The sequence below is a fragment of the Sander lucioperca genome, chromosome 15 (assembly GCF_008315115.2).
Source record: "Sander lucioperca isolate FBNREF2018 chromosome 15, SLUC_FBN_1.2, whole genome shotgun sequence".
Lineage (NCBI taxonomy): Eukaryota > Metazoa > Chordata > Actinopteri > Perciformes > Percidae > Sander > Sander lucioperca.
The window spans coordinates 7639394-7750709 of record NC_050187.1 but is presented as its reverse complement, the minus strand read 5'-3'; the positions used below and the strand labels follow the sequence as shown (position 1 = coordinate 7750709).

Sequence of the window (111316 nt, the reverse complement as noted above, 5' to 3'; positions counted from 1 at the left end):
CTATGTGCCTATGTGTGGGATAGAAACAGAATTGTATAAAATGTATGTTTTGTCTGTTGCTTTTCCAAGCCTGTTCCTTAATTTGTTTTGAAGTGGCGTTGTATGTGTGTTATAAGAGGTCGTTTTGCTCATTTAACGTATCGACAAACCCTATGGACTTGTGCTGGGGGATCCAGTTGTTATTTTCTACCCAGTCTAACTGATTGTGGATATTTAATTCTGTGAAGAGGCCAACTGTCTGCTCCCTCTCTTCCTCCTTCCTAAAGCATCACCTAATCATGTAATATCCACATTTTGATGTTCTAAAGAACTTTGCCACTGTAAAGCCTTTGGAATAAGCTTTTGTGGGATTTTGTCTTTGTGGTCAAAGAATGGTAAAATGTGGTCATAAAAGTACTTGTTTCCTGGGACATAGGACAATTCCAGGATTCATGTGTCTTACCAAGAGACTTTTTGTTTCCTGGTATTCCTTCCCTTCTTCCTTCTTTAGACACATATGTTGAGAAGACTGAAATGCGTTTTATTTTTCATACTTCACTTATCTGTGTTTTACAGCAAAGTCTTGCCAAGTTGTAAAGCTGCTATGGGACAGCGATGGGAGAGAATAAACTTTACATTGTACATTTAAACCAAGTGGAGCTGATGTATTTGTAATTTGTACATGAATAAATAACTTTTTCTATGAATTCATATTACAGTGTACATTAAACCCATTGGTAATAAACCACAAATTGTGATATATGTGTATTGGCTGGTCACTTTTTACTGTTTAAACATGATGCATTGGAAGTACTTTTTCCACCAGAGAACCGTGGAGTCTGGCACTGGGCCTTCATTATCACCGAGTCAGAATGTTATGGGCTGTACTTTTAAGATGTGAAAAGCTCTAGCACACTGCACAACAAGTTCTGACACACACACACACACACACACACACACACACACACACACCCCACCATTACAACTGATTGTCATTAGCTGACTGTGCTAATCACATGTCGATTTATAAGAAACAGTGGCAATGCTAGTCTTTCCAAACTACAGACTGTTATTGTTGATATAGCTAAAGTTAGCTAAATTAGTATAATAGTAATTCAACCTATAACATTTGGTAACGTTACCCGATACATCCAGTCTTGTGCCTATATGCTCTGACAAGCAAAAGCCCTGTTTTATATTTTAGGGAACTGTTATGACCCTGGTCTTAGGCCACGGCAAAGAGGAAAAACACCATGATAAAGTTTAACATAAATGTAATTTATTAAATCAAATCAAACCGAATAAGACCAAATTAAAGGATTATTAAGGTGTGGAGTGGGATTGTCAGTATAGTCAGTAGTGTAAGTGTGCATGTGTGATGATGTGTGTGTGTGTGCATGACAGAAAGGTGCATGCAAAGCATAAAGATAAACTAAACCACATAAACAAACCAAAAGAGAAACAACATAACCAGGGAGAGCAAGAACAGCAGCAACCAGCCACAGGCAGAGAGAAAGAGCTGCACTGCAGCCAGGCTTAAACAGCCGGGGCACACTCAGGTGTTCCAGGTTACTCTGACGAGCTCCTGCAGAGTCAGAGAGACAGGTGGGCAGCCACAGACAGCAGGGGTCGTCACAATTACTATTCCCAAAAAAGCTGTAGAGTGGCAACATGCTGCAGACGCAGTTAATGCCACAGCCTCAGAAGGTCAGACTGTGGCTGACATTAAAAAGAAATGGTCCGTTATTAAAGTTAATGCAAAAAAGCGCCTAGCACCAGACCAAGAAAGTGTGTCTGCCACAGGTGGGGGAAAGGGGACACCAAAGCTGACCCCCATTGATGAGAGACTGGCGGCAATAATTGGGGAATCCCATCTAAATGTAGTGGAGTGGTGACGGAGGCTGAGGGGGACACTAATGCACAAGATGCGCCTGATGACACGGGTATGTGTGCTTCTTTACAAGCGACACATCACATCCTGTTCCTGCTCTCATGTTGCTTTCTCTTTTGGTTTGTTTATGTGGTTTAGTTTATCTTTATGCTTTGCTTGCTTCCATCCAGCACACAAACATCATCACTCATGCCGATTACACCACACAAGTACATTTTTGTTCAACTTCATCATGGTGTGTTTCCTCTTTGTTGTGGCCTAAGAGCCAGGTCATAACAGTAATGCCCATGTGCCAGTTTAGCTGGTGATCATGTTAACTGGTGATATTTGCATGAAATCAGTGAATATTCAACAAGGCCCTGCCCTGCATTCTGCTCTGCCTCCGCTCCTCGAGTGCCAGAGGTTTACATTTTCATGAAGTGTTTGCAAGTGAGACAAAATAATGGATATCGCTGAAAACATCACCAGTTTATGTGTAATACATGTCCGTTTAAGCATTATCCACACAAATACAAACGGAAAAAAATAAAATGAAACAACGCACTACAGATCTAGCTGGGATTCGAACCTTGGATGTCATGGACAAAAAAGTTGACAGACTAGCTTCTATGTTGTCTATAGCACTACACTACACACCACTGATATGATTTGGTGATTTCTATCTATATATTGGACTTTTAGTCTAAGTTAACACAGGTTAACATATGAGAGAAATATACACCCATGTTAACTGGTGATATCACAATTTAACATGGGCAAATGCAAGCCTCGAAACAGTAAAGTAGGTTCATCTTTGCCTCACATACCAAAACGTAACTGATGTACAACAAACTGGCATGACCCCACTTAACACTTTATTCCGTTTTGGGGGTAAAAATGAAACCCGTCAGTCATGCGCAAACGTGATCATTTCTCATTGTTATTGTGGGCCATCTCATATGAAGAATGTGTAGGCCTATCTCAGCACAAACAGTCTCTTTCAAACTGTGCCACAAGTCAACTGATTATAGTTGTGTTTAATTTCATTAGACCCGTATTAGGGTATGTCTGTGTCGACCCATAATCGCGATTTTTGTCTTACGGTAGCCTATACACTATTGTTATGACCATATGGCCATTGAATGTTTTGCAGCAAAGTGCTAATCCTCGTTTTCTCTCAGGCGACTTAGTGTTATCTTAGTCTCGGTTAAGTTAGGGACCGTTCGGTATTTATGGAATGGACCACCGGAGGAAAATAGGGGAGGGTCATGTCTTTTTATATTTTGCTGAGGGGAGGGTCATCCAACATTTTTTAGTCTGGGCGGGGGGGTCATCCAACTTTTTTATTCATGAAAAGAGCAAAATTTCAAAGTGGCTTGTTTGGTGCATATTTATCCATGTAGCTCTCAGTCTCGGCCCCCTAGCAGATGGTTCTGACCGCATACGCGGAGTTTGCTGGGGGGGTCAGGAGGAGCACTGCCCCCCTGGTGGCTCAAACAGGTAATTGCATTGTTTAAAAAATTAGTGGAATAATTACATCTGGCATGACCAGATATTAAATAAATATCTTAAATAACACAAAACAACTAAATGGTGGTAGGTAATACATCTGATTTCATATACTGCTTTGGTAAAAAAAAATATTACCTGGCTGAAGATGGGAGCAGCAGGACGCAAAAAAACGAAAATTACTGTTGCACTAGTCTGGACATCTTGCCGTGCCAACCTTGCAATAAAGGTTTTCTAAATGCCATCTATATACATGTGATGTCAGCTTACTAATTGATTGCGGTTTTGTGTAGATTTGGACTTTTATACATTTATTCCACTTTGTTTAAACAGCGAAGTGGAGAGGCCTTGTATGTGACGCTTATATCGGCCTTGCTGGATACACCGTGTCATTTGCCTTTTTGTGGATCTACTGATCACTGTGGATTACTTTTTTTTCGTGTCATTGGATTACGGCAAAATGCGGCTCTTTTTTCTCAATGTGTCTTAACGTTTTATGGTGTGACTGCGCTTGGTTTCTGCATTTGGAGAGGCATCTCAACAGACTGTAGGTCCAACACTGATTGTTCACTGTTACATTTTAGTTTAATTTAAGCGTCTGTCTATTGCGTTCCAAAACAGCCGTGCCGCGATTGGATTTGATAAGGGCGAATTGTTAAATTGTTACAATGTAACTTAAAAACTTTAAAAATAAACATATGTGTTTTGGAATATAATGTTCAGCTTCGGCAGCTTTACCTATGTGCTAAAATATACAATGACGATAGTGACAAGTCCATAGCAACCAGTGTTGAATTGGTTATATCCCAGCGTCCTTTGCTGAACGGTCTCAATGTTTTATTGTTTTATTTATGACATTACATATGAATACTAGTTTACTAGAGGAGTAACTTAGTATTTGAAGTAATGCAGTAATGCATGAAGTGTGCATTTAGTTTCCATGCTTATTGTGTTTTCACAACAATGTTAGTGAGTAAATCTACTGAAATGGCCACCACACGATGACAGAGGAGTGTGGTGTGTAAGATGAGAATGCAGAGGTTAATTCTGTACATCATGGCTGTAAAAATCAAATGGTATCTGTACTTCTTTGCTAAGTGCAAACTTGCACGCAAGGGGAGGGTCATTCATCTTTCTCAAATCATTTTGGAGGGTCATAGGAAAATTATTACTGACGAGGGGAGGGTCACATCTTTTTAGGTTAGAGGCCACAAAACTCCTCCGGTGGCCCCTTAATTAAATAACGAACAGTCTCTTATGAAGTGAGTTGCAGCAAAAGTCTAGTGATTTGAAGTGAAGAATATATGAAGCTTATTTTCTCCGAGTTTGACTTTTATTTATCCCACACATAATTTGTTGGCCTACTTTGACGACACAAAATGGTCATTATGGTATATGATTACAAAGCTTCGATGTACTGAAAGAGTTTGATAACATTCAGATATGTTGCTGTTTCATATTCCTAATATGGGTCTAATGAAATTAAACACAACTATAATCAGTTGACTTGTGGCACAGGTTGAAAGAGACTGTTTGTGCTGAGATAGGCCTACACATTTTTCGTATGAGATGGCCCACAATAAGTTAACATGGGCGTATATTTCTCTCATATGTTAACCTGTGTTAACTTAGACTAAAAGTCCAATATATAGATAGAAATCACAAAATCATATCAGTGCTGTGTAGTGTAGTGCTATAGATGACGTAGAAGCTAGTCTGTCAACTTTTTGTCCATGACATCCAAGGTTCGAATCCCAGCTAGATCTCTAGTGCGTTGTTTCGTTTTATTTTTTTCTCCGTTCATACAGTATGCGTTGTATTTGTGTGGATAATGCTTAAACGGACATGTATTACACATAAACTGGTGATGTTTTCAGCGAAATCCATTATTTTGTCTCACTTGCAAACACTTCGTGAAAATGTAAACCTCTGGCACTCGAGGGGCGGAGGCAGAGCAGAATGCAGGGCAGGGCCTTGTTGAATATTCACTGATTTCATGCAAATATCACCAGTTAACATGATCACCAGCTAAACTGGCACACTCACACTGTGTCCTACAAACAACATTTGTTTCCTCTTTTCCACCTCTCTAACAAGAACTTCAACTTCACATTGAATTAAATGTTTTAGTTTTCCTCTCTGCGTTTGCCATGATGTTAGTATGAATGAATATTAATTAGGAGAGTTTCACTGACTATTTATAGGCAACTATGGGCGTGACATGAAGTTGACAAAGCTTCGCCACATTTAGAGTTGATTGTGATTTATGAGATTTAAGATTGTGATTTGTGAAGAGAAACCGGTGTATGACCTGGGTGCACACAAATTCAGCCAGTTTGGTTCTAAATTCAGTATCAAAAGCTGTGTTCTGGAGAAGGGAATTATTAAGTTACCATCTCCTCGATCTTTCTCCTAACATATCACAACAGAATGTGGTTATCAGCACATTGTGGTCAGACAGAATTGCTGGTTCTATTGCTATCATGTGAAACATTGTCTTAAACTCATTGCAGCACAACATAATCAATGTGGGAGTGGGTGAGGTGGTGTGTGGAAAAGAAGGTGTAAGCCTTGCTAGTAGGGTTGTGCATCCTCCATATATCTGTAAGATGGTGGGATTCCACAACTGCTTTAAACATGTCCGATATGCGTTTTTGGGCTTTCATGTGATTGACCCCTGATCTATCCTGATTTAAATTAAGTACTGCATTCATGTCTCCCCCTATGATTAGTGAATATTCGTTGAGAGAGAGCAATTCATTGATTAGTCATGGGAAAACACTTTCATCATATGTAGCCGGTGCATATCCTGAGACAAAGGCTATTTTCCTACTCCTTATCGTGGTACATATATAAGATATTCTGCCTGATAATTCTTTACTGCTTTTGTCTACGGTGAGTGCGCATTTCCACGACAGCAACACAATGGAGCCCTTGGTTTTGGTGTCATCACTAGATGAGGCAGCAACCTTAAAGAATTTATTTTGATTTACATCTCTTTTACGTAAATGTGACTCCTGTATAAGCGCCACGTCTATGTTTTTCCTTCTTAAATAGTCCAGGAATTTAGCTCTTTTGATCGGCCCATTTAGCCCCCTGATGTTGACTGAAAGGATTGAAAGCTCTGCCATCTTCAAAATTTACACGCGTACGTGTCTCAAGTACCCTACCGGATTTTGCCAACAAATCTGTAGCAAATGGTTAACTGTTAGCTCTGAGCAAGGTGTGACAAAAACATAAAAAGTAAAATAAATCCCCTAACCCTCTGAGACCGCAGACCCCCTTTCCTATCTGTAAGATGCGTGACCACATCAAATGCAGTTTGCGCAAAACTCCAGCTCAAAACTACACCTCCTGTCTTAAGTCACAGGTTAACTGAAACAGGTCTAGTGAATTCTTATGTTAAACATGAACAATATTATAAACACCTTAGAACTAGGTCTCAACCAGCTGTTAAGTTTTGAAGTAGGCTATGTGAGAAACAATTTCTGGAATAAGCTGTGTGTAAAACACACCAATCTAGTTGGAGCAATAAGCAGACTATGAGCTGAACAGACCGCATCCCTCATGTTCTTTCAGTCCAGGTAAATGTTAACAAACATAGACTGTAAACTAACCAGCCAGTATTTATCATGTACTTTCAGTCTGGTTAAGTGGCTCCGAAACTTACACACCGTGTCCTCAGGATTTATATATTTTTTTTTCAGCACGATTAAATGTCCACAAAAGCATAGATTGTACACTGAGTTGCCAGCATTCATCATTTCTTACAGTCTATATAAATGTCCCGTTCAAATGGTTCGTTCCAAAACCTACACACAGGGTCCTCCAGTCAAACTCGGTACAGTAGCCTAAATACCGTTAGTCCACCGGTGCTGAGTCCTCCAGTCGCGGCCCTGGCATTGAACGCAAAGTCCCACCACTACCCTCCGGTTCCTCTGTCGGTAACGGTCCACGGTGCGGGGCGACCCGTGCATGTAGCGCGTCTTCCTCCACTTCTAGTTCCAGCCAGAAAACACCCGGCTCCGTGACTGCAGCGAAGGCGAACTCTCTCCCTCCGTGAATTGTTCCCAGGGCGGGCAGGCGGCTAAATGAGTCAGAGTTGCGTTCAGCATATAGTTCGTGTTGGAGTCCCTTCAGGCACCCGAAGCCGCCAGACCGCGAATGCGATGCAGTCAGATTGCTCCGGCTCACATACCATAATTTCCTGCATTTCAGGTTCTGCCTCGATGTGATGCTTCGAGGCATTAAAGTCTGCCAAAACTCCTTTCACTGCGTTGTAGATCACTGATTCAAGCACACTTAGCTGCCTCTCCAAAACCCGAGCGATTAAGTCCTCTATGTTAGAGAACGCGTTCACATCAGTTGCTCCATTAGCTAACGTTCCATTAGCCGCCACCATGCTAACAAATTTCTCTGAACGAGTAAATTGTTTAGGCGACAGCGAGACCCGCTTTTTCGTGCCTGAAGGTGTTTTACTGAGCCACTGTGATAACAGACAAAATGGTTTGGCGTTGAAGAAAAAGTAATAGACCTGGTTATTTAATGAAATACGGAGGTGAGTGTGGGAGCCTCAGTCTCTTGCAACCATAGCGGTGGCTGGTCACGTGATCCCTCCTTGATCTAGTGTTTTTGAAGTTTGCTTATAGAGGGTTTATATTGGTTTCTATTGGGACCAGCTTGTGAAACAGTATATGTGGGAAAAGATCATGGGATGCATAAAACGTTTGGCTGCCTCTGTGGTTAGATATGGCCTTATGTGTCTAAAGTTAGCCAGATTATATCTGATGGTATTAGCCACCTTTTTAACATGCTTTTTAAAAGTTAAATTAGAGTCTAAAATTATACCAAGGTATTTAACATCAGACACAACCATGAGTTTTTCTCCGTCAATAAAAACATCAGCCTGCTGTGCACTTGTGGATTTCTTAGAGAAGAACATACAGACTGTGTTGTTAATATTAAGATGTAGATATGACCTTTTTAGCCAGTCAGAAACATGGAACAGTGCTTCAGTTAGTTTAGTTGCAGCCTGCTGTTTGTTTTTGGTATGCAAATAAAGAACTGTATCATCTGCATACATTTATATATTAACAGATGGACAAACTGAAGATAAGTCGTTAATGTACATGCTAAACAAGATAGGGCCCAATACTGACCCCTGGGGTACACCAATATTACAGTCGAGGTATGAAGAGTAAGAATTATCAATATGTACGCTCTGTTTCTGTTAGTTAAGTAGGACTCCACCCATTTCATGGCCTCAGCTGAGAAATTAAAATAAGATTATTTTGATAAAAGTATCTGGTGATTCAGTGTCAAAAGCCCTCTTAAGGTGCAAAAACACTGCACCTACTATACCACCCTCATCTAATTTTGACTTGATGTTTTCAAGGAGGAAACAGCTGTTTCTGTAGTGGTTTGTGTGAAATCAACATTGCATAGGGTGTAAAGGGGTGTGGCCCAAGTTTAGATGTTTTTTCTGCTGTTCTGCTACCTATCTTTCTGTCACCTTGGATATCACTGATAGAATACTAATGGATCTATAATTTAACACCATTGTTTTATCACCAGACTTGTAGATCGGAGATACCACTGCTGTCTTCCATGAGCTTGGAAAAGTACTTTGCCTAACTGTCTGGTTGATCAGATGAGCAATGGGGTAGGCTCGTGCATCCCTATGTGATTTAAAAAATGTGGTATCCAAACCATATGAATCCTTTGCTTTTGAGTTCCTTAGCGAGGTTATAATTTTGATAACCTCTGATTCAGATATTTCCTTTATTTTAAAAATAGGTTTAGCTTTATCAATGGGGATATATGGTACAGTTTCAGTTGGGATACCTTGAGCCAACTCCCTGACTGATTTTATGAAGAAATCATTAAATGTACTTGCTATCATATCATTATCTTGGGTCAGGATTCCATTCACTTTGAGTTCCGATAAAGTTGTCCTTTGTTCTTTATTCCTACCAGTAAATTTTTTAAGATTTCTCCAGATAAGTTTCCCATTTCCCTTGAGCGTCATTAATGATTCTGATAAAAAAAATCTGCCTTAGCCTTTCTTAAATTCCTTAATACCTTATTTCGGAGAGTTGTAAAGGTAAGCCGGTCACTACTATGCCCTGATTTTAAAGCCCTCTTTAAAGCAGAATCTCTCTCTTTCATTTGTTGCCAGAGAGTGCCATTTAGCCATGGTAAGGTGGTCTTTTGTCCCTAAATGTTTCACCTTCCTTGTGAAGGTTGCTCTTATTTCAATAATGGTAGAAAAAAAGTGCTGCAGCTAATCTCAGTATCTCTGCTGGTTAGAAGATCAAACCAGTCAATTTGGTTTATAGCATTTTCCAAGTTGATTATTTCATTTTTAGGAATTTTCTCATAGAATTGATTTCTTTTGGTATAATTTGCAAATTGTTTTCTGGTTAGTTTCCTTACCAGCAGTGTGATATTATGGTTGGACAGACCAGTCGGCATGTTATGCGATGTAGTTACTCTCTCAGGTCTGTTTGTAAATATCAGATCAATTTGTGTCTGGGAGGAGTTGATTAATCTTGTTGGACCTTGTATCAGTTGGGAGAGATTGAATTTATCTCTTTTTTTTCAGTTTTTTTTGTCCCAGTTTATATTAAAGTCACCCATTAGTATTAACTCCTTTTTACCATCACATTGCTTAAGAATACTATGGAGATGCTCATAAAATATGTTATTGGATGATGGTGGTTGTAATACCGACACAGTTTCAGACCCCGCATATACATGAAAAGCAACTAAAGGATTTATTAGAGATTTTACATCGTCATTTGAAGAGGAAAAGAGAGGCAAGGATAGTGGAGTTGGAAGAATGCTGTAAATCGTTAGAGCAATCTCTTAAGACTTGTTTTTCTAAATATACACAAACTCTTCTAGCCACAAGCCGAACAGAGCTGAATGATCTGCTAAGAAGGAGAGCTGAGTTCATAATGCACAGAGTGAGGCAAAATTACTATTTTAATGGCTGTAAACCAAGCAAATTGCTTGTTCTGAAATTAAAACAAAGCAAATCCAGAGCTACTATCAACAGCATCTGCACAGACCGAGGTATCTTAACAAATCCTAAGGATATCAGCGCCACTTTTCAATCCTTTCACTCAAAGTTGTATAAGTCCTCCTGCAACCCAGATCCGACACAGTGCCAGAAGTTCCTAAAAGAACTAAACCTGCCTCTTCTTGACCCAGAAGAGGCAGAAGAACTGGGTCAACCGATAACCTTAGAGGAACTTAAATCAGCATTAAAAACAGTTAAAAAAGGGAAAACACCAGGGTTGGATGGAATTCCTTTAGAACTTCTTCTACAGTATTTTGACATATTAGGACCCACCATTTTACAAGCTTTAACCTCAGCCATAGAGTCCCTTTTAAATAAATAAATCAAATAAAAATAAATAAAATGGGTCTTTACTTTGGCAGAAGCTAAAAGCCACTCACAATGAAACATTGAAGCCACATCAGCACCTTTCTAAAGGTTTGGTAAAGGTCACACATAACACATAATACAATGACATTTTGAGGAAAACACATATCATTTGATGGCATTACTCTAGCTACCTCTGAGGACAACAAGGTCCTAAGGAAACATTGTCTTGTGTCTGATATTCTCTTGGTACTTCACAATTAGATTTCAATTTTAATTCCCCACTTCCTCTTAAGGCTTTTGCAGATGAACTGTTGAGGATGCTGTTGCTGTAGTCGATTCTGGATGTGATGAAAGCGTGAATCAGAGTTTTGGCAGAAGAGAAGGTGAGTGATGGGCAGAGACATGCTATGTTTTTCAGGTGAAAGAAGGCAGTTCTGGGGCCTCATTTATAAAACTGTGCATAGGATTCACGTCAAAATGTGGCATACGGACAAAACACAGGAAGTGCTTGCACACAAATTCTGGCATAACTATGGTAATTTATTTTATTGATTTCCATAATTTGAGCCAGTGGAAGCATGTAGATGTTAAACAGGAGAGGCCCCAGAACTGAGCCTTGGGGAACTCCGCACGTCATATTTGTATGCTCAGATGTATAATTCCCTATAGACACAAAGTAGTCCCTATTCTTTAAATAAGACTCAAACCACTTTAGTACTGAGCCAGAAATGCCAACCCAGTTTTCCAATCGGTCTAGTAATATGTCATGGTCGACCGTATCAAATGCAGCACTGAGTTCAAGCAATACTAAGACTGAAATTTTGCCACTATCTGTGTTTAAGTGGATGTCATTAAAGACTATAACAAGAGCTGTCTCAGTGCTGTGGTGTGGTTGAAAACCCGACTGGAAGGCATCAAAACTGTTGTTTAGTGACAAGAAAAGGTTGAGTTGTTGAGAAACTGTTTTTTCAATGATTTTACTTAAAAATGGAAGGTTTGATATCAGCCTATAGTTGCTCATTAGTGACATGTCAAGATTGTTCTTTTTTAAGAGTGGCTTAATGACTGCAGTTTTCAGGGCCTGTGGGAAGATACCTGAGAGAAGAGACGTGTTTACAATCTGTAGAAGATCTGTAGCCAAACAGTTTGCAACATTTTTGAAAAGGCCCGTTGGTAGAATATCAAGGCAGCAGGAGGAGGTTTTCAGATGTTGTATAATGTCCTCCAGGTTTTTACGGTTAATCATATGAAATTGGGTCATATTGGAATTTGTTTTGCCTGGACACTGTGACAACACATACCCTGTACTCGATATGGAAGCACTGACTTTTTGTCTAATTTTCTGAATTTTGTCTTTGAAGAAGGCGGCAAAATCATTGCAGGCCTTGGTGGATCAAAGTTCAGATGCTCCTGGTACTGGAGGGTTTGTTAACCTATCGACAGTAGCAAACAAAGCACGTGAATTATTATTGTTTTTGGCAATAATGTCCAAGAAGAAGGACCGCCTTGCATTCCTCAGTTCCAAATTATAAATGCGAAGTCTCTCTTTATAGATGTTGTAGTGGACCTGGAGATTAGTTTTTCGCCACCTGCATTCTGCTTTTCGACACTCTCTTTTTTCTGTTCTTACCAGTATGGCATTTCTCCATGGAGATCTTTTCTTATCAGAGACAGTTTTACCTTAATGGGATAATGGCATCAATTACATTTGTAATTTTACAATTGAAATTGTCTACAAGCTCAGTGACTGAGACCCCTGAGAGGGTGGGTGTGGACGAGAAAAGCTGAATGAATGTTTCACTGGTGTTGTCAGTGATATACTGTTTTCTTATTAACTTTGTTTGGACACTTTTGTGCACAGAGATAGTGCCATTAAAGAAAACACAGGAATGATCAGAGAGAGCAGCATCAGTCACCACAACCTTGGAAATGTTCAAACCCTTGGAGATAATCAAGTCCAGAGTGTGCCCCTTGTTGTGTGTGGGCTCCGTCACATGCTGAGTCAGTCCATAGTTCTCAAAAATGCAACACAGTTCTTTTGTCCCTCTATCCTGGGGGTTGTCAACATGAATGTTGAAATCACCAGCAATAACTACACAGTCAAGTTAATACAGATTATAGACAGCAGTTCAGTAAAGTCGTCAAAAAAGGATGCACAGTATTTAGGTGGCCTGTAGATAATTAGAAATATAGGTCGAGAGGCGGACCTTAGCTGAAGAGCCACATATTCAAAAGAAGCAAAGTTTCCATAAGATATTTGAGTACATTGGAACGAGTCATTAAACAAAATGGCGACTCCACCTCCTTTCTTATTCGCTCTATTCTCACTCATAAAATTGAAGTTAGGGGGAGCTGTAACAGTGATGCTGTTCTATAAGAACAGCATCACTGTTATTATGGTCTAACCAGGTTTCAGTTAAAAACATGAAGTAAAGATTGTGCTTAATAATAAAATCACTGATTAAAAATGATTTACCCGCCAAAGACCTGACGTTTAGTAAGGCTAATGTTAGTGTGTTAAAATAATTATCTGTCTCGTTTTTTGGGACAGGCTGTGGCTGACGAGGAATGGATGCTAAATTTGCTAAGTTGGCAGTTAAGTGCTTCTTTTTGTTACTTGGCGGATTCACCATTCTTTTTCTGTTACCTATCACAACATAGATTGAAGAAGAATTGAATACATAGGGCCCAGGCTTGTCCTGGAAAGAGTCATGAGTGCCACTAGGCATGCAGCCTGGGCCCAGCACGTATCAGTTAAAGCTTGTTTCATTCTGTACACAAGCATACTTATCAGTCTGGGGAGAAGGAGTTAGCTGCCGTCCTTGAGGGGGCAGAGGTGCCTGGCGTTTTACTTTCAGTGGTTCAGTCCAAACAGGGTCAGTTTGATGCTGGGGGCGAGTGATGGGAGAAGGTAGTGGGGCAAACTTGATTCCAGCATCTACCAGCTGCTCCATCCAGTCAGTGAACCCCAACATGTGGCAGGGGGAAACAGGGGAAAGGGTGAATGGGGAGAGTGATGGATCCTCAAAGGCGTCGGGGTTGGTAAGGGGGTTTGAGGAGTGTTGGACGGGTGAAAAGGGGCGTTGAGATTTCTCGTCTCCGCTCTGTGGTCTTCCATGGTCAAATCTTTGCTCCGGTGGGGGCTGTGGTGGATCACTGCTGCACACAGCAGTCCTGACCTCAACCCCATTGAACACTTGTGGGATCAGCTTGGGCGTGCTGTTCGTGCCAGAGTGACCAACACAACCACGTTGGCTGACTTGCGACAAATGCTGGTTGAAGAATGGGATGCCATCCCACAGCAGTGTGTGACCAGGCTGGTGACCAGCATGAGGAGGAGGTGCCAGGCTGTTGTGGCTGTGTATGGTTCTTCCACACGCTACTGAGGCTCCTGTTTGTAGAATGAATAAATTGTTCAATTGCCAATATGTCTTGTTTATTCAAACGTCAATCATCCAATCCATCAAACACCAAACAAGTCAATAGCAGAATAAGCTGTTTGGCATTGGCAGAGAAGATTTGGCAAATTTTTCATGGGTGCAACCCACATACTTAGCGCTGCTGCTCATCCCACAAATGCATATTCCTTACAAATGGGGCACCATTTGAAAGGGAACTAAACAGGCTTTCGGTATAAGATACGATATAAGATGTATTGCCAAAAAGCATTGTTACCACAGAGAAATAATCTACCAAACATAAATTTCCTTACTTTTTGTGCTAAGTTTATTAAGGATTTAGGAAGGGTCCCTATCCAACAAGATTTAAAGAAACTAATTTTCATATAATTAATAGAATGTACCAAACAGCTGCAATCTTTAAAAAAGGTTCACATTTGAAGTGGACCCTTGTACATTTTGTGGTGAGAATGAATAAACCTTAAATCACATGTTTCTTTGTCCTTTATTTTTTATTTTGGATTTTGATATAAGAATTTGGTTATTACTAAAGATTAATGACATTCCAACTTTGATATCTCTCACATGCTCTATTCTATGGATCATTTAAATACATATGTTTCTGACATTGTAAATATTATTTTACTATTGGGTGAATATTATCTTTACTGTAGATAGATAGATAGATAGAATTTATAGAATAGAAATTTGTTTTGCAGTCTGTACAGGGCCTCACAAATATACATGTATACATGCATACACATACAGTAAACATTGACACCTTCACCCCAATCCCCCTGCAATGCACAGTTACCTCCAGTCTGTTCCACTGGTGCCCCTTGTGGGCAGCTTATACAACATATAAGTAACACACACACATAACAATCACCGCTGGGGAGCTCCATTAGGGATGATATGGCAGAAAGTACAAAACTCTTACTGTAGCGGACCCATCTCCAGGCCAAGGACCTGTATCTGCGTCTTAATGTGTGAAGAAGGGGTAGAGGGGATGACTGGGGTCATGTGCAATTGTCCGTGCTTTGGGTTTGGTGGCTTTATTGTTGAGGTCTGATAGGTTTGGGGTGGGAAGGCCAATTGTTTTTGATGCAATCTGGGTGAGGCGAGTGAGTTTGTTTCTGGTGGTAATTAACATGTTGAAAAAGCAGGGGGAACAGTAGAGGAGAATGGGTTGGAGCTCTTATACAGTATGGAGAGTGCTTTCAGTTTGCGGATGGAAGAGAGTCTCTGTTGGCAGCGTTTATGGATGTCAGTGGTGTGTTGGTTAAAACTCAGTTTATTGTCTAGGGTGAGTCCAAGGTCTTTGAAACACTCTACCATTTCAACAGGTTCATTATGAATGCAAATTGGGTTGTGAGAGATTTAAATCGGAAGGGGCTCTGGACTCACCCCTGAGGTGCACTGATGTTGGTGATGATGGATGTGGATTTTGCTGAGCCTACCCTGGCTGATTACAGCCTGTCACTGAGGAAGCTGTGAATCCACTGGATGAGGGACGGATGTACGTTGAGGTGGTGGAGTTTCCTGATCATCTGATGCCGTTAGACTTTATTGAATGCAGAACTGAAATCTATGAAGAGGAGTCTGGCGTAGTTACCGTGTGTTCAGGTGTTGCAGGAGGAACTGAAGGAGGAATGCCACAGCATCCTCAGTTCCCCTTCCGGTTTCGTAGGCAAACTGATGCGGGTCCAGATGTGGTTCGACAGCTGAGAGGAGAATTTTGAGCATGAGTTTCTCCAGACATTTCACCGCAATGAGTGAAACTGGTAGGTAGTGGTTTGGTTCTGATGGGCAGGGTTTCTTGGGTATTGGTATGATGGTGGCTGTTTTCCATAAGGTGGGCACTGAGGCAGTTCTACATGATTCTGAGAAAAGTGAGTGTAGCACAGGAGAGACCAAATGCAATTGGAGAAATAGTAAACCCCTCTTTAACTGGTATATAAATGACTTTAAAGGACAATTCCGGCGCAAAACGAACCTAGGGGTTAATAACAGATGTATACCCACTCGATCGCTCTCTGGGACATGTTTTCATGCTAATCGAATGTGTTTGTAGCTTGAAACAAGCTAGCACGGACTGCTGATTAGCTTACAACGCTAGTATTCGGGGCACAGGGAAAGTAAAAATAAATCACTATACCACTAAAAAAGCTCAAAATATCACCACACTTCAGTGGTAGCATAATGAGGGTCCCTAAATGTTAACCGAAGCATCCATCTCTCCATCCCATGGGCCCACCACCTGTGGGAGGAACCGCTGGGGTCGGTTGCGCTGCCACATGGGTGGCAGTGAAGGTCAGGGGCCTCGACGGACCAGACCCGGGCAGCAGACGCTGGCTCTGGGGACGTGGAATGTCACCTCTCCGTGGGGGAAGGAGCCGGAACTGGTGCGGGAGGTGGAGCGCTACCGGTTAGATCTGGTGGGGCTTACCTCTACGCACAGTCTCGGTTCTGTAACCATACTCCTGGATAGGGATTGGACTCTTTTCTTCTCCGGAGTTGCCCAGTGTGTGAGGCGCCGGGCGGGTGTGTGGATACTCACAAGCCCCCGGCTGAGCGCCGCTACGTTGGAGTTTACCCCGGTGGACGAGAGGGTCGTGATTGGGAGGAACAGCCTCCCTGATCTAAACCAGAGTGGTTGTTTGTTGTTGGACTTCTGTGCTAGTCATTGATTGTCTATAACGAACACCATATTCGAACATAGGGATGCTCATAAGTGTACTTGGTACCAGAGCACCCTAGGCCAAAGGTCAATGATCGATTTTATAATTGTTTCATCTGATCTGAGGCCGTATGTTTTGGACACTCGGGTGAAGAGAGGGGCAGAGCTGTCAACCGATCACCATCTGGTGGTGAGTTGGGTCAGGGGGTGGGGGAAGACTCTGGACAGACCTGGTAAGCCCAAACGGGTAGTGCGGGTAAATTGGGAACGTCTGGAGGAGGCCCCTGTCCGACAGACTTTCAACTTACACCTCCGGCGGAGCTTTTCGTGCATCCCTGTGGAGGCTGGGGGCATTGAACCCGAGTGGACAATGTTCAAAGTTTCCATTGCTGAAGCTGCGGCGAGGAGCTGTGGTCTTAGGGTCTTAGGTGCCTCAAGGGGTGGTAACCCACGAACACCGTGGTGGACACCGGTGGTCAGGGAAGCCGTCCGACTGAAGGAGTCTTTCCGGGATATGTTATCCCAGAGGACTCCGGAGGCAGTGGCAAGGTACCGAAGGGCCCGAAGGGCCCGAAGGGCTGCAGCCTCTGCCGTGAAAGAGACAAAGCAGCGGGTGTGGGAGAGGTTCGGAGAAGACATGGAGAAGGACTTTCGGTTGGCACCAAGGTGCTTCTGGAAAACCGTTCGCCACCTCAGGAGGGGGAAGCGGGGAACCATCCAAGCTGTGTACATTAAGGATGGGACGCTGCTGACCTCAACTCAGGAGGTAATAGGGCGGTGGAAAGAGCACTTTGAGGAACTCCTAAATCCGACTAATACGCCCACTATGGTAGAGGCAGAGCTGGAGGATGATGGGGGATTGTCGTCAATTTCCCTGGTGGAAGTTGCTGAGGTAGTTAAACAACTCCACAGAGGCAAAGCCCCAGGGATTGATGCGATCCGTCCAGAAATGCTTAAAGCTCTGGGTGTGGAGGGGTTGTCTTGGTTGACACGCCTCTTCAACATTGCGTGGAAGTCTGGGACGGTGCCTAAGGAGTGGCAGACCGGGGTGGTGGTTCCCCTTTTCAAAAACGGGGACCAGAGGGTGTGTGCCAATTATAGGGGTATCACACTTCTCAGCCTCCCTGGTAAAGTCTTCTCCAAGGTGCTGGAAAGGAGGGTTCGGTCGATAGTCGAACCTCAGGTTGAAGAGGAACAATGCGGATTCCATCCTGGTCGTGGAACAACAGACCAGATCTTTACTCTCACAAGGATCCTGGAGGGAGCCTGGGAGTATGCCCAACTGGTCTACATGTGCTTTGTGGATCTGGAGAAGGCGGGTCCCCCGGGAGATACTGTGGGAGGTGCTGCGGGAGTATGGGGTGAGGGGGTCCCTTCTCAGGGCCATCCAATCTCCGTACAACCAAAGCGAGAGCTGTGTCCGGGTTCTCAGCAGTAAGTCGGACTCGTTTCAGGTGAGAGTTGGCCTCCGCCAGGGCTGCGCTTTGTCACTAATCCTGTTTGTAGTATTTATGGACAGGATATCGAGGCGTAGTCGGGGTGGAGAGGGGTTGCAGTTCGGTGGGCTGGGGATCTCATCGCTGCTTTTTGCAGATGATGTGGTCCTGATGGCATCATCAGCCTGTGACCTTCAGCACTCACTGGATCGGCTCGCAGCCGAGTGTGAAGCGGCTGGGATGAGGATCAGCACCTCTAAATCGGAGGCCATGGTTCTCAGCAGGAAACCGATGGAGTGCCTTCTCCAGGTAGGGAATGAGTCCTTACCCCAAGTGAAGGAGTTCAAGTACCTTGGAGTCTTGTTCGCGAGTGAGGGAACAATGGAGCGGGAGATTGGTCGGAGAATCGGCGCAGCGGGTGCGGTATTACATTCAATTTATCGCACCGTTGTGACGAAAAGAGAGCTGAGCCAGAAGGCAAAACTCTCGATCTACCGGTCAGTTTTCGTTCCTACCCTCACCTATGGTCATGAAGGTTGGGTCATGACCGAAAGAACGAGATCCAGGGTACAAGCGGCCGAAATGGGTTTCCTCAGGAGGGTGGCTGGTGTCTCCCTTAGAGATAGGGTGAGAAGCTCAGTCATCCGTGAGGAGCTCGGAGTAGAGCCGCTGCTCCTTCGCGTCGAAAGGAGCCAGTTGAGGTGGTTCGGGCATCTGGTAAGGATGCCCCCTGGGCGCCTCCCTAGGGAGGTGTTCCAGGCACGTCCAGCTGGGAGGAGGCCTCGGGGAAGACCCAGGACTAGGTGGAGGGATTATATCTCCAACCTGGCCTGGGAAGGCCTCGGGATCCCCCAGTCGGAGCTGGTTAATGTGGCTCGGGAAAGGGAAGTTTGGGGTCCCCTGCTGGAGCTGCTACCCCCGCAACCCGAGACCGGATAAGCGGACGAAGATGGATGGATGGATGGATGGACGGCCATAGTCTCAACCAATGGCTTGCATTCTCAGCCATTTCCCATCCAGCAGGGTTTGCGACAGGGATGCCTGCTTTCCCCCATGCTGTTTGCAATCTCTCTTGGACCGTTAGCCCAAGCCATAAGGCAAAATACAATCTGTAATGTCCAGATTAAATCCAATATCAGCTCAATATCATTATTTGCAGATGATATTTTGTTGTACATCTCTGATCTTGAGGACTCTATTCCAAAAATTCTTCAGTTCAATTCAATATTATTTATTGTATCAAATCATAGAGAGTTATCTCGAGACACTTTACAGATAGAGTAGGTCTAGACCACACTCTATAATTTATAAAGTCCCAACAATTCTAGTAATTCCCCCAAGAGCAAGCATTCAGTGCGACAGTGGCGAGGAAAAACTCCTTTTAGGAAGAAACCTCGGCCAGACCCAGGCTCTTGGTAGGCGTTGTCTGACGGTGCCGGTTGGGGATGTAATGAACAATGGCAATAATAGTCACAATAAAGATAATGGAACAGTGACTAGAAAATGGTAGTCGTAGTAGTTCATGTCATAGCAGGGCACTGCAGGGCATAACAGTATGTAGCGTGGCATAGCAAGGCATGGCTGGATGTAGCAGGTAAGCAGGACACAGCAGGGCACCGTAGAGCGTAGCAGGGTGTAGTAAAGCAGGACCACGGCGACAGCTGCAACCAAGATCTTGGTGCCATCCTAATCCAACGAAATATGCTGGGAAAAAGAAACATAAGGACTGCGGGGAGTAAACTCCCCAGAGCTAGGTTGGTAACAAGCATTTCTGGATCTCCTTACTCCCTAACTATATGCTTTATCAAAGAGGAGGGTGTTCAGTTTATTCTTAAATGTGGTGACAGTGTCTTCCCCCTGAACCCAGATTGGGAGCTGGTTCCACAGGAGAGGAGCCTGGTAGCTGAAGGCTCTGGCTCCCATCCTACTTTTAGAGACTCTAGGAACCACAAGTAGCTCTAAATTTTGCGAGCGTAGTGCTCTAGTGGGACAATAAGGTACTAAGAGCTCTTCTAGATATGATGGTGCTAGACCATTTAGAGCTTTGTAGGTCAAGAGAAGGATTTTAAATTCAATCCTGGATTTTACAGGAAGCCAATGCAGAGAAGCTAATACAGGAGAAATATGATCTCTTTTCTTAGTTCTTGTCAGAACACGTGCTGCAGCATTCTGGATCAGCTGGAGAGTCTTAAGGGACTTATTTGGGAAACCTGATAGTAAGGAATTACAGTAGTCCAGCCTGCAAGTAACGAATGCATGGACTAGTTTTTCTGTATCGTTTTGAGACAGGATGTTCCTAATTTTGGCAATGTTACGAAGATGAAAAAAGGCTGTTCTTGAGGATTGTTTTAGATGGATGTTAAACAATATATCCTGATCAAAAATAACTCCTAGATTTCTGACAGTAGTACTGGAGGCCAGAGCAATACCATCCAGGGTAGCTATATCTTTAGATAATGAAGTTCGTAGGTATTTGGGGCCCAGCACAATAACTTATAATAATAATAATAATAGGACTTAAACCAGCTTAGTGTGGTTCCTTTAATGCCAACTAAATGTTCCAATCTCTGTAACAGGATGGTATGGTCAATAGTGTCAAATGCAGTACTAAGATCTAATAAGACAAGTATGGAGACAACACCTTTGTCGGCAGCAGTTAGGTCATTAGTAATTTTCACCAGTGCCGTCTCTGTGCTATGATACTTTTTAAATCCTGACTGAAAGTCCTCACACAAACTACTGCTATGTAGAAAGTCACATAACTGATTAGTGACTACCTTCTCAAGGATTTTGGAAAGAAAGGGAAGGTTAGATATAGGTCTATAGTTGGCTAAGACTTCAGGATCGAGGGTGGGGTTTTTTTAGAAGAGGTTTTATCACAGCTACTTTAAATGACTGCAGTCCATAACCTGTTAATAGAGACATATTGATCATGTCTAGTAATGAAGTGTTAACCACGGGTAACGCTTCTTTAAGTAGCCTCGTTGGGATGGGGTCTAAGAGACAGGTAGATGGCTTAGCTAAAGAGACTTTTACCATTAATTGTTGAAGGTCTATAGGAAAAAAGCAGTCTAAGTATATGTCACGTCTTGTCACTCTTTCTAGTAGTCCTGTGTTTAAAGGTGAACCGTTGGAAGTTAAGGGCAAAAGGTGATGAATTTTATCTCTAATCGTTTTAATTTTATCATTAAAGAAGCTCATGAAGTCGTCGCTACTCAGAGCTATGGGAACAGATGGCTCAATAGAGCTGTGGCTGTCAGCCTGGCTACAGTGCTGAAAAGAAACCTTGGGTTGTTCTTATTTTCTTCTATTTGTGTTGAGTAATAGTCTGATCTGGCATTTCTGAGGGCCTTCATATAGGTTTTCAGACTGTCTTGCCAATCTAAATGAGATTCTTCCAGTTTGGAGGAACGCCATTTACTTTCAAGTTTTCGCGAGATTTGTTTTAATTTGCGAGTTTGGGAGTTATACCAAGGTGCTAATTTCCTTTGCTTCATCTTCTTTTTGAGGTGAGCAACAGAGTCTAAAGTCGTCCGTAGGCAGGCCGTAGCACCGTCTACAAATTTATCAATTTGGGGGGGACTAAAGTTAACACAAAGGTCCTCTGTATTATTAAGGCATGACATTGAGTCAAATGCTGTTGGAATATTTCCCTTAAATTTAGCTATCACACTGTCAGAGAGGCATCTAGTGTAGAAGCTTTTATCTAATTTTGTATAGTCGGGTAGTAAGAATTCGAAAGTTATTAAGAAATGGTCTGATAATACAGGATTCTGCGGATATATTATTAAATCCTCAATATCAATGCCATATGCCAGCACAAGGTCGAGGGTGTGGTTAAAACAGAGAGGTGGCCATTGCACACTCTGATGAAACAATTGACGTAAGAAAGTCTTAGATCTTCAACGAATGGGCTCAATACTATGGTTTATAAAATAACTGGAACTTATTGAAACAGGAATGTGACTTTAGCCATTAGTGTTACATACCAACCAAAGAGAAAAATAATAGGGCATTCACCATCCATGCATTGTACTGGACGTTGCCAGGACAACTGTGAAGCGACTGAAGCTAAATAGTGTTCAAAGGGAATTCTGGCCCCATTGGTCTGCGTGTGTGTTAACCTGACATAGTCTCCTTGTGACGATTTCTTACAGATGTGACAATGATCACCTTACTTCACCAAGACATTTCTCGAAGAAAGCTGGATACATTAATTCGGCAGTATATGGGACATAATAAAACAACCTAGGCTAAAATATACTGCACTGTACCACAAAAGGGCGGCCGGTTCCTACCCAACTTTAAAATATCTCACAGAGCCTTCGTACGGGCCCGTAGGTGTGGGATGGACCCCGCTATACCGTCCCGATGGAGAGCAATAGAGCAAAACTCACTGGAAGTCAAGACGCCAGACCTTGCTTGCAGTGTGTGTCAAAAAGTGCTGCTAGCCTAGGCTATTATCACAACACCACACACAATGAAACAGGTGGAGGCTAGCAACTACGCTACACCAAAAAGTGGATGTGAAACCCCAATATGACACCAATGCACACTTAATTCTGTAACAAACCTTTTGATTGTAAGCGTGGAGTCGACAGAGTTATTTATACTTTAGACCAGCTATTCAATAAGAAAGGTATGTTGAGTTTTGAAGACCTGAGAGCTAGTTTTGAGGTCCCCATGACATCCTTCTACTTTTATCTTCGCTTAAGATCAGCCCTAAAATGTTATGGAGTGCCATGGGAAAACAGTCTTGATGTGCACCCAGTCATTAAATGGTTCTTTGATTTCCCTGTGAGAGGATGGGAACGAGAGCTGAGCCCTGAGGGGAACGCAATTAATTGGGAGACAGTTTGGGACAACATTTTCCACTGTTCCAAAAACCCAAATCACCAGTATATCCACTTCAACATATGCCATAAGACATATTGGACTCCTCAGAAGAGATACATCTCTAAAACCATTCCTACTCCCTATTGCATGTTCTGTCAACCTGAACAAACTGGAACTTTCCTGCACATGATCTGGGAGTGTGAACAGGTGCATGAGTTCTGGAATAAAACAACATCAATAATACCTGATGTGATAGGATGTCAAATTCTTACTGACCCGACTATTTTGTTACTGAACGATGACTCTAAATTACACCTGCTTGGGAGACAGAAGAGAATTTGGCTAACCGGCTCAACTGCAACCAAGAAAATGATAGCTCAACGCTGGCTCCCCCTCACACTCGCTTTATATAAAACAGTGGTTGACATATTTTCTAGACATAGTTATGCTTGAACTCTCTACAGCAGGGATAAACAAAGCCAGATCATCAACTATCAGCCTATGGAAAAGTGCAGCAGCACAAATATCAGACTTAATAACCTAAGCCCCACAAGAATTAGAGGAGAGTGACTAGGCAAGGTGTGATTTCTGTTTGTTTGTTTGTTTTGTTTTCCTCAAGACCGCAGAGGGTGGGAGGTGGGAGAGGGTTTTTGTTCTTGTTCAATTTGTGTTGATCTGTTCTGTGCACCATCTGCTATTACCTGTAACATGGTGTGGAATTTGTTTTGTATGTTTGAAGATGCCAATAAAAAGAATGATCACAAAAAAAAGAAAAAAAGGGTGGTTGTATTGGGATTCAATAGTATTGCTATTTTCATTTCCTTCTATTACAAAAACAAACTGATATGATGTAGTCGCCGTTGGCAATATCGTATAAACAAAAATATATAAATAAATCACGATACATACGTGAATCAATCTGTTTCCCCACCTCTACATTCTAGTGTGGGGTGCTGACAAAGAACAACATGACAAAATGCTTAAACAGATTCTTGGAAGAATAAGGAGCTGCAATTTCAAACTTAACAAAGACAAGTGCAATATTGCTATGACGGAGATGGGATATATTGGCCATGTTGTGAGTGTAGATGGCCTGAAGCCGGATCCAGAGAAGGTCCGAGCTCTGATGAGCTTCTTAGGCACTGTGCAGTACCTCTCACAGTTCTGAGCTCAGTTCACCACTAAGGCAACTTTTGGAAGGGGAAGTTGCGTGGCATTGGGAAACAGCATCAATGCAGCTTTGAACATCTGAAGAAACTGGTAAGCACAGCCCCAGTGCTCCAGTTTTATGATGTAAACAAAGACGTCACATTGTCAGTGGGCGCAAGCTCTGAAGGATTGGGAGCGGTCATAATGCAGGAAGGACAACCCGTAGCATAGGGCTCGAGGTCTCTTACTGACAAACAGAAAAGATACGCACAAATAGAGAAATAATTCTTAGTTATTGTGTATAATTGTGAAAAGTTCAAACAGTATCTGTATGGCAAACGTACAGGTGGAGTCCGACCATAAACCACTTGAGTCAGTGTTCAAAAAACTACACAAAGCTCCACCCAGATTGCAGAGGATGCTGATGAGACTGCAAGCTTTGGACCTTATTGTCACCTACAAACCAGGCAAAGATTTGCACATTGTGGACACACTCAGCAGAGCTTTCCTGCAAGAACAAACTGAACAAAAACTGGAAGAGGAGTTGGAAGTTAATATTCTATCAGCACACCTTCCAATCTCAGAAGAAAAACTGATTCACTTAAAAACTGCAACAGCAGATGATACTGAACTGCAATTAGTGAAAAAAAAAAACAGTGAAAGCAGTTCAGTTGCTCAGAACTACTCTTGTGCCATGATCATGGGCAAAAGTGGGTGTGGATCTTTTCCATTTTGATCTAAGTGAATATCTATGTGTTAATTACCACTCAAAATGCCCCGCAATTGCCAAACTGCCACAAAACTACAAGCAAACGTGCCATCATAGCTCCTAAATTCATGTTTGTAAGACACAGGTCAGTTGACGTCTGAAAACAAAACTGCCTACTAGAATCATAAGAAACTAGAACTAAAATATTAAGAATAACATAGATAAGTTACAGGTAGTATTTTAATTTTTGATCTATCTATTTTGTTTCCTTTTCTTTTTTGGATAGCCGTCATGGAAACATTAATTGGTCATGTGACAAGGGCTGGGCAAGTTGGCAGAACAGGCAGCCAAGTGACAGTACTCTGATCCAATGGAAATCACCATTGTCAGATTGACAGCACTCTAACCCAATGGATTGGGGGGGGGCAACAGGGGGACAATCATATTTCAGGGGTGGCCGGTGCCAACCCGTGCCCCCCTTCTAGCCCCGCCCCAACTTCATAATGACATCCAAATAATGTTTGATGGTTTTTAAAGGGTTTCTTGAACTTTAACAAATACTTAATATAAAATATAAAATGTTATGATGTAAGCAACAACAAACTGTTAAAATAACAAACTATAGCATAACTAATAATAATTAAACATTTCACTTAAGTTCAATTAACTTTATATTTAACATTTATTAGCGATGGTTATTATAAAGTGTTACCCCACAAGAGCCATTTAGAAGCTCTTCTGGAGCTCTGGCTCATATCACGTTATTCCTCAGCAGATGGAAGTTTCCCAGCTGCCATGGAATGTGGATGGTAAAATGTCCAATTTTATGAGCACTTTTTTTTTTTTTTTAAACAATTTCTTCATTGATTTTTTGCACTCACAGGTTGCCTGTAGTATAGCAAAATCAATTAATTTATATTCTTGGGGGTTCAGATTCAGATTTGTTGGATATAGGTGCAGCAAAATCATTTTAGGGTCAAGTGGAATGTTCACAGCCAAGATGAATAAGGTTTTATTGATCAGCTCCCTCCAGAATGTTTTCATTTTGTCACACTCCCAGACACAGTGCATACATGTCCCTTTAGCCTCATTGCATTTAAAAAAAAAAAGGTCAGGTATATTACGATTGTATTTATTCAGTTCACAGGAGTTGTGTATATCTGCATCAGCCAAATATATTAGAGTAGCTCTAAATTGGAGTTTGCGGTTTGTTTCTGAGATGCATCTCAGGTTTTTTTTCCCAATCGTTTTCTGAAATGTACTCTTTTAAGTCCAGGTCTGAAGTCTGGTTGTCCATGTTTCTTTAGAGGCAGATGCAAGCCAGTTATATATTGTTGAAATCAAAACCCTTTCATTACAATCGTTTGTTATAATTTCTTCTAAGGATGACAGTGCAGGAATCACTACTGATTGGTTTGTATAGAAGAAATAAAGTTCCTCACTCTGAGACATCTAAAAAAAAGGTTTCCTTGGGATGTCATACGTTAGAAAGATTTCTTCAAAGGTCTTTAGAATCTCTTCTTTAAAGAGGTCATCTACTTTACTTATTCCTTTCTTTGTCCATATCTGGAATCCTGCATCCAGCTTGGCTGGTTTAAATGAAACATTACCCCACACTGGGCTGAATGGTGACAGAGAGTCCAATTTGTTCATATGTTCTTTTACCTCATAACATACATTAATTATATTAAACACTATAGGGTAAGCAGTATGTGTTCTTAAGTACTTTACCTTAGCTGAATACAGGTACAAATGCAATGGTACCTTAAAGGAGCCTGACTCTATGTCCACCCAAGACGCATGATCTCCAGAAGAAAAATAGAACATTATAGTTCTCAATTCCTCAGTATCAGAAGCCTTAGCAGCATAACGTTTTGTATCTTTATATTTTACTCTGCTTTTCTTTTCTATCCATTAGCCTCAATCAATGCTATATAGGCCTACATGCTGTATTAACATATTGAACCTGTATATATTCCTATAGCAGACAGGAGGAACAGACAGTTGAGTCAGTTGCAGATGAACCTGTTGATTTTCCATCTAGATTAATCACACACACACACACACACACACACACACACACACACACACCCTCTGTCTCTAACTAGATCAAGGCTACTCAGTGACACCAATCTTTGTTTCCAGTAAACTCAGAATCTATTTATAGACCGTGTGTGAGTGAAAAAGGGAGAGAGAGTGTTTGTGGAAGTTAATGGAGAGACAGAGTTGACCTGCAGCCCCTTACGGGAAGTTTTGTGTATCATTAGCTATCCTGATGAGCCCTGTTAATATGGGTTTGTGGTTGGTATGGCAGAGGTCATCTGGTGGTAATGTTTTAATGGATCACAGCAAGGTAAGGCATCTTTTACAGAAATTTATATTGGCTCTAAACTGAAAAACTCACACATATTCAGAATAACAAAGGCTGTATTTAGGAGATAATCTGAAAGTTCTAATTTAATAGACATATTTTCATATATTTTGCAACAATCTTTGCTACAATGCAGGTGATTCTGTGGACTTTTTAAAATTGTGTTAAAATTCTTAATGTGTTTCTACACTGTATGTACTTTATGTAATTGGATTTTTTTGTAGATGAAGTTTTTTGTGAAGTGTTTTTTTTTTTTTTTTTAAAAGGTATAAGTTAAAAACTTCTGCTCTGTTAGTTAAAACTTTGTGGTGTCACACCAGTCTTTGTTTTCTCAAAATGAAAGTTCTGGCTTCTTCTAGTCTTTGAGGGAATGTTTTGTCGCTGTAGTTGTGACCTTTTGATTTAAGGAATGTTGACTTGTTACTTCTGATCCTAAAATACAAATGAGCAGAACTGAATAATATATAATTATGATTCAATGTTCCAGCAACAGTGTGTGTATGTGGAAGTGAAGGTCAAGCCTGTTAACACCATGCCACTGGAGTGCGTTGTATAATCCTACAGTACGACTCCAGACTGCACTGCTGAACTTTAATTTTTCATATAGTTGCACCCAAAATATTTCTGTGTGGCTTTTGGCATCACAATAATACATTTTAAGCATTATTAGAGTATTATGTCTCACCTGTTATTACCGTATGTGTGCTTGTACAAAATGCAACCTGGTTAGTCACTATATAATGATCCCTTCCAGAACCACATCTTAACTATAACTGAGAATGTGTGCTAATTGTGTGTCGTGATGAACACAGCGTTCAGTGGCGTCCTCTTGTCTTTCCATCTGGACACGTTGCAGTGGGACAGCATGTCCAACAGCTATGAAGAGACAGTGGTGATCTCTTCTTAAGCCACTACAACAGTTTTACTGGAACAGCCATAGGAAAATATGGATATAAAACAGAAAATTATCATGAAAAATAAAACAGAAAATAATAAGACACAGATTCCATAGATAGGGCCGTATAGATGCTTATTGACTTATATTATTATCTGAATTATTACTATTTCATGTCTTATTCCTGCTTATATTAAAACTGTTGGATTCCACCAAGCAAAGCTGATCAGGGCAATGATTTCCCAAACTGATTCCGATTCACAAAGTCCATATTTGATTACATTTCCAATTAGATTCTACATCAGTCAGGTTAGTAAAATCACAGTTCCAATACCAGTTTATCTGGATATAAAAGAGATTCTCAGAGACGATAGAAACAAACAAGAAGCAACCCTCAGATATTTTTACAATGCACCAGGTTAATGTTTACAATAAGAACTGACCCCAAAAAGTTAGTTTAAAGGACATTTTACTTCTACATCGATGGTGAAAAGATATTACAAGATAGATAACTGGATTTTATGAATCAATATCAGATCTTTCAAACAAAGATCAATTTTAATTGGAGAAAGGAACATTTGAACTCAGCCCTACAGCTAATCGCATCTACTCTAGACAATGCTTGTGATTCCACCAGTTATCCACTTGATTTGGCAAACTGCTGAAGCCTCATATTAAGAAGTGACCTCCGGTTGGTTTGGAGGAGTCCACCTGGTCTCGGTTGGTCTGGTCTCGGTTGGTCTGTCGGTAGCTCCAGGCTACTAACTAAGCTTCAGTCTGCCTGGCTGGCATTAATGCCACTATCGCTGGTTGAAAAATCAGCAATATCATGTTGTAGAACAAAGTTATTGTTGCTGTCACAACAATGAACTAAATTAAACATATTACCAAACTAATTTATGTTTCTATGAATGCAGAATCCACTTAATCAAATAGAAATAACCACCAAATAGAATTCAGCAAGTTAAGATACTTACACATTTGACTGAAAACGAGTTTAAGGATAGAAGGGTTTTTAGGTGAACTAGAGCCAAAAATCAGCAGAATTTAGGCAATGTCTGTAGGTTGCCAAAAAAGTTGCCAGCCCTGGTTTTTGGCCAGACATTTCCACTAAATATGTCATAATGTTGTTGCATACACACGACCCAGTTCATTAATCAGCGAATTAATAAACTTTAAACAATTTTCCTCCATTTGACTAAATGGCACTAAACTCCTGTGACCCCCCACAGTAGATGCCATACAGCCCCTCATTGGAAATGTGAGACAATAAAAGTTGGAGTTCCATTCTTTTTGTCCAGCCAGTCAGCAGGATGTGCAGGCAGTGCTTTTGTTTAGGCAGACATTTTTAGAAGCCCAGAGAGACAAAACAATGTGTACGACGTCATTACAGGGAAATATGGGATGGGTTGACCCACACACACACACACACACACACACACACCGAAATGCTAAAGAAATGTAATCACCTAAACCGTATAGTTCACTGGACATTTAACCTACTAAGTTATCATGAATGTTGGGGGGATTTAGGGCAGGAAGACTCGCAGAAACAAAGATCAACGTGTGCACAAGCATATTTTGATACATTTCCTGCTCTGCTCTTTTCCACTTTACCTTGTGTGGTCCCTATATTTAGCTCAGTCCAGGGAAACCAACCAACACAGGCAGGAAAGCTAAGTTGGGAAAGAATTGAAGGAAGTCTAGTGGCCATTTAGACAAACAACTCTGACAGTGCGATCAGTGTTGGCTCAACGCGCTGCAGTACTCTGTATGGCTGAGACAGACAGAACGCTTTGGAATGAGAGAGGCCCTTCTGAAGAATAAGTTAGAGATAGTAGAGAGCTATGCTGGGATCACTAGCAGTCTGTTGGATCCAGCTCGATTTGGGTTTGGAGGTGGATTTGAAGAGACAAAAGGTAGATCTACACACGAACATGTTTAAAAGATGGATGCATGTGCTCTGCTGGTAGATCTTGGCTGTCTCCGATGAAGTAAGGTGCATATGTGGTTGCCTAAATGTTTGAATAGAATCAGCTGTAATGTGAGTTTGAATGTAGTCTGATGTGTGCTGGTTTGGATGACCATTGATCAGTGAGCTGTGTATTTGCTTCTCTTGTTAATACCACATATCACTACTGATTCTACTAGTTGTCCTTGGTACAGTATTTCAAACTGCTAAATGGCAGTATGTATGTATTGTATATTGTATGATGAACACAATCATGGCTCCCAGATGACGAGAGAAATGGAGTGAAGTCATTTAATCGCCCCATAGGCATTATTTGCTACTTCTGCTCAGTTAATTGAATCACTTCATTAATAATCATCTCCTTAACCCTTCATTGTCTGGTATTTATGAATGAACACAAACTGTCATGCCTTTCCAGCATTAGTTTTGGACGATTGCATCAGGGTTGCTTATAGTTATCTATTATATGTACACAGATATATTTACATACTTATTTAAGCGTGTGAGGCATGTGAGCAGCTTTCTGTCTCTACGTGTTAGAAGACAGAAATCTTTGCTTTCATCTTTTAAACATTTTGTTGCAGATGTAAGAATATTTCATTCTACACAGCTGCCGTTCAGCATCCAGCAGTAAAACACACCTGTTTTGTTTAATCTTCATAAAAACTAAGGACCAAATACATGTTTAGTTTCTGTGTAGATTAGCTATGTAGATCTATAGTATTATGGGCTGTAGGTTGGGAACAGAATCATGTGTGGGAGAGATCAGCTGAAGCAAAATAGGACAGGAGGTGTAGCAACAGAAACACTTTCCTCTCCTTGTCTCCTCTCTTCTTTCTCCTCATCTGTCCTATTCCATCCCTATGCTCCAGCCATGTCAATCAAGGTAAACAAACACTTCATAATTTGCCTATATGAATTATGGTAATATAGTTATTTTTTTAAAAGAAGAGGATTAGGGCCACATGTGGAAAAAATAGATTTGAGTTTGGATATAAAAGTCTGAGATTGAAGTAAATATATATATTTTTTTAATTAGGATTAAGACACACTTTATTGATCCCACAAGGTGAAAATATAATATATAATATAATCTCAGAATTCTGACTTTAAAGCTATAGTGCGTAGTCTGTTGCCCCCATGAGGAATTCTAAGTAATGACAATGATCGTGCAAGTAGCCAAGGAGACACGGAGGATTAAAAAAACATGATGGACTCTTTAGAAGAGGTCATTATCTTCACTCGAGCTTCTGCGTAGGAAAGTCTCCAGACAACAATCTTCTGAACAGTCATACTGAGAAATCCAGAGAGAGTTGTGTGGAGCTGAGTCTAATTAGCTTTGTAGCAACTCATCTGGCAATGGCTTGAATGTAACAGATGTTCCTTAATACAAAAAAGTTATACACTAAAGCTTTAATGTCCAAACTCAAATCCATTTCTCACATGTGGCCCTAATCCTCTTCTGTAATTATTCAATGATAGTAAGGGACCGTTCGGTATTTATGGAATGGACCACCAGAGGAAAATAGGGGAGGTCCATGTGTTTTCATTCTTTGTTGATGGGAGGGTCATCCAATTTTTTTTAGTCTAGGGGGGAGGGTCACCCAACTTTTGTTTTCATGAGAAGAGCAAAATTTCAAAGTGCAAAATTTCAAAGTGGCTTGTTTGGTGCGTATTTATCCATGTAGCTCTCTTCAGTCACCCTGTTTAGTCAGCCAGACCTGTAGCTTTAGAGACCGTGGGATTTCTCAAACTGAATAAATCCCGCACGCACTTATAAACAATCATGTTGTAACTAAGACATCTGCTGACAAAGTAATGTTATTCATGTTAGCATGATTGCCGTACTGTTTAGTTCAAAAACATCCAAAACACCGTACGAAAACGTAGCTGACCAGAATGCAAGCTTTTATTTTGAAAAGCCGAAACCCGCGCTGCGGACAGCACCAGCCGGCAGCCGGGAAGGCACGAGACGGGAGGTATAGCCTTTCGGTCCCGGTGATTATTTGTGAAAATGTGCAAATGACAGCCTTTTCAAGGCATTTGAGAAGGAAGGAGTGGTAGCATGCAAGCTCCCAAATTGACGCTCATCTGAGAAATGGAGTTTTGGATAATGTTCAGCTCTGGCAGCTTTACCTATATACGAAAATATACAATGACTGAGGAAGCCTAGTGACGAGTCCATAGCAACCAGTGTTGAATTACTTGTTGTGTTGAATGGTCTCAATGTTTTATTGTTTTATTTCATGTGAATACTAGTTTACTAGAGGAGTAACTTAGTATTTGAAGTAATGCAGTAATGCAGGAAGTGTGCATGTAGTTTCCATGCTTATTGTGTTTCCACAACAACTTTAGTGAGTAAATCTACTGAAATGGCCCCCACACCATAACAGAGGAGTGTGATGCGTCAGATGAGAATGCAGAGGTTTCGTCATGTATTTCATGGCTGTAAAAAAAACAATGGGAATCTGTACATCTTTGTCAAGCACAAACCAGTACAATAAATTGTTGGGGAGGGTCATCCCTTTTCTTCCAATCATCTAGTCTATTTTGACTAAAGGTCTGAGAACTCCTCCGGTGGCCCCTTAAATAAATAACGAACAGTCCCTAATACCTGTTTTTTTTTAACAAGCTAGCTTAGCACACCCACAGCAGCCTAACTGCACCTGTGCAATCGTGTTCAATTAGGCTACATGACTGGATCTGTCCAGATGTTATGCACATACTGTAGGCATATAGTCTTACTTAGCTAACTAAATCTCAACTAAACCAATCATGTTGTCACTTCATCACTCTGCTGCAGCCAATAATCAGATTGAAGCCTTTCTATTTTAGACACTTTTTGACTTTTAGTAACACTTTTCATGTCTACAATGCATTATAAATGTGTGGTGTGTGGGGTGTGTGTGTGTGTGTGTGTGTGTGTCTCACACGGCTGCCTGTTGCTGCAGGCTGCTGTGTTTGTCAGCAGGAGGTGAGAGTATAGTGAGTGGAACTGTGATAGCCAGCAGCAGATGTGTGTGAGTGGAGGACTGATGCTTGCTGTTACGCTGCTGTTCAGGGGGTAAGGGTAATCTAACTGCTCGTTAAATAGAGATTGTGTTGTTTGTGTGATACATATATCTGCTAGTTTGTGTGACATTTAGGGCTGGTTGTTGCCTTTCAAGACCAATGGACAAAATAGCAGTTTACACTTTCAGCAAGTAGTTTTTCACTATGGCTTTATTTGTGTGTGTGTGTGTGTGTGTGTGTGTGTGTGTGTGTGTGTGTGTGTGTGTGTGTGTGTGTGTGTGTGTTTAAGATGTACATGTCAAAGATGGCTGTATAGTCTCTGTCCAACTTTGTTAAATTGGTATTTTGTGAACATTGAACAGATCCTGTGGCAGTGTGTGAGCAGTTGTATGTTTTTGCATGTGTATTGAATGTGCACAAATGTGTTTGTGCACCTACTGGCAGTCTGTCACTGGACTATGCATACAACACACAATGACGCATCTGCAAAGCAGAGGCAGAGACACAGTGAGCCATTGTGGAGGCAGAAAAGCACAAGTCATGCTAAAGGGCACAGCTGACTGTAACATGCACAGCAGAGCTGTGAAACAAAAGCAAGAGAAACATAAGAATGTCATAATCCTAATCAGTCTGTGTATATCCCGTAGCAACTGACATATAACACATTAATGTTTTACACTGTGGGAAGCAGCGTGATGTCCACACAAAATCCAAGAGAGTGCTCTGAAAGTTTCAGAATGGCCTGTTTGTTGTTGGAGAGGCATCGGTACGTCATTCTGTCTGTAGCAAGCAACAAGTGTCCTGGCTTTGACTGGGCAGATTATCCTACTGCATTTGCTTGAACATTAAAGAGGTGACAGAATGATTATATAGAGTATTTCACACTGTTCCTTAAGGTCTCCTAATAGGGTGTGTAACATTGGTTGGGCTGAAAATTGCCCGAGTGCTGTTCTATGGGGCCTAAACTACCCTGCGAATATGCCCCTATTTGTAACAAGAGCTTTTCTTCCAAATATGGTATGCTCATGAATATTTAGATTAGCTGCGCGCTGATTGGTTGAGCGAACCACATACACATACATTGGAGACGAGACAGCAGGTCTCATATTTCAGACACTGCAATGTTATACATTGTTTGTCTGCTATTTCGTTATTAAATTCACTTCTGAGACTTTTTTATGCGAGAAATCAACTATATAAAGCTCAAATATGGGCCGTTTTACGAAAATTGTTGGCTAATTGCAAATTTGGTAAGACGTATTTGACTTCAGGAGCTCCAGACAGTCTGACGAGAAAGTGGGAGCCTGCTGGGCTTCATACTCAGGGCAAAGTCACCGTTTCTGGGTTACTGGACTACCGGGGCTCGGGGCTGCCTCACTAGGCTGAGTGAGGGCTGGGAATCTGGCCAGCAGACGGTTGAAGTCATCAGAGGCCGAGAGAATGCCAGACAGCCGTATAGAGTCACTGTAGCTCAGGGTACACATATAAGAACAAAATGTGACGGCGTCAACCAAACGGCGGTTCTTCACATCCACCAACAGTCCATGTGCACACAAAAAATCGGCCCCGAGGAGGGGCACGGCAACCTTAGCCGTCACAAAATCCCAGCCAAAACGCTGTCCTCCAAAACATAATCCAACGTACCTCGTTCCATACGTGCGAATGGGGCTACCATTGGCAGCTTCCATAGGGGGGCCGTGGCTGCCAGTCACCATGTCCAAACGGGATGCAGGCAGAACGCTCCTCTGTGGCCCCATGTCGCACAGAAAACGCCGTCCGGAGATGCTGTCGCGGATGAAAAACAGCCTGCCCACGCGGCCGACGCTCATGGCCATCACTGAGCGCCGGCCCCGGCGTTTCCCGACGATACATGGTTGCAGCGATGAGTGTGGAGTCGTCCACTTCCACAGGATCGATGTGCGCCGGAAAAAGCGCGGCCACAGAATATCCCTGACTCACCAGGAAAAAATTATCAGCCCCCTCAGCCAGTCTCCGACAATCAGTGATCGTGGTGTTGGCTAGTGCAGCCCTTACCTGGGAAGGCAGCTGACACAGGAAAAGCTGAATGAAGAGAAAATCCGGTCGGTGCTCCCCCATGAGATCCAGCATACGGTCCATGAGCTCGGACGGCTTGCTGTCACCCAGTCCTTGAAGGGAGAAAAGCCTGCCGGCCCTCTCAGCATCTGACAGCTCAAACATTTTCAACAGGTGAGTCTTGAGCGCCGTATACTTCTCAGCCGCCGGAGGAGTTTTTAGAAGGCTCACCACTCTGGATGGCGTTGAATTTCCAAGAGCCGACACAACGTAGTAGTATTTCGTTGTATCTGCGGTGATATCCCGTAATGCGAATTGCGCCTCAGCCTGGGCGAACCACGCCGACGGCGATGCTTCCCAGAATTCCGGGAGCTTGAGAGAAACAGCATTAACGGACATGGTCGTGTCGCGTCACTGGATACGTCCAGCAGACTAACGTCAGGGTCACCAGTGTGGAATTGTAGTAATCTTGACAGAGACAACTTCTCATGTTGAGCACACGAATGCGTGTCTCATTTATTTATATAGGGAAAACAATTCATTCACAAAACGGTGCCGCCCAGCAACCCAACCCCCAGGTCCCACGTGACGTCATCACATGCTTAAAGGGACCGCAATCCCTAAACCAACGTAATACACACAACATATTACATTAAACAATAAAGGTGAATTATGTCTGTCACATTCACTACAGGCCCATTTTTTCGCTCTTACACTGATATAAATCTCACCCTCCAGTTATTAGCTTATCCTACATATATTCCCCGACTTTAGTCAATTAGATACTACAGTCACAAGCCCAAGTGCTGAGTAGATAATGGCAAATATTTAAAAGTGACCTTCAAACTGCAAGTTCATTTCAAACTCTGGCCAGATATTTTAATAAGAGCTATTCCAACTTCCATGATTACACTGAAAAAAATGGGAAATAGCAGGTCTTTGAATTTACACAAATGAATTTAGAATATACTATGCAATTCATTTATATTCCTTTCAAGAACATAGTTCAATCATGTAGACTTCAGTTGTTTTTGAAGAATGTTAACTGTATGGATTCCTTTTGCGTTGATTGAAATTGGTTGAATTGAACATTTTAAATGATTGAATTAAGTTTGGTCACTACCGGAAATGGTATATTTGAATCAAATGGCGCCAGGAAGTGTAGGTGGCACTGCCAACACAGTCAAACTGTTTCAACCATGGATGTATTAAGAGAACGTCATCGTCAATCGCCAAAACAAGAAGAATGTAAAGAAGAATGTTGAGTGTGTGTTGACCGCGTGCAGGATTCATTCTACAGCAGCCATGTGTCGTCTCCTACACGAAAAAGTAAGTTAACATCAATCAAAATGATTTTGTTCATGTTCATAAAATTTTTGTACTGTATGTAACAGTTACAAAAGTCCGTTCACTTGTTTGTGCATACAGTTATATAAATATATTGGTTTTCTTATAACTAAGTTAGCTAATACCATCACTAACTAGTAACTACTTAGTTTAGCATTAATAATTGTGTTTCTCCACTGAACGCCCCTGACGGTCCCGCTCATAACAACGGTCAAGCCTGGTTCACACGGGACGATTTTAAAATTGTCGGCCAATTTTCCAATCCTGAGAGACCCCACACACGGCGATAAAAAATCACGGTCCAACAGTTTTGGTCGTACAGTGTGTGGTGCGCAGCACACGGCAAAATTAACACATCACACACGAACCGATTTGACTCCCGAGCATTCCCAGGTCAGACGGGAAATCTCGCAAAATCCCTCGAGATCAAACGTGACTTCAGAGTAAACAATCATGGCGGACGAAGAGGATGCAGTGGCGATAATTTGTAGTTTGTTTTTAACCGAAAAAAAAACGTTATCAAAAGAAAAGGCGACGGTCAAAGAAGTGGAGACAACGCGAGCATGGACTATACTTGCTATACTTATCTCCGACATCCACCGGACTTTCTGGTGCACCATGCCGCCAGCTGTTTTGATTTTGTTTCCCGGTGCTTTCCTCGCCGCCTCCTCACCTCGCTTTCTGATTGGCTACACGCCACAGTCCACATGCTGCATGCTCGTTTGTCCCCGGGGGACACCACACATGAGGAGAAATCGGGCCAAAACAATCCAACATGTTGGATATCCCCGATTTGAGATCGGAGCGGTCCCGACGTCCTTCCGAGCAGACGAGAGCAGTCTTAACACACCACACACGGCAGAAATATCTGATCAGATTATTTTACCATAATCAGAGCATCCTTAAGATTGTCGGAAGGGGTGAATCGGGGCTAAAGTCGGCCTAATTATCCTGCCGTGGGAACCAGGCTTAATTCAAAAATGTAGCTAACGTAAGGTTAATGGCAGCTGATGAAGCGGAGCCAGTCGGCCTCTTTTTCCCCGAGCTTAACCCTCCACCTTGGGGAGAATGAGTGTTAGTAAAGTGGTTGGGTTTTGTTCGCGACATTTCCATTACATTGAAGCTGTTGTAACGTTACTTTATGTAACAATTAATTGAGACATGACTTTAGACTGGCTAGTTGTGGTGGGTATGTGATTATTTTCTTTATTTATAAGTCATTATTTAAAATTCGTCAGATTATTTAAACAAGAAAACATCACAAGTTTAATTACTTAAATTAATCATAGTTACAGTACTACTGTAACTATGATTAATTTAAGTAATTAACATTAACATTCAACTATTGTTCTGTCAACATTTTTTTGTCTCTTTGATTTAATATTAATTTATTTGTTTCTCAATTGGTCTTATTTACTGGCCTTTTTTTTTAACAGGGCATGGATGAAGACAACGAGGCCATTGAAGACACCACTGTTGGGATTTATGTTCTTAAAGAACATGCTTCAAGTGATGAACCAGAGGACATTGGAATTGTCCTTGAATGCATCAAGATGTTGCAAGATCTTGATAATGTAGCATTAGCTGTTGCTATGCTGTTTGGACTAATGTATGCCCTGAACTTCAGCTACCGTGCTGACCTTTGTTATACCTTTGAGGTAATCCAAAAGATTTTCATAGAACTTGATGGAGGGAAACTTTCCAACAAAGCACTCGCTCTAAAAAACAGGCTCTTCCAGTGAAAGGGTCAGAGAGACTGCGCCGTCAACCAAACGGCATAGTTGTCCCTAAAGGCATCGTTGTCCCTAAAGGCATCGTTGGTATGGCTGTTCCGTTTGGACTAGTTTTGTTTGTTTGAATTAACTGGATAGGATTTGCATGGAACTGCATGGAAATAACCTTTTGCAAACAAAGCAAAAGTTTGCTCTCTAGAAAACAGACTCCTTCAGTAAAGACTGAGCTGTCAGTGATAAACCAACAGGCATCTTTGGTACTGCTATACCAGATGGACTGCTTTTTCCCTTGTGAAGCCATTATGAAAACAATTTTAAAAAGAGTTTTCAAAAACATTTTTCTCTTTGTGTTTATTCCTCAGGAAATATTTTTTTACACAGGGTCAATCTTTTTCGTCATTTGTAACTTGTAAACCACTTTGAAAACAGAGTGCACAATTTAAAGGGTAACTTCGGGTTTTTCAACCTGGACCCTATTTTCCTATGTTCTTATTACTGATGGGAACAACAATCTTCGACATTGGTCCAGTATAAAGCGAGATCGCTGCAGTGGGCAGCTGCCAAACAAGCTTCAATGTAAATTATAGGACAATTGTGCACCTTCAATTTATGCCCAAGTGCTGTTTTTGCCGCTGACATTTTCAGATTAATATTCTAATTGTCGTACAACATTACAGAGATAGACCTTTTAGTTAAAGAGTAAGATCCTTTTAGTTTAACATGAAACAGCCCCGAAATCACCATCACCAAACTCACCAGACTAAAAGTACTGTTTAGGATCTTACTCTTTAACTAAAAGGTCTATCTCTGTAGGGATCCTTTCCATAATGTTGTCAGACACACAGAATAATAATCTGAGTCTGTCAGCGGCAAAAACCGAACTTTTAGTGGACACTAACTGACTAACCCTATATAACATTGCAGCCCGGGTGCAGCGATCTTGCTCAATGCAAAAACATAGGAAAATAAGGTCCAGGTTGAAAAAAAAATGAAGTTACCCTTTAAGCTTAGGAGTAAACTTAATAACAAAGCACTAGCTCTTATTTTGCCTTATTCACTTTGTGCCATGTTTGATTTAGACTATTTCAGGGAAATGGTGTTATTCTTTTATTTGCTCTCAGGAGAGCACTGTTTGTGATAAGAGTTCACAGTATTTTGTATTTGCACTTTTAAATCTAATGTGAAAAGAGTACTATAATTGTCTTTGCCATGTCCACTGAAGATATGTTTGAAGTATTATAAATGTCATTGCTGTTCGAAGTCCACTATGAAGATATGTTTTGAAGTACAGTATGTACAGTATATGCTCCTATTGTTAAAAGCATTAATGGCAAAACAGTGGCAACATTAGCCTTCACTCATTAATAAAACACATATTTCTCTGCCCAGAAACCTCAAGCCTCCTTACTTGAGTTTTATCATTCGTTTTTGTCCATAGATTCTTCCACGGTAAACAAACAAAATCTGAAATCACTCATCAGTGATTTCACGGACAAACTGTGTTTCTCCAAAGGCAGTGGGAACCAGTTTCAGTCGACTTGGGAAGAAAAGAAAAGCAGCGTCCGCGTTGTCCAATTTTCTCCTAGAGAACATCGTTGTTCTCTCTTCTGCAGATATGAAAACATGGGGCACGTGTTTCACAGGATCTTCCAGATCACCAAAATAATCCACTTTTCCGGGAAATGAACTATTTAAAGCACAATGCAAACGTCCGCCTGTGTGTCGACCTGTTAGCAACTCAAAGTTGTAGTGGAAGACAAAGAAGTGGGGGCTGACGTGAAGTTTTATATTTCGGCCACCAGACCTGGATCCCCGCTGTGTTCAGGGTCTGCTGAGCCAATCGTAATTCCCGAAACGTAATTCACGAAATAGAAGGTGTGAACTACATGGCTGTAGTTTTTAGACCTCCCCAGTTTGAAACCCCCTCCCTTCGTGGAGTTCTCATAGACGTGTGAAGTCTCCAGGCTGTAGCTTTTCCCTGAAGGCCTCCTCTTTGTCTCAGGCACATGTTGGTCCTTTGTCTCTGAGCACATGTTGGCCACATGTGTTTCTTTGTTTAATATCAGTTTAATTCTTACTTTCCTCGGTCCCAACATAAGTGACAGAAGTATACCATACTCACAACAATTATCGCTTGGGTGGTGATAATGATAGTATGTGAATAATAATGTAAAGAGGGTGTAACCAGTAGATTCATTGTGCAGACAAATCTCTAACAAGCACACAGCAAGGCCAGTCATTAAGATTAGGTTTTAACAGGGAAAATGTGAAAGCAGTTACTTTGTGTGTCAAAAATAGAAGACACTATCGATATTATCCTGCCACTTGCTAGGTTAGCTAGTTTTCTTATTTGCAGCTGGTTTTTATACAGTATGTTCAGAAAGTATCCTCTGGCTATACTTTGCTGCCAGGACACCAGACATACGGAACAGATCAGCTGTCTTAAGTTCAGACCAGAGATTCCGGTTGAGATGAGTTGAAACTTGCAGCTACTTGCAAGTCTCCATTCTGCAATCTTCCAAAACCTGCCAGTTGAGACCAATGAGACAAGACAAGACATCGTATCATCTCCATAGCAATGACTCTCTCTACTTCTGTTCTAACTTCCGACTTTCAGGGTTTTTTGCAGAAGGATATATCATTTGTTGATCTAAATTTAATGAGGATAGTGGTAGTGTGATGCTTACTACAGCTGCATTTCTAGTAGAGATGAATCAAAGAGAACGCGTTTATTTCTCTGATTCTCTGCTTTGTTCTAACGCTGCTCCCTCTCTTCAGTCACTCTGTAGCTCGCTCCACCACATACTGTGCCAGCGGTGCTCGTTGAGCCTCCTTCTAAAATATATTATAAATAACTATATAAATGTATTTCTATAGTTTGTAGCTGACCTGACCAGCTGACTTCTCCATTGGCTGTTGAAACAGGTGGCGTCTCTTGCGTTTAAACTTTATCAACTTTATGACGTCATCGAAAGTCAATGTTTCATCCATTCTTTTAATTGAGACACCCCTAGCGGCAGAAAATGACATATACATTTACGTTTAAGATACATTTTGAAGGGACGAAAAATGTGTGATTAATTGGCGATTAACTGCAATTAACTTTAGAAAATCATGCGATTAATCATGATTGAATATTTAGAATCAATTAGCATCCCGAATAATAATATATAAATACATTAATTTCATGAACACAGCTTTAAATAGGTCATTTAGCTAACAAGGTGAAAGTTATTCACGTAGTCAGAAATGTTCAAATCCTACACATGGTGCCTTTAATATCTGGAGCTACAAGACTTTAAGGTGCTGTTGTTGACATTCGTTAACATTAATATAGCAGCAAAGCAACTACCTGCTCTGTAAAGATATGGTGGAGTAATGGATGAAGTCACACTGTCTCTGTGTCTGCTGGGATCCAAGCTTCTCTGTGCGAGGTAACCCCCTCTGATTTCTTTCAGCCTTTCCCTTGAACCAAAGCCTTAAAATCATGATAGAATCAGAATCAGAAATACTTTAATAATCCCAGGGGGAAATTATTTAAAGGTGAAACCTTTTAACCACTCCCAAATATATTTCCATGTATATGGGGTACCTTTGGTTTTCCTACAATTGTATATAATTATTGCAGCCATACTTAGTTATCAGTTAGGTTGTGGACAACTGCTGGTTATCCAATCAGTGATCACAACAATGACATGATGCTATATGGAGCAGCATAATCCATGAATGGTTATTTACATCTATTACTGCAGCAAGCTCCTCTACACTGGTAGCTGCATTCACATAAATCAATAAATATGTTATAATCATTCATAAGTAAAGGCTACTTCAGAGTGCTTTTAGTCTAATTTATGAATAAAAATGTTTGAGTAATGTTAGTACTGAAATCACCAGATGCATTTGGAATCACCACATCTAAGCATAGTCCCTTTTAAAGATCTTATCCTTTTCAATTCAAAGAACAATGTCTTTATTCATTCCACTGTGTACACACACACACACACACACACACACACACACACACACACACACACACACACACACACACACACACACACACTGATTGCTGATGTTGATGTAAGCGTCACAGAATAAATTAGTTGTTGGCCAGTGACGTCTTTTTGGCCTCTCCAAGGTGATAGCAGCTGATTACATACTGAGCCATAAACAAGGTCCAAACCCCCAGAGTCTCTAGCTTCCACAATGCACTCCTAATCCTCATTCAGCTGCCTGAATAATGAGGTTGGCTTCTGATCCTACGATACAGATATTCCAGCACATCACCTAAACACTACAGGATTAAATCAATTGTGAGATCACACTCAAATGTCTGACTTTTAGACTTCTTATGGAGAATGGACTAGATGTAATTCTGTTCTGGCAAAGATTTCTTTAAGACCAATATTGTATTTTCAGAATGTTGCATTTAGAGACATAAACCACCAGTTGATAGACCACTTAGTTAGTACTCTGGTACTCAGGATTAATTCACGAATTGACTTAAATTATGAACCTTTTAGTTGAGCTCTTGCGTGGCAAAGCATTGTCAAAAACAATAAAAGGGGTTTGAAGATGTTAGATCTCTAGTCTCTAATCCTCCCCAGCTCCGTGGTTATCTGACTCAGTACGTGCTGAAAGATCAACTATATGGGCAGCGGAAAGGAAATGGCAGAAATCTAAACACCCAGATGATCTGCTTACCTATCAGTCTCTTCTTTCCTCCTTCGCTGCCTCTATTTCTGCAACCAAAAGCTCTTTTTATCAAACCAAAATTGAATCCTCTTTCTCGAACCCCAAAAAACTTTTTTCCATCTTCTCTAACCTCCTAGATTCCCCCAGTCCACCTCCTCCCTCCTCCCTCCTACCAACCCACTTTGTCAACTACTTTGTAAAAAAGATAGATGACATACGCTCTTCATTCTCAACCACACCTCCTGAAATCACCTTACCATCCATCACTTCCAGTACTCTTTCCTCTTTCACCCCTTTATCTCCAAACCAAATTCTTACTTTGATTACCTCTGCCTGCCCAACCACCTGCCCCCTGGATCCTATCCCTTCTCACCTCCTCCAGTCCATTGCTCCGGACCTCCTTCCTTTCCTCACCCATCTCATTAACATCTCCTTGTCAACTGGCTGTTTCCCCGATGCTCTCAAAGAGGCAAGAGTGACCCCACTGCTCAAAAAACCAACACTCGACTCCTCTGATGTAAATAACTATAGACCCGTCTCCCTTCTTCCATTTCTATCTAAAACTCTTGAGCGTGCCATTTATAATCAACTCTCTACCTATCTCCACCAGAACAACCTTCTTGATCCCCACCAGTCTGGCTTCAAGGCTGGCCACTCAACAGAAACTGCCCTCCTTGCTGTCACTGAGCAGCTTCACATCACTAGAACAACCTCTCTCTCTTCCATTATCATCCTTCTGGATCTTTCTGCTGCCTTTGACACAGTGAACCACCAGATCCTCATTTCGACACTCCGAAATCTGGGTGTCTCAGGCTCTGCGCTCTCATTGCTCACATCTTACCTGGCAGACCGAACCTACCGGGTAACCTGGAGAGGGTCTAGCTCAGAACCTTGCCCACTTAAAACTGGGGTTCCTCAGGGATCAGTCCTGGGTCCCCTCCTCTTCTCTCTGTACACCAACTCTCTCGGGTCTGTCATTCAGTCGCACGGCTTTTCTTATCACAGCTACGCAGATGACACCCAACTAATTCTCTCCTTTCCTGAGTCTGAAACTCAGGTAGCAGCACATATCTCAGCCTGTCTGACTGACATCTCTTCTTGGATGTCCACACACCATCTGAAACTCAACCTCGACAAGACTGAGCTCCTTTTCCTTCCAGGGAAGGGCTTTCCTACCCAAGACCTGACTATAACAATTGACAACTCTATAGTAGTCCCCACCAAGACTGCTAGAAACCTGGGTGTAACACTTGATGACCAACTCTCCTTCACTGCTAACATTGCTGCAACCACCCGATCGTGTAGATACATGCTGCATAACATCAGAAGGATACGTCCCCTTCTAACGCAGAAGGCGGCTCAGGTTCTGGTTCAGGCTCTAGTCATCTCACGTCTAGACTACTGCAACTCCCTCCTGATTGGCCTGCCTGCATGTGCCATCCGACCCCTGCAGCTCATTCAGAATGCAGCGGCTCGACTTGTCTTCAACCTCCCCAAGTTCTCTCACACTACACCTCTCCTCCGCTCTCTTCACTGGTTACCAATTGCGGCCCGCATCCGCTTCAAGACACTAGTACTTACGTACAGGGCCACGAACGGATCAGCACCCGCTTACATCCAGGACATGGTCAAACCATATACCCCAACCCGCCCACTTCGTTCTGCAACAGCCAAACTGCTGGCTGCTCCCTCACAGCGAGGGAGAACTAATCACTCAACGAAATCCCGACTGTTCACTGTCCTGGCTCCCAAATGGTGGAACGAGCTCCCCATCGATATCAGGATGGCCGAAAGCCTACACATCTTCCGCCGAAGGCTAAAAACACATCTCTTCCGACTACACCTCGGATAAAAAAACCTGCACTTTCATTTGTCTCTTTGTAGCTTTGCCTATTTAAAGCTACTGTATTTGCACTTACTACTTGTGGTCTGGAGTTTGAACCTTCACAGTTGAAAGCGTCAGCTAAATGACATGTAATGTAATGTCTAGTCCTCTGAAATATATACTTAGAGATGCATGCAGGGGAACATGTGTGCCTGTGTGTGGGGAGACTTTTTAATTTAATTGGTTACACAATAAAAACAAAACATTTAAAAGGATTGTATGTACAGAACATGAAACTTGTGCATCAGTTGCAGATTGTCAATGTAGCTTGGTACCATGCAGCCATCTGTACCTGACCCTTTCACCAGAGGCATGGGATGGGCAATCGGGGGGGGGGGGGGGGCAGCAAAGGGCATGCATTTACACGGTTTAGAGACGTGGAGAGGCCCACAGAAATAGCTTGTATTAATAATTTTAAAATCATTATCACACCAAATGAAATAGGGCTCATACAAATAATAGTTGAATAAACAGGCTGGAAGTATTAGATTTCAATAATAATAATAAAACAATACAGCAGTGTGGTATTCAACATGTGTTCATTCAATTGCATTAGGAAACACCTCGTATAATCTACCCTAAGACCTTAAACCCTTGAGAGGAATCATATTTACGCACGAAGGCGAGAGGGCATAGAGGATGAATATTCTTCTCTGAGCAATGACAACTACTTGGGCGTCACAGCACACTTCCACTACTTCCATCTGAACACCTTTCCTGCACGGCCCACAGTCTGCAATAAACGGTCATGGTGTGTCTTCACAACAGTGGATTCAAGTGTTTTTGCCAAATGTCCCAAGATTGTCGGGCACTTTAAACTTAGTCAATCCAACGCTAAGGAATTAAGAGAACAGCAACTTGCACTTGAAAAGAAACAATCACTTGATCAGGACGTTGCAACAAGATGGAATTCTACTCTACCACTACCCTCGCTCCGTCACTCATTATGGATGGCACATGCTAAAGGAGACTCTCAGTAAATAACTCACAAATGGTCACTAAGACACACATTATTCCCCTCTGTGGGTTAACCCTAAACCTAACCCTTGGGTTGGATGAGAATGAGACAGCGGACAAGGCCGCTAAAATGACACTGAAAAGAGACAATAATTTAACAGCATGGGTTGGGATATTTGAATGCCTGTCTGTCATTAAGGAAAACGTAAAAGCAGTGTGACAGAGGGAGTGGTAAAATTAAAGAAGGGGTCGTCGTTACTTTAATACAAAATTGGGCAAAGACAGAAGACACACTGTAATTATGACAAGGCTAACACTAGGAAACTGTGGACTTGGGATTTGTCAGAGATGGGCAAGCATGAGGATGAACTCTGTAGAACCTGCAAACAGCAACAAACTGTTCAACATGTGCAAAAAAAAAACTAAGAAAACAGCTATACACATGGGTTATCATGCATTGGAATACAGAACGGGACATTGAAAGATCAATTAAATTCGCCTGAGCACCAATCGGAGATAGTGGAAGCAGTCATGGACTTAATATGTCAACGGGATTACCCCTCTGAGAATGGTGATACCTTATAATGATACCGAGACTGATCTTTGAGAGGCAGCAATTCCCTAATAGCCCTATTCGCACGGGATTATTATTATCTGGTGACCTCTAGTCATTTGAAATAATTAAGGAGGTCGTCTGTGATCTTAATCCTGTGCAAATCAGTCATATCTGTAATTTTTAAAGCAAAATCTTCCCCGCAAATTACCAACCATATTACCGAACACCGAGGTCCTGTGATAATATGAGTCCCATGCCATATTGACATGTCTGTGATTTGGCTGGGTTGTATATAATTTTTTCCATTTCGTTTTCTGTGCGCCTTTAATCCCCTATACGGAACCCCAACCCAAATGCGATACGGTGACCTCGCCTTGGCTTCCTTTCGCAGCCTCAGGTACCCAACTCAGGTACAGATCAGTAAATTCGAGAAAAATCACAAGCTTCGCTTATCCCGGGCAAATGCACCACAGGAAACCCAGATGTGGGGCTGTCATTTCTAAATCACACGAGGTCCCCAGATCATTCTAACCCAGTGCGAAAAGGGCTTTGTTGGGGCCTGAGCACTCTTTAAATTTAGGATTATTCTTATTTTTCCAAAAGAATCGCCTTTTTGGCGGCCTTAACATACTAAAAAAACTCACCAAAATTGGCGGTCACATCAGGCCTGGTGAAAAATTACGTATTTTAGGGGTTTTGTGAATATGTGCACAAAAATGGCTCGCTAGCACCCCCTAACAGTTTTTAAAGTTAAAGCCCCGTCCTTTACCTTTCACGTAGAGCAGGGCTATTCAACTACAAATTCAGTTGGGCCAGATTTTCAAATCAAGAAGGTTAGCTGGGCCTTTCAGCGCCGAAGCAGCTCGTAATGACAAATTTTAAAACCAACACAAATAAATTTATTAAAAATCATTGATCAGGTTTATTCATTGTTTCTCTTTTAACTTTGGTCAGTTTGCACAGCAAAATGTGCATAAAAAACAACAAAAGAGCTAACTGAACAGAATCTGAGGTAGCCCCTACTTTTTCCACTTACAAATGAAGAAAAAAACTCTTGCCTAGGCCTACCTAAGCTACATATCTGATTACAAAGCATAAAACAAAATAGTGCACAGTAGGCTATTAGCAATAACATTAAGTTTCCTTTTGAAACAAAATAAATATCTTGCTCACATTTGACCCAGGAACATCTCAAAGTGCATAAAATAAAAAGTGCACAGTATTCACAACTATAACTAACACATGAATACAAGGTGTACTACTGCACACTGAGGGAACATATTTTAAATCACATGTGCGATTAGGTATGCCTTTGTTACACATCCCACATTATATTGATGTAGGCTACAGTTACCCTGCTGACTTAGTGGGAGAAGTGTCATTTTTTGTTTTAAACGAAAGCAGTGACTTTAGGCTTTTAAGTTGTCAATGCAATCCAAAGGCATTGGTGCAGAGTACGGTCAGTCAGGGAGCAACAAGAGTTGCTTTTTATGGAGTTCATGTGTGAAAAACGACTCACATGTGTATGTTGATCCAAACATACTGAGCATGACGATCTCTACTTTCTTAATGTTAGGGAACTGATGTACGTTGACATCAGTCCAAAACATTGCAGGCCCGTTAGTGCAAAGCTCCTGTACCATGGTTACAGATGACTGCACGTCAACAAGTTTGAGTGTGAATTTCCCCTCGTCAATGGAAAGGACCACTTTCTTTGCTCTGGCGGATAAGTCCCCTTCTATGGCAACAGTAAACGGGTCTCTGGCAAAAACTGCCACCTCTGTGGACAGAACAAGTCCATCCAATCGACCAGCAAAGTTCTTTTCCAACCTCACAATGAAATCTGTCATCACATCCGTGATTTGTGCGGGGGATGAGATGCATTTGCGGATTGTCAGAAAATGCAGCATTCGGCCTGTGCTCAAATCAGTTGCGAAAAGGTCCAATTTAACTTGGAATGCGCGCATCTGTTCCAAAAGGTCAATGACAGTTTTGTCTCTGCCTTGTAGTCCCAAATTGAGATCATTCAGGTGTTTGAATATGTCGCTCAGAAAGCAGGCATCGGCCATGAAGTTGTTGTCCAGTATGCGACTCAAGTGTGTTTCTGCCTGTTTTTACTTGCTGCTGCTGCTGTGGAGGAGGAAAGTTATGATCTCCTCTCTGAGACCACATAAATGCTCCAGTGCTTTGCATTTGGACAGCCACCTCACGTCATTATGCAAAAGCAGGTCGTGGTGCTCAGCAGACATTTCTGACAGCAGCATGCGGAATAAGCGGTGTTGGAGGCTTGCAGCAAGAATTTCAACCCTACGAATGTTGGAAGTATCTGACAGGGGTACGTTTTTTATAGCAGATGCCACGCTCGTTTTAATGTTATCGTCATTTAGCATAAAGTCCTTCACGGTTTCAGAGTCTGTGAATGGCCTTTTATTTTTTGCCAATATCCCGGAAACATGAAGGGATGCTGCGGTAGCTCTCTCTTGGGCTGTGAATGACCGCACCATGGTAGTACTGCTCCGGTTGTAAGATGCAATCAAACTCTGCACTTTTGCAGCCCTCTCTTGAGATCCCTCGGGAAAATTGGGGCGGAAAGTCTGGTGTTTCTCAACGTGGTGCCTCTGCACATTGTAGTCTTTAAGTACTGCAACACACTCATTACAAATTAAACACAGTAGAAAAACAAGTTTGGTGTTTGGATGTGGTGGTAAAATAAAGTATTTGTCAGTCCAGGCAGGATTAAACTGACGGTTTTCATTGTCAATTTTACGTTTCAGTGTTGAGAAAGACATATTGATAGTAATCTAGGCTACAACCAGCACGATCTGCATTGTTTGCGTGTTGCAAGGCTACGTGGTCTGTACTACTGTATGAATTTACGTAGGAATGTACGTTTTTGGCAGGACCACAGGCTGGGCCACTCGGAGGTTACTTCCGGGCTGCATGTGGCCTGTGGGCCGCCAAATGAATAGCCCTGACGTAGAGTAATGGCAATTAGTACACATATCATGTTAAGACATACAAACCCACTCCCAGGAAGTCCGCCATATTGATTTGGTTGTAGGAAATTAGTGTGATTTTCGTCATTTACACGTGTCGTACTTTAACGAACTCCTAGAGATTTCATCTAATCAACTTCAAATTTGGTCTGTGCCATCTTAAGACCTTGAAGATGAAAAGTTATTAAAAGCAAAACTTTTCGTAATAGGGCCTGGCCATGGCGGGGCGGCCATTTTGTGTGTTTCGCCATTGAAACAATAAGTGGGTGTGACTCAAGTGTACATTGACCAATTTGTGTGAAATTTTTCAGAATTCATAATACTCCAACCCAGGACATGTACAGGCCGAGATTGACTCAAAGTCATAGCGCCCCCTAGTGGCAACAGGAAGTAGGCCTAAAAGTCAAGGTGTGATACTTTAACGAATTCCTCCTAGAGATGTCATCCGATCGGCTTCAGATTTGGTCTGTACCATCTCAACACCTCAATGATGAAAAGTTATTATTAATTATTGAATCAAGACTTTTGGTCGAACGGTGTGGGCGTGGCATGGCGGCCTTTTTGAGTGTTTAGCGATGAACGAGGAAGTTGTTTTAACTTGAATGTACATTGTCCATTCTGCCCGAAATTTGTCATGATTGACAAGGGTCCAGGCCTGAGGACATCTACAGGCCAAAATTGACTTTTCGTCATAGCTCCCCCTGCTGGCAACAGGAAATCAGCCTTATATGACAAACATCATGAAACTTATAATTTGTGGTCTACATGTGATACTGAGCCGCCCCCTATACTTTAACCATGGCCATGTACTCAGGCCACACCCCTTTCATAACTTTTAAACCGTTTAAGGTAGAGTCTTGTGTTAGGTATCATTGAACTCGAGTTCCCTTTTCATTGGTTATGTTTGGCCCACCCACTATGCTTTAGAAACAGCCCAGTTTCATAACTTATGCTAGGTATGACGTGGACTATTGTGTGAGATATCATTGAACTCAGCAGAGATTTCCTTTTTCATTGGTGACAGTTTGCAGTGTCTGACACTTGTGTAAATGCACAGCCACAAGGAGCGGCGTCCGCCAGTAACCCCAACATGCGCAGAGGAGCGAGGGCCCATCCAACGCTGCTTGCAGCTTTTAATTAGGGCCCAAGCGCCGACAGCAGCGAAGGCCCTATTGAAACTGAAGGAATTATTATTAGGGCCCGGCGAAGGCCCTATTGGATTTCATAAGATTATTTTTCCGAGTCCTTCATCGCATTTTTGAGGGGGTTAGAATGCACGAAAACTCACAAAAATTTGCACACATGTCACAACTGGTGAAAATTGCAAGGATTCAAAATAATTACTCATATGCACCACTAGGTGGCGCTATTGCAGAACAACACGCGTTTGGCCCTATAACTCCCAAGCTGTACATCGCACATTCAAAAAACATATATCTTCGCGTTCCCTGGATCCAACTGAATCTCATGATATAGGCCACGCCCATTTCCGCCTGGACTTTTATGCGTGAAAAATCGCGATTTATTGAAAACCTACTTTGCCGAACTCCTCCTAGAACGTGTGACCAATCTGCACGAAACTTGGCAGGTAGCATCTCCAGACGGACCTGACAAAAAGTTATCCAAAGAATTTTTATAGGAGAAAAATTGCACATATTAGGCACAAATTTGTGTAGCTAAGTATGAAAACACCAACTTTGCCATATCTCGACCAAAATAATTGCTATCAACGCAAAACGTAAGATTCTTGTTTGCCATGACCCTCTGGAGGTGCCCCACACATTTTACAAAAATTGGCCACTAGGGGGCGCTACAAGTACATAAAGTTTATACCTCATGAACGGCTCATCCGATTTTTACAAAATTTGATGGGTACCATCTAGGGCCACTCATGAGGCCACCCCTACAGTAAGGTACTGACTGGTCAAAGTGGGCGTGGCCTATGGGACGCTAATTGGTTTTAGCCCTTGGGCACATTTTTGACGGCCTCAATATATACAAAAACTCACAAAAATTGGTGCCCACATAAACACCTCGGAGTGCTGCGAGACTGTACAGCGATTTGGCCCATACCTGTAAGCGGGCTCCATAGTGCCCCCTAATGCATGGAAGGCCTTAACTTGGACATAGTTGCTCCGATCTTTACCAGATTTAATAGCTATATTACTCTAATCATTGCGGACGTATTTCCCATTTACCTTCATTAGCTCCGCCCAACCGGAAGGCGGGCATTTTTAATTATGCATTTTTCATGTGATTTACATTCTTTCGAACTCGTCCTAGGCCGTGATTTCAATCTTCTTGAATCTTTGCAGGTAGTATCTGTTGACCCTCATGATGAAAAGTTATCCAGAGAATTTTGATAGTTGAAAAAATGCGCAAGTTACAGCAACTTCCTGTCTAAACAGTCTAAACAGGAAGTTGCGTTATCTTGGCAACAATTATGCCGATTGCCCCGAAACTTGACAAGGTTGTTCGTCATGGCTGGTTTAGCATCTGTGCCAAACTTGGCATCAATCGGCCATTAGATGGTGCTGTTTTAATTTTTTTTAATTAATCAGCAAAATATTGCTATATGGGAAACCTACTCTGTCTAACTACTTCTGGGGCGTGAGTCCGATCAGCACAAAAACTGGCATATAGACTCGGAGGACCCTTGTGACAAAAAGTTATCAAAAGAATTTTAATAGCTAAAACAATGCGCAAGTTACAGAGGACCACCTTCCTGTAGATGGGTGTCGAAACAGGAATGGTTGTATCTTGCACACGGCTATTCCGATGGACACAAAACTTAAGACAGTTGTTCCTCATGTGCCATTGAGGTTCTGTGCCAAATATGGCGTCAATCAGCCTTTAGATGGCGATTATGATTGATTATGTTTTAATTCTTTTTCGGTGGACCCTCATGACAAAAATTTATCAAAAGAATTTTGATAGCTAACAATGCGCAAGTTACAGAGGACCAACTTCCTGTATGGGGCTGTCGAAACAGGAAGTTGTGTATCTTACCAAGATTTATTCCGATTGACACCAAACATGACACAGTTGTTCAGCATAGGGGCTTGAGCATCCATGTCAAATTTAGAGTGAATCGGCCATTAGGTGACACTGTTAGAATTTTGGTTATTAATTATTCACATCGCGATATATGGGAAACCTACTTTGTCTAACTCCTCCTGGACCGTGAGTCCAATCTGCACGAAAACTTGGATATAGACTCGGTGGACACTCGCGACTAAAAGTTATCAAAAGAATTTTGAAAGCTAAAACAATGCGCAAGTTATAGAGGAACAACTTCCTGTAGGTGGCTGTTAAAACGTGAACGGTTGTATCTTGGCAAAAGTTATTCCGATTTACTTGAAACTTAGAATGTGTGGTCTACATGTGATGTTGCGTCTGCCAGTACCCCCGACTGCAAGAAGGCGAGGGCCAGTTCATCGCTGCTTGCAGCTTTAATTAGGGGTCCAAGCCCGAGTCTGTAAGAACGGGCAATAGCAAAGCTATACCGTTCGTACAGCAGGGCTGTAGAACCCTATTGTTTTTCAAAAGATTTTTATTTTTTAGGGGTCCAAGCCCGAGTCTGCAAGAACCGGCGGTAGCAAGAGCTACGCCGTTCGCACAGCAGGGCTGTGGAACCCTATTGTTTTTCTACTGATTTTTTAGGGGTCCAAGCCCGAGTCTGTAAGAACGGGCAATAGCAAAGCTACGCCGTTCATACAGCAGGGCTGTAGAACCCTATTGTTTTTCTACTGATGATCATACATTATTTTTATTTTTCTTCTCCGCCTAAAACTCCAACTACAGCCTAAACCGTACATGGTGGGGGGTTGCCATTTTCAGGACTACTCTGAAACTCCGCAAGGACCTCATGCGCAACAATTGACCCGCTTCCACCACTTGGTGGCGCTATAGCAGAAAAAACGCGTTTGGCCCTATAACTCCCACACCGTACACCGGACATTCAAAAACCATACATCCACACGTTCCCTGGATCCAACTGAATCACGTGATATAGGCCACGCCCATTTCCGCCTAAACTTTTATGCGTGAAAAATCGCGATTTATCAAAAACCTACTTTTTCGAACTCCTCCTAGACCGTGCAACCGATTGGCACGAAATTTGGCAGGTAGCATCTCCAGATGGGTCTGACAAAAAGTTAATAGAAATTATTTAGATAGGATAAAAATTGTGCATATTACATACAAACAAATTTGTGTAGCTAACTATGACAACACCAACTTTGCCATATCTCGGCCAAAATAAATGCCATCAACGGCAAACTTTAGTTTATATCTCATGAAGTGCTTATCCGATTTTTACAAAATTTGATAAGTACCATCTAGGCACACTCCTGAGGCCAACCGTAGAGTGGGGTACTGAGGGGTCAAAGTGGGCGTGGCCTATGGGACCCACGTCTAAATTTACTACTTACACTAACGTGAACAATTTTAAATGTACAGGGTAGATAGACAATGGGTCATGGACCACACCTACCAAAAATTACACATGTGGACCACTAGGTGGCGCTATAATGTTTTTTTGCTTTTAAGTCCCACATTACACATCGCACATTAGAAATCCTTACATCCTCATCTTCCTTGAATCAAGCTGAATCACATGATATAGGCCACGCCCATTTTTGCTTAAAATCTTTTTCGCAATATCGCGCAATGCGCAAAACCAACTTTTTCGAACTCGTTCTAGGCCGTGCGAGGGATCAGCTCGAAACCTGGTAGGTAGCATCTCCAGATGGACCTGACCAAAAGTTACTCAAGGAATTTTGCTTCATTAAAGTATGCGCATTTGACGACCAAACTAATTTTCCTAGCTAGCTACTATACACATATCATATCATATCTCGGCCAAATTAAATGTTATCAGCAAATAACTTGAGATCTTTGTTCAACATCACACTACGATGCTCTGTACCACCTTTGGCAAAGATCGGCCTTCAGGGGGCGCTATAAGCAACCTTTATTTGTGTTGGCCAATAACTCAATGCATTTGAATGGGGAATTTGCAATTGCAATATCTCTGCCACAGTAAATGCAATCAACACGTAACTTGTGGTGCTCGTTCGGCATGCCGCTCTGAGGCTCTCTCCCAAATTTGGCGAAGATTGGCCATTAGGGGGCACAATAATCAACGTAGACGAGTTTTGGCCCTTTTACTCAATGTTAATGGGATATTTGCAATGGAAATGTACCACAGACCTTGCAGCTCACACTTCTCAATATTTACTGATGTTTGCCTCTTACCGTAACCACGGTTTTGGTTTTTACTTTTGCGTGCTCCTTTGGTTTTTTACATTAAACAAACTTCTTAACCCACCTGACAAAATTTCTACAACCTTCAGAGTGGACAAATGCAACTCTTGTCTCTCACTTTTTCAATCCAAAAATCTACACCATTCATAGGCGGCGATACCGTGCAATTAAACATTGCAGTTGGTGCTAAGTGGAGCATCTGTCATAGTTTGATTGGTTATGTCGGTGGCATTGATGCTTAATTTCCCACGAAGCACCCACGGAGGAAAACATAAATCGGCGCCTATGACGCCATTTGCAACAACTTGACCACCTCCCCTGCTCCTTCAACCACCAAACCTGCCTCCACCCTCTCGGTCACTCTCTCATTTCTCTCTGCTGTACCCTGCGGTCAGGGGGGCTAAGAAGTTTGTTTATTGTAGAGAATACTTAAAGGTTGTCTGTATAAGCATGGAGGTGAACTGTTGACCGCTACGTTTCCAACGACGACGTACAGCAGGCGTCGCGGCTCGCGCCTCTCGATATTTCGCGACGTTTGCCTCCCCGCCGCACGGCTTTGGGTTCCGCTTTCGCGCGCTCCCCTGGGCATCGGGGGCAACTGCCGTGGGTGGCTTGGGCCCCGTCATAACTGCTTGCAGTTCTAGTTATTATTATTTTCTGCAAGTAAATTGCCTTTTTGAGGGGCTTAACATATTCAAAAACTCACCAAATTTGGCGGTCGCATCAAGTCTGCTGAAAATTTACGTATTATAAGGGTTTCGGGAATAGGCGCCCAATAATGGCTCTCTAGCGCCCCCTACAAAGTTAAAAGAAATTGAGCCCCTGCAGTGTGTTTATCGTAGACTCACGAAACTTGGTACACATATGTATCATGTCAAGACGTACAAAAAACGTCAGTTGAACCATACCCTAAACCCAACAGGAAGTCCGCCATTTTGAATTCAAAGTTCCGAAATTAGTGCGATTTTGGCCATTTCCACATGTCATACTTTAACGAACTCCTCCTAGAGATTTCATCCAATCAACTTCAAATTTGGTCTGTGCCATCTTAAGACATTAAAGATGAAAAGTTGTTAAAAGAAAAACTTTTCGTCATAGGGCGTGGCGGGGCGGCCATTTTGTGCATTTCACTGCCAAAACAGGAAGCGGATGTAACTCGAGTGTACATTGCCCAACTGGCTCAAAACTTTTCAGGATTCATAAGAGTCCAACCCTGAGGACAAATAAAGGCCGATATTTACTTAAAGTCATAGCGCCCCCTAGCGGCAACAGGAAGTACGCCTAAAAGTCAAGGTGCTATACTTTAATGAACTCCTCCTACAGATTTTATCCGGCGGACTTCAAATTTGGTCTGTACCATCCCAACACCTTAAAGATGAAAAGTTATTAAAAGAAAAACTTTTCGTCAAACGGTGTGGGCGTAGCATGGTGGTAATTTTGAGTGTTTAGCTATGAACAAAGAAATTGTTGTAACTTGAGTGTACGTTGTCGTATCTGCCCGGAATTTCTCACGATTAACAAGGGTCCAGGTCTGAGGACATCTACAGGTCAATATTTACTTTTGGTCATAGCGCCCCCCGCTGGCAACAGGAAATCTACCTTATATGGCAAACATCATCCGATTAACATGAAGCTTAGAATGTGTGGTCTAGATGTGATACTGAGCCGCACCCTATAATATAACCACGCCCACTTACTCAGGCCACGCCCCCTTTCATAACATTTGAACGGTTTAAGGTAGTGTCTTGTGTGAGGTGTCATTGAACTCAGCAGAGAGTTCCTTAATCATTGGTGATGGTTTGGCCCGTCCCCTATGCGTAAGCCACGCCTCCTTTCACAGCTAATAAACTCAGAGATTTCATCCGATCAACTTCAAATTCGGTCTGTGCCATCTTAAGACATTAAAGATGAAAAGTTGTTAAAAGAAGAACTTTTCGTCATAGGGCGTGGCCGTGGCAGGGCGGCCATTTTGTGTGTTTCGCCATCAAAACAGGAAATGGGTGTAACTTGAGTGTTCATTGTCCAATTGGATCGAAACTTTTCAGGATTCATAAGAGTCCAACCCTGAGGACAAATAAAGGCCGATATTTACTTAAAGTCATAGTGCCCCCTAGTGGCAACAGGAAGTAGGCCTAAAAGTCAAGGTGCTGTACTTTAACGAACTCCTCCTAGAGATTTCATCCGGCGGACTTCAAATTTGGTCTGTACCATCTCAACACCTGAAAGATGAAACGTTATTAAAAGAAAAACTTTTCGTCAAACGGTGTGGGCGTGGCGTGGCGGCCATTTTGAGTGTTTAGCGATGAACGAGAAAGTGGCTGTAACTACAGTGTACATTGTCATATCTGCTTGAAATTTCACACAATCAACAACAGTCCAGGCCTGAGGACATATACAGGCCAATATTGACTTTTGGTCATAGCGTCCCCCGCTGACAACAGGAAATCTGCCTTATATGACAAACATCATCCGATTTAAATGAATCTTACAATGTGTGGTCTACATGTGATACTGAGCCGGCCCCTATAATATAACCACGCCCACAATTACTCAGGCCACGCCCCTTTCATAACATTTGAACCGTTTAAGGTTGACCATTGTGTGAGGTATCATTGAACTCAGCAGAGACTTCCTTATTCATTGGTGATGGTTTGGCCCGCCCCCTCTACTTAAGCCACGCCCCCTTTCATAAATGCTGACCCGTTTAAGGTAGAGTCTTATGTGAGGTATCAATGAACCCCCTATAATTTATCCACGCCCCTTTTAACAGTTAATCAACTGTATGACGTAGAGTAAGGTATCGTTGGGTTAGGGTTAGGGTTACATTACATTACAACGGCAATAACAGCAAAACACTTTCTATACAACAAAACTTGGTCTATGAAGGCTGTACACAACAGTAGACGAAAACCTGTCTATTATAGCCTTTTCAGGCTAATTTGCAGCATTAACTCTACAGTGCACAGCACTGTTAATAATGGCAACTAAACATAAACCCAAACAGCAGAGAACGTGTTAACATTCTGTATGACATAGCGTACATCAGACAGAAATTGCACATGTAACAAATCCCTTGTGCGTTTATTACAGCATTGTTGCTTCAGGACTATGGTCAGATCACGAGCAACAAATGCTCTACCAGCAGTTAAATCAGCAGTTAAAGAAAATCAAAGAATAAAAACTTACAGCCAAGCATTGTTTTAATTAAGAACGATATAATGGAAAGTAGCCTGCACAGCGTCATCTTACACAGTTTATCGACTGCAAGGCAGTGACAGGATCAAAGAAAACAAAAACTCCAGCACTGACAGATTATTTTAAACGACTGCATTTCAGCTGGAAGCCATCATCAGCGTTCAAGATTTCTTACTAAAGAGGAAGATTACTACTTTAATAATAACACAAGAAGCATGAAACACGTTTTACCAAATGTTACCTGTGAGGGCCGCCACTCAAACAAATTCCTCTCTCGCTGATGGGCTGTCAGCTCGGCTGGGTAAATTTCTGCACATGCTGCAGAAAACTGTTCCTTTTATACACTGTATTCCAACCAAGAAAACTGTCCAAGCACTTTAAAGAGAAGAACTTGTTGTCCTGGTAACTTTTAACAGTACATTGTCTGTAAAGCCAGCTAGCTAGCTAGCTGCTGGAGACAGCCCCGAGAGTCAGCCTGTTGTAACCATAGGAACCAACTACGTTCCGGAGGCTTCCTAATTATTTTAACAGTTTTGTTTTAATCAGAAAAGAAGACACATCAAACACTCAAATAGTTCTGCTACTATTTCTTTTTTTACATACATTTTTCATAACAAAATCAAAAATGGCTGGACGTGCCAGTGAGTAAAGTGTGTGTCGACCTGGCCCATTACTTATTACGCGCCTGATTCGAAGTAAAATAGTATTTGGTTTCAAGAAGCCTTGGAAAGGTCACGATTTGAGTTTTCTTAAAATTGACCTCTAAGGCCCAGTTATGGCAGTATTGTTCCAGGATGGACAGGCTATGTTGCTGCCCGCATCTACTTCAAGAAACTAGTACTTGCATACAGGGCCACGAACGGATCAGCCCCAGCATACATCCAGGACATGGTCAAACCCTATACCCCAACCTGCCCACTCCGCTCTGCATCAGCCAACCTGCTTGCTGCCCCCTCACAGTGAGGGAGAACTAATCACTCAATGAAATCCTGACTGTTTGCTGTCCTGGCGCCCAAATGGTGGAATGAGCTCCCTATTGACATCAGGATGGCCGAAAGACTATGCATCTTCTGCCAAAGGCTAAAAGCACGTCTCTTCCGACTACACCTCGGATAAACATGAAAAAGAAAAAGAAGAAAAAATAAATACACACACATATATATATATAGTCAATTCAATTTCATTTATAGTATCAAATCATAACGAGTTATCTCGAGACACTTTACAGATAGAGTAGGTCTAGACCATATTATTTTATATATATTTACAAAGACCCAACAATTCCAGTAATTCCCCCAAGAGCAAGCATTCAGTGCGACATGTGTGTATATATATATATATATATATATATATATATATATATATATATATATATATATATTTCTTGAACCTGCACTTTCATGTGGCTCTTTGTAGTTTTGCTTATTTAAACCTAATGTACTTGCACTTACTACTTGTTGTCTGGAGTTTGCACCTTCAGGGTTGAAAGCACTTAAGTGGAAGTCGCTTTGGATAAAAGTGTCAGCTAAATGACATGTAATGTAATGTAAAGGCCTGGAGCTGCCGATCCGTGCAACTGGTCTGCAAGTTCATTTATGTACAGGTTGAATAATGCAGGAATTAAACAGCAACCTTGCTTCACACCACGTCCTTGAGTAAACTATTCTGTTCTTTCATTATTAATTTTCACAGCACATTGGTCATGCTTGTACACTTTGAGGGATTTTGAAGAAAAGTCCTTCATGCTAAATTGAGTCAAAGGCTTATTTAAAGTTGATGAAACAAGCCGATTTTGCAGGTTTTCCCACTTACAAAGCATGTAGAGGTCTGTAATTTTTTATCATAGGTACACTTCAACTGTGAGTGACGGAAAAAACAAAAATCCAGAAAATCACATTGTATGATTTTTAAGTAATTCATTTGCATTTTATTGCATGACATAAGTATTTGATACATCAGAAAAGCAGAACTTAATATTTGGTACAGAAACCTTTATTTGCAATTACAGAGATCATACGTTTCCTGTAGTTCTTGACCAGGTTTGCACACACTGCAGCAGGGATTTTGGCCCACTCCTTCATACAGACCTTCTCCAGATCCTTCAGGTTTCGGGACTTTCAGCTCCCTCCAAAGATGTTCTATTGGGTTCAGGTCTGGAGACTGGCTAGGCCACTCCAGGACCTTGAGATTCTTCTTACGGAGCCACTCCTTAGTTGCCCTGACTGTGTGTTTCGGGTCGTTTTCATGCTTGAAGACCCAGCCACGACCCATCTTCAATGCTCTTACTGAGGGAAGGAGTTTGTTGGCCAAGATCTCGCGATACATGGCCCCATCCATCCTCCCCTCAATACGGTGCAGTCGTCCTGTTCCCTTTGCAGAAAAGCATCCCCAAAGAATGATGTTTCCACCTCCATGCTTCACGGATGGGATGGTGTTCTTGGGGTTGTACTCATCCTTCTTCTTCCTCCAAACATGGTGAGTGGAGTTTAGACCAAAAAGCTCTATTTTTGTCTCATCAGACCACATGACCTTCTGCCATTCCCCCTCTGGATCATCCAGATGGTCATTGGCAAACTTCAGACGGGCCTGGACATGCACTGGCTTGAGCAGGGGGACCTTGCGTGCGCTGCCGGATTTTAATCCATGACGGCGTAGTGTGTTACTAATGGTTTTCTTTGAGACTATAGTCCCAGCTCTCTTCAGGTCATTGACCAGGTCCTGCCGTGTAGTTCCGGGCTGATCCCTCACCTTCCTCATGATCATTGATGCCCCACGAGGTGAGATCTTGCATGGCCCCCCAGACCGAGGGAGATTGACCGTCATCTTGATCTTCTTCCATTTTCTAATAATTGCGCCAACAGTTGTTGCCTTCTCACCAAGCTGCTTGTGTATTGTCCTGTAGCCCATCCCAGCCTTGTGCAGGTCTACAATTTTATCCCTGATGTCCTTACACAGCTCTCTGGTCTTGGCCATTGTGGAGAGGTTGGAGTCTGTTTCATTGAGTGTGTGGACAGGTGTCTTTTATACTGGTAACGAGTTCAAACAGGTGCAGTTAATACAGGTAATGAGTGGAGAACAGGAGGGCTTCTTAAAGAAAAACTAACAGGTCTGTGAGAGCCAGAATTCTTACTGGTTGGCAGGTGATCATATACTTATGTCATGCAATAAAATGCAAATTAATTATTTAAAAATCATACAATGTGATTTTCTGTATTTTGTTTTAGATTCCGTCTCTCACAGTTGAAGAGTACCTATGATAAAAATTACAGACTTCTACATGCTTTGTAAGTAGGAAAACCTGCAAAATCGGCAGTGTATAAAATACTTGTTCTCCCCACTGTATTTTCCCTCCTTTTTTGGTGGACATCATTGTTAATTAAAGCAAGTAACTAACAGACAGAACTAGTTGAGAATAGATGTTGACGCTGGCTATAATATGAATGTCCATTGGTAACCAGAATTAGTTGATGAATAACACTGAGAAATTATGTCCTCTCAGGCCATAATCTAGACGTCCACTAACAGACAGAACTAGTTGGGAATAGACGTTGACGCTGGCTATAATCTGGATGTCCATTGACAACCAGGATTAGTTGATAAATAACACTGAGAAAAATAGCAAAGAAAAAAGATCCCAGTTGTGGTGGAGAGACAGCATGGCTAAGAGACAGCATGTCTGTGTACGCATCTTTCCATGGCTATATAAATGTAACGGGAATCTGAAAAGTGTCATTACTAGGGTTAGGGTTAAAAAACACAAAACTGTTCAACCGCTGAGATAACACTCTCAATACCTCACACATCATTCTGCACTATAGCGCAACAACATGTTTATATTACACCTTTTAAGTAGGTTACATTTTTATTTGTACATATGTTGTACATCATTTCCTGCGTATATTTTTTTATGTAGAGCAGAGATCTTCAACCGGGGTACTCAGAATTACTGCAGGGGGGCCACCAAATTGTCATTATTTTTTTTAAAGTTCCCAAGAAAATTAAAATACCTTAATATGAATCCAACATATAATTTGCAACATTATTAGCAAATATAAATCTGTTTCACAATTTGTGAATCAACTCCTCTGTAGACAGGCTAACTGGCTAAGCTCCACAGATACAGTTGATCCTAAGGATTCACTGTGCGTTTTACATTAAAACATGATTTATAAAATCATGCCAAAAATTATTATTTTAATAGCTTAGTATTCTATGCACTAAATAGGTATGAAAAAGGCTTTAGGCTGACCTACACGTTATAGGCCCAGTTTAATATTCAACTTAATTTTATAGAATATAAGTAGTACTGGGTCCCTGATCTGTCTCTTTTACTTAAGGGGTCCTTGGCTTAAAAAAATCTTGAAGACCCCAAATGTAGAGTGTTCTTGTATTTTATTTATTATTTATTGTATATCTGTATGGGTGTTGTGTACTTGCTGCTGTAGCACATACATTTCTATATATCTAGTCTTTCTTAACATGTTTAAACATATTCACTGCTGTTTAAAAACATAAGTTAAACTATGCTTAAAACATGCCATGAACATAACATGTAATGTTGCTCTTCAATGTAAAATGTTCGATAAAATATACAAGCTGCTTCATAATGACCATAGACTGTTAATATTATACAGTCTATGATCATGACACACTACATACATGCACACATAGTGCATTTGTTTGGTTGCTTGTCACTCCAAAATAGCTGCAGGTGATTGGGCGTGGAGGAGGAAAAGGGTGGGGGTTAACGAAATTGAAAAAAGGCGGACTGCGGAGGGTCAGAGGAGCGGTTGACAGAGAAGCAGATACAGGGTAAGTTTTGTATTTATAATTTATTTAGCTAGATAATAAATACATGGGTACTGGTTTGACCGAAATTTAGTCGAGCTAATCAGTAGCTAACCATTGTATGTGCTAGGTAAGCTGAAGTACGTTTACTTTAGTTGGACTTCGTTACCAGCTCATGCTAGAGCCAATGTTAGCTTGTCAGTGTTAGCTGATTGTGCGTTCTATTATTTATCCGAGTCGGAGTTCCGACTAGGAAGACAGACGTTGCCAAGCAACACGCACCAGCACGCCCCCTTTCCTCGGATTCCAAGATGGCTGTGCCCTGTATGACTTGTAGTATGAATTGTTGTCATTATTTTTGGACCGCTTTGGCTGTTTAAATGAAGATTTTAATCACTCGTATTACTGCAATACCTTACTGCGTCTGTTTCACTGCCTGTTGGTATGGGAATCGGTCTTGTTGTGAGTGCAATATTTAATGAAGCCTTGTTTGCTAACGTGGCTAGTATTGCTAACTCGGCCAGTGCTACCATAGCAACAGCTTTCCGGGTGGCGTCCATGTTTTTTCTCCGACTCAGACGCGCAAAACATACCAGAATGCTTGAAGTGTGGAAGTGACGTCATATCCGAGGTCCGAGTCGGTTCGTTGAGAATAATCGAACGCACCATAACGTTTGCATTGAGTTAAACGTTATTGTTATAGCTAGTTAAACTGGGTTTGTAGTTTGAAGTTAGCTAGTCCGTTTGAATGAAGCACTGACAGACTGCCTGGCAGGTGGTGCGTTTGTGGCTTCGTTTTTAAAAGGACTTTTAAAGAAGTTTGTTAATATATTTTATCAAATGTTTTGAATTGAGCATTCATTAACTTAAAAAGTTGTCAATAGTGTCCTACTGTGTACCACCAGGCCTATAACCATGACGTAAGTTGTCACATTTACTGTGAGCAAAGATTTTTATCCAACAGTAAAATTAGTTCTAAACTGTCTCTGGTGTGGGTAATTGTAGCTAACGTTACCAGTACCAGGGTGTGCTCAGGCACTGAAATGTTACACCATAATATTACTGATATAACTTCATGTGTTTTATATGTCAAAGGGATTTAACAAACCATTAAGAATAGACAGTAGTTGGGTTAAATCAGACCTTGATACTTATTACCGTTGAGAAACAGAAAAAATAATGTATATAACTTTTTTACACCATGTGTTTCCATCCGTGATGTGTGTATGTAATAATAATCAGGATTAAACAAATGCTGATTAAAACATTTTTCTTTGTTATTGCAGCTGCTGTCTTAAAGTGGGAAAGCAAGGGCACAGAACATATTTCCCGTGCCAAGGCAGACCACTTTACATGCCCCTGTACTGCAAGACAGTACCTCTTCTCCCTCCACAGTAGGCCTGCATGATATTGGAAAAAACTGACATTGCGATATATATTTTTTCTGCGATAACAAAAAAAGACAAATTTTTACAAGATGACATACAGTAAAAAGCTCTCTTTGGAAATAATAAATAATTCTTGACTACTGATTTCGTAGGGGAGTGCATCTACATAGAAAATAAAATAACAAAGGAAAGTTTCTTATGTGAACCAGTCTTTGTTGAACTTTAATGCTTTATAAACAACCAAAGCAAGTACGTGCTGTGACTACTCTTTTGAAGAGATTTTGGAGAGGGAAATTAGGTAGAAATACACTAGTTGACTGATGTGACAGCATTGTATTCATATAATACTATCAATCCAGGCTAAAGTCAATGATATTAATAATAATGCATGCATGTTGCTTCCTCTAAATTTCAGGTTATGGTTGACTAGCGGGGCCTGCTTTGGTTGTTTGATAAATTGTTCAACATTGATTGTGATTGGTGGTTTGCTGTGCATGCAGAGCCTGCATGTCACACACTAGCAACAAACTGTGTATCCAAGAACACTTAAATCAGAGTAAATGATGTTATCAGACACAGACTGCTGTTGTAGTTAAGTGTTACGTTTCCAGCGTCGCCGCTCCGAACCGTAACGTTAGTTGGGATAGACGCCTTGTTTCTTTAGGCTCATACATCACATACACACGTTGCCCACGTGGCTACCTGTTTTAAAGGGGAAGGGTTGCCGGTGAGAACAGTGAAAGTTTACTTTTCTATCAAGCAGCAAAAACGTTTTAGCGTCAACATCGCAACGTCCTGCGATGTGACTATCGCGCACGCACACATCGCGATGTAGACGATGAAACAAAATATCATGCAGCCCTACTCCACAGGCTGAGGAGGTTCAACATCGACTCCAGGATACTCTGCAACTTCTACAGGTGCATTATTGAGAATATCCTGACCGGCTGCATCACTGCCTGGTATGGCAGTTGCTGCACATCACCAGGATGGAGCTGTCATCTATGGGGGACCTCAAAATCCAGTGGTGTAGGAAGAAAACCAACAGGATAATCAGAGACCCAAATCACCCCAGTCAAAAACTGTTCTGCCTGCTGCCGTCCGGGAGGACAGTTGCCTACCGCAGAATCTGGACCTGCACCGCCAGTCTCAGCTTGTTATTATTCCCACAGACCAAGACAAAGCAAGAATGTTGAACTTTTGAGCTCATCACAGGACACTTTACCATATTGATGTCACTTTACATTTTAATTACTTTTTACTTACTGTTTTACAAACTGTTTACACCTCTCTCTAACCATCCACTTCATTAGGTACACATGGATAATGGTAATGCAATCAAATGCAACAGCTCTGCCATTAATTATACTTTTACAAAGCTTCACATTTATAACTCTACTTTATGTTTCACCCCCAAATCAAAAATACAAATGTTTTCTGTCTCTTACTTTAAGCATCCATTGTTTTGGTGTGAGTAGCCGAGTTTTGGAGATATCGGCAATAGAGTTACCTGACTTTTTTTAATATAATGCCACTATATGGCACTCGGCTTGCGGTGTTTAAAGCACAAAAAAAACATTGTTTTGTTGAAAAACGTAACAGTAATGTTTTTTTCATATAGTTTTTTCCAGAAATCATGACTCAATTACTCAGGATTACATGCAGACCTCTTTGCAAGCAGTTTCATGTTGGAACTACAAAAATGAGTATGCTGTACATGAAACTGCTCACAACAAATCTGTACTTAATCAAAAAAGGCATCTCTATGGCCGATATCTCCAAAACTCGGCTACTCACACCAAAACAATATATGATAAATAGCACTACAGGAAAAATATTTATTTTGATTTTGGGGTAAACTGTCCCTTCAACCTTGACTATAAGAATGTTAGAATAATTAAATGTTTAATTTATTAGCTGTTAATATTTTGCTGAGAACCTCATTAAAGATTAATGTTATCTCTTAATTTCAAACAATGTCATTTTTAATAGATAAGATTTCAGGTATTTCCAATTGTAAATACGGCTACTAAAATGTCTTGGACAGGTGCATCTGAGGGATATCATTTTCTATGTACAGTTTTAAAGAAGTATTTCTGCACACTGCCTACTAAAATCAGTTTTATTAAATACCATGTGGTGTTCCAACATTGGAACAGTAACCTACATGCAGGTTTGATGACCAAAACATGGTATTCAACAAAGCTAATAGTAAGTAAAGACAGGGGATTGTCTCATTTACAATTACTGGCTTTTTCTCAATGCTCTTATCTTGTTTTTAAACTCACTGTTTTTTAAAAGATGAATCCTTGCAAATGTGGACAGTTGGGATTTTAATGTCTGTGCGCCTTCAACACGTCTTTAATTGACATTTATATTACGTCCAAAAAAGCCATTCAAAACAACTTTCATTCGGGCTGCCTTTGGGACGTCTTTTGGGTGACGTCTATACAACGTCCAGAAAAAAATGCACATTGGTCCAACAATTACGTTTTTAAAACATTTTTAATTGACGTCTGTACACCGTCCAGAAAAGATGTATAAAAAAACTTTCATTCTGGCTCCTGTGAGGACGTCTTCTAGCTGTCTAACAATTAAATCTTTAACACATCTTTAATTGACGTCTATACAACGTCTAGAAAAGACGTATAAAAAAAACGTTCATACACCACTTTAACTTGAATGTAGCCTAATGGTAGAGCGCTTCTTGGCTTCAGCTTGAAAAGTTGTGCTTTCAACACAGTCTAAACACCGTTGCTTGCAGTCGCTATGGCGACAACACGTCATGGGCTTTGCTTATCTGATCTGGCGGTCTAGTCTCTCCTACCCGTGTTGAGCGGGTGCAGTCTCACTGTAGGTTCATGGTAATTTTGGTAGTCCTGAATTCTCAAAGTGAGACACGCGATTAGGCACACGGAGGCAGAGACCGACGGACGGACAGAGAGAGACACACACACATGCACACGCACGCACACACACACACACACACACACACACACACACACACACACACACACACACACTGGCTGAAGCCCTGGCAAAATTGGCTGTCCTTACCTGTTTGTAAAAGAGACAAATAAAGATTCCATACAGATTAGCATCGCTTTGAGGCTAAACTGGATTACATTATGGAAACATGCCTATCGGCAATAGACTGCTTTAAGCTTTTTAATTAATTATAAACAATGTATGAGCAAATTTGACTTCACATGATCACCAAACTAGCCCAATGCATTTATTTTCATATTATTATATATAACGTCTATACTAAGGACTGTCTCTCTCTTGCTCCAGAAAAACCCTGATTGGTCCATAGCAGTGAGCAGGAAGTGTTGACCCCGTCCTTCCTCCAGCTGGGCACTATGGGATCGTCCACACTGGGGAAGGCAGCATCTCTGGATGCTCTCTTAAATGAATGCATTCATGCATTTGGTAAGTGACATGTGAATGAATTGCAAGCAAGGCTGGATGACTTATCTGACCTGGGACACAGACTGTCAGGGGCTCACTGTGGGTCCTTTGATTAAATTATTACTATGAACTAAAATGGTAGGGGTTATTGGTGACCTTTGCATGTGTACCTAATCTCAAGACCCTGTTATAGAGAGGGCCTGGGTCAAAATCTACTTTTAATTCCTATGACAATATATGTAATGTTATGCTTACATGTTGCATATTTTTAAGGAATTTGCATTTAATCACAGGGGTGTGATAGGGGCTTACAGCTCTGTTTTTGCTTTGGGTCTATTTATTTGATTTGTTGAAAATACAAAATAATTATCCTTTAGGATTACAACATGACTAGGCTTCCAATATAAACATTAATGTAGTGCCTGTTTGGTAAAGTTAAAATGTAATGACATTGTGTGACTCCCTTCTCTTCCTAGATGACAGTGGGGAGCTGCAGGCCAACTTGCTCCCTCGCAGCCTGCTGCTCATGCATCGCTGGTACATCACATCCTCAGAACTGGCGGGAAAACTACTGATGATATATCCCATCTGGCAGAAAGCCTGTAGGAACTACTGTTAATGCACATTAACCCAGTTACAGTTGGTTGAAACACTGCAGGCTATCGTAGTTCACCTTGCTGAAGATATGTACTACTGTAAAGTGATGCCTTAGATACATTATTTCTCACGGCACATGAAATCAACTTACATCTTAAAACCAAGATTGACTGATTTTTCATTTCATTTCAATGAACTCACTTTTTCCCTTACTGTGGAAGTACATGGTAATGTTAAATGAGCCATATTCAGGTATTTCCCTGGGTTTTTAGAGCGCTTAGGTGCATACTACGTCATATGCTCATTCGCATTTTAGTGACATCATCTCGCAATTTTTTGCATAAAGCTTATAGTTGGCATTTGCAGCGAGGGAGGGATTACTAAATCAAGACTTGGAATACATACAAGGCTTGGTTAGGTTTAGACAAAAACGGCCTAGTTAGGTTTAAGGAAACATCATGGTTTTGGTTACAATTTGTACATGTTAAGGCTAAGGAAAGATCAAGGTAAAAATTACCACTAAGTTCTGTTGTCATTGTCCAGTCCAATGATGATTTTCTCATTTCCTCCACTTCCTTATTTGCTGCCATCGTAGTTGGCTATTGCGGGCTTTGCCAGTCTTTGGGGAAATTCATGAAATGACAGTCTCAAATGTGTGCATGATAGGGACAGAGAATATCACAGCAAGAAGAAATAGTAACAATCTACCCATGGAGGGACGAAGGAGAACTGAAGAGAAAAGTGCTTCTTTATTGAACTTTTGCCAAAGCTTGATGTATCGAAAGTGCTGTATGAACTTGCGTATTCTCCCCAAGTAGCATGTGTGTTCTCTAGGTGCTACAAATCCCTCCCATTATCCCCCTTAAGACATGCACTGCAAACCTGAAATTATCTAGACATTACCTTGTAGAGCTGCATGTGAGAACATAGAACTCTGAATCAGTTGGATCAGACATCACACGGTCTTTACCCTGCCAGCTCCTCTGTACAAAATCTGTGCAATCTCCAATTTAGCCCAGAGTGTTAGAATTCACAGCAAGCAAGTGGCCGTGTTGATGACGTTTCTATCAGCTTGTGCAAAACCGGAAAAAACAAACATCTGAAGGTGAAGAAGAAAGGAGATTTACATGAAGATGGCAATGAAAATGTCTTACTGAGACGAGACAACAATATTTGGGAAGTTCTGTCTTTAATAGCTGATGCCAAAATTGTCAGACAAATTCAAAGAACAGGAGAGACCTGGATGTTTATGCCCAAATTATGAAGTGTCTATGGTTGTAGTAGTGTACGATATAATCTGCATCATGTCCTGCCTGCTGTACACTCTATACAGGCGACACCCCTCTCCTAAACTAAACAGTATTAGTATACTGTTTAGAGTGTTTCCAGTTAGTTAAAACGCATCTGAGATGGATAATCTCCTGCTTTGTGCTACATTGTTCAGGGTTCATATGTAAACATTGCTATAGAGAGGGGTAAGACGCAATGAATCATACAACACCATTCTTGGTGATGTACTTCGTACACACAAAAAGTGACAGAAGTAGGTTTGTGATGAATGAAAAAGGAGCTTTAGAGAGAAGTTCAAACCTACTCTCACCTCCACATACCTGGCCAATCATTGTGTGTGTGTGTGATTGATGGGTTGTCTTGGACACACTGTGAGAAACCTTGGCTGACATAACTTTCTCTCTTGCATGTTGTCACACAACTCTGATATCTGAGGTGAGAACTGACATTAATGTCCAATTAGATTAGCCATAGCTCAGGAAATGCTTTATACAGTATCAGCTGCACTGTCAGCTAAAGAGATCATGAATGAGGCAAGAGGCAAGCTTCAGGTTTGTTTGTAGGTTACAGATAGCAGCAAATGAATCCTTAGAGTGTGATTAATTATCTCTTTAATGTGTTGATTTATCATACATTGCAGTATATTAGTTTGTCAAATCTTGGAGAAAATCCTTAATTGAATTCCACGTACCGTGACTGCAAAGGTGACGGCTGCCAGAGAACCAGGTTTAAGATTTGTTATTTAATGAGGTAAGGTGCTACATACACAGTCATCCATTGCAACACATTAACATTTTTCACTCTGGATTTTTCTGCTTCTGGGAAATCCAAAACCAAGACAGCAGAAAGGCTAAGGCTACCTAATTCTAATTTCACCTCATGTTATACATTTACTGTAGTTATTCACCCAAAACTTGCAGTGTGGCATACAATTCAAGTTTATATTTTCAAGGTTACGCACTTGAAAATCAGAGGCCACAGTTAGGTTTCATCCTCACAATACACATTGCCTGTGTGGTTAAATTAATTACAGTATATAAAAATTTGACAATCAACATTTAGCTTTTGTTTTTATCTTGATTCTAACCAGTGACTGATGAAGCACAACACTGCTCTAGAACCATGTCACAAGGGGTGGGAACAGTCCACAATTCAACATTTTAAATGTGACATAATGTCTAGGGGCATCACAAGTGACTCACATGTCAACAGGTCACAAGTGTCATTGTTAACCAACAATGGAAAGTTTTTTGGAGCTAAAATGGGATGGTTTCCATTGTGGCACAGGTTCATCATGGTACCATCCTTTTACTTTCAAAATATTTGCTGCTGAAATCTCTGTGTGTGTGTTCAGGTACTGGATTGTGACATTCCCTGCAGAGTTCAACCTGGACCTGGATCTGATCCGGATGACAGAGGAGTTCAGAGATGTGGCTGCTCAGCTCGGCTGTAACGAGCATTTCAAGCTCCTCGACATCTCCACCATGTAGGACACCATGAACATATAGATACATATGTTGAAACTTTCGACCTGATCAGTATTACCAAGTACAACAATCTAGTCTTTACTGTAAAGTAAAACTAATCCAATTCCAATCTTAACTCTAAACCGAAGTCCTGGTCCTAAATATCTAAATGACAAACCCTTGTGATTGAGTGGTAAAACATATTTAGGAATACATAAGCTAAGTTGTCCTTGTTTTACAGCGGCTACATAACGAAGGACCAACAGGACTGAAAACCTTCATAGACATAGCTCAAACTACCTAAGACCATAAAGGACCATACTAGTGATTCTTCAGCTTGTAGTCTGTTAGCTTAGAATTTCTATCACTGTGACACATCTTTTCTAGATTGAGTGTGCTTACTGTTTTTAAATTGTTCTTCTTGGGGCGCCCGGATAGATCTGTTGGTAGAGCGGGCTCCTATATATAGAGGTTTACACCTCAACGCAGCGGGCCTGGGTTTGACTCCGACCTGCAGCCCTTTGCTGCATGTCATTCCCCCTCTCTCTCCCCTTTCATGTCTTCAGCTGTCCTGTCGAATAAAGGCCTAAAAACGCCCAAAAAATAATCTTAAATTTTTTTTTTTAAATAAACTGTTGTTCTTGTAGTCCATCATATGACTGGATGCGTAAGTTGACCCAGCGCAAGAAGCAGGCAAAGAAAGGCAAGGCATCACTGCTGTTTGACCACCTGGAGCCCATGGAGCTGGCTGAGCATCTCACCTTCCTGGAGTTCAAGTCTATACGGAGGATATCGGTATGTCTACAAACAGTTCTATTTCTGTCCAATAATTGGGTTTTTGTTTTAGTGGAATGTCAGACACACCATGTATTGGCTAATATAGGGTACCAATGGTAGTAATGCTAATCCAACAAGGATAAACTGATAGAGTACAAGTAAGATAAAACCTAATAAAGATTGAAGGTTGTTGTGGGCACATATTTGGTTTTAAACCATCAGTGCAAAACATATATTAAAATGTATATAATTTTTTTTTCCATTGCTGTTTTTGCACAGCTCCATTGCAGTGGGTTCTGGCTGGTAGTCAGTCACAGTGATAGGCAGTGGAGGCCCTGTGGCTATGGCCTGCTGAAATGCCAAAGAAGGCAGACCATGCTGTCTTCTTGAGACTCCTCCTGGTCCATTGAAGGATCATAGGGTTCAGGAGATCCAGGAACAGGGTAGGCAGGCAGGCAGCAGGCTAGCCGGGTAGGCGGGATGAAGGCTAACAATCCCGACCAGCTAGGATCACAAGGCTAGCTTACGGGAGGCAGGCAGGCAGGCTGGAGGCTGGCAAGCCCAACACCAGCGGACAGAGAGGCTGGATTGATAGTAAAGTTCTCTGTCAATCCAGGTAAATAAACTTCACTCATCAAGGCTTGGAAGACACTAGCTGGGGGGCCAGTGACAGAGCTGCATCCTGTTGCATAGGTCATCTCTTAAATTTGAATTTGTTTATTTTGCACAATAAAATCAAGACAACAGTAACACAAGAAAATAAAGTAATACAAAATAAAGATTGTGCAGGTAAGATTAAGAAAACCCTTAGGGGCTTATAAATTACAAGGAAGCTCACCTAAGGAAGAGAAGAAACAAATATATAATATACCTCATGTATAACCTTGTGTTTTCCATCCATAGAATATAGAAGTGCTAGGTCCGTTTCTGGTCAGATTGTTCTGTCAGGCAGGTGAGTGTGAGGCAACAAAGGGAAAGTTCCTAAATGCAAACACGCAGACATTACCAGTTAAGGGATTTATTGATAAGATGAGGGCACATATGCTTACAGGCACCAGATGTTAGGGTAAAGGGTTCAGGTACAGGAACAGGTTCAGATTCAGGTTCAGGTTCAAGTACAGGAACAGGAACAGGTTCAGGTACAGGAACAGGTTCAGGTTCAGGAACAGCAACAGGAACAGGTTCAGGTACATGAACAGGTTCAGGTTCAGGTACAGGAACACGAACAGGTTCAGGAACAGGTTCAGGTTCAAATGGCTGGAAAGCAAGAAGCAAAGCAACATTGACAATCTGGCAGGCAATGAGCGGAAATTGGCCAGTTACTTACTGCAGGGGCTGATAAGGGAAAGTGAAAACAGGTGAGAATGTCTGAAAGCATCTGGTTGATGGATGTAATACGGCAGTGCAGGGGCCTGGGGAATGGAGAAGTGACTGGAGACAGCGACAGAGGGGCAGAGTGAGTTAAATGAAAACTACTGAGACAGACATTGTGACACATGCTGATGCTACTGTGTTACTGTCATTACAGAGTCAGTTCTCTAACTTGGTTAAACCAGGTTAAATATGATTTCTTTCCATGAAGTTTTACAATCACCATTTGAAGCCCAATGAAATACACCCTCTGAAATGGGTGAATTGTGTGCACCACTGATAAAACAGAAAAGTTCCTGGAAAGCGAAACACCTGCTGTAGAGCTTTGATGTTAAACTACCTGGCCTCTGGATGAACTGCCTTGTTTCCACTGGCCAGGTGGTTCATTGGTAACAAGGGGTTCAAAGTTTATATTTAGGGCATTATTGAAATTGTGATAAAACCATGAACTAATGAAATGAACACATGGATGTTTGTCATTGAAATATAATCTAATGACGTGAGAAGCTGCCCATTCAGTTCACTTAAATACTCACATTTTCCTAGCCATGGACAGAAATTTACTTCTAAAGATTAAAGATTTTTAAATATAAAAAGAAATGCATTGGCAGATTGCAATAACATTGACATCAATTCTTCCCACAAGATGAATCATTTTTATTTAGAAATTACATGAAATTCACTCTATCACCTTAGCAGACAAGCTATTTTAAATCTAGCAGGCAAATGACAGAGCCATGGAATCCTTTTAATCTTAATAATGACATGCTTTTTATGATACCATCACCCTCATCAACGGTACTTCTAAGCCAAAATGGAAAGCAGAAGTGTCAGTCTTTCAATTGTTCAGAGCAATGACCATTACATGCTTTAGGACCTTATAGGCCCCTATAGATTAGATTTTAAAATTGACAGCTGGATATTGTATCTGAAATACCCTTTTGTCTCCAGTTTACTGATTACCAGAGCTACGTTATCCACGGCTGCCTGGTGGACAACCCAACTCTGGAGCGATCCATCGCTCTGTTCAATGGAGTGTCACAGTGGGTCCAGCTCATGGTGCTCAGCAAGCTAACACCTCAGACCCGCGCAGAGGTTATTACCAAATACATCCATGTGTCTCAGGTAAGACAGGAAGTAGTCCCCTACAGAGCATCTCCTTCTTTAGTGTTTTCAAGGGTGATTTTTGTTCAAAAAACATGGACATTACGTTGCTAGCATTCTCTTCCTCTAACACTGTTTAGAAATATATATATGCAAGGCTGACAACAGAACTGAGGAAAGAAGCTGTTTGTACAAGACCAGTGCATAAGTTTCACATGGTCCACATTTTCACATCCTATCCTGAACTCACCAGACAAAAACAGAACATTTCTGCCTAAAATGCATGTTTCACATCACTCTGTTTATCTAGAGTCTAGACAAATGCAACAATAAAGTCTTGTAGACTCTGGACAACTCCCACGTCGGCACAGTATCTAGCATCATTGCATTTCCTTTTTAGAAAAGTGTTGACTCACTACAGAAGTGCAATGAATTCACCAATGAAAATAAATTGCAGGCCTTATCTCATAATGACTTCTGTGTTTTAGAATTACAAGAAAATATCTCATAATTAAGTGAAAAGGATATAATATGAGGTAACTGAAGGGGTTTATCAATCATCGTTTTTTGATAAGGCAGATAAACATAATTAGTATGTCAATATTGTGGGTCAAAATCCTTGGGATTATTCAAGCCCTCTGATCTGCTCTGTTGGTTCAGGAGCAGCTAAAGCAAAGTTAAGCATGTAATAAAGTATGATGTAGTATATAGTAAGTATGATAAGTGGCAAATCATAGCTGAAATTCAATGTTATGAAAGAGAGAAATAAGTAATAAGTATTTTTTTAGGGAAATCGTTACAGGTTGGACTCGAACCCTGGACCTCTGCGTCAAGGCATAAACCTCAATGTATGTGCGTCTGCTCTACCAACTGAGCCAACCTGGCCACTAATTATGATTTTTTTAGATCCATTTTTTATTTGCACCATTTATCATTCAGACATACAGAACAAACTCCACAATGTATGACAGGCAGTGTCAAATGGTCCATACAACAGAAAAACACAAATTGCACAAAAACAAAAACCCTCGCCCACCCCCCACCCTCTGCAGTCTCAAGGAAAACAAAACAAACAAACAGAAATCACACCTTGCCTAATCACTCTCCTCTAGTTCTTGTGGCGCTGAGGTCATTTTGTCTGATATTTGTGCTGCTGTGTTTTTCCATATGTTGATAGTTGATGATTTGGCTTTGTTATTCCTTGCTGTAGAGAGCTCAAGCATATCTATGTCTAGAATATACGCTAACCACTGTTTTATACAAAGCGAGTGTGTGGGGGGGGGGGGGGCAGCATTGAGCTATCATTTTCTTGGTTGCAGTTGAGCCGGATAGCCAAATGTTCCTCTGTCTCTTGAGCAGGTATAATTTAGAGTTATCATTAAGTAACAGAACAATCGGGTCAGTAGGAATTGGACATCCTATCACATCAAATATTACTGATGTTGTTTTATGCCAGAACTCATGCACCTGTTCACATTCCCAGACCATATGCAGGAAAGTTCTTGTTTGTTCAGGTTGACAGAATGTACAATAGGGAGTGGGAATGGCTTTCGAAACGTATCTCTTCTGAGGAGTCCAATATGTCCTATGACATATGTTGAAGTGGATATACTGGTGATTTTGGTTCTTGGAACAGTGGAAAATGTCCCAAACTGCCTCCCAATGAATTGTGTTCCCCTCAGGGCTCAGCTCTCGTTCCCATTTCTTTACTATTGGGAGTTCTCCTATGGTTACTTGCAACAGCTTAGCATTAATCTTGGACACTAATCCTCTCACAGGGAAATCAAAGAACCATTTAATGACTGGGTGGACATTAAGACTGTTTCCCCATGGCACTCCATAACATTTTAGGGCTGATCTTAAGCAAAGATAAAAGTAAAAGGATGTCCTGGGGACCTCAAAACTAGCTTTCAGGTCTTCAAAACTCAACATACCTTTCTCATTGAATAGCTGGTCTAGAGTATAAATACCTCTGTCACTCCACTGCTTACAAGCAAAAGGTTTGTTACCAGACATTAAGTGTGTATTTTGCCATATTGGGGTATTCATGTGCCACTTATTGGTGTAGCGCACGTGCTCCTCCACCTGTTTAAAGTTGGCCAATGTGTTGGTGATAATGGGGCCATAAGTTAGCATACACTTTTTAGACAAACACCTGCAAAGGCCAGGTCTTGCAGTGTTAGACTTCCAATGAGGTTTTGCTCTATTTCTCTCCATGGAACTGTAGATGAGGGGTCTATCCACACTCTGAGGGCCTGTAGCTGAAAGGCCTTTTTGATACATTTTAAAGTTGGGCAGGGCCAGGCCTCCAGTGTTTGTTGTATGTTGCAAGTTAGAATATTTTAGCCTAGGTTGTTTATTGTTCCAACTCTATACTGCCAAATTAAAGTATCAAGTTTCTTCCAGAAATGTATTGGTGGGGGTAAGTGGATCATTGAACTTAAAAAATTCACACGGGGAACTATGTTCATTTTAACAACAGTGATCCTGGACCGAAGTAATGGCAGTGCAGTCCACCTAGCCAGATCCCTTTGAACATAACTTAATATAGTTTCATAGTTGTCCTGGACCACTCTCTGTAGCGATACATATATGATAATGCCCAAATATGAAATTTTGCTTTGAGTTGGTATTGTACCACTAATGGCTGATGCCACATGCCTGTTGTTCAATAAAAGAAGATTAGATTTATCCCAATCGGACGATCTTAAGAATTTTTGGAATAGAGTCCTCAAGATCAGAGATGTACAACAAAACATCACCTGCAAATAATGATATTGAGCTGCTATTGGATTTAATCTGGACATTACAGATTTTATTTTGCCTTATGGCCTGGGTTAACAGTTCAAGAGTGATCGCAAATAGCATGGGGGGGAGCGGGCATCCCTGTCGAGAGCCCCGCTCGATGGGAAATGGCTGAGAATGCAAGCCATTGGTTGAGACTATGGCTGTGGGATTTGCGTATAAAGTACGCACCATGTCAATGAATTTGGCCCCCAAACCAAGCCTCTCCATTACTTGCCACAAGTAGTTCCACTCTAGGCAGTCAAAAGCCTTTTCCGCGTTCACTGATAAAACCGCTGCCGTTTTTGGAAGGTTTCTGGCTTCTTCTATTACATGAAATAATCTGCGTACATTGTCTGCAGCATGACGCTTTGATATAAAACCTGATTGGTTGGGGTGGACTAGCTTCTCAATAAAGCGTTCTAAGCAGAGTTCCAAGACTTTGGAATAGAGCTTAATATCTGTCCCAATGAGGCTGATGGGCCTGTAATTTGAGCACTCCGTACGATCTTTGCCCTTTTTGGGTATAACATAAATTAATGCAGTGTTGGTTTGTTGGTGAAAAGTACCCATCTCTATGGCCGAGGTTAGAGCTCGTAAAATGATAGGTCCTAATATGTCAAAGTACTGTAGAAGAAGTTGTGATGGAATTCCATTCAAACCCGGCGTTTTCCTTTTTTAACTGTTTTTAACGCTGATTTAAGTTCCTCTAACGTTATAGGTTGACCCAGTTCTTCTGCCTCCTCTGGGTCAAGAAGAGGCAGGTTTAGTTCTTTTAGGAACTTCTGGCACTGTGTCGGATCTGGATTGCAGGAGGACTCATACATCTTTGAATAGTGGCACTGATATCTTTAGGATTCGTTGAGATACCTCGGTCTGTGCGGATGCTGTTGATAGCAGCTCTGGACTCGCTTTGTTTTAATTTCAGAGCCAGCAACTTGCTTGGTTTGCAACAATTGAAATAATAATTTTGCCTCACTCTGTGCATTATGAATTCAGCTCTCATTCTTAGCAAATCATTTAGCTCTGCTCGACTTGTGACTAAGAGAGTATGTGTAGATTTAGAAAAACACGTCTTTAGAGACTGCTCTAGAGATTTACAGCATTCTTCCATCTCCGCAATCCTTGCCTCTCTTTTTCTCTTCAAATTGACCGCAAGGAAGATGTGAAATCTCTAATAAATCCTTTAGTTGCTTGCCAAATGAATGCCGGGTCCGAAACTGAGTCAGTATTGATAGCTATAAACTCAGCCAGTTTGGCTCTAAATCAGGGACGGACTGGGGCTAAAAAACAGCCCTGGACTTTCTCCCAAATAGGCCAATCATCCGGCCATTCGTCCCAAGCCGTGCGCCACAGACACTAGTCAGGATGTCCTGATACTATGCCACAATACTGTAGCCTATCAGACAAGGTATTCACAGCAAGTAACATCTCAAAACCAATGATGATAATTGGGGTTGTGTTTATTAAAGGGATACTTCACCAATTTAGCATTAAGCTTTGTATCAGTAGAAACACGGTAGTATTTTTGAATGACGTGCTTCCCTCCGTCATGTCCCCCTGAGATGAGAGATCTCTGTATTGTGGGTCTGGAAAAAATCTTCCGACGATGGAAAATGACGATTTTTGCGTCATCTGAAGATTTTTTGACCAGAGGCAAAGGACTACAGCCAGTAGTAGGAGCAACTTCCGCATATTTTCAACCCGCCCATAGGGGGTTGGACTGTCGTCTTTCTCCGAAGATTTCCGAAGCAAAACGAGCGTCAGCCATCTTGAATCTTCGCTACTGGCTTCTCAGCGTCTCTTAATACATCCATGCTTCTCAGCAGAAAACTGTTGCAACAATTATGTGCATTCAAACTACCGCACATGTGTACCACCGAGATACATTGGTACAGATCCGAGAATACGCAGGACACTTTATTACAGACCGAATACTCTACACACTATGCGAGCTTTGCCCGCCTGCTATGGAGACCAGCGGTGTTGCTCGATGCCTCTGGCTGATAAAGGGACATCCTTAGCGGGGAACGCGGAACGAGTTCTGGTGGAAAGCTAGCTGGCCACCTCTTCCATCAATCCTGCTTGCAAGTGTCCGCTAATTAGACAACAAACTGGACTACATCCAACTTCAACAAAACTCCCAACGCGAGTTCAGAGACTGCTGTGTTTTTGTTGTTGTGGAAACATTGCTGAACAACAGTGTACCGGACTATCCAGCTACCAGGCCTGCTGCTCTGTCGCCGGGTAAGACTAGTCGAGGTGGGCTGTGTTAACACGGACTGCCTGGTGCAGAAATGCGGTGCTTGTATCCAACTAACTGCTAACTGCTGGTGGAGTTTGTGACTGTTAAATGCCGACCATTCTACATTCCACGCAAATTTACGGCTGTGTTTATACTCAGTATTTACAGCCCACCAAACGCTAATGCTAGTATGTGTTAGCTGAACTTTACGGAGCATATAATGTGTGTGCACTAAATGTAGCCTGTTTCGTATGTCGTATTTATATATTTTAAATGTGTAACACAACTTGAGCCATGGTGAAACATTTCGTTTATATGGTTGAAATGACAATAAAACAAACTTGAGTTGAGTTGACTGTCTCACTGTCTGTCTGTCTGTAACGGTAGGCGTGGCTTGAGAGTAGACGCTAAAGCAGCGAAGCAAGTGCATTCTGGGATTTGATGTCTTTCATCCACATGAGCCAAAAACACATTTTCTGGCTTTTCTCGGCCTAGAAGCCACCAATTTCAAAAAAAAAAAAAAAATCACATTTCTACTACATAAGTGACCCAATTTAAAGATATATTCATCTTTCTAATGGTGAAATATCCCTTTAATGAAGCCTCAGCCTTCAAATAAAAACAAAACATGTACAATGCCATCACATCTGCATTGAAAATAAAACACAAATAATGAAATGTCACTGGCTACAGAAACCCCAAATTACACAAACTTGTAATTATAAAACAGTACAGAGTATTACTGACAACACTTTCAGAGATAAAGTAGGCTACACTGAGAGTGTTAGTTACTCCCCTGTCATCTTTTGTGCTGCAACTATCTTCAACCTGAATAAACAAATGATTTTAAAGGGGTGATAGAATGCAAAACCGATTTTACCTTGTCATAGTTGAATAACGACAGTTTGGTGGGTAAATAGGATATACATAGAAGCTCAAAATCCCATTGATACCCCTTTATTATGCAAATCTAACATTTTCAAACTGCCGCTGAAAACGGGCGAATCTGAACAAAGCTAAAAGTTGACGTAAGCATCTCAACTCCTAGTCTTTGTCACGCCCCAACATTTGCGACGAAATTCAAACTATAAATATACTCTAATTATGCCGAAAGTGAAGCTAACTAGCCGCGATCTGTACACATAGGATTGAAGGGACAGTAGCAGCTAACGGAATCCCTAATGTTCACAAAAATGCATTAAATTGAAATCGGACACCATTGTTAGCTTTATAAGACATTGGGGTAGATGTTATATAAGTGGCGTGACGAAATTCAAACTGTAAATATACTCTAGTTATGCCGGCAGCTGGCAGCCAGCCCCGAGCCCCGGTAGTCCAGTAACCGAGAAACAGAGACGTTCACTGGGTATGGAGGTTGCCGTTTTCTCGTCAAACTGTGTGGAGCTCCTAAAGTCCGACACGTCTTACCAAATTTGCAATTATCCATCAATTTTCGTAAAACAGCCCATATTTTAGCTTTATATAGTTGATTTCTCGCATAAAAAAGTCTCGGAAGTCAATTTAATAACGAAATAGCAGACAAACAATGTATAACTTGGCAGTGTCTGAAATATGAGACTTGCTGTCTCGTCTCCAATGTGTTTCTATGTGGTTCGCTCAAACCAATCAGCGCGCAGCTCATCTAAATATTCATGAGCATACCATATTTGGAAGAAAAGCTCTTGTTACAAATAGGGCCATATTCACAGGGTAGTTAAGGACCCATAAAATAGCATTCAAGCAATTTTCAGCCCAACCAACGTTACATACCCTATTAGGAGACCTTAAGGAACAGTGTGAAATACCCTATATAATCATTCTATCACCCCTTTAAAGATAGGTTATTAGCTATTATTGATGATATAATGTGTTTCTTTGTATTAAACAATTAGCATTGAATAACCTATTTAATATTTTGTCAATGTCATATTACACTTTTGATTTATATTAAGGCTGTGAAATTATGAAAATGACTATGCCCTACCAATTTTGTCTGTGAAGCTTTCACAAACAACCACCAGGGGTCCGTTTCAGAAAGCAGGTTTAGTGAAAACTCTGAGTTAGTTAACTCTGAGATGAGGGAAACAGAAAGGGAGGTTAATCAAACCTGAAATAGAGGGGTAACTCCAGCCCGTTTCAGAAAGAGAGGTAACTTAACCTCAGTGTCAGTTACTATGGTAACTGAGTCTGTGAAGCTAACCTGGTCGGGAGCAGGTTTTCTTCAATAAACCTCAAGTTTCTCTCAGTCTCCTCCCTCTGACACAGCGCGCATTCATTTCCTCATACATTCATTCAGTCTGTATCAGGCGCATTTTAGCGCAGTTTGTTATCTGCATGAATAAAAAAACAGTGTTGATTTATTAACTTTGTTAGGCAGTTTATAAAACTTTTTTTTCTCAAAACATGACATTTCCTTTTGTCGACGATCCCGTTGATAAAGAAGCTGTATTACTTCTCAGGAAGTTAAACATATAATATGTCGGTAGATGATATTGAGGCCCCGACTATAGCTGTATTTTCATTTCCAGATAACTGCCTATTTGAGCAGTATCGTTTTCCTTCCCAGTCTATCAGTTACATAGCCTACATAACCTTATCCGTTCTCATATCACTAACGTCACCCATTGTGGACATGCTCTACATCCCAGCAGATTATTTGTGTCGCATTACGTTTTTTTGCAAACGGCAGTTTTCTTTACATTGTTGATGTGGAGCATTTAGTAAAGCTGCTGTAGCAAAGCACCGTCAGAGACGTGAGACTCGCCCTGAAACGTGTTTTAAACATTTTTTAGGTGCTCCCTGGACACAAACCAGTGAGAGCCATTAAAAAGGAGTTCAACAGTATTGCAGATGAATGATGTAAACCCTTTCAAATAAAAGATTATGAATTATAATTCTGTTAATGATGGTGCTGCAGCCTCAAAATGGGATTAGTAGGCTATTTTTTGCCCGCAGGATTGCACCTAAATTAAATAGATTATAGGTTCAATACCATTTCACCAGTAATATTATCCTACTTATGATTAAATATGATATTAATACACTATATTGGAACTTACGCATTTACTCTAGCAGCAATTTTCTCCCACGCAAATTCTCTCTCTTTTGCAGCAGCCGCTGTGTTAAAAAAAAAAAAAAAATTACGAAATACATGTTCAAACTCGCTGTATGTGCGCATGAGTATTTCCGCCGACCAGTTTGTTTGTGGTTACCATGGTGAATCATAGTATCATGGCTCCATTCATGCTGCCTTTTTATAGTGGTGGTGCACGCGCTTGACTCCGAGTGAACCTAGGTTATAATTGTTAACGAAAACGAACAAAATAATGAAAACTAGATGGGAAAAACATTGTTGTTAACTGAAATAAAAATAAAAACGAGGCATTACAGAAACACGATAACTAAACTAAAACTGTAATGTCTGTTTGCAAAACTAACTAAAATAAAATAAAATTATCGAGTAAATGTCCTTAGTTTTCGTCTTTGTCGATGTCTTTCATAGAGCAAATAACGTTATATCTCTCCGACCATGACATTTCCCGTAGACATGTATAGTTTCCGACTGGGAACCCAGAAATCCCGACATTCCACGTCAAATTGAACACAACATAGTCCATGCCCCTCGCCTGGCATCATAGCGGTACCAAAAGTTGGAAGAAAGCAGCACCTATTTGATTATGACTGTGTCAAATAAAAGCAAGTGCCTTGCAGTGGAAGGTGGTAAAATATGTGGACAATTTATTAAAGGGAAAAATCCCACAAATTTGAAAGTACATTTGAGAAGCGCACACAAGCTAGGAGGCTAACCTATCTTACCTTAACAAGGTAAAGGAGAAAGCAAATCCCCCTTTCCCCGAAACAGAAGCTAACCCCGGTAACGTTTCGGGCATGGATGTATGGGTAGAGGGCCAGGCAGCATGACGGAGACAACCGCAGGACAGAGAACACTATAGGAGGGCTTTCACCGGCGATAGCTGCTGGTTAGTAAATACGCAGGAACACCTGAAGCGGGAGGAAGCGTGGGTTAATATGTGGATTGATACTGGGATGTCTACACAACTGTGTCAGTCGATTGACTTCAAAAAGTTCGCCACTTTACTCGAACCAAAGTTCAAAACACCTGTTCATGTATGTCTTTAGTCTGTTGGCTATTTAGGTTTTTTTCCTGGAACACGTCACACATTTTGCTCTTACTGCGGCGTCTTGTGTAGACTGTTTACATATTTATGACCATATGTAGGCTACATTTTATGTACTGGTGTTATTGTTCAATACATTGTGAATACATATTTCTAAAATGGTATGATGTTTTTGTTGAGTTATTATTACACAATACTTTTTCTGACCTTTTTGAATCCCCGGACAAATAACCCAAATATTACAAAAAAGACTAAAACTAAGACTAAAACTAATAAAAACTAAACTAAAACTAAGCATTTTCAAAAAATAAAAACTACACTAAACTAGCAAACACGCTTTAAAAACTAATTAAAACTAAACTGAATTTGAAAACAAAAAGTCAAAACGAAATAAAAATAAAAACTAATTAAAAATGCAAAACTATAATAACCTTGGAGTGAACCTACTCTGAGTTGATTGAACCAACTCAAATCAGCTGTTCTGGAACCGAAAACTCAGAGAGTTTCCCATCTCAGGGTAAATCAATTCAGAGTTCAGGGTTAGACTCAGAGTTTGTTAAACCTCCTTCCTGAAACGGGCCCCAGGTCTTTGCCAGTTCAGTCTTTGCTAGTAAACGCAAATATGGAAGACAAGGAAAAACTGCACTCTGATGGAAGACAGACAGAAAGTGCAAGCTAGAATTTTTTGGTTAAACTTTTGGTTAAATTTGGTGAATTATTTAGCCCCCTTCCCTGTTTGTTAGCACGTTTAGAGTGGTACCAATGCATGCCTGATGTTTTCCCATTTAATTCAATACCATAGTCTTCATCCTAGCAGCAAAAGTGAGCTCACTACAGCCTCTCATATACAACGAAGTTTCTAACTAACTAATTATTTCTAACATGTTTAACGTTTCAAATTAAACTAACAGAAATGATTAAACACATTAAGTTTGACCACTAAATGGCACGATCATTTTCATAATCATGATGCACACCCATGTTGATAGCTGACTATGCAATTCACTAAGATAGGGATAAAGGCAGCCTATTATAATGTGTCCTGCTCCTGGCACTTACCAGCAGGCCTACCTTTTACTGATGTGAAATTAACTCTGTGAGCTTTTTGCATTTTCCTGCATCAGTCTCGAGAGACTTGGCCCTCTTGTCTTTGAATTTTTTGCATCCACCTTTCTTCTTACATTTTCTACTAGCCATTGTCACATCTAATGATGGATGTTGGACGGCTGTTCTGGACTTTTCCTGAACGCACAGATTATCAGTCCGTCCCTGCTCTAAACTCTGCATAAAAAGCTGTGTTCTGGAGAAGGGAGTTATTAAATTCACACTTTCTAGATCTTTCTCCTAACATATCACAACAGAATGTGGTTATCAGCGCATTGTGGTCAGACAGAATTGCTGGTTCTATTGCTATCGTGTGGAACATTGCCTTAAGCTCACTAGAACACAAAATATAATCAATGCGGGAGTGGGTGAGGTGACGTGCGTGTTGGCAATTGGTAGCGGTACAGATTCAATTATTGGCAAATTATCAAAGATGTTTTGGGTATTAATAACTTTACCAAATTGACAAACAATCAAAACGGGGCACCACCCTGAACTCAGGGGCCAATAACTGAACTGTAAAACAGTCTCATCTCTCGTGTTCCCTTTAAAATACAGATCTGAATTAATTTGATTAATCCATCTGGTATCCTTTAACAGAACAAAAGGAAGGGTGAATTCGAGCACTGACTGTGTTCAACCAGCAATTATTACAACAAATACACAAAATAATCACAAACAACTGCTATTAAAATATAGTAGAATTTACTATTTAAGATAATAATCAAGGCGCACCGGTAGCGCTTATTAATCAAATCACATTAATGTCATAACACAGTTGCAGCATTAGCAGTTATTACATTAATAAACACACATACATGTCTCTGCCCAGAACACTATAAGGCCTCTTACTGTGTGCAGTCCGTTAAGTTGTCTGGCGGATTGTTCCGCGGGGAACAGAAAACCACTTGGCCAATGATTAACGAAACAACTCCACCCGCGCAGGGTGTGTGGAGCTGTTCAGAGTCGACTCGGAAGGGAAAAGCGGTCCGCGTTGTCCGATTTCCTTCTAGAGAAAAGTGTAACCACACTTTTCTCTAGAAGGAAATCAGACAACTCTGCAGAGCTGAAACACCGATGCGTGTTTCAGAGGATCCAATGGTGCTCACCGGAACACCGAAATTAAATCCACTTTGTTTAAAAAAATGGAAGTTTTAGCACAAGCACTTGTCGTGTCTCCTTTCACAACGTCAGCTGCGGCAGAAAGACAAAGGAAAAGGTGTGTCAGAAAGTTTTATAGACTCAGATCTCATGCTGTGTTCAGGGTCCCGCTGAACCAATGGGAATTAAAGCTGCAAGCAGCGATGGACGGGCCCTCGCTCCTCTGCGCGCGTTGGGCTTACCGGCGGTTGCCGCTCCTTGCGACCGTGCATTTGCGTGTCACTCAGACACTGCAAATCGTCATCAATGAAAAGGGAAATCTCTGCTGAGTTCAATGATACCTCATACAAGACTCTACATCATACAGTTCATTAGCCGTGACAGGGGGCGTAGCCAAAGCATAGGGGTTGGGGCAAACCTTTACCAAATAAAAAGGAAGTCTCTGCTGAGTTTATTGATACGTCACATAAGACTCTACTTTAAAGGGTCACCAGTTATGAAAGGGGGCGTGGCTTAAGCATAGGGGGGCGAGCCAAACCATGACCAATGAATAAGGAAGTCTCTGCTGAGTTCAATGATACCTTACACAAGACTCTACGTCATACAGTTCCGCTGTCGGCGCTCGGGCCCTAATAATTCCTTCCGTTTCAATAGGGCCTTCGCCGCTGTCGGCACTCGGGCCCTAATAATAATTCCTTCAGTTTCAATAGGGCCTTCGCCGCTGTCGGCGCTCGGGCCCTAATAATAATAATTCCTTCAGTTCCAATAGGGCCTTCGCCGCTGTCGGCACTCGGGCCCTAATAATAATAATTCCTTCAGTTCCAATAGGGCCTTCGCCGCTGTCGGCGCTCGGGCCCTAATAATAATAATTCCTTCAGTTCCAATAGGGCCTTCGCCGCTGTCGGCGCTCGGGCCCTAATAATAATAATTCCTTCAGTTCCAATAGGGCCTTCGCCGTTGTCGGCGCTCGGGCCCTAATAAATACCCTAACCATCTGAGACCGCAGACCCCAACCCCTATCTGTAAGATACGTGGCCACATCAAACGCAGCATGCGTAAACTCCTACCCACAATTACCCCTCCTGTCTGAAGTTACAGGAACGTTCAAACAGGTCTGGTGAACTTCTTATGCTGAATATGAACGGTGTTACAAAAACCCTAGAACTAGGTCTCAACCAGCTATCAAATTCTGAAATAAGCTATGTGAAAAACACACCAATCTAGTTGGAGTAACAAACATACTATAAGCTGAACAGTCAGCATCCATCATGTTCTTTCAGTCTGGCTAAATTTAGTTTGTAAGTTTATTTGATTAGGACAATGCACATTAATCAACATTTCTGTAAATGCGCCAGTGTTAGCCAGTCAGCTAATTTTCAACTGTAGTCCTAATTACCTAGCATGCATGTGTTTATTGTGGGAAGAAACCGGAGCACCCGGAGGAAACCCACGCAAACACGGGGAGAATATGCAAACTCCGCACAGAAAGGCCCGGAACGACCTGGATTCGAACCCAGAACCTTCTTGCTGTGAGGCAGAAGTGCTAACCACTGAGCCTGAACAGACTATAAACCGAACAGCCAGTATTTATCATGTACTTTCAGTCTGGTTATGGTTTTAGACCAGACGACTTTGAAAACCCCTGCAATCTAAAGGACCATAAGTCACTGACAACGAATGTGGTTCCATCCGTCTTTCCGGATGCACCAAAAGATACTGATGAACAGGTAATAACTTGTGGTAGGCTACTCTAGCTAATAAAGCTAGCCCCTTTCATAACATTAGCCTAGCTGCTACTGATAGATTGAGACTGGCAGCGTTAGTGGAGATGACGTTACAGTTCAATGCATTGTGGGGAGTGACAACGTTAGCTAACAGTATAGCTACACTCTTGATAGATACCTGGCTGGACTAACTGCTAACTTTAGGTAATTGCTGACAGAAAAGTCATGTAAGCTCGGACAGTTTACATGCTAATTTCAGTGGCAGATAAACTTGCGTAATTGTCATGGATTTACATCAATAGTCATAATTTATTTGCCTCGGGTGTACTGTGGAGTGCGTAAGACTGCTTTTAATGGCAGGCTAGCAGATACTGTTGACTTGCGCTAGCCTAGCACCAGCTAACTCTGCAACGCCCAGAGAATGTGGCCCGCCCATGAGAAAGAAAGAGACATCATGGCTTGCAAACAAGCAAAGTGGCAGTTGGTCAAGGCCACACCCCCACCCTCCACCTTGCCCCCCCCTCTCTCCTCCTCATTAGCATTTAAATCTACAGACACAGAAATGGCACATCCTAAGGAAAGCTCATTGTGGGACTGGCTCTAGTGGCTGTAATTCTGCACCAAGGCTGAATTTCGGGAAGGAGACTTCAGATACAGTAATAAGGGACCACTAAGGCCTATATAAAAGCATCCAAAAAGCAGCATGTCATAGGACCTTTAATTTCCGTTAGCGCTCTCTTCACTGCGTTGTAGACCACTGATTCAAGCACACTTTGTTGCTTTTCCAAGACCTGAGCGATCAAGTCCTCCATGTTCAGCACTGTGCTAGCATCAGTTGCTATGTTAGCCACCGCTCTGTTAGCTGCCGCCATGTTAGCAGATTTCTCTGTCCGAGTTCTAGTTTAGACGACAATGAGACCTGCTTTTTCGCGCTTGCAGGCATTTCACTGAGTCACTGTGATAACAGATAAAATGATTTGGCGTCGAAGAAAAAGGAATAGACCTGGTTTTTCAATGAAATGCGGAGGTGGGTAAGGAGCTCTAGTTCTCTGCTGCATTGCGGTTGCTGGTCACGGGACCTCCAGAAATCATAATTATGAGAAAGGTCTACAATTTTTTTTCTCTGTTGAATGCAATATGCTTCATTAATTCAGAGTCTGTTCAGCACTACATCACAGAAAGCACTATTGTGTTTGTGCAAGCATTCACACAGGACTTTTTATTGCAAACTACCATTTGAAACATTCGATCTGTTATGATATAATGAAATCATCAAAGTATTTAGGTGTTGCTTTATTGCAAAGGTATATGCACAAACAAGAGCAAATTGTATGTAGAAATGACATAAAGTGCCATTGATAGCATATTTGAGGTGTTTTGAACAATTTTACCATATCTTTAAAGGATCTGACTAACTACCATGGCACATGCAACAGGCATCCGATCTTAAGTAACAGTCTTTCATTCCTGTTTTTGAAAATATTTCTTCCATGAAGCCAACATTGTCAATGTAACATCCACTCATAATCCTTCCATCAGAAAAGCTGTTTCATTAATATTCCTGGTAGGTTTGTACATATTGTTTGCATCGTCCTCTTAAAAGATTCAAAGAGCTTCTCCATTACTTGCCCATCAATGTTAAAAGACATGGATCAGTGTTCTAATGGCCCTCTCAGTGATCCTGTCTCCTATCATAGAAGAGAATCAAGGATCATATTATTTAACACACTGCCATCAGCTACAAGAGTGGGCTGCATGCATTATTATGGATTGGTTTTTAAGATCAGTTTGATCCGCAAAAGAAATTCTAGCATACTTGAAAAAAACTGATTGACCTCAACGAGCAACCTACCACATGCAAGAATAGCTACATTGTTGGCAAATAGGACTTTGCCACTTGGGGGATTCAAGCCCTAGACTTTATGGCCCTCATTTATCAACCTAACGTAGAAACCAGCGCAGATATGAGCGCAGAAATCATCTTACGGCAGGCTTCACGTGTGATTCATGAAACGTTCGTATCACACCAATCAGAGCGTAAGAATGGTCGTACATTGATAAATGCAGCAGCTGGAAACGATCCTAATTTAAATATCACGCCCCAATATATTCTGGGTTTTGAGGCCTTGCCCCTACAATTTATGACATGGCGAGACGTAATCCGGCTGAGAAGCGGCACTTTTCAGAGGTGGAGATTGAAACCCTGATATCTCAGGTTCACCATTTGTCAGCCTGAAAACTGGTATTAAAGGCTGTAGAAAGAATGGGGAATGGAAAGAGATCACTGATGCAGTCAACAGTGTTGCCGTGGTAAATCAGACTCCAGCTGAAGTTTATTTAATTTATACATCCTTGACGTATGCTATAGTCCTAATAGTAATATACAGGCTTATATTGCAATCTCTTAGGCCTATATGGTTTACCTATATTTAAATAAACACACAGTAGCGGAGTTTATGCAGTGTCCTTTATTTTACTTTTACTGTTTTTTTCATGAGTCAGAGCCAGGCAACAGCTGTGAGGGAGAGCGCGTGTCCTCCGCCCCCGGTGCAGGACCACCACCCTAACTGTCTCCTGACAGCAGAGGGGCTGGAAAAACAAGCCGGAATAATTCGGTCAATGGCAGAAATAAATCGTTCACTTGTGGCCATTGACGACACTTTAAAAGAGGAACGAAAACCTGAAGAATAAATAAAAATGTTGTGCATCGTCATGTTTCCTGTATTGAGTAGGCTATCATTGCCAAACATAACACTATACCTTTTAGAAGCGAGGAATAATATCCTGTCTCCTTGGTATAGCCCCAGTTGGGGCTGTGCTGGACACTGGTCTCTGGGCATCGGGTCATCTGGCTCAGAACCCCACAGGCTAAAACTATGTTGCAGAATTTTTCTGCCATGTATAGTAGGGTCCCCCCGCTGATGCAAGACCATGAGCCATCTACCCTTAATCAATCCGATGGAGCACTCCACTGTGGCCCGTGCGCGTACATGTGCACTTTTGTACCAGCGAATAGAGGTCTTTTAAAAGACCCAGATCTGCCATTGCTGATAAGTGATCAACTGATGACTTCTCCTTCTCCTGTTAAACTTTTTATTTGCTGCACCGCAAGTCCACACTGACTCGAAAACTTGCGTACACGAGTTCACACTAGACATGAGATTTTATCGCAGCCTACGCTCACGTTCAAATTGATAAATCCCTTGCTTTGCGTAGGAATCGGCGTACGCCCGTCCTACGCCTGTTTTTGGTCGTACTCATGTTTCATAAATGAGGGCCACTATCCCTAGAAAAGGTGACTTACTGATGGCGCCACCGGGGACGTGGTTTTACACACACATCTTCCTACAAATTGAGGCAATCAACGACAGCCATAGCGACATCACATGTGCAAAACTGATAAACTTCTGAAACAAGATCACACATCATTCTGCTGGTTTCAGGTGTAGTGTCAAATTAGGTGGGGAAATAGAAAATGTCGTGAATACAGTCCTAATTTCTGTAAGGCACTCAATGACTCACCGTTTGGTAGCACCGGTCCAATCTGGCCCACTACTATTAATAAACAAGCTCACACATAAGCACTTAAATAATAATCGGAAATTAGCAACTGCTCAGGATGTGACACCTCAAACTAATGCGTCTGTGAAGGCTAAGAGGTGATAGCTTTCAGGGGCAGTGAGTAGCCTACTTAATGTAAAATGCTGCTGCAGATGCGTTTCCACCCCGACCAGATGACATTTATGGAGATTAAAATGATAAAATAATTATGACTCTGAGCCAAGCCGTATATGAGATAATTGCAAAAATGTAGCCTTGATTGTTACAACGTGACTTTAAGGTCATTGAGTATCAATTACCTGAGTAGTGGATGGAATATGCATCCAACCTGACTTTTGGTCTTACAGTTTTTGTTGCACTTTTAGCAGAGAAAAATACAGAAGAAAAAAAGAAAGAAGACCCCTAATTATCAAAAGAGCAGAGTTTATACCTGTGCTCTCTGGGAGGCGCCACAGCTCCTGGTTTTTTCCTGCCTCTTCATTTCTAATCAGTGCACTTTTGTATCATCATTCAGCTGTTTATTGTCTAATATTGTGAGTATTATTTATTGTGTAATATGTTATATCTGACTACATGTTATGCTGCTGACACACTATAGGCTACTGAACATTTCTTCCATCCTGTGTGCAGCCTATATAAATAACTCACAATCCGGTGTTTAGAAATACAGCCTAAGGGCTTGTTTGACACATTTCTATTTGCTGTAATTTAACTTGTGCTGTTGTGAAAAACAAAAGATACCATGGGTAGTAAACTACAAACAAGACAATGGGTCCTTATGGGATTTTTTTATATTGCTGTTGATGTGTAATTGTCTCACACTGAGTCAAAATAACCCGATTTGTAGGTACCTTGACATTGTATATTGACCAGAATTGGGCCCATTTGACCCAGTGAATTTTAGTTTGTACTTTTAGATCAATGATTCAATAAATAAATGATATAGCATGTATCCACAAATGCTTTATTATATTATTTTTATATTTAGAACTTTATGTTGGGAAATTAATAAAATAGAAATTTACTGTAGATACAAAAGATCCATATGACTTATAACTTCAGTATTTCTAAAATATGGGCTACAGCCTGACTATTCTCAGACTATTGTTCGTCCTGATGCACTAATATGTTTACGTTGGTTTAGGTTAGGCTAATTTAGCTGGTTTGTATGTTAAATCTAAATTAGAAAAGTAAAACATAACTATAGCTGTTCAATAAATGTAGTGGAACAAAAAGTAAAATATTTCCTCCTAAAAATGTAGTGGAGTAAAGGTGTAAAGTGGCATGAAGTGGGAAAACTGCAGTAAAGTAAATTGTACTTAAGTACAGTACTTGAGTAAATGCACTGTATTTAGTTACATTCCACCACTGCTAACTGAATAACCATCAGAAAAAACACATGGCTTATAGCTGCTTTCTTTAATGCAGGTTTAAAGCCTACTGTAGGTTTTATTTGAACTGTTTGTATTATCAAAGATGTTGTGAACTGCGTCCACAACAAACAACTGGGGGAAGCTAGCAAAACTCAGGAAACTCCAAGGCACTCTCTTTAGAAAAATTAAAAAGCCTTTATTGTTATGGCTTGGTCATCTTAAACCTAACAAAAACTCTGACGCGTTTCGGCATACAAGCCTTCGTCAGGGAGTCAACTGGGGGAAACTGGATGACCTCCCATGATAGTGATGATAATGTCATACACATTACATTGTCACCACCCTTACTGGGACCTTTTGCAATAAAACACAACAGACACTGATTAGATAGACAGTAAAGATGCAAAGATACAAGTTTCACCGTGTGTCATCTCTGTAACAGAAACTTCTGCAGCTGCAGAACTTCAACACTCTGATGGCAGTGGTGGGGGGACTGAGCCACAGCTCCATTTCTCGACTAAAGGAGACTCACACTTATCTGGCTCCAGAAGTTGTGAAGGTTAGTCAGTACCAGCTTTTAAATGCACTCTCTTTATTTGCACACAAACACTCAGTACACATGCATTCCTACAGCATAAAAACCCTAACTCTAACCATACCACTGTATATAAGGGTTGGTTATACATGGTTATCCAAGATCCAGTAGTAATGTGTTTGTAGGGCAACCAGGCTTCCATGTGGTTGTTTCAGATTTTTGTTGTAATTGTGATTATGATTTCACAGCTTAAATAACATTTAGCTCAGCAGGTAGAGTGTGTACCATTAAGGCGTAGTCCTTCTTGCAGCGGCTGGGGGTTCAGCCTGTAGGTTGTCCTGTCTCTCTCCCCTTTTTTCTCTGTCACCATCTAAATAAAGCATAAAAAATTGGATGAAAAAGTTATAAAGGATTGTTATCAATAAAGCAACATCTTTCATAGCTGAGTGGTTGAGATACTAAAAATGCCTATTGTTGTAGTTCTTTAAATAACAACAAGAGGCTGGCTCCAGGCAAGTTTACTATAATGAAGTCTGTAGAAAAATCCTCAGTTTTTTCTAAAACTACAAATGAATACAATTTTTCAAGAAAAAATTGACACAAGTTCAAATAGGGTTTCCTCTGCTTATCCATGTCTTTGTGTTTATCGTAGTGTCAACTTTGACACTCCTTTATCTATCAGTAGTAGTAACCGTAGAGGAACCAGGTTATGACCTCCATAAAGAAGGCACTTGATTTGCTGAGTAGTGCATTCCAAACACTTCTGACATATGGAGGATACACCTGCACACCATGCACCCACAGTAAAACCATTGAGGCATATTACATGAATTGCCACACCACTTTTGTGATTTGATCATTATACTAACCCAAATGCCCCCCCCCCCCAGATCTGGAGCGAGATGACAGAGCTGGTCTCTTCCAACAACAACTACTCCTGTTACCGAAAGGCCTTCAGTGAATGCCAGGGCTTTAAAATCCCCATCCTGGGTGTGCACCTTAAGGACCTGATCGCAGTTCATGTCGTCTTTTCTGACTGGGTTCATGACAGTAAGAAGATGAACCTGGTGAAGATGCATCAGCTCTACATCACCTTCAATGAGTTGGTGTCACTGCAGAGTGTAGTGGCCCAGGTGGAGCCCAACATGGACCTCATCTACCTGTTAACGGTGAGCGATAACCACTCCACATATAGTATCTTTAAGCTGAAAGAAAAAAACTGGTTATAAATATGCATACAGTATCTCTGTATCTGGGGGAAGACAAAAAGGGTAATACATTTTTAAAGATAGAACGCTGTTTTCATTATATTCCGTCTGTATACTGTACTGTACATGGCTGGGAATTTGGATAAAAATAGCAACAATCAAAGTTAAAACATTCTTACTTACTTATGGACGGATCTTATCTGCTTCATCAGGTCTGTGTGGGTGTGATTTCATTAACAGTGGTATGGCAACATCAGCAAACAACCTGATAACTCTTACAGATTATGATTTTTATGTTGCTAAATCCTGATAGGTGCACAATAAAACATGACATCACCTTTTTCCAATGGAGCTCCACCCACTGACCCACAACACAAAGACATCTCTCACCACAGCTTTCAACAATGCAGTTTAAAAACTAAAGATTTCTCATTGCTTTTTCCAAAATATTGCTGAGAAACAGCAGACTGGAAAATGCTCTACAGCATAGTGCTCTGTGGCTTGATTAATGGAAGACCACCAAACCACTGTAATACAACAGAGAAAAAAAAGCATTTATATATTTCCAACTGTTCACACCAATGAGTGATTAACACAAATAATCAGTGGTGTAATGCTTTAAATGAACACTTACTATGTTGTTTTCAATTGTTAATTTTTTAAAACTACTGTATTTATATCCAAACCCTTGTATTTTCAGCTTTCTTTAGACCTTTACTACACCGAAGATGAGATTTATGAGCTGTCATTGCTAAGGGAACCACGTAACCCCAAATCATTGGTAAGTTTCAGCTAAAATGGTTTGTATTTTGTGTTCAGGTTTGTTCACACTGAGTGTGTGCCATTTTAACAAACTTGATACATTTTCCTCCAGTGGAACTATTGGTTGAATTGGTAATCTGTATTTGGGGTGTAACAGCATATTTGCTGAAATAAGTCCTGTGTACATATACTATGTCCTTCCTTACAGCCCACCTCTCCAACGACTCCCAACAAGCTCCTGGTCCCACTGGACTGGGCCTCTGGGGTCTCCACCAAACCAGACCCTTGTGTGGTCAATAAACACATCAGGAAGGTGGTGGATGTGAGTAGACAACATAAACACAGCTACTGGATGGACAGAAGTAGAGATGTATGTGTCTAATTTGTTTCTTGTCATTGGGAAGTCTGTGTTCAGGAATTATGACCATGACCATGATGGCTATATTTCTCAAGAGGACTTTGAGAGCATCGCTGCTAATTTTCCCTTCCTGGACTCCTTCTGCGTTTTGGACAAAGATCAGTGAGTGTCAGTGTTGGGCAAGTTAATTTTAAAAAGTAATTAGTTACAGTTATTAGTTACTACTTCAGAAATGTAACTAAATTAGTTACTCAGTTACAAATTATGAAAGTAACTAGTTACTTCAGAAAGTAACTATTGCGTTACTTTCAAGTACATTTTTAAATGCTCAAATGTGACCTCACCTCCACCCCTCTTTAACGGAACTTAAAATACATGTGCATGTTCAATTATTTATGATAAATCTGAATATTATAATGAAATGGACACTTAATACAATACATTATTAACAGAAACAATGTACACAAATCTAAACTATTTTAATGTTGCTGTGGGACAAAGTGAGACTAGCCTCCAATCAAATGCCATGTATGTAGATATTATGTTTATATAGTGGATCGATACAAATAACAAAACACCTCAACAGGCCACAACTGGGCAAAATTAAATTATGCTTGTTAAGCACTATACCAAAATTAAATTAAAGCTGCAAGCAGCATTGGACAGGCCCTCGTGCCTCTGCTCGCTTTGGGGTTACTGGTGGACGCCGCTCCATGCGACTGTGCATTTGCGCGGCACTCAGACATTGTCACCAATGAAAAAGGAACTCCCTGCTGAGTTCAATGATACCTAACACAAGACTCTATGTCATACAGTTCATTAGCTGTGAAAGGGGGCATGGCTAAAGCATGGGGGGCGGGCCAAACCATGACCAATGAGAACGGAACTCTCTGTTGAGTTCAATGATACCTCACACAAGACTACGTCATACAGTTCATTAGCTGTGAAAGGGGGCGTGGCCCAAGCATAGGGGTCAGGGCAAACTTTTACCAATAAAAAAGGAAGTCTCTGCTGAGTTCATTGATACCTCACATAAGACTCTACCTTAAACGGGTCACCAGTTATGAAAGGGGCGTGGCTTAAGCATAGGGGGCAGGCCAAACCATCACCAATGAATAAGGAACTCTCTGCTGAGTTCAATGATACCTCACACAAGACTCTTAAACGGTTCAAATGTTATGAAAAGGGGCGTGGTTTAAGTATAGGGGGCGGCTCAGTATCACATGTAGACCACACATAAGTTTCATGTAAGGCTGACTTCCTGTTGCCAGTGGGGGGCGCTATGACCAAAAGTCAATATTGGCCTGTATATGTACTCAGGCCTGGACTCTTGTTGATTGTGAGAAATTTCAAGCAGATATGACAACGTACACTCAAGTTACAACAACTTCTTTGTTTTTATCGTTAAACACTCAAAATATCCGCCACGCCACGTCCACAGTGTTTGACGAAAAGTTTTAATACCTTTTCATCTTTAAGGTGTTGAGATGGTACAGACCAAATTTGATGTCCATCGGATAAAATCTCTAGTAGGAGTTCGTTAAAGTATAGCACCTTGACTTAGAGGTGACCTACTTCCTACTAGGTGGCGCTATGACTTTGAGTCAATTTTGTCCGGTAAATGTCCTTAGAGTTAAACGTGAATTATACTAGACGCATCCAAGGTGACGCGCGCCACCGTGACGTCAAAATTATGTAATATCCTGCTGGCGCGCCCGATTTATGGCGCGCGAGCAGAGGTCGCGCATGGCTCTTTTTTTTTCAGCGGCGTGCGACAAAGCGGACAACCGGATGCCAGGACTGTCAGAGTGACTGCAAGTCTCTCTTTTAAACTTACTGGGTTAAGATGAGTTCTTTTATGGTGAATGAAAGGCTTGAGCCGACGAAGTAGGTCATCGAATCAAATCGAAGCATTGACGGCAATGCTGCTGCCAGTTCTGCCGTTGTTTACCTTTTTCTTCTTCTTCTAGTCCGTAGAAAGAGCAACGTCTGTAGCCTTTGCTCATTAGCGCCACCTCTGTTCAGGAGAAGACTGCAACTAGTGTCGCAAGCACCAGCACGGGTATAAATAGTCACGGCAATCCCATGACGTCACATTTGTACGCGCCAGCTGGGCTGCGTCCAGTATATAACAGCCTTTAGAGTCTTATGAATCCTGAAAAGTTTTGAATCAATTGGACAATGTACACCCAAGTTACACCCACTTCCTGTTTTGATGGCGAAACGCACAAAATGGCCGCCCCGCCACGGACATGCCCTATTTTAATAACTTTTCATCTTTAATGTCTTAAAGACCAAATGTGAAGTTGATCGGATGAAATCTCTAGGAGTTCGTTAAAGTACGACGTGGAAATGGCCAACATGGCACTCGTTGACTCGCTTGTGTTATTCGTTGTGTGTCTGACTATGCGTGCTTTCGAACACCTGCCCAACTCTACCTCTGATTGGCTTACCATGACATTTTACTCAATCTCAGCCAATCGTCAGCATTTATGCGCTTGTGTTGTGCACTGCCCACTAACCAAGGATGAACAGTAAAAAACAGTCTTTACCTCTCAGCTCAGACTCAGAGATCTAGTTGGTCTGATGAAAAAAACAGCTTCAAATATAGTAACGCGCCGCATTTTTTGGCAGTAACGGTAACGGCGTTATAAAGAGTAATCAATGAGATTACTCGTTACTGAAAAAAAGTAACGCCGGTAGTAACGGCGGTAGTAACGCCGTTATTTATAACACCGTTATTCCCATCACTGGTGAGTGTAAATGTTAAAATAATTACCTACAGCAACTATTTTTTAGTCCAACCTAGTCACAGCATCATGCTCCACACTTCCAAGTAATTTCCGGGTAGTGTAGCCACTTTCAAAATCATATAACATTTCCAGCTGCAAGCAATGGCTTCTCTTGAAGGAAAGAAGGTCAGATGTGACTTTATTTGCATCTAGTCATTAGATTCTGCGCCAGTATCTGAAGTCTCTGACAAACAGATTAATTTGTTTTGAGGTGTTATAACTTCTTTTTTTTTTACCATTTCTGCTTCTCCTTCTTTCAGAGATGGATTGATCAGTAAGGATGAGATGATGGCATATTTCCTCCGGGCCAACCCACTGCTCAAGTGTAAGATGGGTCCAGGTTTCATCCACAGCTTCCAGGAGATGACATACTTGAAGCCCACCTTCTGTGAACACTGTGCTGGATTTGTGTGTATTTTAAGATTATCTTAATCATAAGATTTTACTGCACTTTTCATGTCTCCTTAATTTTCCTCAAAGCAATGAAAATTTGCAAACATTGCAATTAAACTTACAGGCCTGCCTTGAGCCAATCAGTCTAATATAATAAATATAAATCGAGGACTCTCTCTGTGTGTCCTTCAAATAGGCTGGCTAGGCTTATGGTTCCATGACACACGGGAACTACGGGACGGTTGGGTTTAGGAAAGGGTCGTGGGTGAGTGTACGGTTCTGTGACACGTGGGAGGAAAGAAAAAAACAACTGTAGCAAGCGTGACAAGCAGGACGTGAACCCCGCTCTCTTGAGTCCTGTGTTTGACCCATCCACCACCCCAACCAACACCCTTATGTGGAAATTCCCCCTTACATACTACTCGCTAAATCCTATCTAACTGCTGCTCTCCCCAGTGCGTTACACAAACACGCTGAAAGATGCCTTTTTCGTCGCATCAGATGCTGACAGCCACTGTCCAAACATCCTTATTTTACAAGTTCGGAATGAGAACGGGTTGGGCATGAAGGGTGGCGTCATGAGTCTGTGAGGCAAATATCTGTGATTACTCCACATTTCAATTGTTTTTTTTGTGAGTAAGATTTGAATCTGCAACATAAACCAGTAACATTTCTCTGTCAGGTAAATGTAGTAGTACACTGTAAGTCAGTAGTAGACTTGGCATTAGGGACATGCTGCCATGCTTTCATTTTCTAATGTTGAGTTTTCTGTACCTACCTCTCCCTTCCTTACATTTCTGGACCTGCAGCTCTGGGGAATCATCAAACAGGGCTACAAGTGCAAAGGTATTATTATATTGCATTATTCTGTAAAGACCATCCAAAAAAGTAATACATTTGAACATGTTAAATGTTAGTTATTATAATTACTGCAATGTAATCTGGCAATCATCTGTCTTGAAGCATAGAACACAGTTGCTCTGATTATAAGCTGATGTGTCTATATTTCCTTTGCAGACTGTGGTGTTAACTGTCATAAACAGTGTCGGGAGCTGCTGGTTCTGGCCTGTAGGAAGCTGATCCGTTCCAGCTCTCTGAGCAGCGTTTCACCAGCCAGACTGACCCACAGCTCACTGCCCAGCAGCCCGGCCGTGCCCACCTGTGGAGGTAATTTTCAGCAAAGGCAGTTACTGAACAAAGTGACAAACAGCATAGAAAAATGAATTTATACATATAAAGCAAATTGTAGTTACAAAGACTTTTTGAGGTTATTTTTAGGGCCGGGACTCGATTAAAAAAATTAATCTAATTAATTAGAGGCTTTGTAATTAATAAATCAAAATTAATCGCATTTTAATTGCATATAAATATTAGTTACCCTGGTCCTGAAACCAGTCATCTGGTGGAGTGTGGGTTGGGTGTGGGTCCTTGTAACTTTACTCGGAGTCGGGCTAACGTCCACGCTAACTCCTATGTGTTTTGCGTTGAGGTGATATTTGAGGCTCGATGTGCTGCGGTGATACGCAAATTCCTTGTTGCATAGCTTGCACACAACCATGCTCTTGTCGACGCTTCCATCCTTTCGTTTTTTAAAACAAAATTTCCCATCCACGGGGCCAAGCAAAGCGGTCTCGTCAGCTTCTTCGTTCATGTTCACTGTGGTTTGTTGTTGTCGGAAGTCAAGAACGCTAGTTGGTGCTCCAGTATAATCGGTCCGTCGAAACTCATTCATTGAAAAACGTTCCGCGGTGCAAAAATAAGTGTGGTTAAAATTATGTTATTTATTTTTTGCGTAATTAATCTTAATTAACGCGTTAAAGTCCCGACCCTAGTTATTTTACATCAGATTTAACAGAAGTTGATTTTATACTATGATGAAAATTTGATTTGTTAAAGGGGTGATAGAATGCAAAACCGATTTTACCTTGTCATAGTTGAATAACGACAGATTGGAGGGTAAATAGGACATACATAGAACCTCAAAATCCCATTGACACCTCTTTCCTCTGCAAATCTCACAATTTGAAACTGCCTCTGAAAACGGGCAAATCTCAACGATTGGCTCCTCCTTATTTGGCTCTAGTCTGTATCTTTGTCATGCCCCAACATTTACATAGGCTACACCACTGATCTGAGATCAGTTAGTCTTCTGAATAGGTCGCGCATATCTCAGAAATTGTAGACATTGTTCATCTGCTATTTTATCACTAAATTCACTTCTGAGACTTTTTTATGCGAGAAATCAACTATGTAGAGGTCAAATATGGGGCGTTTTACGAAAATTGATGGGTAATTGCAAATTTTGTCCGACTGTGTGTCGGAATTCAGCGGCCAGTGCTGCCTGGGTTACTGCCTCGCCGCTAGTTATGCCGAAAGTGTAGCGGCAATCTTTTCCCATAGGATTAAATGGGACACATAGCCTAGCTAGCAGCTCCTCCTAAGGAGACCCCTCAAATTCACAAAAATGCCTTAAATTGAAATCGGACGAAAGTGTTAGCTTTGTAAGACCTTAGGGTAGCTGTGATATACATGCCGTGACAAAATTCAAACTGTGAATATATGATAGTTATGCCGGCAGCTGGCAGCCCTCCGCCCTGAGCCCCGGTAGTCCAGTAACCCAGAAACGGTGACTTTTCCCTGGGTATGGAGCCCAGCAGGCTCCCGCTTTCTCATCAGACTGTCTGGAGTTCCTGAAGTCAAATACATCTTACCAAATTTGCAATTAGCCAACAATATTCGTAAAATGGCCCATATTTGAGCTTTATATGGTTGATTTCTCGCATAAAAAAGTCTCAGAAGTGAATTTAATAAAGAAATAGCAGACAAACAATGTATAACCTTGCAGTGTCTGAAATATGAGACCTGCTGTCTTGTCTCCAATGTATATGTATGTGGTTCCTCAACCAATCAGCGTGCAGCTCATCTAAATATTCATGAGCATAACATATTTGGAAGAAAAGCTGTCGTTCCAAATAGAGACATTCCACAGGGATGCATAAGGGCCCAAAGAATAGCAACTGGGACATTTTCAGCCCAACCAATGTTACTTACCCTTTTAGGAGACCTTAAGGAGCAGTGTGAAATACCCTATATAATTATTCTATCACCCTTAATAATTTTCTTTCTTCTCGCCTTCAGATGAGGATGAGGTGTTTGCGTTCCCAGTAGTCACATCAGCAGGTCCAGCTCTGGACTCTCAGTCTATCACCCTGATGACTGGGTCAGCCCAGAGGATCTCTGTGCGCCTGCAGAGGGCTACCACCAGCCAGGCCACCCAGACCGATCCCCTGTGGCCCGAACACAACTGGGGGGCCACAAATGGCGGCTCACACACCTTCCCCAAAATGAAATGCAGGACGCACAGGAAAACATCCAAAAGTAAAGGTTTTGCCTGCTGGGAAAACCAGAAGGAGCAGACAGTTTCTGCATGGTGCACCATGGACTCTCGGGAGAAGTCTGCCGTCTCAGGAGAGCTTGTACACAACGGGATTACACACAGAGGGAAGGTAAGAAAAAAGGCTGTCAGTTTTTATTTAAAGGTGTCATGTGTAACATTTTAACATCAATAAAGCATTACTATACACTGTACATATTGAGACAACATTAGTCTAGCAATGTTAGATTGTGAAATGGAACCTTTTCAGGTGCCAGTGAGACATGACATAAGATCCAGGAAGTCAAGTTTGAGTAACAGATCTATGACTCTGAAAGCAGACACCAAAAAATTGCATAGGGCAGGCTGCTTTTTTGCTTTTATCTGCCTAAACATCAATCAATCAATCAATCAATCAACCAACATTTATTTTATAGCACTTTACAGCAGCCAGCAGGTATTCAAAGTGCTTTACATCAAGAACCAAGAGTAAAACAACATAACATACAATAAAAAGAATAAAATATAGAAAACAATAAAATCAGAAAAGGTTACATAGAAACAGGAGGAGGAGGGGGGAAATGTCACCCTGCTACTCTGTATTAAAAGCAATTTAAATAAAAAGGTTTTGAGTTTGGATCTAAAAATGAGCTACATCTGTAAAAGTGCGGATGGCGAAAGCCCGATCACCCCACAGTTTATACCTTGATCTTGGGACCTCTAAAACCAGTTGATTGGATGAGCGCAATGACTTGTTGTGCTCGTGAAGGGTTAAAATCTTAGACAAATACCAGGCCAGGCCAGGCCATTTAAGGCATGAAAACAAACATTAAAATCTTAAAATCGATTCTAAAATGCAGGGGAGGGTGTAGAGAACAGGGGTAATGTGTGCACATCTAGATAGAGCAGCAGGGAGAGGCCCAGGGAAAATGTCACAACACCAGTAGTGGAGAAGGCTAAAACATGGCTGTGGAGTCTCCAGACAGATGTAGAAACCGATAGAAGATATCTGCATGCAAATCAATAAGATGATCATGACAGTGAAAATCATGTATTATGCAGGACATCATGTTGTCAGAAATTCATTTAAACACATTGAAACCAAGATTACAATAAAATGGTTAAGTAACAATTCCATAATTCCAGATACAAATGACTAAATATATCTGCTCTTCCTCTCCAGGCCAGCTGACTTGATCACTTTGGTGAGGGCCAGTCCCTGGGCTCCAGAAAGCCCCTAGGGGCTGGGACCAGGAAGCTCTTCTCTCTGGCGGATGTTCTGGGTTGCCTGAGGTCCCACTTCAGTGACCTGGAGTTATCATGTCCTCTCTAGTCGCCAGCACAAGCAGAGATACATGTGGATGCCGTGTAGCTGCATGAAAGGACAAAATGTGTGGTCTCTGGCAGAGATCACAAAAATGAAACAGATGTTAATTACATGAAGAGACCTCCACCTTGGCAGCATAATTGGCTTGGGATCGTGTGGATTACTAAAATGTAATTTAGGTCTGAGTTTGATTCAGTATGTACATAACATCAGCACTTGAAAAAGTGAAGAAACATTTTTTAAACTTCACAATAGTGTGGAATGGATTCAGTTTAGTCACCCAGTTACTTTATGTAAGCCAGCTTTTTAATTCCAGATTGGGTGCAGCAAGCAAGTTTATGATGGTCATTTCCCAAGTTGGACTGATCGGAAAAAGCATGATGAATATGGGAGAGTTTGTTCATATGTGTATGGTGAGTTAAAAAAAGGGAAAGTCTAAATGAAAGTGAATTTTAAGGGCATCCAACCCATCCGACGTATACAACTTTGAAGATTGACGGTTCTGAAAAACCTGGATTCTGTTAAATGATGTTTCTGAGTGTTCATTGCCAATGTTTTTAATGTATTGCCTCTCTCTTCTCTGTTGTCCTCCTGCTGAACCTTTCATCAGCCTTTGACACAGTAAACCACCAGATCCTCCTCTCCATCCTCCAAGAACTGGGAGTCTCAGACTCAGCACCCTGTTCCAATCCTACCTCAAAGGCCGAACTTACAGGGTAACTTAAAGAAGTTCTGTGTCTGAACCTTGTAGCCTCACTACTGGGGAACCTCTAGGTTCTGTTCTAGGTGTCATCCTCTTTTCTCTGTACAGCAAGTTACTGGGCTCTTATTCACTCACATGGCTTTTCATAGTACAGCTATGCAGATGACAACTAATTCTGTCCTTTCCATGGTCTGAAAACCCAGGTGGCTGACATCTCTCAGTGGATGTCGACACACCACCTGAAGCTCAATCTGGACAAGACTGAGCTGTTCTTTCTTCCAGGGAAGGCATCTCCCATCCACAACCTCTCCATTAACATGGAGAACTCTGTGGTGTCTGCGGCTCGGACTGCAAGGAACCTGGGTGTGACACTGTTTGACCAGCTGACCTTTGCTGCCAATATTGCTGTGATAACCCACAGCTGCATATGCTCACAACATCAGGAAGATAGGTCTGTTCCTCACCCAGAAGGCGACGCAGGTTCTGGATCAGGCTGTTAACATCTCGGGTCTAGACTACTGCAACCCCCTCCTGGGTGCTCTGCCAGCAAGTGCCAACCAACCTCTGCAGCTCCTCCAGAATGCAGTAGCCCGGCTGGCCTTCACCCTACCCAACTTCTCACACACTACACTGCTCCTCCACACCCTGCACTGGCTACCGGTGGCTGCTGGAGTCTGATTAAAGTCACTGGTACTTGACTTTGATGAATTTCATGTACTTGCATTATTCTTGCAATTTCTGGGTGTCATCTTCATGGGTGAATGCACTTACTGTAAGTCGCTTTGGATAAAAGCATGGACTATATAAATGTAAAGTAATGTAATTCATACAACATCTATACTTGACAACTACAGTGTGGTAAACTCTCCCATTGCCTTAAGGGTAAAAAATTAGTCATTCATGAGCAGATATAACTGTCTGAAAATAATAACAAATTCAGCATACAATTTGATGACTCCCTTGCCTGACATACAAATCAAATGTTTCAATGAAAAAATCTAAGAAAATAAGAGAAATACAATTCATATTGTATTTTATTTTATGTAGGTCTATGTATTTAATAAATCATAATTAAATGCAGACAATCATATAAAATCTAAATGCCTCTTCTGCCAACTGGCTCGCAGGAAATTATATTTAATGTGACCTGTAAGGGAAGATAAACTCTGCCCATGCTCCCACCCCCAAGCTATGATTGGACACTTGATTGACTTTTCATTTTGGCATGGTAGATGCATTTCAATCTAAAAAAACAAAAAGAAAACCTGCACCTCCTAATGAAAATTAAATTTGTATTTGGTCTTGGCAGGTCTGCTTCTTTCTGCTGGACAACACTTACACAGCCTCTTCACTCTGTTTTCTGTTTTTTTTTTTCTGTGATTTTAATGTGGCAATAAAAAATTAAAATTAATTCAATTATTAAAGATGAAAGCTATATAGTTTTCCCTTTAAGAAATGTTTTTTTTTAAATTTATGATAGTAAATGTATTTATATAAAAATCAAATATATACATAATTGTCAATTGTATTTTACTATTTTTACTATGGTATTTGTTGTTTGGTTTGTTTTTGTTAGGTATTTTATATCTTTTACTATCCGGGTACAAAGATTGCTTGTGGGTCTCTTGACATTCACATAATCTTTTACAGATTAAATTAAGTAATAATACAAATTTACATCCACTATGAAGCATTGAAATAAATCTACACACTTCGTAAGATAAACGGAATGTCTGTGCTTATGATTTAAAAAAGCAAGACTTTCTTGTTCGCACAACGACTTTCTTGACGCTGAAAGCGTCAGAATTAATGCATTCACCATGTTTGCTGGGATAGCCAGGCCCCCCTCACCTCTCATTGAGGCCACCCGGTATTAAAGTACCCAATTTGAATATCCAGTTTTTTTCTGTTTGCCTCCTTTGAGTAGTGGACCAACTGGGGTTACATTCCAAAATGGTTCGCCCAGCCATGCTGGATAAAATGTCTGACTAGAGGAATTTGTGTGTTTTTCTTCTTCTGAATATTGTATCTGTGTTGTGCGAATCTGGTGAGGACCGTGTTTCTCGTTTCCCCTACGTATTGTATGAAACATTGTGAACATTTAATTAAATAAACACAATTCTTTGACTGTGCCCTTGTATTTCTCTGGGTGGGAAAAACCTCACCACTGTGTTGATTCTTCACAAATCTGTAATGTCTGAAAAATTCTGTGTGTGCTTTAGTTTTAGGTTAGGGGTTAGGGTTAGGGTTAGCCTAACCCTACATCTGGGAATCTTAAAGGATTTGTTTCAATCCAGTTTTGCTAGCTTAGTTGTTTTGCTTGTTCAGCTAGCCTCTGAAGTCATGTTATGTGACCGTAGTCTTTAACACTAGATAGTTATACACTCTGTAAGACGCTTTCTGACAAAACCCAGCAGCTCAGTCATAGCTTTGTGATAGTGTTTTTAGTTGACAGAGAAAGTAAAGGCTTACTTCATGAACACATTGAAATGTACAAAAGAAGCTACTCCATGAGCTGTAAATGAATAAGGATGGGGATCTTAGGGAAATTATACTCATAGATTTGTTCTCTAACCTTTGGTATAGGGTTTGATTTAAAAGTAAATCTAATTCAGTAGAACATCCTTAACCATTTCTATCTTAGTGCTTTACATTTTTGTATATGAAGTAGGGCTTACACAATATTGGAAAAAACTGACATTGCAATATTTTTTTTCTTTGTGCGAAATATATTGGGATATGAAAACAATTATACATTTTTATAAGATGACATAAATAGCTGTATTTGGAAATAATAAATCATTCTCAACTACTGGGATGATTTTGTAGGGGAGTGAAGCTACATAGAAAATAAAAATGAAAAAGGAGCTGTTCTTATGTCAACCATTGTTGGTTGAACTTTAATACTTTATAAACACCAAAGTAAGTAAGCGCTGTGACTACTCTTCTGAAGTGGTTTTGGAAATGAGGTAGTTAAATACACTGGTTGACTGACATGACACCATTGTATTCGTATAATACTATCAATCCAGGCTAAAGTCAATGATATTAATAATGCATGCATGTTGCTTCCTGTAAATTAAAGGTTGTGGTTGACTAGCGGGGCCTGCTAGAACACTTAAATCAGTTATATATCAGTTATATATCAGTTAGGTTATATCACACCCAGACTGCTGTTGTAGATTAGTTTCCAGCTTCGTGGTTCCGTACCCTAACGTTAGTTGGGACAGACCCCTTGATTCTTAAGGCTAACTAAATTAGCTTTAGCCTTAATTGTAACAGCTTTCTGGCAACTCTCGGTGGAAAATGGCCAGGAGACATCGTGATAACGTTGCATTAATCAGGTGATTCATTTAGTCTTTTCAGCGAACATAAAACACTGACTACTGTGTACCCATGGAAAAGCATGTTCACCACTGTGTCTTATGGTACTTTTCTACACACGGGCGAGCCTCCCTTCCCACATGGCCACCTGTCTTAAAGGGGAAGGGTCGGCCGCTAACAATCATGTGAAAGGAGAACAGTGAAAGTTTACTTTTCTATAAAGCAGCAAAAAAGAAAAGAGTTCACATCGCAGGACGTGCCATGTGAATATCCCACATACATCGCGATGTTGACGATGAAACAAAATATCGTACATCCCCTTATATGAAGACATATTTTGGCTCACGCCACATAATAAAAAAATGCATTCAAATACTTACCTCCATTAACGGTTTGACTAGACTAGAATACATTTTCTCCATAGTATCAGCATATTCAACTGTGTACTGGCATCACTTAGTTTAGTCTTTTTAGTCCATCCAACTAACATACTATGTAATGATAAAAAAACATACGTCATGAACATACAAGAATCCATTTAGAAATGAAGAACTAGGAATCTTAATGTGTTTTTCTGTTCTCCCCTAACGTTCGTCAGAAATGTAGCAGTGACCAGATTCTTCTTTTCTTTCCACGATCCTCTGCACCTGTCACTAAGACTTTATGGTGTGCAAGAACTTTATTAAAATTGCTAATTTGGTTTGTATGTTTTAATGACCCAAAATCTTCCTTCAGAACGCCGATGCTATAGTAGAGGCAGAGCCTGAGAAGAACCAAGGCCGTTACAATCTGCGCCGCAGGAAGGACGAAGCCAAGCCAGTTGAGGCCAAAGCACAGCAGCTGGAGGAAAAGGAGGCCAAGCCGGCTGCAGCTCCTGCTGCCTCTCCCCCCCTCCCTCTGGACTTTGGAGGGAAGCTAGGTAGGTTACAGGATGGTGCCAACAGGCAGCAACTAGCCGCGGGACCATCTATAAAGCAGTTTTATTGAAACCAGCGCTGCTGTTTAAGGGTACACAACTGTGTTTAGTCATTTCAGAATTTTCATTTTCCGGTGTTTGAGGCTGTGTTCTGTGTTAGTGTTGCCTTTCTGACTCCGTGGAAACAACTGAATATATCTTTTACAGGAGTGTTGCATTGCACCTTTGTAGTAACTCAGTGTACTGTATATTAGAGATGCCAGATCACATTTTTAGCCTCCGATACGATTGTCGATCATCAATCAGCAATATCTGCTGATTGAGTGCCGATCGTTTTTGTGTTTTGTTTGGTTATAGTAGCTGATGTGGCTGTGTAAAGTATTTGCCTGTTTGCCTGTTTGTAGTGTATTGGGATCTCCACCAGGTGGCAGTGTAACCAGTTATATAATGGTGTGTCACTCTTTAGTAGACCTATGAATTAGAATCACAAGTCCGTCTTGTTTTTTTGTACCCTTTTCCCACCAAATATTAGCGCACATATGCAAGTTTTTATAAGTAAACAGGTATGCCTTTGATTTTATCTTCTGGTGCGTCACGTTTGAAGTCAAGAATGCGCCGCAAAACGGGTGTTAATTTTTCCTGCTACAGCTTACAGTGCACAAAACTCGGGGGTGGGGGGGTGGTGAGCATCATGCAGCGATGACAGTTAAGAATAGGCACCAAAACAACTAGTTATAGTTGCTTGTTACTATCGTTACATTACTATCTGGCGTTTGGGTGCCGTTTTTTCTCACTCTCAGCTGGGTGACGACTCTCCAACTATTGTTTTGTTTGTATTAGTGTGCGCGCGCCTCAGTAACCACGTGCAGCTTCTAGCCAATAAGGTGGGTGGGAAGTGGTCGCAGGAGGACTTCACAACACGTGAACAGCCAATCAGGCACAGGCACACGGTTGTTGTTCTCGGTCGAGTGTTTAACGATATGTGAGTAGTAGTTTATCATTGGCTAGAAGAGATGAATGCTGAGCACCTGATCACACGTTGTTAGTAAACATCGACCGATAATGATCGACAGTGAATCAATCGGGGTATCCCTACTCTATATTCATCTAGTTTTTGGTGTTAATATGTTGTTAATCACTGGGAGAACTAGTTGGCTCACGGCCTACAGAGATCCTGGCAGCGCAGGGGAAGACAGAATGTTACACACACTAAGCTCACAGGTTTTGCACCATGAGCAGTCTCAGGTTGACAAATAAAAACGAAAAACACATACACACACACAAGCCCAGAGTGAGTGTCAACAAAGGTCCTTGGTGTAGATTGTACAGACGTTGGGCAACATTCTGCAACACAGACCGCGGCCGAGTTGATACAGAGGGCTCCGTGCATGTGGGACCAAGACCTTGTCTCACTCAGTCTGTCTGGTCTCCGCACCACGGGAAACAGACCTGTGCGTTGAGCAAGTTGTTACGGAGAGCCCCGTGGACTTTGTTACACACACTAAGCTCACAGGTTTTGCACCATGAGCAGTCTCAGGTTGACAAATAAAAACGAAAAACACATACACACACACACAAGCCCAGAGTGAGGGTCAACAAAGGTTCTTGGTGTAGACTGTACAGACGTCCTAGTTTATACGGAGGGCTCCACACGCCTGAACCCAAGACCTTGTCTTACTCAGCTTGTCTGGTCTCGAAATATCAAAATGTTTTGTACCATGTTGTGATGAATAATAAAAATAAAAAACACACACAGTGACGAGTTAGAGACATTGTGCTGGAGACATTCAAACTGTAGCTGCTCGTGCTCGTGTCATACGGGCCAGAGCGTATGATTTAGAGTACAATCGCCTTGAATGTAGTGGTAGTAAGGAGCGCTGTTCTGGACTGGCAGAAATATACGACTGGGACGACAACCTCCTGTACAGGAAAGATGGCAACGATCCCTTTCCTGATTGTCGTGAGGCTCCACCGTTCCCTAAGAGCTGCAGTGTGTGCCGGGATGAAGAAGACAAAATCATCCTTGTCTGCCCAAACAGCTATAGCCCATCAGTCATGCTGAACAGTGCAGGAAGACAGCTAATTTTTTATCACGCGACAGTGTAGGAGGAGCATTCTCTCTGTAACAACACGGGAAATGGACCTGACCTCAGCAACATTTGGCAACACGGACCGAGTCCTCGGCCGAGTTGATATGCTGTGCTCCACACGCCTGAAGCCAAGACCTTGTCTCACTCAGTCTGTCAGGTATCCGCAACACGGGAAACGGACCTGTGCGTTGAGCGAGTTGTTACAGAGAGCACCGTTGATGTTGTTACACACACTAAGCTCACAGGTTTTGCACCGTGAGCAGTCTTGCGTTGAACAAAAATGCACACACGCATGCACACACACATACATACATACATACAAACAAATCCTGAGTGAGTGTCTTTATTGTCAATGTCAGTGTCAACAAAGGTTCTTGGTGTAGATTGTGCAGACGTTCGGCAACATTCTGCAACACGGACCAAGTCCTCGGCCGAGTTTATACGGAGGGCTCCGTGTATGTGGGACCAAGACCTTGTCTCACTCAGTCTGTCTGGAATCCACAACACGGGAAACGGACCTGTGCGTCTTGCGAGTTGTTACTGAGCGCCCAGTGGACGTTGTTACACACACTAAGCTCACAGGTTTTGCACCATGAGCAGTCTCAGGTTGACAAATAAAAACGAAAAACACATACACACACACAAGCCCAGAGTGAGTGTCAACAAAGGTCCTTGGTGTAGATTGTACAGACGTTGGGCAACATTCTGCAACACAGACCAAGTCCTCTGCCGAGTTGATACAGAGGGCTCCGTGCATGTGGGACCAAGACCTTGTCTCACTCAGTCTGTTAGGTCTCCGCACCACGGGAAACAGACCTGTGCGTTGAGCGAGTTGTTACGGAGAGCCCCGTGGACTTTGTTACACACACTAAGCTCACAGGTTTTGCACCATGAGCAGTCTCAGGTTGACAAATAAAAACGAAAAACACATACACACACACAAGCCCAGAGTGAGGGTCAACAAAGGTTCTTGGTGTAGACTGTACAGACGTTCGGCAACATTCTGCAACACGGACCGAGTCCTCGGCCGAATTGATACGGAGGGCTCCACACGTCTGAATCCAAGACCTTGTCTTACTCAGTCTGTCTTGTCTCCGCAACACGGGAAACAAACCTGTGCATCTTGCGAGTTGTTACTGAGTGCCCAGTGGACATTGGTACACACACTAACCTCACAGGTTTTGCACCATGAGCAGTCTCAGGTTGACAAATAAAAACGAAAAACACATACACACACACAAGCCCAGAGTGAGTGTCAACAAAGGTCCTTGGTGTAGATTGTACAGACGTTGGGCAACATTCTGCAACACAGATTGAGTCCTCGGCCGAGTTGATACGGAGGGCTCCGTGCATGTGGGACCAAGACCTTGTCTCACTCAGTCTGTCTGGTCTCCGCAACACGGGAAACAGACCTGTGCATTGAGCGAGTTGTTACGGAGA

General features: G+C 41.5%; 1 protein-coding gene and 2 long non-coding RNA genes across 7 annotated transcripts; 1 reads left to right on the top strand and 2 right to left on the bottom strand.

The window, feature by feature from the left end:
• Positions 1 to 9338: 9338 nt before the first annotated feature.
• Positions 9339 to 26567, bottom strand: LOC116064555. Its single transcript, XR_004108558.1, has 4 exons — positions 26499 to 26567; positions 23502 to 23504; positions 15084 to 15088; positions 9339 to 9351 (listed from the first exon to the last, which is right to left on the bottom strand). It is a non-coding gene; the product is annotated as an uncharacterized LOC116064555 (long non-coding RNA).
• A 594-nt stretch (positions 26568 to 27161) lies between these two features.
• rasgrp3 (RAS guanyl releasing protein 3 (calcium and DAG-regulated)) lies at positions 27162 to 103551 on the top strand. Of its 5 annotated transcripts, XR_004895210.1 has the most exons (18): positions 29915 to 30219; positions 67343 to 67480; positions 67936 to 68038; positions 70034 to 70096; positions 70701 to 70832; positions 71460 to 71607; positions 73912 to 74085; positions 92538 to 92654; positions 93521 to 93799; positions 94539 to 94619; positions 94809 to 94922; positions 95005 to 95120; positions 98011 to 98158; positions 98953 to 98989; positions 99161 to 99310; positions 101282 to 101649; positions 102700 to 103256; positions 103454 to 103551. XR_004895210.1 is itself a non-coding variant. In XM_035992267.1 (17 exons), the coding sequence occupies exons 2-17, from the start codon at positions 67411 to 67413 to the stop codon at positions 102706 to 102708; spliced, it is 2109 nt and encodes a 702-aa protein (XP_035848160.1). In that variant the 5' UTR covers positions 27162 to 27312; positions 67343 to 67410; the 3' UTR covers positions 102709 to 103461. The 5 variants fall into 5 exon arrangements, 4 of the variants coding, with proteins under 4 accessions (XP_035848160.1, XP_035848162.1, XP_031175651.1 ...); XM_035992267.1 differs by lacking the exon at positions 29915 to 30219 and adding an exon at positions 27162 to 27312 and having other exon boundaries at positions 102700 to 103461; XM_035992269.1 differs by having other exon boundaries at positions 29915 to 30144; positions 102700 to 103461.
• On the bottom strand, positions 62736 to 63376 carry LOC118493222. The gene is made up of 3 exons (XR_004895211.1): positions 63327 to 63376; positions 63075 to 63078; positions 62736 to 62868 (listed from the first exon to the last, which is right to left on the bottom strand). It is a non-coding gene; the product is annotated as an uncharacterized LOC118493222 (long non-coding RNA).
• Positions 103552 to 111316: the final 7765 nt, after the last annotated feature.

Bases quoted from the DNA above. Each gene is read 5' to 3' on its own strand.
- rasgrp3 (XM_035992267.1), top strand. From the start codon at position 67,411: ATGGGATCGTCCACACTGGGGAAGGCAGCATCTCTGGATGCTCTCTTA. The intron at 71,608-73,911 runs GTATGTCTACAA...TTTTGTCTCCAG, and splicing joins AGTCTATACGGAGGATATCG to TTTACTGATTACCAGAGCTA. The intron at 93,800-94,538 runs GTGAGCGATAAC...TTGTATTTTCAG, and splicing joins ACCTCATCTACCTGTTAACG to CTTTCTTTAGACCTTTACTA.